Source organism: Strix uralensis, chromosome 1, assembly GCF_047716275.1.
Source record: "Strix uralensis isolate ZFMK-TIS-50842 chromosome 1, bStrUra1, whole genome shotgun sequence".
Taxonomy (NCBI): domain Eukaryota; kingdom Metazoa; phylum Chordata; class Aves; order Strigiformes; family Strigidae; genus Strix; species Strix uralensis.
This window is the reverse complement of record NC_133972.1, coordinates 43,784,743-43,906,638: the sequence shown is the minus strand read 5'-3', so window position 1 is coordinate 43,906,638 and position 121,896 is coordinate 43,784,743. Positions and strand designations below refer to the sequence as shown.

General features: G+C 39.4%; 1 protein-coding gene across 3 annotated transcripts; it reads right to left on the bottom strand.

The window, feature by feature from the left end:
• Window positions 1–2,928: 2,928 nt before the first annotated feature.
• On the bottom strand, window positions 2,929–105,414 carry SLC25A13 (solute carrier family 25 member 13). Of its 3 annotated transcripts, none has more exons than XM_074863997.1 (19): window positions 105,345–105,380; window positions 103,036–103,121; window positions 81,900–81,953; window positions 77,716–77,858; window positions 70,991–71,106; window positions 55,156–55,295; window positions 48,014–48,160; window positions 46,317–46,455; window positions 45,392–45,485; window positions 45,131–45,215; window positions 42,860–42,944; window positions 42,245–42,403; window positions 35,381–35,433; window positions 33,306–33,386; window positions 20,935–21,075; window positions 9,072–9,210; window positions 5,214–5,372; window positions 5,044–5,134; window positions 2,929–4,146 (listed from the first exon to the last, which is right to left on the bottom strand). In XM_074863997.1, exons 4-19 carry the CDS (start codon window positions 77,823–77,825, stop codon window positions 3,957–3,959), a joined length of 1,929 nt encoding a protein of 642 aa, XP_074720098.1. In that variant the 5' UTR covers window positions 77,826–77,858; window positions 81,900–81,953; window positions 103,036–103,121; window positions 105,345–105,380; the 3' UTR covers window positions 2,929–3,956. The 3 variants fall into 3 exon arrangements, with proteins under 3 accessions (XP_074720098.1, XP_074720075.1, XP_074720087.1); XM_074863974.1 differs by having other exon boundaries at window positions 103,036–103,050; window positions 105,345–105,371; XM_074863986.1 differs by lacking the exon at window positions 103,036–103,121 and having other exon boundaries at window positions 105,345–105,414.
• Window positions 105,415–121,896: the final 16,482 nt, after the last annotated feature.

The window sequence follows — 121,896 nt, the reverse complement described above, 5'->3', positions numbered from 1 at the left end:
ACTGACCTGTGACAGACAAAGGAGACTCTGCTATCACCAGGGCAGCATCAGTCCTAAAGAAAGACTCAGCACCTAATGGTGCTACAGGAGTAGCAGCCTGTCCTCAGGAAGCTTACAGGACTGTTCTCCTTCAATGTCATAAGCAGAGCTTATAAGTGAGCACGAAGAGAGGCCAGACGGCCCTTTGCAATAGAACTAGAGCAGTTGGAATGAATCTTGGAAGCAATGGTGCTGCTTCCTGGTGTGACCAGGAACAGCGCAAGGAGCAGTTAAAATCATGCATACACTTCTTAAAATGCCACCTCTGTCTGAAGAGCAACAGACACCTTGATGACACCCTCGCGTTGAGCACTGGGAGAGGCTGCCTGTGCTCACAGCCTGAGCTCTCCACCACCCACTGCGCAGAAAGCAGAACCACTGTACGGCACGTGGCATTAAAGAAACCACTTCATCCCAGGCTGCTTCTGTGTTATTTGCTGTGTTTGAAGCTCTCTGGAGACACTTAAAATACAAATGTCTTGAGATTTCTATATTCTCAACCATTACATAACTTACAAATGATCACCATCTCTGGAAATAGTCTTCTAGCTTATGCAAAAATGGCAGATATTTCAACGGAAAAGAGTCTGGATTTCAGAGCAGTGTTTAAACAGCCACGTGTGCATTGGGAGCGCTGAGCTCAGCAGTAAGCAGCATGACATGCATGCACATCATGGAGTGTATGGCAGGGACATTCCTGAGCAGGCTGTCCCCTCCTAAGGAAGATTCAGAGCAGTTTGTCGGGTTTCGTATTTTTAGCAGGTTTAGAAAAACCTGCCCAAGTTATTTTTGAAGGCTGTGGTATGTTTGCTCACAAAAGCGTCCCAGCAAACCGTCAATATTAAGTCAGCTTAAACCCAACCCACTCCCCGGGGACCAGGCAGAAAAGCATCCCTCAGTTTCTGCTGGACTGAGAAACACAAACGGGGTAACTGCTTCAGGGACACCCTCACCCCACTCCCATGCTGATAGGTATCATCACCAATATTTAATAATTTCTTTGTTTTGGAAGTGCTGTCATGGGGAGTTAGCTGGACTGCAGGAAGCAAGTGAGGTTACATTTTATCCCATTCCTCCCACACTTTGCATAACTCACCCAGAAACCCAAAGAGGATAAACATCTAAACATTGTCCTCGGGGCCTTTTGTTTGTTTGTAAGGCAATCTGACAATTTCTTGGCCTGTAAACTTTTCAGAGCAGAAATGCTTCCTTTTGTGTCTGGAGGAAGCCGACTGTGGGCACAGCTCTTCCCCAGGATCTCTGGGCAGAGCTGTAGCATGCTTTGAAACGTTCTGAACTGGGTTGTGTGTTAATGAAACTGGCTCTTCAACCCTTCTGCCCCTGCCTCCATCATCTACTGGCCTGGAAAAGAAGGGCAGAGGACAGAACAACCCCCCAAAAGACAGTTAACAGGGAAGGGAAGGGCCTGGTGGTGGGGGCGTCAGTCCAGCCTTGCTCACCTGCCTGCCAGGGAGAAGATGAAGGCTGTGGCCTTCTGAGAGGGACCTGCCACAGAAAAGGACAAGACATAAAGATACTGCTGGGCCTGGGGCAGAGAGGACAGCAGTAGGCAAGGGAATGGGTCCAAGTTATGATTTACTTTGTAAAACACAAGCAATGGTCTCTATCCCACAAGCCAAGAAGTTGTGCAAGTCTCACAATAACCCAGCTCTAATTCCTCTTCCATTCCCGGCTGTGAGGCCCCGGCGGCGTTGGGGTTCGGCGTCAGGGCATCCGAGGGACCTGCTCTGGCCGGTGCAGCCCAGGTGTCCCTCTCCAGGCTACACAAGGAGGGAGCCGCTGCTGGCTGAAGCCACGCACGTGGCCAGGCGCTTCCTCTCCCGGATCGGGGGCAACGTGCAGCTCAGTACTGGGACATCTTCCCTGAGCTGCTGACTTTCCAAAGCAACCCTTGACAAGGTACATCAGGCAAAAGTGAGGGATGAAGTGTAAAACCAGCTCCTAAATAGCCTAAAATCTCAAGTGTCAAGCACAGGCAGCTCCCAGTGAGAAAGTTTAACTTTTATGACAAGCTTAACCAAAAATCCTGAGAGTTAATTTTGGAGTTATACAAGGAGCAGCCATTTTTCCCCATTTCTGAAACGAAGGAGCTGTCATCTGGGGACACTCTGATATACAGGGCTGAGAGGTAGCAGCTGGCAGCTGTGAGAGCCCAGCGCAGAGTCTCTGCACACTGGTTTAGCCAGACTCCAAGATGCAGCTGCAGGCAGATGTCATCTTGTCCCCTCACTTTCACGTGCATGAGTACTGCAGATGCTACTCCTGCCACGACTTCATTTCACTGGTAACTTCAAAATGCAAATCAGTCCAAGAGAATTATTTTCATGATGACACAAACACAAATACAGTAATAGAGCGATTTCCATTTTGGTATTTCCACAAGTTATAGTACAGCAATGTGATAGTGCATACCTAACTCATTATTCCGCAAAGATACTGCATCTATGCATTCCCTCAGTTTACAGTCAACGTTGAAGGCACCAACCCCCACCCCAAGAAGACAAACAAGACCAATTCTTCTGGTCTTAAGAGAAGTACCACAGACGACACCCAACAGTACCGTCAACTGATTGGGTAGTCACACTGCTCATAACACATTGACCTCCCCCCAAAAGTAAAGGTGAAAATATCAAAGCTTACTCCAGTCCTGGTTTTAGGCTGAGGAAAAATTTCTTTTTTTCAGTGACATCTACACCAACAGATGTCTTTTCTGCACAGGGGAATTCAGGTAACTTGTTCTCAAACCGCAGGTGTTTTTACAGCCTACATGTCCAAATATTAACTTTATCTTAACCTAACTTTATAACTGAAGTTGAACAAGACATTTGATGTACTACACTATTTCCGTAACAGAATACCATGTGTGCGTCTCTTTGAAAGGTTTATTTCTATCTTCATAAATACATAATTTTCTAAACACTGTGCAAGGCACCAAAAAAATTAAGTAAAATCTTTTCTTTTAGAGTATTTTAATCTCTTTTGACTCAATGAAGTAAATAAGAATCTGAAACCACCTATTTGCCAATTACAAGCCAGCAGTTAAGGCAGGTACCATTGATACAGTGCATGAATTTTCTATTGCAGTTATTTAAACAAGCAGTGTTTTACTATAGAAGTGCATATACAAACTGAATTCCAAACACCAGCAACCCAAGATAGGCACCTAGTTATGAAACTTCCTTGTATGTGTAGTAGAATGCCAAAAGTTCTGCCATAAAGTGCAAAGACTATGGACAATAACACTTTCTTTTGAGCATTTTGATACCAGTAACATAATACAACTGCTGAACATTTATAAATGTGGTTCCCATTACAAAAACATGTTCCACATAAAAGCTTCATAATACAATCCAGAAACAGAACTTGTGCGTGTACATATTTTAAAAGTTGAAGCTGTACTGGCATACTTAGGTACCGGGTATATAGTTGCTGACCTCTACAGACACACACTAAGTTTATAACCAATTTACATGTACAGTCAAAATCATTCCGCTTTGAGCACCGTGATATCCACTGAGTTTTTCCATTTGAGTGACAATGTGCGACATCCGCCCTGGTAATCTGCAACCAAGCATTGCCTGTAAGATGAGCTGGTTCACAGCTCTCACCCAGCCCTCCCCATAAATGGAACCTAAAATTAGTGTCTTCCCAACACAAGCACATGTCAGATGTGGACAAATACATTCATGGTCCCAAACTTAAAACAACTGGTAAGAATTTCACAGTGATCTGGTTAAGGAAGCACGAAGACAAATGATTATGTTTAGGAAGAAAATTGCCTTAAAACTCAAATGAAGCTAAACCGTTATATGATGAGAAGCTAAAGGAACAAAGTATTAACCAATTAGAAAAGTGGCTCTTTCCCAACTAATAACAAAAAACCTACAGCAATAAACTTAGGGTCCTACTGCTGCAGCAGCCTTTGAGGTAGGTGGCGATGGCTTAAACCGAGGTAGGTAAAGTCCAAACTTGTTTTCAATCCCTGCAAAAGTGGCAACTGCCAATTTATAACCACCAACATGGTCAGGGTTAGGAGCAGGGAGCGTGATCCTGGATTTAGGTACTGGCTCTGATCCAGCTGGTTTTCTGCAAAATAATAAAAATAATAAATTAATTTCCATAGAGTAAAACCAGTATTTACAAAAAGCTTCTCCATAAAGTAGGCTGAATGAGACATCTGAGTGTACCTCCCAGTAAGTAACTAAATTAAATGCTACAATGTCATGAGAAATACCCTGTTTTAAAACCTTCCAGAACAGTTAGGAGCCTTCATGTTTTGATTGAGTATGGTCAAATCCAGATAAAATTTGTGGAGCATTAATCAAAACTGCAGCGTAGGGGAGAAGGGGTTCGTACGTCTCTGCTACAGTGCACAACCAATCCAGGAACCTAGCAGAGTTGAAGTAATTTTTGCGGTGGCTTTCAAACTACTGTCCCCAAAGTTTTGCAAATGGTCTGCAGCTGCTCCTAGGATCACATTGAACAGCAATATGCACATCCATCTGTACTGTCAACAAAGACGGGAGGCAGAGCTGAAGCTCCAACAAATAGGTTTTGGACTTGGTGACACCCATAGACTTTTTCTGGATGTCAAATGTCTTGCCTAATCAGGGCCACAGCTCCTCCACGAAACTAATGAGGATTAATGCAGAGCGTATCCTGACCTGGCACGTGTCACATTTCCCCTGCAGTTATATCCCCAGCCCGTTATTTAGCCTCTCACTGTCTCTGTTTACACTAATACAGGTCTCCAGCTTGAAATGGTGATACAAAAAGTGGTAACGTCTTCCTGTGAAATGGCCACTGGCATAGCATTCTAACCTCCACCAGTGTAGTGTGGCTTAAATGGTATTTACAAAGCCTTTGCAACGTGTCCTCCATAATAGCAAGACCCTGACTCTGACATGTTGAGGGGCACCAAGACCTACAGAGAACGAAGGGCAGCTTCAGGGTCCCAGGCAGATTCAGACACCACATACTTACACTCCCCCGAAGTCCACGTAAAACCATCTCTGCAGTAGCTCGTAAGTCACCAGAGTTACACCAAACTGAGGAGAAGATCGAAATACACGAGCTTGAAAGAAAAGAAAATAGTTCCTAAGTGACAAAACCACAATCAGAAACCACTTCATAACCAAAGCTCCTTTACACACCTCCTGCTCCTTTCCACAGAGCCTTGGGACCTTCCTCTCGAAGGATCTTTGCAAAACAGTCTACAACGCCGCTGTAGGTGGTCTGTCCTGCCCGGGCTGCCACCTGTAGCCGTGTTTTGATGACATCCGCAGGGGTTACCAGAGAGGCTGCAGGCATACCTACGCAACACAAAAATCATTGGGTGGGGACCACTGATTTGTCACATATGCTACACACCTCACTTACCCAGGGGTAACCGTGCCTTTCATCCTTGTAGCAGGAGAATCCGGCCACGGTTGATTTAAGTAGAAGCTGGAAAGGAAAACTAGCAACAAGAGGCAGCCGTTGTGGACGTGGCTTCACCCAGAGAGAGCTTCTCTTAGAGGAACAACCGTATCACATGCTTCCTGCCGAGCTGGGAGGCACGGGCTGGATTTTTCAGCACTAACCAGAAACTTGCATAGTTCATAAGCACAAAGTTTTTGGAGGTGAGATCGATCTTTCCTTTTCCTTTTCACACCTCTCTGTGGTTCCTGGCATTCTGGTTGCACACTGTGCTAGAATAGCCTGTACATGCACACCCCCCCCACGCAGCAATGGTACTGAGAACCAGATAATGCCCTGCACGCTCAGTAAGGCATGAGAGCTAAGGTTTAAAAAAAGGGTCATTCTTCTCATTAGGCATGGCAGACTGCTCAGCTGCAAGCCACAGCTGACATCCTCGGCAGAACATTTGGAGGAAGATTTAAATTTACCCTGGCAGATAATCAACTGAAAGAAAAAAATACCAAATTACCAATGGGTGGTATTTCTAAAATAATTTCTATCCAAACTGGGGCTGCCCATGTTTAGAATTTAAAAAAAAAAAAAAAAAAAAAGGGCAAAAAAAGCACTGAGACTGGACCCAAAAGACGCTGTCTCTTATGGTTTTATTACTTTTCCATTCTGCATCTGTTCCAAACCAACTTGGTCACATGTAGATGCATAAATCTCCTTTGCTTTTTTTTTTTTTAGGCTTAATAATTCTGTAACAACTTTTGTCCAAACCAGCATGGTCTGGCTTCAAGCACCAGAGCACCCTTCATGCAGATTGCTCTGAGAGATGTAAGCATGTGCGTGTCACCAAAATAAGAACTCCTCTTCCCCTCCCAGACCCCCCAAAATAACGCACACAGTGAACCTGAACAGTGGTCAGTCTGGCAGGCAAGTGCTAAAACCCGGAAAAGATTTCTGAACTCCAGAAATGTTGAAATTCCTCTTTGCTTAGCCTTACCCACACCAGGATATTGGTTGAGTCTTCAATTTAAAGCCGGACTTTTGTCCTTCAAAAGCTAACCAGTGTTTTCAAGGAAAACCAAAAGATATACTTAGAAACAATTCTGCTTACTGCCCATTGACTTCCACCTCCTTATTCCTCATCCCTTATTACTGAGGATATTTTGCAGTTAAAGATGTTTTTAATCCTGTTTTTAGGAGCTATGGGTATAGGACAAAAATTTACAGGTCGCTGCTGTGAGGAGTTTACAATCAAAATGAGACAAATGGCACAGCAGGAACTGACAATAAAAAAGAGGAGTGAGGGGAGGAGAAGAAGTTCGTGGAGGCTATAAGCAGATGGAGCAAATTAAGAGGGGTCCTGTAGCTGATAATGGAATCATCTCCTCAGAAAATGCTGTGGCACAACAGGTTGAGACATCTGGTGAACAGTGAAAGCCAGAAGCAGATCAAGATAGATGACATGCATGTTGCATGTGTCCCTGACAACACAAAAAGGAAGAAAATATACCCAGCACAAGCAATACCCACTGGCAAAGGACGCAGGTGAGCACGTGAGCATGGCCAGCTTGAACGTCCCAGCACCACGGGCTGTGGGAAGGTGGAGTTTCCCACACGCAAACGGAGCTCATAAACGTATCTGAACTCCGATGGCCAGGCGAGATCCCCGACCAGAGCAGAGACATCAGCCCAGAGACCGAGCCAGCGTTTCAGAGGTGGTGGGGTTTATGTTTTGTCTTCCCCTTGACTTTGTCGTGGCAAATGAGAGCAGACACAAATGCCCCCACCATGCTTTACTTGTACCAAATAAAAGAAATTCCTTGGTTTTGTAAACAGTACGGTGAGTGTTGTATCTTTAACACTGTAATTTGCTCATGAGAATTAACCTAGGATGGGATTCACAGGAAGCACTGGATAAAATTCACATTATAGCTAGTTTGGTAAGCGTATCAGCAACAATAAAGACTGCTTCTGTGCCTGAACTTCAAAGGGACGGTTATCTCAGTCTGCAATCACCTGACAATGGCTAGAAAGAGAAAAATAGGAAAATCTAAGAAATGACTTGGCTTTAAAATGCCAGCTTATGTTTCAAGTCTGTAAATATGATCTAAAGTTCAAAAATTGTTTTGTTCCATTAAAATGGGTGAGAAATAAGCTGGCTGTAAGCTCCTGTTGGGTGCTCGGAGGCTGGCTCTAGTTCGGGGTGGGGGAGGGTAGGGGACGAGGGGGTTTTAAGCACCAGTCGTTTGAACACAGCTGGTTTTCCTAGTGCCAGGACGACTCCTCTGGACTACGAGCTACTGAATACAGAGCTATATGCTTCAATAAGACAACATAAATGACCTTAGCCACATCCTAAGACCAGATACTGGTTATAAAACGTTCCTGCTCCTCAAGATACATAGTCCCATGTATAATCCTGACCAAGAACAGTTTCCCCAGGGAGAATCAAGCTTAAATTCAAGCAAGAAAGCACAGCTAAACCACTATCTGTACTGGATTCATGCCACTCCATCATTTTTCTCACCCGGCAAGTCGCAGCAGCCTGTCAGGGGCCATGCTGGAGGAAGAACTCAGCTCCAGCTCGGAAAGACCAAGCAGCTCCTGCTGAACACAATGGAAATACCTGCTGATATGAGCCCTCCTGCTTGCTACTCACTCCCCCAAAGGTTCTGTTGCACAATTTTCAAGCCCATTTGTTTCCTGAAGGGAAAACCACAGACATAGCAAGAGCAGGACTCTCAAGCTGCCCTCTACAGGAGGCAGCTACCAAATGGTTGTCGCCTTTGGGTGTAGAAGCTGGATGCCGTGCCAGGGACCAGCTACACAGCAGACGCAAAGGCCAGCTGAGGCTACAAAGCGTGTCTCTGTCTTTTCACTTACGCTCGGTCACACTCAAGTTAAATGCATGATTTGGCTCTCCTATCTGCTATGTAGCAGACTAAAACAAGCGAGTGCTCAAGATCAGACTCAGCACCTCTGTCATATTTGGGTACACTAAGAATCAGCAACCTGTGGAACAGCAGAAATGTTTTCAAGCTTCTCCACTTTGTTTTGATATTTTTAAAAATTAATAAGGGTAAAATCCTCATGAAATCAAGTAACTGCATAGGGTACTGTGGGTAGCAAGTAAATATCATCATTTTGTCATGTTATGTCATTGTGTTTGGAGAGCTGTACTACTAGAATGGCTTTTGGACTCCATATACCAAAATTCAAAATTCCTTTGATCATAAAGAATTTCAGAAATGCCATGATTTTATTTATAAACCATTTCAATAAAACTTTACCAGTCAGACACAGCCAAAACCAGCACAGTAACTTCACAAGGAATGATGATATATGATAACAAAACATCAGCACTTAAATATTTCCCTTTCTTTTACCTCCTGAACATGATGATTATACCAGGAACTTACAGTATCTTTACTTTTAACAGCAACTAACTCTACAGCATAGTAGTTTTCTGTTATTTGGGCATGAGGTTGCAAAATGCAGTACAGCTGCATATAGTTCTTTTGAGCTTTTCAAAGTTCTCACTGCCATGACTATTGCACTGCAGGTGCAATACAGTCCAACGAAAAAGAAATTTGGGCACTTACCAGCTATTGATCCAGCCAAGAGCAGATTTCCAGGGCTAACCCTCCCATCTTCATTTGCAAATGAAGCTTTCAAATGAGCATAACAGGGGAAGTAAATGGCAGAGAAGGGGATGTCACGCAAAAAACATGCCTTAGCACCCTGTGTTAAAAAAGAGAACAAGTTTTGAGAATGAACAAATTTAATATGATGAACTATGAACATAAGAGAACAGAGCAACATTGTATTTTTGTTTTGTTGCAAAGGGCTTACAGAAAAGGTCCTTTTTCCTCTCAAAATTTTGAGATCCATGTATTTCACCCTGCTGAGGAGTGTCTGTGTATCGTTTCTTGGTTCAGTAATTTCTGTCATTGCATTTATCTTGTCTACTTGTTCTCCCTCACTCCCTAGTACTGTAGTTATTTGCTGGTAATGGAGAAAATGTCATGTGTTGGAGTAAACTCTGATAACACCTTTGCAGAATTTTAAATAGTTGATATTGTCACCATCCACCTGTAGTGGGAGTTTAGGATGTGTCTGAAGTAGATTGAGCCACAGGACAGATCCACCCCCTCTCATTCCCACTTACAACAAATACTTCAGGGAAAACAGTGCCCAGTCCATGCATCTATGCAAGGCACTGTAATTGATAATGCAACATATATCAAGGGAAAGAGGGAAAGAAACATAGTAGGGCCATAACACTAACACTTTCACAGAACAGTAACAGGATTACTTACTTATGATTTTTAAAGTACAGGTTATCTGGGATACAGTTTGTTTCAAATAAGTTTCAGGTCTTACTGTTAAATTTGCCTTGCTATCAATTTGTGTAAGTGGTACAAACAGCCAATGAAGTTACCAGTAATACAGCTGGTTTCAAATCTGAGAGGGTGGCAAACAGGCAAGGAAAGTTTTGGGGTGGCAACATGCAATCAACTGTTTTCCAAGTAGAGGGGAAAGCAAAAAACGCCACTAGGGAAGGTCAACCACAATAAAATACCAAATAATATCCATGCTCCAACAGCAAAAGGGACTTGCAATCTGCCTTTCCTCAATATGGAGATCCAGAGGACACAAGAGTCTGAACACACCAAGACTGAGACCAGCAGGAAGGCACAAACAGGCGATGGCTTTGGAAAATGGGTAACATCTTTCAAGCTTGAGAAAGAAATGGTTCACGGATGAGCCTAAGCCTCTTCTCTTTGAAGCAAGGGTGGAGACGTGGTGAAACTGCTTGAGGTTCATCCATGAGCCCTCCTGGGGTGCCCTTGTTACTGTATTTCTCTTGTGTACAGGTCTACTGGGGCATGGCTCAGTGCCAGACATTTCACAGGGGACATGCTAATATTCACAGAATTTAATTAAATCTAAGGATATTCCTGGACATATCTGTAAGCTCAGCTTGTACTATAATAGCAGTTAAAATATAGCGCTTTTCCAAGCTGGATGCTGGTTGTCAAGCAAAGACACAAGAGCTGCAAGGTGTCAGAAAAACTGAAAAGTCGCCTTTCAGCGAAGCAAGGCAGGGGCAGGCGAGCAGGATGTGTGACCGGAAAACCAGGTCCTGCGAGCCAGTTCACAGGAGATGCTAATAAGAGCAGTTTGCAGTCAGAGAATGCCTCTGAGAAAACAAAGATTTACCTAAAAAGCAGCCATTAGATCTTCTAGTCAGACTTTCTGCGTGTCACAGACTCAGTTACCGAATGCGAGGAGCGCAACACGCTCTGCTGCAACCCCAGCTGCAACCCCAGCTGCTTTCCACCACACTCTCTCAGCTTATTTCTTGACACTTTCAGACTGAGAACTGACCGCTTCCCCCAACAGTCCATTCGGAGGTTAATGACTCCTGCTGTTAGGACCCTTTGCCTTGTTGCTTAGCTGGGTTTGTCTGATTTATGCTGCCAGTCGCTGGTTCTCAATGCCATAAAGGAACTTGGAGCACTGCCGGAGTCCACTGTTCGACTGCCCTGAATGGGGTTATCAGCCATGGAACAAAGCGATGCTAGGCTGGATTCTCCTCTCAAAATTACCTGCAAAGCCCATACACTTTACCTTGAAAGCACAGAGAAGGTGAATCTTTCGCATTCACCAGAGACACAAGAATTCTGGCCTCTCGTGCGCAACAGGAGCCCGTTTTACAGTTTACGTTTAATCTTCACATAAAAAGAAATGACTCGGGTTTTACCAAGTTCTGTATAAAAACCCAACTTTTTAATGATCAAATATCTGCACTGTATTTACCCCACAGAAAAATTATGAAAGTCACTAACAAAACATTCACAGACCAACATGGTTTCTTCAAAGATTTATTTTTAGAGCATGCTTTTCCTCAGAGCAAATCTCTTCACTGCCTTTGCCCTCAGGGCACATTACTTTTATTTTCTTTGCAATGTTGTCATTAAACACTGCACGCATTTTTTCCTCCACGTTTTTTTCATACTGAAATATCTCAACATAGTTAAAATAACTTACGGAAATCAATAAACTCCAAATGCAAGCAACTCTTAACTCAACCCAAGCTGCTAATATTCCCCCCCCCCTTCATTAAAAGGCTCCTTTTCACAGGGCAGAAACGGCATATTGTTAATATCACTAATAATATACGTAGGTACGCAGAGAGGGAGGGATGTCCATCAACTTAGCTCAGTGTAAACAAAACCTGGATCAAAACTTGGATCCACTTTAATAATAACCCAGCTTGGCTCCGGTCCAGCATCGCAACAGTCTAAAGTTTCCCCCCATCGTTCCGTTTAAAGTCTGGGAAAGCATGTTTAAAAGCAGGCCTCATTTAACTTCAAGTTAATCATCCGCAACCAGCCTAGGCCAATTAGGAAGGCTTAGGGAGATTGGCCACAGTATCTTGAAAAGCAAAAGAAACATTTATTTTACTTCTTGCACCTTTTTGATGTGGACAACGTGCTGAAAGCCAAAAGGAGTTTTAATCAATCCCCAGAAAGCTGTAAGGATCATCCGCCCAAGTTTATTCTGGCAGCCAAGGTGCAGACCTGCCAGGCATGAAATTGTTAGGAGATCCTGCACACCATGACATGCGCCTCCCTCACACAACAGCCAGTTGGCTCCCATCTTCAATCTCTTTAATAACCTTAAAGCTCTTAATCTCGGATAGTATCTCACTGAATAAACCAGCGGAGGAAAAAAAAACCCGATTGTCAAAGATTCGGATAAATAAGCCCAAATCAGTGCTGGGGCAGGTTCTTTAGCATGCTAATTCCTGCTTATAGCAGCTCTACCTGCAAATAAGGCTCTAAACAAACTATTTCTACTACAAGGAGAGGGTAATTATACTGACAAAGGCACCTCTGTGTCGGGTTGGGCAGAAGGAGCCGGCAGGTCTGGGAGACGCAGGCTTAACCTAGTCTCCTGCAGTGAATGCACATTGTCTAGTGCAGGGGGAAAAATGCCAGACTGGGGGGACCTAGCAGCATTCAAGACAACAGTGGTGCACCTTGTCTGAGAGGGTTATTTAATGCTTCTGGCACCTGTACTTACAGCCACCCCCTCTTTTTCTCCTTTACAGGTTTAGAATTTATTTGGCATGTATAATTGTTATTTTGATCCTATAGCTACAAACAATAGGCAGCATGTCATTTCTTGATCATTTTGCATTCTTCTTGGGCTTTACTACAGACTTAACCCTTTGGAATCGGAGCCCTAACAGCACCGAACAGGTTTTGTAACAGTCAGTCAAATATTACTGGCATTTGCTTTCAAGGGCTGTAATTTTTTCTACTGTAAAATGACATCGCCTTAAAAGCTGCTATAGGTTTTTATTCACATGTATTTATACCAACCAAAATATGAAACTGATTTAGTACATCAAGTTAGAGGAATAAAACGCTGATTTAAATGCTGTGCCAGCAATTCAGTTTGCAGACAAAAATTGTAGCACTTCTTAGTTGGAAGGGCTATTTTTTTGTTATTTTCAAATAAATCTCTGAAGAGCAGGTTCTCACATATGAGAACACAGTCACAAATAGGCACGGTGGAGGCAAATTAATGTAACTCAAAACTTTTACTACTCTGTTTTGTATGTTTATCGTCCTGCTGTAAACCCACAACTTCAAGAGGTGAAATAACTCAGCTGTTATCAAAGCGACCAGCTGGGAGCTTGGTACACATCCTGTCACCTGAGATTACACTTTCTAGGTCAACACACCAGGAGCCTGCTTATGAAGTTGTCAAAAAAAAAAAAAAAAATTAAGATACTTTTGGAACCTTTTCTGACTAGTTTTGGAAATGCAAACTGTGTTGGCGCTATCAGCCAAAGCACAAATCTGAGCTAAATACCTTCTAGTAACTGTAATCATAAACATTACCACAACCAACGTATCCTTTCCTCGGAGAATCATTTACTACCATATTATTTACTGTCTTCTTGGGATCACAGAATAACTTTGTTGTGCAAAATTACGGAGTGGCACTGTCTGTTAAGCTGTAAAGCACTATTCAGAATGATTATTTATAAAAAGAGTAATTAAACATTTTATGGCAGATATTATATGGATATGAGTTACTGTGATGTACAAAATAAGTAGGTGCACTTACAATGTGTATTTACATGAGCACTTTAAAGATGTGTTTCAAAACCAATAGAATATACATTCAACTGACTTTAACGAGACTTTATCCATATTACTGTGTAAGACAGGCTGAAGACAGAAAATATATTAGCTAATCTTGTACGATTACTTCAATATTCAACCGTGACCAGAAATTAAATAAAATCTATTAAAAATACTGAAAACCAGAAATGTATCCTTGCCCATTTCTGCCAACACAAATGACATTTTGCGTTAGGCTAAATGATATTTTCCCTGACTGGGATATGTTGTCTCTATATTTTTAAGAATAGCTGTCATCTACAGAACATCTGTAGCTAAAGAAGAATTTACTAGTCCTAAGCTTCCATGCCCTGGTGCTTTCACAGCAACAATTACTGGCACAAAGAAGACAAACAGAGGAAACAAATTCCTTCTGCAAAAGTGCTCTTATGTGCCTCCCCAAAGGAGCAGCTGGGTTTTGAGAAGTATAATGTTTTAAAATACTTATTTACACAAGAAGTTCAGAATTTTAGACAAAGGCAGAAAAAAATATTTGCTTTCTAGCTTTAAAGAACTACGGGGGTTCAACCCAGCAGTTAGCCTAACGAGCTGTATGTGTGTCAAATCTTTTTATTGCTGGAATTAACATGCATTTTTATTTCTAAGCTGCATATCATTACAGAATTGCTAGTATCTGAACACCCAGTGAAGGTGCAGTGAGTCTGGGAGGAAGCTTTGACTTTAAACTATTGTACTTACTATGATAAACTGAAAAAGGTTTTTCCAGACTTACTGGTCTTTAGCTCTTCAGCGGGGAAAGAAGAGAAGGAGAGGAGACCTAAATGATCTGACCTGGACCTCCCTCTATGCACTGTGATACCAATTTTCCCCCAAATAAAAACTTTCAGAGTTACAAATGTACACCAAGATAATACTGATCTTCAAGGAGAGTCTCCTCAAAGCAGTAGGATGGTCCATTCCACTGTGCAGAAGGATGAGCAACCATGTCAGAAGGCAAGCATGGATCAACAGGGAACTTGTGATTGAGCTCAAATGCAGAAAGCAAAAAGGAAGCAGAGGTGGCTATGGGCTACCCAGGAGAAATACAGAACCACTGCTTGGACATGCAGCAATTGAGTCAGAAAAGCCAAGGGTCAGCTGGAGTTGAATCTAGTAAGGGATGGGGGGGGGGGGGGGGGGGGTGTGTGCAAAAAGGGCTTTTGTAAGCACATCAGCAGCAAAAGGACAACTAAATAAATTGTGAGGCTGTTGCTCAATGGGGGCAGGAAGCCTAGTGACAAAGTACATAGAAAAGGCAGAGAAATTACCTTTGCCTTGTTTTTTACTAGTAAAATCTGCCCTCAGACCTTTACTAGTAAAATCTGCCCTCAGACCTCTCAGCTCCACGAGCTTACCAGAAAAGTCTGCAGGAGCACAGCACTACATACAGACAGAGCACTTAAGCCATCTGCACATACGCAATCCATGAGACCAGAAGAGATACCTCCAATGGTGCCAAGATAGCTGGCTGATGTGAGGCTGTTATTACCTTCAAAAGGTCAAGTCAGTCAAGGGGGTTCTGATGACTAGAAAAAGACAAACATCACACCCATCTTGAAGAGCAAGAAGGAAGCTCTGGGAAACTACAAGATGTTTGGGCACACCTCTGTCCCTGGGAGATTTATGACGCAAATGTTCCTGGAAGCCATTTCCAAACATATGAAGGGTAAGAGAGAGATTAGGAACAACCAATGTGGATTTACCAAATCATGGCTGACCAACCTGTTTGACAGACTTGTGGATGAGGGTAAGCAATGGATGTTGTACACCCCGACTATGAGCAAGGCTTTTGAGATGGTCTGCCATAGTATCTCCATAGCTAAATCGGTGGAACATGAGCTGCACTCTCAGCAGAATAGTGGATGATACTGAATTGGGGGAGTAGCTAGTGTGCTATAGGGCAAAGCTGCTATTCAGGTAGACCTTCACAGGATGGAGAAACAGGCTGGCAAGAACATTATGAAGTTCAAATCAGCAAATGCAAAGTCCTGCATCTGGATTGGAATAGCCCTATGCAGCAGTATGGGCTAACGCTGTGTGGCCAGAAACCAGCTTTGGAGAAAAAGTCTGGAGGGTAGTAATGACCAAGTTGAGTATGGGTCAGCAATGCCTCTTCGCAGTGAAGACAGACAGCCGCACTCTGGGCTGTAAGTGGCAAGGGATGTGATTATTCCCCTCCATTCAGTACTGGTGAGACCAGATCTGGAGTCCTGTGTCCAGTACAAGAAAGTCTCTCTAGTACAAGAAAGACGTTACCATGCTGGAGTAAGTCCAGTGCAGGGCCATCAAATCAGCCGGGTAGCCCATGGTATATGAGGAGAGGCCGAGGGAACTCGGTGTGCTCAACTCCAAGAAAATCAGGCTAGGGGGAGACCTTATTGCTCTCTTCAACTACTGTTCTTGGAGGTGCACAGTGGAAGGATTGGAGGCAATGCACAGAAGCTGGAACATGGCCAGTTCCCATCAGGCATTAGAAAAAGGGTGAGGTTTTTTTGGTTTTGTTAGTTTGTTTTAAACCATGAAGATGGTCAAATACGGGGTTGAGTTGCCCAGATGACCTCCAGACTGGCTTTCAACACAAATTATTCCGATTCTAACATCAAGTCTGCAAGTAGAGTGGAGGACAGAATAGAGAGCTCATCAGAATAGTACTGTGAATTGTTTTGTGTCACTAGCACAGTAGAGCACCATGTTAACATGTCAATGAATGACCCAAAAGAATACTGATCTCACTAATATAGAGAGGCATCAAACCTACACAACACAGCTTCTTGGTGATCCTCAAAAAGCTATTCATTTGGACTAGAATGCTGGAATAATTATCATCATAATCAATACAAGATTCACTCAGCTGGATGCAAGAAGGATTTACATAGCATTTCCTTTGTTAATTTGTTGACATGAGATGTAAGATTTATTTGTCTGTGCCTTGGTTTTCTCTGTTAATGCAAAACAGGAACACTGAAATTACCTGTATCAGGGGTGCATGGGCATTTTATTTTAAAATCCACAGGAAGTGCTTCATAGGCAGAAATTAATACAAAATATAAGAACTGAAACAACAAGCAGCAGATCTTGTTAAGACATGGAGGAATTTGCCTCACGAAACTAAGAGCGACATATGTAATTCACATCTTCTGGCTGCAGTTATAATTAATGAAAGTACATTCTTCCTTGCTCACTATCTATATAGGACTCTTAGAGGTTTTCACTCAAATTTCAGCACAGAAGATTCATAGGAACTAAGCAGATGCCAGATTGATCTATGGTGGCAAGGACAGCTTTCAAGATGATTTGTTTCTGCTGGGAAAAGAGAATTTTCACTGCAGTCCTTGCAACATGGTAGAGAACATGGAGCAAGAGAAACAGAAAAGCCATTGTGCAGCAGACTGGATGACCAGTCCTGATTTAAGGTTTGTAACTTATCAACACAGAAGTAAACTCACATCGAAGAGCAATGGAAACACTTCAGCTCTACTATGAGCTTGCAGACTGACTGGTAATGTTCTCATTCATCACAAAAAAACCAACTGCTTAAAAATATCTGTGCTCCTATTTTGAAAAATTATCATTATGGTAATATTAGTTTCAAGTCAACATCACATCTTCTGGGCTCCACCTTCCTGTTAAATATGTGATATCCCTCTGTTTATTCTATCTCTATAACAAGCCTATTTTTTCCACTGTTGGCAGTACAGACAAATCACTGATCTTTGCTCTCTGTGGATTTCAACAGCCAACACTTAGGTTGAGGGAATCCCTTTTCTTCTCATCTCAAAGCAAGACCTTTAAGGAAATTCTGTAAGCAACAGAGGATCCTGTCCCTCTGCACAGCTTCTTGTACTAGCCCACGCTACTTGGCCTCATCTAGACAGTGGCTATCTTCACCCTTTTCAGGGACACAGCACTACAGGCACTTGATATCCATTAATCCAAGCATCAGAAGTGAATTATTTGGGTGGTCAGTGGTGGAAACTGCTACAGAAAACTGCAGTCAACCCTTTTTATAGCAGTTTTACAAGAATTTCTATCAAGTCAAGTGGAAAAGAAGGAATATTATGGTCTTGAGCCAAAATAGATGGAGTAGTTAATTTTAATTGGATTTGCTTTCTTTTAGCCACAAAAGGAAATAAATAAATAAAAAAAAACCCAGAAAATAAATTCAGGCCATACCAAACAAACAAAAAAAAGAAACAAAAAAGGTTGTTATCAACTATGAAATATTACATTTAAATTTTGGATTGTTAAACAATTTTTTAAAAGAAAACTAGGAAAAAAATACACATCCATTTATTTAAAATGAAAATTCCTGAAATGAAAAGTCTAGAATTTTGCTTTCAACACTTGCAAAAGAAAGTTAATCTGTTGGTCCTAAATAATGGCTAAGCTAGACCAGTGTTTAAACAGCTGGAATACTTACAAGAAGGCCCATTAAGTCTATAAAGAAACTCACAAATATTCACAAATAAAACTGTTTTCTAAAGGAAGTATCTATTCTTATTCTTCTGCAGCAGTATGCATGGAGTCTTACTTAGATCTACTACAATAACTACATCCAGGGCTTGAGATACAAGCCTTGTGTCTTGAGACACAAAAGACAAAGCTAAAACAAAGAAGATGAAAATGAACAGCTCTTCAACAGCATGAAAAATACTGAGATAGACACAAAATCCTCATTCCTGTTTTATCGTTTTAAAGCTAATTTGACTTGTTAAGAGTACAGGCAATCCAAATATACCAAGATATTTCAGTTCTTATTAGTAGAACATTTATTATTATTTGATGTTCACTTGGTCATTATACTCACAAAATTAATATACTAGAAGCACAACCAGGGAATGTAGCACCTACATAATCTAGTCTCCCCTGAAATTCATTGTAGACCACTGACATCTCTGGGTAGCATTTACTGGGGCTGGTGACTTTGATACAATGAGTTATTAATCCCTACCTGGCCTCACCAGCGCTGCCAGTTTCAGCATAAGCATTCAGGAGAGGACTGCTTTTGTCTCTAGCACTGCTGTTCCACAAGCACCTCAAGGCAGATTAAAACTCCTCTGATACAGACTGATGGACTCCCCGTGCCATGAAGCCATTCGTCCCTTCGCCTGGGTACAACCATTCTGAGCAGCTACAGAGTGAGCTGGTCTGAGTTCAGAGTAAACAAGGCTGTAAGGATGAGGAGGCTTTAGTTTTAATGAATTTCCTGTTCCAGATCTTTATATGGCAGCACCAACACTCTTGCTGGCATACTGGAGAGGGGGCAGATAGGATTGCCTTTTTTCTTTGCTACAGTGCCAAAGCATTTGGTGGACAACAGCACCAACCTGCCCAGTGACAGAGCTAGCCGTGACGAAGGGTGCACCTGGACACAAGCGTTCCGATATGGCTTGTGCTCTGCTGGGTGGATGAATGTGATTGTCAGGTTAAGTTCTCTAGTTTTGTCAAATCAGTCAAGTTTTTGTAGGCGATGAATCCAAATTGGACATAAAAAAGGACATGAACACAAGGAGTGGGGTGGAGAGAGACAGAAACAGAGACAACAGAAGAGTTAAAGCAAAGCAAAACCCTTCCGTGGCTTTTTTTTGTGGAGGTAAATGGACTTAATGAACCAGCAAAACTGCATAGCTAAATAACTGCCTGTTTCAATGCAACATAGTGCTATAACCAGCTCCTGTTCAGGTGTATTCCTTACAAGTATTAACCAAGTATCTACTCTAGAAAACAGAATTAATAATACGACCCAATACATTAATTACATTTAAAAATGGAAAAATGTAGCAAATTCTACTCAGCCACCAAGAACAGGTATTCAGGAAAAGAAAATCTAAGAAATGCTAACTTTAGTAAACTAGTTCGTCTCTTTTTCTTATTTTTACTACTCCAAGTAAAAGTCAGTAGCTGCCCTCCATTTCTGCACAGCCTCAGGGATGCAGACTGTTTACCATATACATGTTTTCAGCTGTAAATGTTGACCTGATCAACACCATAATGCCATTTACTAGGAGTTTACACAATAGCATCAGCTTCAGTAAAACACCTAAAAAATTAGCAAGTCAATTTAAAGGGAAAAACAACTCCCCATTAAATCCTATTCAGACCTGCAACTTCTCTCCAGGCCAAAACATACATACATCTACTCAGGGGCAAGCTTCCTCTTTGTAATGTTAACAGAACAATTTAAAAGGACTGGATGCCTAAAAATGGAGATGGAATTTAAATATTCCATCTTATGGGGCTCATTTGGTGGTTTCTGAAGCATCTTCAATTTACAGTTGTACTGCTGTAAATAAGAAACAGAGAAATACTGCCTGCTGCACTGGAAATACTGGGACAAATGGGCAGTGTGAAAAGCTTCCTCCAGAGAAGTAGGCTGCAGAATCTGAAGAAACACCATGTGGTGCTCTGCAGTATATGGCACTCATTACTGGTTTTTTCTCAATACTGTGTACAATGGCTATCTCAAAGTATTCCAAAACCTTTCATACTCCCCCGTATCTAGACTCCTTCACCAAAAAGTAGAAGGCGAAATGTTAATCCTTTAAATTATTTGCAGCATACATCCTATTAGATTCAACAGAAGTTGTTTCTAATCTTGCTGCAGTCTAACATTAAACCTAACTTTATTTCTACATATTTACATATCTATGTGAGGACAGTAATGCAGAAAGTAGAATTGCAGAGTTTGTAGTATACACTAACAAAAACAGCTTTTCCTGATATTATTTGTGGCCATGTTCTTCTAAAGTAGCAAGGGGAAGCTTGCTTTAAGAGTTTATTTTTATGCTGGGCTCCCACTGCCTGTATTTCTTCACTACTATTGTGCTGCAAATAATTTCCATCTCCAAATTAACAATGACATCTGGGAAAGTTGCTGAATAAAACACAGAAGAGCAAAAGCACAGCTCCAAAACTGTAAGCTCTACATTGTGAAGCAGATGAAAATAAGTTTATTTTTACACCCAGAAGAACATCAGGAATAACAGACTAATCCTCCATGAACAATACTTGTACCTGCCGAAGTGAGAAAAGAAATCTTAGTAAGATTCACAATAACCACATGCTCAAAAACATGAGACAATTTCTTCCCTTAGTTAGAAATGAAAAATGGAGATATGCTATCACATAATAAGGAAGAATCTTTTTTAAAGTACAATTACGTACACCTGTGAAGGTTTCTGAGAACAATGAAATTATGTTTTGATTTGAAATATTCATAATTGGCTTTTAATGCATGTATATATTAAAAAAAACACCATACCTTGTAGAGACCAAAGAAGCCCAAGTCCCGTAATACGGTGAGGGCACTAACTCGTGGACCAGTAGTAATTTCTCCAGCCACCTGTAATCGAATCTTGACAATTTCCAGTGGATTGGTAAAGATCACTTGAGAACCTCCAGCCTGAAATTAAAAGTGGAAGGCAGTACATTAACCCATTACATTATTTGCAGTGTACATCCTGTTATATTCAAAAGAAGGCATTTTCAATCCTGTAGAAGTCCGTTAAGCAATTAGCAGAAAAGAGTTTTAGTATTCGTTAATAAACTGCAGCTCACAAGGTAAGAAACCTACACCAACACCCCCACACACAACTCTACACCCCCCCATCTGAGATGAGTGGTCAGGGAAAATGGAGAAGCAGCAGGTCAGCCCCTGCAGAACACTGCAGGACATCAGACAGACACTAGCTCAATTCTTGCTGCAAGAATACATTCACCAACACCAGTTTATGCAATACTGACAAGCCAAGAACACTGTAAAGCAACTAATGAAGTGAAAGGAAGAATCAGTAACTAAGTAAAGAAACTGAGATGTGCATGCCAGTACTTAGAAAGTGAAAACATACTACTGAAGAGTAAAAGTCTGACAGAAGTTTATTCAATTTTGGCATGAGTTCATAAAACAAAAAATACACGGATTCCAAAGACCAGAACTGCAGATATATTGTGCTTTTCTTAAAACCCCACTGAACTACCAGTTTCAGGTCCATTAAATGCTGTTTGATTCAAGAGTCTGAGCTCCACATCATTATTTGTGCACCAGGTAACAAAGAAAAGGTCTACAGACTGAAGGACTCTATTAGTCAAAAAACGCTAAATGTTTTTAACATATCCATTTGTTGGGAAGACATCACTCAACTGATTTTGAAAGTTAGATTTAAAACACAATGGTGGCAAGCATTTCAGACTCCCCACTAGTTCTTGTAAAGTTCATCTCATTCACAATATGTAATGTAGGGCATAACCTTTCTGCTACTCTGACAGATCCCAAGCTAAAAATCTGAAACAAGAAAAAAAATATAACATGAAGGTTATCTAAGAGTATTCAAAAATACTCATTCAAACTCCATCTGGCCCAAATACAACAGAGTGTAATTCTAACTTCTGTCAATTTCTTAATCATGTGGTCTGACAGCTATGCCCTTCTATAGGTTCTGAAATCACACAAACTATGCAAAGGCTGACCCTCATCCTCCCCACAACAAAACAACTATTTTTTTCTAGAAGGTAATGACTAAAATGAAATAAGCTGCGTTTAAAAGCACTTGCATCTAGCCATGTCTAGTATGTAAACACTACATGCACATCTTTTTTAAATTATCCAAATGTTAAAAGAATTAATCATAGCTCAGATTAACTATCATTGAAAATCAAAAATATGCACAGTAATATGGTTTAAATAATGCACTGAAGAAATGGCAAATCGCACGAACAACTATTCTTGTCTACCACTTAGACTGAGCATACACAGTGTGGTTACAAATTAAAGTCTTTACATAACCCCCAAAATATCCCAAATGTTTCCTATTTTGACCAGAAAAAGCATGCTCTTATGTAACTCAACTGGTTTTGACTTTCAAATTGGCATAATTTAACTGCTTTTACCAAACCAGAATCCTGGTACATATAAAACTGCTATTCTTGTTGCCATCAGAAATTAGACTGATAAATTATTTGGCAAATATGCTGACTTCAGTTTTGCACTTAAACTGAAACTTGTTAAGTAAGTAAGCATTCAAAGGAAAAAAAATGTTTCTTTCACTTGTCTACTCATCTTGCAAAGTCTCAAAATAAAATAAAAAACAATCCTGGAAAGGTCCTTATGGTGAATTACAGATTCCTATATAGTAAACATTTGGGTCAATGTATTACAAATATTAAGCATTCCCACATGCCATCACATATATTTTCTTAAAAGGATAAAATCCCAATTGCAGGTGATAATGTTCATTTGCAAGTTTGCTACACCACAGCCCTCCTCTAAAACACACTACTTAAAAACTCATACCAATTGATCTGTGTTAGCACAAATAAACTACTTTCCCTCAGTATGATATTCTTGCAGTTCATTGTGCCATGACTCCACGGGAAGTGTTTCTTTATTTTTCACTACAGGAAAACCATTTTAAGATTTAAAAGATGACAAGAAAATTAAGTTTATTTTATTATTATTATTAATGCACCAAAACACCGAGCAATTTAAAAATCTATAAAAATGTTTATAAGTGAATGCCATATTTAAAGAAACAGAAACATATATCTGATTTCAAAGGAGAATAAAGGCAAATAATTTCTGAATTCAAACAGGAAGTACTTCAGGTGCTAGCACGTATAATGTTTATGTTTGCATGTCCAACCTGACTGTGTTGACACTTGCAGCATTAGATGGCTTGTGGCTCTGGGTAAATCACACAAGACGACTTCTTTTGCTTCAGCTCGCTATTTTAAAAATGGGGATGCTATTATTTACCCAATTCATACAATCAAGCTTGCTGTATTCAAATTTTTAAAACGCTGAGACCTGCATGCACCAGGCATTACTAAAAAGACTGCAGGCTTTGCTGCCCACAAAGCAGTTCTGTAGAAAGATACTGGAAGTTTCCAGTGAAGTCTTTCCACAAAACTGTCAAGGTACTAACCCAGAGCTCCCTGAATAACCTTTGTCATCCTCTGAATTTGAGCAAAGGTACACTCCAAAAATCAAATGGTGAATAACTGAAAGCGATGAGCCAGACAATACCTGACGGAGGGTCTCAGTAGGAGAGTTTCTACCACCTGCCTGTTTTGTGATGGAGAGGAAGGCTAGTTTATTAGCCCGTGCAGAGGCAGTTCTAGCGGTCATAAGTACAGTCACCTGGTGGGAAGCTTTTATCACTCTGTTATTTAACCATCTATGCTGGTAACTGCAGCTCCTTACTCTCAAACTGGGGGGGAAGCAAACCCGAGATGGCTACTATACTCTCTAATGAAATTATTTCTTGTCTAGTACTGGTAACTCCTATAGTGTTATTCATCATCATAGTAAGCAAGTGTCTCATAAATATTAATGGTATTTCCTGGCAGTACTCCTGTGAGGAAAGTACAATGACTCTAGTTTTACAAGAAGGGGACTTGAGGTAAAGAGGTTAATTGTATGCCCAGCATGTGCATCCCACTAGCACAGACAGACACAACTTTTAAGAGTCTCCACGTATCCTGATCTCCAAATCAGTAGCTGGAATCACAATAGCATGGTTTCTGTCTTCTGAGTTTTTGCATAGTGAATGCAATGAAAGATATCTCATCAATCTATTTTTTTCCAGTCTCTTCAAGGTGCTGGTATAAACTGTTATGGAAAAAACAGACAAAATATCCTCAGCACATCATATCACCCTGCTCATTCATTCTGTTTGGCCAAAAGCTGAAGAACATTGCCTTCTTGTTTGTTAACCTTTGCAGTTGGAATTGTATCTCATTTTAAAATTTTGAAGTATGTTCCCAAGGTCAAAATCTGAACACTTTTTTTTTTTTTCCCCCCAGAATAAACACAGTTTAAGCTCAGGTTGCTCAAGCTTGATGTTTTCTCCACTAAATGTCACAAAAATCAACTTCATCAACTGTTTAATATATATAGTTCCCAGTAACACCAATATTTCTGTACTGAAGTTACAAGCTTGAATACCCTCAACTCTGAATTCCTTATCACCTCTTCCAATCATTTTTTAAGGAAACAAATGATCTGACTGTAAAAGCAAATCTATTACTTTTCAGTTATTATCATGTGATTAAAATAAAACTTGCAATTTTGAGTTACTTAGAGAAGTAGATACCTAGAGGTACTGCACAGATAACTATCTGTAAGAGCCCACAAAGGGCCCATACTGTTCTGAAAGAATTTAACATTTGACCTAATCACAAGCACTGATGGCAAGAAAATAAAAGGGAAATACCTCTGTCATCCAAGAACTCCTCATACACACGGAGCTAGAAATCTGCATGCCTATAAAATGTTCGATGTGCTTTAACACATGGACAGCTAGCTATGCATCCACACACATGAACTTTTAAAAATAAGCTGTTTTTTTCTTTCATTTTTGCAGTTCTTCAAGTCTGCACTTGGTATGCTATCACCCAACACCTCTCGATGGCAGTATAGTCTTGTACAGTAACACAGAACTGTCTATGGCATGCCTCCTTCTACTTTCCTACTTTACTGAACGAAAGGGAGAAGTGCAAATAGTTGAGGTATTTTTTTTTGTCTGTGGGGAAATAAAACCCACTCTATAGTGAAAAAAATCAGTTTAATAACAACCACTTAACAACACTCCAGTTTAAGAAGTCAGAATGTTTTCTACTTCTTCACGTGTTCAAATCACCTTGTAATAAACTTTACTGGAAAATAAACAGATTTTCACCCCCCTCATTACATTAAGACAAGAAATTCCTGTTCTTTTTAATATAACTGCATTTTGTGCCCTTATGAGATTAGGTAAGAAATGAGCACATCAGACCCAATTCTCCTATGGCTTTTGAAAACTTCAGTGTAGGTTCTGAAGAGAATACAGCTTGCAATTCTGGAAGAAAATTCTGTGTTTTTCATACCAGCAGAAAGTACCTGAGTCTTTTCCTTTCATTGCTAGTGACCATCAACTGTTCTTGTGCCTCTAATTAACCTTATTACCTACTTCAAATCATAGCCTTTTTTCTGTTCTCAGCTAACATTTAGGGTCAGCCTAGATCTTTCTTCTGCATCCCATGTAACTTGTCACATATTACCTTTTAAGGTTTCATGGATGAAGAAAGTATTACTACTACTCTTAAGACTGTTAATATTTCCCAACAGCATCACCCAGGGATAGCGATTATGGCAAGTAATGGCAACCATTAAAATACATAAGCAACATATTATATAATTATCCAAAATCAACCTCTGCAAGAAATTGTCTACAAAATCTTGGTTACTCATTCAATTTACAAAAAGATAAGCAGGTGCAAGTTCCAAAAATTTTAGTCAGCTCTTTATCACATTCAGTCATACTGAATATGGTACACTGTCCCAGGCCCTTACTCCTTGCCAACTGCCAGATGCAGCTTGTTTCCCTGTGCATTTGCTAGCATCCATTAATCCTAATTAAAGTCAAGGTTCCTAAAGTGCTGAGCATTGTACAGACACAAAATAAAGATTGCTCCCTGTCATAAAAAAAAAAAATCTAAATTAAAAACGCACTCAAGGGATGCAAGAATGGAAGAATTACCATCCTCATTGTATAATAAAGGGCAACTAAGGCACAGAAGCATTCAGTGATTTACCACAAAATCACGTACTAACTCTATGACAGAATAAGGCTTAGAAGTCAGATTTACGGAGTGCCACTGCAGTGCTTCCAACTACCTCTGAAAGACTTGGTGTTTGCATGGCAAAAGATCCCAAGAGCATCAGATGAATTATGTTGAGCTGCTGCATTTCACTACGGACTTGCCTGTTACCAGAAGAGCTACTGAGTAACAGACATCTGTTCAAAGTGTCTGTTTTTCTTATCCATTTCAAAGATGACAACTGTAATTATGTGGCGCTGTATGTCAAGGGCAAAGCACACTGGGTTCTCAAAAGCGTGGTTCTATGTTACCTTTTCTTCGATAAAGCAAGACTTCAAAAATCCAGACAAGCCACCTCATGCTATTTTCTGTCCTCTTGTCTGTGGTCCTATCTATACAGGATTCTGATAATGCTCTTTAGCAATGGGAGTTAACAGAGTAAATACCTTTTCTTCAGATCATGAGGAGATTTCCTGAGCCCTCAGTCATCTGCTTTTCACTACCCTGACCAGGCTAGCACAGAAACAGCTTTCATGCTGCTCAGGCAGAACTGCGGTTTTCTCCAGCTAATCCTTCTTGTCGTCCGAAGACAGCCTTCTCTTGGTCTGGCTAAGGTTTTACTTTGGGTAGTTCAAACAGCGAATACTGCTAGAATCGCAGAGTCTTGTTAATGTCCTAGCGTACATAAAATGTAAAGCAAGCTCCTTCAAACACTCATGTAAAAGTGCTCATAAATAGAACTGCAATTAGTCTGAACAGAAGTACATTCCTGCTACTGCTTCAGACAGATTTCCAAGACCTGGATACAAGTTGTGACGATTGTCCTATGATAGTACATTGATGACCTGGCTAAACACAAACAAACAGGAATATGGTTTGTTTATAAGCACTGACCAAGTCTGCAGTGTGAAAAAAATTAAAATTGTGGATTTGATATTTTCCACGTTATAGGTAATTCAGTTCTCAGAAGCCTAGCCAAAAAATCAAAGTGGAGTCCACTTGATTGGCATTATAAAAGCAATTAAGTTACAGACCTGTCAAATATGTTAACATTTGGCTCTCTCTGCTCTACTTGTCTGTTTTGACTACTTGTAGAATCATTTAATGATTTACAGACCTTTCAAGTCTTAAGGCATGGTAGCTGTATTAAAACTGTGACCCATTATTTCTTGGTCACATCATAAATTACTGTGACATCATAAATATCTTCCTTTTTCTCGTAGAAAGCTATTTTAATTCCTGATGTGAGTTTGAGGCTTTTTTGTTTTGGTTTGGTTTTTTGAACCTGTACTGGTAAACACTAAAGTATTTTACTGCCAGTAAAAGAAGGAGTAATAGGAGAAAGGGATGTGTAATAAAATATAATTGTCAAAACAAATACATGTTTTAAACTGTAATGTATGTTCATATAAAATTTTGCCATCATTATTTCTAATAGGAAAGAAAAGAATATGTTTCAAATGGAAATAATATTAAATATATTTGTTGGAAAAAAAGGGGCTTTTTAACAGTTCAGAATTGTTCAGTTCTGCAAACAGAAATGTGTTAACCTAAACCTATGCATCCCTCTTTATTTTACAGTTTGAAAGATTTCCTCTCTCTCTCTTTTTTTTTTTAAGGGGAGAAGGGAAATGAAAAGGAAGAGGAGATGGGAAGCAAAAGAGGAAAGCACCTCTAATTTGTTATGGGAAAATATCTTTGGAAAAAGATTAAAATTAAATGAACTAATCCAAAAGGAAAATTCAAAATAGAGTAAAATAATATTCTGCATAACTCCTTACTGCTTTCAGGAAAGGCCAGTTTAAACAGGTATGACTGAGTGAAAATTTCAGCAAACTATTTTTCAAAACATCCAAACCTGCAAGGAAATGTGGGGTGAGGTCAAAGAAAGCAGGAACTCTATACCAGCAACTTCCCCACCCTTTGGTACAACCTTTTGTAAGGGCTATCATGTTACTGTATGCTGCCTTCCCAAACGTCATTATAAGGCTTAAATCTAAGATTAGCTGAAAATTAATCAGAGACAATTAAAACAGAGCAAGTGTTGAAATACAATGGGTTTGCAACTATGAAGTTAAATTTAAGTCCAGATCTAGCTGGGTTTTTTTGTACTGAAAGTTTACAGTTAGTTTAAATTATTTTCAGTATGCTGAAAATAATTACAATTACAGTGGTTCAGAGGAGAAAACTACACTTTAAAAATACCTAATTAATTATAGTATATTCTATTACATTATATTAATTATATTAGATAGCCTTTAAATCTAATTAATTTATTTAACAACATGAATTTTTACATAAAAAGAAAACAGCTTTAAATTTAATTAAAAAAATTTATTACGAGCTTCTGAACTTTTCCTTAACAAGAAATGTGAATGTTGTGCTTTTACACAGGCAAGTAGAACTCCCTTTGAAAGTAATGGAAGTTAGATTCCCTGACTACAGGGAGAACAGACCTCTGAGAATAAATCTGTTAAAGGGTTCAAGAAATGTATGCCATTTGCTTTCAAAGCTAATATTAGTAATCATAAAGAAGACCATCATTACTTAACTACCTCAATAAACTATACGAAAACTTCTCCATGTAATAGCAGTCCTTCTTTTTTTTTTCCCCCAGATATACATGCAGAGATTTTTTTTGCTCAGTTTCATTTTACCCATAGCTCAGCCTTCCTTGCCAAACAGAACAGAATTTTATCAGATTTAGGTTTCTGAATAATGAAAGCAAGAATGACACCTTCAGTCTCCTTTAGCCTACAACTTAGAAATGTCTGAATTTCTGCAAGTAAGAGATCTAGGAAGTGTGGGAATTGCAGTCCATACACCCTCTACCTCCACTGCAATGCCACAGAGAAAATGCAGCTCAGATGTGGACTTATCTTTATTACTCTCTGAAACATAAAATAAATCTAAGTAGCTTAATAAAACTATTTGCACTGGATCGATTATTTGGCACAATTCATCTGGAATTTCACATCATATTCCTTTATAAAAATTGCTTCTAGACAGGATTTTGCACTTTCTAGATGAACTCCATCTTAACTGTATCTAATTTTTATGTTCCATAGCAGAGTTGAGATTGTCCAAGCAGGTCCAATATGTTTTAACTTTATTACGATTACTATAAAGTCTCTAGAAATATGCCTAAAATTGTCCTGACAACTTAAATAAAAGCAGATCTGTACAGGGTCTGTAACTCTACTGTGCTACATGATTTAAACTCGCTAATAGTGAGCACACACTGAGCAGCTGGGAAGGAAAAGACTGTGTGTGCTCAGAAAGAGAAGGGAGAGCAGAAGTTAATAAAGCAAAATGTTTTTGTCTTTTCTTGCTGAAAATTAAGCCTCCAATTTACCTATATAATTGTATTACTATATGCAGACAAGGCAACATACATTATATAACTATTTCTTTTTAGTCATGTTATAATACTTACTCTGTTTTTCTTAATATTTTGTGTTTTATGAGCACTCTTTATTTTGAATCTTTGCATCTCTTTCCCAGTTACTTCCAGACACACAATGTAAATTTGTCAATTAAACATGGAACTGCTTTAGTTAAGGAACTAAGCAAAATGACTCTCACCTAAAAGCTTAGTGTTAAAACGCAACACCTTAAAACCCCCAAAATAATACTTATGCCACTTTTACAGCGTTTTCAATTGGTTAATATAACTCAAAAAATAATAATGACCAGTGCTGTATCAAAAAAATCAGGTTACTTTTAATAGAAGCTTTTAAGCGACTTAAGTTTAAAAGAAGCAAGCAGCTAAAATTGGTATGACTAGCGATTATCTTTTATTTAAAATACAAAAAAAATTGAAAGACCATGGAAAAAAAGCTTACAAAAACTTCAAGATTATTGCCACCATAAAAAAAAGACTTCAAGTTGTACTTAGAGCTTACCCGAGATCATCCTTTTATTAAAGAATCCCTGAAGGTAGTTACAGCATTAGCAGAAATCAAACCTAGCATATTTGTGCACTTTCTCATTCAAGGAGGTTAAGTCGGATTTGTGGTTTAGATGCTCAGCAGATCCTAGCTCTGAACTATCATTACACTGTATCTTGGAACTGAAGTTTTTTAGTAGCCTAATAATGATAAGGGCTATATAGGATTCGCATGAGTGATGAAGAGTCCTAAATGCACAGCAGACCAGAATACATGGTGGGTGTCAGGCATCGTGCTAATCTGGAAGTTACATATATTTTTATGGGTAACAAATACCATAGTCAATAGTGAAATGTCTCACAAACAAAGGAGATGGAAATTTTGAGTTAGTAATTTACATAACAGCCCTCCTTAAGATTCTGAATAAAAATATAATGGTTATACTTTTAATTATATTCTTGGGGGTCTCAAAAAAAATAAATCTCAACCAACCTATCACTTTCATCTTCACATAATAAAAAGCTATGAAACAGGCTGTTAACTGAACTAAGTGCCACGAGGTCAAGAAGTAAAAGATCTATTTTCTTCTTTCCTTCTTTTTTTTTTCCAGCAGGGAAAACAGTTTACAAAACAGAAAAAGACTTGTTCAATGAAACAATCAGCTTTAGTTACAAGTGCAAAAGTCAGCCATGTGTACTAATTCTCCGTAATTATGATGCAAACCGAACTCCTTGGGGACTTAAAAGTCAAGCCTGGCAATGGTTGGGCAAACAGCAGAGTGGAGCTACTCAGGTGATACTGACCCCTTCAAAGCCCTTTGTGTTGCTGAACAACCCAAACCATCCAAGTATCTGCTCCGTCCTCCCTTTCTTAGGTATTAATGCTATACTGTACTCAAAGGGTTGGTATTTAAAACATTAAAATCTAGCATGCATCCCAGCACACAGCCCTTGCCTAAGCAATGAATACACTCCAAGGAAACAGAAGCACTGAAGAAGGAAAATCTAACACCTGTGTTTGTAACACAATCACAGCTGAGAATTAGATGTGGAGAGCGGAAGGTAATAGGGCAGGTGTCTTTTATAAAATTCATCTTAGTTGGCTGCCCCTTTTTAGACTCTTAACACATCATGCACTCCTGTCTTTTTGCCTCCCACATAGGTGATTACTACATTGTGAAATGAGGTAAAAATCCAAGACTGAAAATTTTCAAAAGCATTGAACAGTCTCCTTACTTTTTCTACAGTGAAATCACAGACTTCATGTTGGCTTAAAAGGGGACAAAAAGTTAGGCCAATATAATGCTGAAAGCTATAGGAAAAGGCCTGTCTTTGGCATCTCATATTTTATGCATATATTTACACTATGAGAGAAAAATTCAGCCCAAAAAACTAGGCACTACTTGTAATGAGTCTCTGTTGCTAGTCTGAATTGGGTTTAAAATTACAAAAAAACCCAAAGACCACCTGCAGAAAAGACAAGTTGCAACCTATCTACCTGGCAGTAGACTATGCCCTTAAGTGGAGCACTCCAGTTAAAAGAAAACTCAGGGCATTCTGCCACCGCACGTCTACTGCTACAACTTCATGCAGCATCTCATTGTTAATATGTATTTCAAATACCAAATAGGACAAGCCAATATCTACTGCATGTTTAAAATACGTCTCAAACCACCTATCTCTTAAAGCAGATCCTTAGTTTACAATGAACTACTGGCAAAAAGCTTGCTGCAGCATTCTCATGAATGACAGGTCTCTGTAAAGAGTGCTTTTTGTACTGCATTAAAAAATTCACAGCAGTCTGTAAAAATAAAAACTCCAGATCAAATGACATTTTAAATGAAAATTTTGCTGAATTCTCTATGGCTGCTATGTTCATAAGATGTTTTATTAGCGTAAGGGGCAAATACTTTTTACTCTGCAAGCACTTTATTGCATTTTTCCTTCATTTACAGCATGCTTTTTATTTAGGGCTTTAGAGACCCACATTCTTCTCTCCCTCCCCTTCTTTTTTTCTCCCCTGAATGCTCCTAAAGTTACAGAACAAGGGGATCCTACCTGGCAGTCTACAACAGGTCAGTGATCAAACAGAAGGAGCAGTGAGACAGCAGCCAAATCCTGCCCCATCTCCTGAGAATTACAGAAAGCCAGGGCTTCTCAGCCTGCAACGCAACCGAGCCACTGCACCCTGAGGCTCAGATAATCATAGTACGCTCTCTGCAAGCACATACAACACAAATCTCCGCACCTACTGAGGTTAAGACACAAGCATTTGTTTTTAAGTCACTGCTCACTGTAGTTTTCGACACAGGTAGAAGCTGATTGAAAATGTGACCTCATCTGTCTTATGACAGCAGAAACAAAGATAGATTGAAAATATACCAACATTGCTCTGCCCCAGTGATCAAAGGCGGTTTAAATAAACAGTGTTCTTTATCTGTAAAGTGCACTGGTCTTTGAACAACTATTCATTTTACCTAAAGTATTTACATTTGCTTGAACAAAATCAATACACCAGATAAAGTAAGCTGTAATATGGACAGAACTAGACCAAACTGTGAAGTATTATCATCTACCCAGTAATACACCAGTTGTTCATTAAGGTACTACTTTGTACAAGCAAAACACTCTTAAAAACTTAGTGGGTTTTAAATACAGCCTACATTCAGGAATGCATTATGCACTGAGTTAACATTACACAGCCTACGTCTGCTATGAACTCAAAGAAGCATGAGTAGTTTTTGCCATTTCACAAAGTCAGTATCACTGCAAAAAGTGAAAGTTAGTGGGTGCAATAACACATCAGGAAAGAAGTGACGTGGCAGAGTGGGTGCCACAAAGCAGTAACTCATTATTAACTTCTGGAAAGGTTAGCATGAATCTTCCTTAGGCCATAAGCTACAGCCAACATGAATAAAGACACATTCTTTACTAAGGAAACAAACTCTAAGCTGTGGGAATTATACAGCGCAGTTAAAAGGCACGATGCACAGAAACATTTACCCTTCCATCAAGAGTGGCTGGCCTATCTAGGAAAGAACTGAGATGCTCTAGTAGAGTCTGCTCTTGAACCGGATCTGTGGTTAAACAAAAGCCTTAGTCCACATAGTTAATCTTACACACTGCATTTTCATGAATCTCATATGAAGGAAATCAAGGATACTTACACAGCCACCAGCAAGAATTTCTGCAGCCAGTGGGACAGAGCCATCTTTAGTCATAAACTTATCTCTCACAAAATCATTAACCTTAAAAAACAAACATTTATGAAAGCTGATAAATTAACAGGTCGGAGAAAACAGTCATCAGCTGCAAATTCTGTGCAACTGAAAATGCAAATATATGCATGAAGCTACCAAACTAGCAGATATCAAACAAATCTTAGATTTTATACGAAATATTGTAAAGCTCACTATGTCCTTCTTTCTAACAAAGATTTGCAGCATAATTCAAATATTTGCCATTGAAAAAGATAACAATCACTAACTAAATAATTATCTGAAAATTAATGATAAAATAATTTCAGATTTTAGAAATGCTCACTAAATTTACAAATTTAAATATAATTTCAATTAACATCAGAAGGTTCAATAGTAAGTTTTAACACAATAGTAATTCAATTAATAGCATTCAGTACCTTTCTTTTTTTAAAATGCATATTAGTAGCTGTGGTGAATACTAGCTTATCAGTGAATAACCAATACATTACAATTGGTTTGTAATAAGAAATTCTTCAGTGCCTTAAAATCATGCAAGAAATAACAAATTTACAGAAGTAAAACATTTTGGAAAAAAAATGCATGCAAACAAGTTCCTTTCTTACCAACACCTCACTACATGATCATATTATCTCCTGTTGCACTAGAATTAAACATACAGGAAACATGTGGAGATACAAAAACAAAAGCCCTCCAAGTCCAATAAATAATTATTAATTTTTGCTAAGAAGTGAAACCAAAGGCCTGCACTACTTACAAACAAGCAGATGAGCTGAACAAGTTGAATAAACTTTTTATATTTTGCGAGTCTAAAAATAAGTTTTCAGTAAGATTCTTAAAACGTACATATATATATGTATGTATCTATCTGAAAGTGACTTGTGAACATTACAAGGGCATACAAGTCAGATATAAACAGTTGCTTTGTGCTTTTTGTAATTAAGTTTGTATCAAGCAAAAATCACAGAATCATAGAATTGTTTAGGTTGGAAAAGACCTTTAAGATCATCAAGTCCAACCTAGCTTTAACCTAGCACATCTACTCCTTTTAAATACCTCCAGGGACGGTGACTCAACCCCATCCCTGGGCAGCCTGTTCCAATGATTGACAACACTTTCAGTGAAGAAATTTTTCCTAATACCCAATCTAAACCTTCCCTGGCGCAACCTGAGGCCATTCCCTCTCGTCCTATCACTTGTTACTTGGGAGAAGAGACTGATACCCATCTCGCTACAACCTCCTTTCAGGTAGTTGTAGAGAGTGAAAGGGAGTAAGCCTCCTTTTCTCCAGGCTAAACAACCCCAGTTCCCTCAGCCACTCCTCATAAGACTTGTTCTCCAGACCCTTCACAAGCTTCCTTGACCTTCTCTGGACGTGCTCCAGCACCTCAATGTCTTTCCTGTAGTGAGGGGCCCAAAACTGAACACAGTAGTCAAGGTGCGGCCTCACTAGTGCTGAGTAGAGGGGGAACCACTTGAACCACTTCCCCAGTCCTGCTGGCCATGCTATTTCTGATACAAGCCAGCATTCCATTGGCCTTTCTGGCCACCTGGGCACACTGCTGGCTCATGTTCAGCCAGCTATCGCCCTTTGGTCCTTTTCTGCCAGGCAGCTTTCCAGCCACTCTTCCCCAAGCCCAAGCGTTGCATGGGGTTGTTGTGACCCAGGTGCAGGACCTGGCACTTATCCTTGTTGAATCTCATATAACTGGCCTCAGCCCATCGATCCAGCCTGTCCAGATCCCTCTGTAGAACCTTTCTACCCTCAAGCAGATAAACACTCCTGCCCAGCTTGGTGTCATCTGCAAACTTACCGAGGGTGCACTTGATTCCCTCATCCAGATCACTGATAGAGATATTAAACAGAACAGGCGCCAATACTGAGCCCTGGGGAACACGCTACCACTCTTAACACTCTTAATATGCTGACACATTAAGGATAAAAATCCTTACACACTAATTGTAATTAGATGGAGGACCTTACGATGTGGAGAAATGTGAAAACAATCCATTTGCAAACTTACGGTAAGTTTTATGGCCTTCTCTGGTGCTACTCCTAATAGCTGCGGTAAGAGACCTGTAGCATGGAAATAGAGAATTCAATGCATCAAGTAAATTGGTATTAACTAAACAAGTAAAAAAATATACGTAGAGATCACCACCTAGAAATGGGCAATTTTTACAGCAATTATGTGTTCTTATATTTAATGAGTACTTAAACATTCCGTTTTGAGAACAAACTTTGTGCTACCACTTCAAGTGCTATCACTGCCTATACATATTTCTTTAGCTTTTTTGAATCTGTGACATGAGCTCACTTCACGCTCAAACACTAATACAGATTTGCCAACTGTGTTTTAGTACTCTGTGCTAAACTAACATTTACTTTCTGCACCTTCACATAAAAGTTAAGAGTTTCTAATTAATTCTGTGAGATACACAATGCTTCTACTTCAAAAATCACGTGTGCAGTACCTTTTTCTGGCAAAAACAATGGCATTAGGTGGCAGGACCCAAGGGGATAGGATTCAAAATAATGAAAAACATTCAAACATGTATGACTGCATTCTTGAGCTCTCTGCCCAGCTAACTCACCAGTTCTTAAAAGAAAGGAAGTTATGCTGCTTTCTTCCCTGGTATGGAATTTCCTATTCTATTTTGTTAGAAGTGATGCGCTACAGAACTGAAAGCGGGAATCTCCAACTACCAGCTTCACTTGCTTGAAATGAACGGTCGATATTTTGTAAACTTTTGGACAACATAACCTAAAAATATGCAAAGCTTACCAGCTAAGCCTGGGGCTAGAATGGTGTTGCCAGCTTTCATCAGGAAAATGACATTGGGACACCATTCAGAAATGTGAGAAAATCACTTCAGCTAGAATTCCTCGCAAAGACCCCGTTTGTTTTAGTAGCTCAGGCAGCATCTTTGGGTACTTTCTACAATGCCTGACATTTTCACCTCTCCATGATTTCAGTTTTTGGGGAAAAGACAACAATTAAGGTTCCACCTGTAAGAGCTAACTTGCCGAAAAGAATTCTCCCAAAGAGCTAAACATCAGAATAACAAAGAGAAAAAAGTACATGCATTGGATTAGTGTATTCTTCCACCCTGCTACCATCCATCAGCTTATACTGGTTACTACTGATGCACTTAATAAGGAAATGACAATGGAGAAGAACACCATTTAGCTTGTGGTAGCAGGAGGGCCAGCCACATTTATATATTAATGCCTTTAAAATTTTGCACCTGTATTAGCATTCTTGTTTTTCAAGTGTCAAAAAGAGTAATAAATTGCATATACCGCTGACATACATATACACCTAACATTTACCCAAGACAGCTATGTTGAATAATGATCATATGGCTTAATACTCAAACAAAAGAATACAGTAACACTACATTCACATACAGTTGTTCGGAAAAAAGATTCTGTAGAGTAAGATGAATTTCAAAATTTGGATTTCTTAAACAGTTTTAGTTGCAAAGGTGACTTGAATCCAGACTTCAATGAAAAACCATTAAGACAGACAGAATTGTGTAATTAAATACTACATTTTCTGCAGCACTCTGAAGAAAACACAAGGATTTTTTCAGTTTTAGCCTTATACAGGCAAAATTATCTTTGCAACAGCTATGACATTTACATCTTGCTATAGGGCATGTGCGGCTTCATATAGACATTATGGCTAATGAATTTCTCTCTTCAGAGATTAAAAAAACATCCCATATATTTTACAAGCACACTACCTGACCCTAAACCTAATCCAGTAGAATTAGAGCAGGTCTGTAAACAGGTATGTAATTCCAAAAGAACCTGGACATCATTAATTTTAAAATCACATATATTACTACACCTAAGCCATATATAACATGACTTTGAAGCTGTATTGTATCAAACACAAAAAGGCACTCTAAAATATCAAGATATAAAATCATAAAAATAGTTCAGTTGGAGACCTGTATGAGCCTCCAGTTTTGGAAGCAACACAGGCAGGACAAATCAAATTCATTTTCACTAGACTGATTTGAAGATGACCTTTTTACCATTTTTCATCTCCTAAGACACTTGTAAAAACACAGGAAAAACATGTTTATCTTAGTACAAGTTGTTTTTTTCCCCCCTCTGATCCATTCCTTTTGCACTCAAATCTGAATGGGACTGTTACATCTCAAAAATTTTCCATAAAACTTCAAAGTAGAAGAGAAAGATTAAATAGAATAGGTAGAAGTTACAAAAAAAAAAAAACCACCACCAAAGAAACCCAATTGAACAACCAAAAACCCAGAGCATTTTTCTCTATTTCACACGTGATTTTATAGTATAAAAGTGCTTTGAAAGTTTAATTACAGATAATGCTGTGTATTTTTACTGCAAGATAGCATACAGTACTCTAAAAAAGGTAGCATTAATTTTAATACTAAATTTTATAGCTAGGCCTACTGTCTCCAGCAGCTTAGGGAAGTAGAGCGATTCTTCATCTGCTCTCATATCAATGTAATAAAGCTATCTGTAAGTGGTACCTGTGCATTCTGTATGTTATGACCATCAAAACTAAATTCTATTTTCTTTATCATTTTGGTGGGAGCCCTGAAACACCGTTGAAAGATTTCTGAATGTGATAAAGATGGTAAGTTTTGGAAGAAAGAAAGCACATCAAGGGACACGTATGAAAATGTCATTTTTCTGTTGGGGTTATCCTGACATGTTGGAAATTCTTCAGTGTTACTGTGCATTAGCAGATCAGCAATATGACACATACACAGATGTAGGACAGGCTTAGAAATGTCTGACAGCATCTTAAAAAGGTATGCCTCTTATAACATCAGAGAATAACATTTTACACATAAGCAGCCTGCTAGTATAGTACACAGCAAACATGCTATTCAACCCATTTTTATATATCCAAGGTTTTTTAGTAGCAATTACCATGTACCACTTCATATCTGACACACTGTCGTAGTAGGACTCTATGGGAAGGTGAAGGTATATGCACGAGAGCTCCAAGAGCTGCATTCAGTTTGCAATGTCATATAAGTTACTTTCTGAAATCAGTCTAAATACATTGTGAATATACAAGCAATAGCTCATCCAGCCCAGCCGTAGTGATGGCATTGAGTAAAAAAAAAAAAAATCTTATTTGGCCAAAGTATTTTTTCAGACGTCTAACAATGAAACTTCAGTTTCATGCTGTACTGTAATGGACGTCATTGTCCCTTCATATTAGAAAAACCCACTGACTGAAGGACTTGTTGCTCAGTCTAGGTAAAATATTTGAAACCATTTGGACATCTGATAGAAAGGCGGTAACAGAATACTGCCAAATTTTTCTATTACAGGATTCACGTGAGAAATTGGACAACTGACCAGCAGTTGCCATTCAAGCACAGCTCCCCAGGCTGGAAGTGGGGTATTTCTTGAAGATTTTATGCTTTGACAGAACTTTGGATAGGTGTAGGCTTTTACCTCTGGCACTTTATTGCATACTTCCGGAGGAAAGTTTCTGCCACAGTCTTGTATCATTAGCATGGGAATCCATCAGTAATATTGCAGTTGGATGATGAATGAATGATTAATATCTAAGATTAGATGGCATCTGGAGTCACTGCAGTGCTAGAAGCACCATCAGAAGAAATAAAACAAGTTCCTTAACAGCTAATGATCACAGATGACAGTCTTCAGCAGCATTTCCTGCCTTTTTCATCCTCTAGGAGAAGTGGCATTAACAGCACGGCTACTGAACATTTTCAGGAGCTACATTTTATCTCTGGCACTTAAGTTTCCTGTAGAATCTCTACCAAGTATAAGTGAAATCTCTGCTAGATGCACTGCTTAAGATGTGAAGCATTCTGTGACTCATCAGATGGACTTCTGATTAAAATAATATTAAGAAATGTAGGTGACCTCATCAGTTGGAAGAGATGTTGACAAATCACCGTTTACAAAATTTTCTTTTATTTGCATATATATAAATACCTGTGCATTTCTAAATATGTATTTCAGATATAAATGTAGACATAACAGTAAATTATAGATGAGATGAGTATTCTCTTCAGCCATGCTGAGAAAGAGACAGATGACAAATTTATCTCAGATGTACAGTCTTAAAAAAAAAGAATGAATCTAACAACACAGCATTCAAATAATGCATATCATATTCTACAGGGGTTTATATCATGTTTGTTGGGGTTTTTTTAATATCAAAGTATCTTCTTGATGGAAACACTGATTATCCTTAGAACCCAAAATGACATTAAAGAAAATTTAGTACTCTCTTTATATCCACAAGATGGTGTAATTTATCCTTATCTGAGATGGTGGGTTAGAATATGGTGGGTTTGCCCTTTCCAAGTTTAGAATAAAATAATGATATAAAAAAAAAAAAAATCAGTTCACTTCACTGGATGGAAATATGCGCCTTGTATTAAAAATATCATCTGAAATGGCTGAGTTCAGAGTAGGGTTTACAATTCCTACTTGCTTTCTTGCAGTACATCATGACAGAGAGAACACTGCTCCAAATGTTTCTACTATATGTTTTTTATAAAGTTTTGCATCACTATTCAGCTAAGCAAGAGAACTCTACCAATGACTACTCCCTCCTCCAGTGGGGGAAAAACCCCACATTTACTTAACTCTGAATGCACCACAGTGTAAGAAAGAATACCAGTTACTGATGAGCAGCAAAAAGTAATGTATTCTATAGTTTGTTTTACCTAGTGTAGTACTTAAGACTAGAATGAGATGCTGTAAATTTACTGCATTAAACTGGGTCAATATACTAATCCATAAAATGTTCCTTTTAAATTTTCTTGTCCTCTCAACCTTAACCAGAAACTTTCATTCTGCACTCAGTTGCTCAATTTTCTCCAACATCATCTCCTTAGAAAGCAAGCAACAGTCCAAATTTACAGAACTGCACAGGGGAAGCTCCACATTTTTAAGGAGTTTTCTCTATTTGACTTTTTAAAAAGAGAAGTTAAATCAGGGTGCACTTTAAGTAGAGAATCTGTAGAAATGCAGGTCTCAATTTGCCTCTGAAACGATGCTGTCCTTTGTCATCACATGATTTCTACTATATAATCCAGAAATGAGATTACTGTGCTGGGTTTAGAAGATCAGCTCCACCAAACTGAGATTTCACTATTCAGTACTCCTTGGAAGACTGAGAAGTAGTAAAGGGGATGGGGAACAGAAGGATGAGCTATACTGCTGAAGGTTCATAAAGTTCCCCAAATTTGGCAACAAAAACAATCACTCTAGAAACACAACAAGCAAATGGAGTTAAGTATACACATCTATGAAATTCCTGAGGGGTTTTTTTCCAGGTGAAAAAATCACTGTGCTTCAGAGTTTCAATAAGACAGAAGCAGATAAATAGTGGAGTTCTGCATATTTGTTCTTTTAGGATCCTGGAAGAAGCAGACAAACATTTTCAGGGAATACATTTTGTTCTTTAGCCACTAACTGGGACTTTTTACAAAAATTCTGATTGCTACAAATCCTTACAAAATAGAAACCATGTCAATACTCTTTATTAAATTATCAGGCTTACTCAGAAAATTGCCTCAAACTCAGTCAATAATAACAGAGCCTTCTCATCTGCAATTGTGCTGAAATAATTTTGTGGAGGAGCTACTTAGCTAACCTCCAGTAACTCAGGTCGTATGTTAAAGAGCGTACATGTATAACACCACTTAGTTTTAATGTTGTTTCACACATTGCCTTATAAACTTTCTTTTTTTTCAGGTGCATATAGCTCTGCCAGATCATAACAGTATTTTACTGAAATCCTCCACTCTTCATTCCTGATTCAACTGCTTTTAGCAATTAATTTCTGTCACTACAACATACTTATTTTCAAAAGTTAAAAAAACTTTCTAAGTAAACCAGCTAAAAATGAAATAAGTAGTAACGCAGGTTTCAAATCCTCCACAATGAATATGGCAGAGGGGGATAGAGATCTCAGTAACCGGGATACCAGAAATATAATTTGCTTTATCTCTATGAGAGAGAACTACAGTCTCATGCAGTAGTTCATGATTCTTTATGACTACTTCTGTGTTACCTGAACTTACACCACTGATGCCATAACTGGGACAAGGACAAATTAAAAAAAAAGCCACCATCTAACTGCAGGCACTTAACTAAGACACTCAAAGTGAGGCTGATTTACATTGTGAACAGAGTAAATGAGCTTTTGGAGCTTTCTCCATTGACTACGAAGGGAGCTTAGAACAGCTAACTTCGTAACTTGGGTGTATTGGTTACATATATAAAGCTAAGTGGGTTGAAACCCAGCTAATCTCTCTGGCTGACTCAACAGTGACAAGCTAAGAAGAGGTATACATAAAACTTGATAAAGATGACTATTCCCAATGATTAGTGAAGCACATGCAACTGGTTCAGAGAGACCTTTCTGTCACAAAAGATACCACAAAAAGAGATCTGGTTAATAACAAGGTACCATATTTTCTCTGTTTTCATGTTTTTAAATAGAAAGAAAACAGGTAAGAAAGAACACTGAAACAAAAACTCAAAAATGGATGATCTAACTTCTTACCAAACAGGACAAAACATTCTTGGTACTAAGGACTGCTAAGGAAATGAACACTTGACTAACAGTGTATTTTTGCTGTAGGAAATTGCTGTTGTTGCCTTGTTTCAGATGAGGAAGGAAAGGACAGAAAGGTCCTACAGAAACGTACTCATTAAAATTAAGTTTTAATTATCAAGAAGTTTGCAAACCCTTCACCTATAACAGAGTAGAAGCGAAAGCACAATCCAAGCAAAACTGAAATCTTAACAAAAAAGTCTTAAAAATCCAGAGTCCCACTGAATTCTTATTAGTATCTTATCATTAGTATATACCACCTTTTAAACTTACCTCTATAAAGCCCAAAGAAACCTTCATAACGTAGCACTTTCTTGAAGCAATCAAAGCTGTTTTTATACATAAGTTCTCCCACAAAAGAGCCTGTAGAGCGCTGGTTTTGCATTCGAGTTTTTACCAAATCAATTGGGTAGACTGCAGTGGCTCCAACAGCTGCAAATAAAAATCACACTATAAGAAAAAATGATTTGGCATTTGCAGCGTTTGACCGCAACTCATCTTCCAAATTTACATATCAAGTTGTGTCTTTTTTCTCCACAATATATTCTGGATACATTGAACTACCTCCCACAGTTTTAACCAAAAGCACTTCCTGGCTCTACCTCATTATTAATCTGATTCTTCTGAAACTGGTTTGGTGACAAATCAGATAGCAACACCATCTGCAAACTCCAATGGCTTGTAAATTCCAAAACTCTTGTAGACCAGATGACCCCGACCCCTCCCCCTTCGATCTTATAGTCATCCCATCCCTTAGACACAGCTCCAAGGGAAAGACTGAGAAGCCTTCGACACTTAAATGAAAGGCAGAAGGGGAAGGAGGGCAGAAGAAAGAAGGAAAAACTCAAACAATGAAGATGAATATTCTTTTGCTCAGCCATGACTGACCTCCAGCAACTGAACCAAGGGCAAACCTGTACGCTGATTCTGCAATCTGGATGAGAATAGGTCGAGACACATCACCTGGAGCTTTCTGTCAAGGCAGGATTTAAAACAAAAAGAAAGACAAGAAAAATAATCAGAACATCGTATTTCATGAGGGAATATCTCATGGTCAGACAGATGTAAGTATACAGATACCTACAAAAAATCCCACAGTACGCTGGAGATTTTGTTTTCAATTATTTATTTTCCACTGATTTCTAAGTGCCACATAAGGTAGCCTCTTCAGATTGGAACAGCAAAGAAAAGAAAGAGTGATGCTACAACAAAATTATACAACTCCAAAATCGATGGTCTAAATGTGCATATGAGGGCACACATATTGCATCTTAAGTCATTAATTTTTTACAGCTAAATGCAACACCAGTTTGGAATTTCTTTCTACTGTCACCAAAACCAGGTATACCTATTACTTTTCAGGCTATCAAAACAAGTATGCAAGCATTGTTCATACACATTAGCTAAAGGAAAATAAGGTTTCATAAAGCACCTCCACTATTTCATTTTGCTTACAGTCTATGAGTACTAGATTCAACCCAATGAAAAGCAAATTTCAGAAGTGCTCCAGACTTAAAATTGCTTTCTAATGAAAAAAAAGAATTAGGAAAACACAAGTTCTGCAGAGGCGTTAAGCCTTCCAGACTTACTATCACCTTTAGTAATACTTTTTTTTAGGATAGTACAAGTAAAAGGACAAAATAAAAATAAGGATATATTTCTTTCTGAAAATGTGTCCAGGTTTTAGCTAATATTCCAACATAGCTGGAGTTGGTCAGAAAATAAATGGATGGAATCAATGTAGCTGAAAATCTTTTCAGTCTCAGCATCAAGCAGCTGACATTAAAAAGGAATTGGATGGAAAAATGAAAAGGTAGGACACATATATAGAAGAAATGGCAAGATTTATGCAGGTTCATATGTCCTAGCCTCTTAAAATGGTATATATCATACTAGCAGGCAGTGGTCCCAAAGCAAAAATTGAAGAAGCTGCTAATTTCAGCACTTTGCTTTTGGCTACATTTTACTGCCACCTATTGTAACTTAAGTTACTTGATATTCAGTCCAATGCAAATGCTTTCAACTCCTTTAGGAGTCTTCTAGGAATAGATGGTGAGCTTTCGGAAGCCAACTCATTTGAATCCATCCCAGCATAGTCAACATTTAGTCACTGCTCAAACAAACAAGAAAACCGCCACCCCAGATACTGTCTTGGAGCAGTGGTGGGGGTGTCCACACATAGGGGAGGGAGGAGAAGAAGAAAGAGAAGCAAAAGAGACACATGTGTACACGCACACACACAGGCCTGGCTTATGGCCTGGTAGTCCTAAAAATGTAGCCTGCATCAACTCATTGTGGTCAAACTGGCGTCTCCGCACAGACCCAGAGCAGGAAAAAAAACCCAACAAAAAAACCCTTAGTCTCATAAGACACAAAGTTAAGACTGCCTTAAAATAGAGACAGAGAGAAACAGAAACAGAGGGTTAGTTTTCAGTCTATCTGGATAGAAACTTGTGTCAATGAAAATATAAGATATGCTAAAATAATATGAAAACTAAAAGATAAACAGGTTTGACATTTAAAGAACACTCCTATTTCTTTTTGCCTCAAACACAATAAAAGTTCATTTGCTGTTATACCATTGAAAGTCAATATCCTTTAGTTTTTGGAAGTGTAGAGAATATTAATGCTTTTACTGAAACTGTGATGGTAGACTAAACATCATCTCTCCCATTTTGATATTCAGCAGAGCATAAGATAATGCAGAGAATACTCTGAAGCCAGGAACATGCACGGGTGGTCAGAACAAGGGCTGCCTTTAATAGGCTAGATGCTGAATTTACCATCCATATTCAAAGCAGGAAGTCTTCTTTCCTCATTAAAAAGAACAGAGAGCAACAGAATCACAAAACATAAACACCTTAATTAGGTATACACCTAATATTTACTGAATGGCTGTATGACACTCATATACAATTTATCTTTCCAAAGTAAATTACATTTATTCTGTCAAAATGCAGCCTAAGAGAAAAGGGCACAGAGAAGGGATGGAGAGGACATTCAACTGGTTAAAAATAAATTCTAACAAGAAGGTATTCCTCACAGATATTAAAGAACACAAGAGAAAAGCAACTTAGCTAACAACACAGAAGGAGGCTGGCTGTCTATTTACCTGGCACTGGAAGCAGATAATAGCATCACATTGGCTTCTGTTCTTACCTGCCTCTGAGCCTCAGCCAGGTTGTAGGGCAATGTCCCTTCCTCCAGAGGAGCAATTCTTTCAATATCAGCTAACGTCATGCGCCTGAAGAAATTAATTCAGCTTAGCATTTGCTCACAGATGGGTTTTGAGATCACAAGAAGTTACCTGCACATGGCCACTATACTACAGTCTCCTGTTTCCCAGCACCACCTCCCAGTCCTCTCAAGGAGGAAAGAGGAGGAAAGGAAAGAGAGGAGGAAAGATAATTCTCCACTTACCCCCGTGGCTCATACAGATCTGCTAACTGAAACAAGATGTCAACTTCCATGGGTGTAACCTGACCAAATTTCTGAGCTGCCAGAACAAACTCCTCTGCAACAGAATAAAAATACAGAAAAGAAAACCTAATCAAACCATAACAAATAATCCAGGGCACCCCCGAGTTGTTTTTCATTTTAGTATTAAGTAGAAGATGCTGGTGGGGGAGAGAGAAGGAGAATAAAAGTGACCCACCACAAAAGTGTTCCTGCCACTACATAAATATATATTTTAAATGGTCTACCCTTCATGCAAATAAGTACAACTCTCTGGTCTTAAACCCTAGCACTATCAGCAGGATTTAGGATATTTGACATACGGTATCAATCAGTTGCAGGTCAGAGGGAAAAAAATAAAATAAAAAGCAAACAGAAAAAAACCCCAGGAGTCAAGAGATGTGGAACTTTTCATGCATAGTCCCAGTAGGCCACATTAATGAAACTTTGGCATTGCACGGGGAATTCTCTATAAAAGTGGTTAGATATAGCAGATAACATCTTGTTCCAAGCTTGTAGATCAGCTTACTGTGCCGCCAATACAAGTTTATGGAATTCTTCAACTACCCTTGAAGGTCACTTTAATAGGCTGCCAATTTGGCAGGAGTCCTAGGAAGTTTTTTAAACTTTTAAATATCTTTACATACTTTACTCACCCTGCCCCCACCGCCAGTTTACTAGGACCTTTTTCTGATTGAAACAAAATGAAAAACCTGGAGGGTGGACTCCAACAGGAGTGTACAAAACTGAGTGGCATACCAAGGAATGCTAATGAGGCAGGCTTTCCCCCCCTCCTATTGATTTAAAAGCATACAGATGAGGTCTTTCCCTTCACCCGCCCCAACGAAACGCCCAAGGAAACTTCCAAACTGCAAATATTTCTACCAACCCTTAGTGACTTCCACATCTTTTCTATTTCCAGCCAGAGTACTGTAGATCTTTCTAATGAGCTCCATGTTGTTAAGAAGAGAATTAAATCCATTAAAATAGGAAAAGCTGACCTGATGGGAAGTGGTACCTCCAGCAGCCTAGAGTAGAAACAGTAAAAGAAGAAAAGAGAAAGAAGACTGTTACAAGACTAAGAAAAATCTTGAGATAAAGGTTTTCAAACAATGTTATTTTACAAGAGCAACAGTAGCACAGGCTTGCTTTTTTTAAAAAACTGCAAAATAAAGAAAACTATGAAAGATTCTTATGTTACTGAAACTAATCATGACCAGAATGTAAAACTCTCTCCACCCTACAAACCTAAACAAATACATATGCAGGATTATAACAACAAAACCAGTAGTAATTTACAAAGTTTAAGTTTCAGTACTGCTTCAGTTGGAAATGTTTCATAAGTTGACTTACTTCTAGTAATGAGGAAATCTACTTCTACATGTAAAATACATTACTATACAGAAAATTTCAGCAAAATCAAAACATATTCTGAAAAAGGTCAACTGAAACATTTAAATTCATAGGCATTTCTAGTCATGGAAAACCAGCAGTAAGCTCTCAGGCTTATATCAGGCAGTCAAACAAAATGGGAACAATAAGGTTGGAACAGTTATTCATTCTCAAATGAGAACTGAGCATAAACCTTTACTTTAAAGTGGTGTTGGATCTGCACACAGAAGAATTATTGGATCAATTCCCTATTTAAAGTATAAGATTGGTGATCAAGCAAATTTCTGATAATAATGCATAAACTTGTCAAAATTTAATTGACCTTGAGGGAGAATTAAAAATCAGATCTTATGTTTTATGAGAGAATATATGACCCAGGAAAGCTGATAACAAGACTGGGGAGAGAATCAAGGAAGAAAGTTATCAGATCTCATTGTCAGTCCCAAAGTCTTTTGGCTATGTTTTTTGCTGTATGTTTCCAATATTCTACCCAGAGTCTGCAATTCTCATCACTTCACACATCTCCCTGGAATTCTCCCTTGCAAGTCAAAGCAGAACAGATTTCTTTAAATCTGGATATGGCCAGACTTCGGATTACTTGGAAAGTGCTGCTACAAGTTCCCAAGATTAGAAACTGTGGTCAAAACTGAATGTACCTTTTTTTTTCTACTTCAGTGAAATTGCAGAATTATAATATTTCATTTGATTTATCCACTTCAAGCTGAAAAAAGATGTACACTCAAGAGTAACAACTATCAGTTAACATATAGTGAATGTCCTTGGGTGATGTTCCAGTTCATACACTGTCCCAGGTGCTTGGAAATTGCACTCAGGAGCTTAGAATTGACAATACAAAACAAGTCCTTTGAGGATGACTTCCTGATTGGGATGCAATGGCATTTTGACATAGTTGACACCATCTACTATGATGGAAAGACTGGAAATAGTCAGGCAAACTCTACATTTGTAGGCTGTTACTAAGGTCTATCTACCTGCTCTGTCTTTTGTCTCAGGAGACCAGGAACGTTGAGGATACATATTCTGCAATAAGGGCTAACTTTCGTATGTGTAGATAAAAACTGCTAAACTTTAAAATATGAATCCATAACCTGGACTACATGCCATATATAGTGGTCGAGGTACATAAAAAATGCATCCCAGGTCTTTGCCAGTTGGGATACCAGAACTACTCACAGCTACTAGACATTCTTCTACAAATGGTGTCAGCATGTGTGGCCGGATAGTGACCATAATGTCCCTGAAGTCCATAGCTGTGACTCTTCCAGCCTGAGCGTTGTCTCTCTGCACAAAAGCTTGCTTTGCATGTTCTAACTGTATCTCCTGAAAACATATGGAAAAAAAAAAGAAGTTAGGTTCAAAATCATCACCTTAATAGTTAGGTTTTTGTCCTGGTTTAGCCAGGATAGGGTTAAGTTTCCCCAGCAGTGGGGGGAAGCTCTAGCCGGGTTATTCATACATCATGCTGACGTCACATCCTGGCGCGAGCGCGGGAAGAATCGGTGATCGCGTGGGTTGGCACAGCCGGTTCTCTCTTTGCTGTATCGGTATATACTTTGCTCTGTTCATTGTTATGACTGTTATTCTTATTGTTATTGTTTGTTGTGTTGCTGTTGCTCTGTTGTATTAAACCTCTCCTTATCTCAGTCTCGGGGCTTTGTATTTCACTCCCTTTGCGGGGGAGGGGCAGCGGCTGCATGGTCTCGGACCCCGGCAGGGGCTAAACCACTACAGTTTTATATAATGCAATCCTACAGTATATCTCATACTTAATAATTCACGACTACATGTAATCTAATTTTAATTGGATACTGGATGTGTAACTTTCAGCCTTTTCTATCGGTGGCATATATGGTCTCTATCATTGAGCTCAGTATCTAGGACAACCATCACGATTTCTCTGCTGTCTGGACATTAGGTCATGCAATTCATTTAACTGAGAAATGGAGGACACATATCAACACAACAGTGCAGGTAATCTCCCACTCATGAACATTAAAGTGTTCCCTGATGTGCATTATCCAGTTTATTGCATGTGTCACAGCAGGTCAAAATACTTTCTGTAAAAGCGTTTGCTACTCCTTGAACGAGGACAATGCAATCATCAGAGATTTTCACATAGACACCCACTAATCTTGAAAGCATTCCCTCAAAAAGCATCCTCATTTAAAACAAAGTTATTTGTCTACAAAAGACACCAGCAGTTTAATTTAGGACTCCTTGCATCGCAACTGATTAAAGATCAGTTCTCAATATTTCAGCAGTAGTAACAGGCAGAGATCAATCACAAGCATTATCTGATGCAACCACCTGATAATCTCATTTTGTGATTCAAATGTATCTCAGAGAAAAGGGGAGGGAAAAAAAAAGGCATTTAATCTCTCAAAACTGTATCTTTTCTTACTGTGACCTTCACCCTTCCTTCATGAATTACTGTTAGACTACTTTCTTATTTTTTTATTTTTCATTTAAAAGGAACAATCCTGCACAGATAGTAACTTGATAATACATATGAGCTTTTTGCTCAGTTCTACAGGTTTGCTAAAACCAGAAATACCTTTCGGTGATGTAGTAAGACTTCCCAGTCTATACTTCTTTGTTGAATGGAGGAAAAGAAATCATTGCCATGTACTCTCTTTAAATTTCAGGCTTATAAAAACTTATTCACTGGAAATACAGTGCTTAGTCTGAATACATATTTATAATCAGTTGTTCAGAAAATGGAATCAGAGCAAAAGTATGCCAGCAATACTAAGCAAGTTTTGCAGCGGACCATGACACTACCCTATTAATTACATTGTATTTGCAAATATATGCCTTAAAAGTCATATTAAGCCAAGACTCAGACTAGTCAAGAATCGTCAGCACAATGTATTCACAGTGAATACGATATCCTGTAAGTTGGTATTTATCTCACAGCAGCATTCAAGGGAATAGAGAGTGAAGAGTGAAAGGCAAATTCAGCCAGTATAGGATCAGACCTGCTGGAGGCCTCCAGCCACCATCCCTCCTTCTGCTCATTCGGCTTGCACCATGGCCACCGATGCATGCTGCCACTCAAACCATGTTTGTCTTTTCATTTCAGCCTCCGGACCTCTCCAATTTTAGTCCTAGTTTCTAATTAAAACACTGTACCCTGGCCTGAAAGGTATGATTAAAACCTCCTAATAAATTAGGCAGAAGGAGGAAAGGGGTGGGGGGGTAAGGACTGATCATTGTTTCAACACTGTGTTTCACTCACAGAATTATTCAGAAATTTCTGCTTTTGATGAGAAACGCTTGTGGGGGTTATAATTTGAAGTGTTACAATTTCAGTTCTGTCACGTTTCCTTTACATTACAGCCCCCTATGTGGAGGTGTTATAATTCAGCAATAATATTCACTCTGGCTGGATGCAGCCATGTAAGCTCTTGCTTCACTCCAATTGTGACTATAATTTCAACAGAAATTTGGAAGCAAGCAATTTTGGGAGATTTACAGTGGGAGGAGCACAAGAACACAAAAATACTTGAGGCAGGCAGCTACTCAGGAGGCAGACAGCTCTGAAGAGGAGTTAAGTATGAGCTCTGAAGAGGAGTTAAGTATAACAACTCTTGTATCCCTACTCACCACCTGGCAGGTGGACAGGTATGAACAAATTAACAAAACTGTTTGTCATTAAGTGGCAACATCAGCAAAGAAAAAATAAATTTAATTTAGCAGAATGATTACATGGGAAACTGTGAATGTTGCTTTCTTCTCCTTCTCATTCAATTTGTTTTAACCACTGAAACTGCTGGCAGTGTAGCGCTGGCAGAATCCAGTACTAAAATGCAGTAAAAAACATGGGCACCACTTGCAGCAGTCCAGTCTATTACCATCTGCATACACCCATCAGCAAGTTTGGAGGTGTGTATACCATTGGTGCCACCTTGGCTGACAGTGGTGTCTCAGCCACAGAAGCAAAGCCAGGCTCATGTTCCAGAGAGATACCTTAAGTGCATGTTTCTTGTCATCACCCAGCTAATTGCAAAAAGGCTGTTAGTACTACAGCTGAGTACAAGCCAAAACACCCTATCCTCTCCTTGATTCCCTTCAATCTTCTTGGTACCTGTGGAACCCACTAGAGAAAAGAATTATCCCACTTGGTTAAACACATGGTCAAGGACTCAGTGTTGCCATTTGCCCATGTTCTTGTCAGCTAGGAAAGAGCCACTTAGCCGCAGATAGACAGCAAGACAAAATGCTTGAATAGGATGATGTCAGTCTCCTGGAGCTCCCTATTTGCACCTCCTCCTTAGTTCAGAAATGGAATGGTTTAAGCATAGTTCAAATAGATGGAGAAGATTCATCCCACCTTCTCAGAAAGGTAGGGTCTTTTTAGGCTACAGTTATTTTGAGCTGTGCTACGCATTTTCCAGTTGCACTGAGCAGAAAAAAAGCATAGGGGCCTTCAGCCACGTGACATTCCCAAACCATGACCATGGCAGCGACATGGCATACAAGAACATGCAGATCAGATCATTACATGGTAACACACTTAGCCTCAAAACTAAATTTCACCTATAGTCTGTCACAAGAAAAACAGACAGATGTCACTTCTTTAAAGACTCTACATTGCATAACAATATAATAAACTCCATGAAGTGTTTAACTCAAAAGAAAGGCTACCTATTCCCTTAGTCTCCAAGCCTGAAAGCTGAGACATCTCACAGCATGATTATGTTTCAAAATGAGGCTCAGTAGCTACTACGAATTTTTCACAGAAATCTTTGAGATGTTCGTAACATTGCCTATGCTGTGTACATGCAGCTAATATAAAAAATAACACCTTAAAAATAAGCTGAAAAACAATAAAGCAAAATTATAGTGTTTAGAGATGCTGACTTGCAATAATTTTTACTGTTTCACCTATTTCAGTCCAATATTGTTTACCTAGACAGATTAAGGTTTAAAGAAATACAATCCTCATTGCTTTGCAATATAAATTACACATCCTAAAGAACCATTTCCAACTAGACTTTCTGTAAACTTAGATACATTTACAAAACAAGCTTCTCCCTTGATGCTGGAAGTCCAGAATTCCCCCAGGTAGCATAAGACTTAGTGAAAAATTAATTTGCACATCATGGCAGGCATGCTGGCACCAGAATTTTGATGAAATTATTTCCTATCTAGAGATTTTACCTCAGCTTTCACTTACAGCTCATTAAAAGCTTCTTTACTTTCCACTTAGATAGAAATTTATGTTTGGGTTCCATCCCAATGGATCTACAAGTCACCAGACACAGCACAATCCTTTCCACTGGAGTAGATCCCAGGGTTCAATTATAAAGAGTACTACTTCATCAACTAATATGCTGGGCACAAATAAATTCCCAGACAATGTGGAAATGGATTTACCAGGCCCACATATAAGCATATGTTAAAATTCATCCTGCGGAATAGATTTACACGCTGAGAAAGGGGCCAGTGTTGCTCTTTGTGAAGCAGACTTGCCACTTAAGCAATGATGGAACATGACCATATCCAAACAGATACATAGTGTAGATATATGACCTAATTTTAAGCTAGCAAAATGAGAAGCAGGATAAAACAACATACCTTGAGCTCCGGGTTTATGTAAATAGATTGTTAACTGTATTAGAGTCAAGCAGTTTGGAGGCTATACTTTTGGGCATCTCTGTTACTGCAGACAAAAAAGTGCTGGCAGGATATAAATATTCAGAATCCCATATAAACTCTTCTTATTTAAAGCCAGAAGAGATCCATCTTGTGCATGGATAAAATATACTAATGTTATTTTTCCATGTACCTTCAGCTTTGCCAGAAGTGATGATTAGCCCAAATGCTGCGACATAATGAATATGTAACAACTTTATGTGGCATAATAGGACCCAACATGAATGAATTTGAATCTAGCTGGATTATTTCATTAAAAGTTGCAAATTGCATTGTACTTACGAAGCAGTACCTGAAGCGCCTTACAGAACCATCTGGTCCATGTTAAGTGCAATGTAAAGAGCATTCACACATCAGGAATGCAGAAAGGTAATTTGGTATCCACTGTGGTCTCCTGCTGTCTAAGGTCCAAGGTCTAGACATCAGACTAAGGAGACTGACTCATGCACAGGCAGAATGTCAGAAGGAAAGGCTGAGTACCAAAGGTTACAGAGCTTAAAGGAAGACTTCTATGTCTGTGAACACTAACTCTCCAATTTGTGCTGAAAGTCATTTCTGTGCCCAAACTTCAGTATCTATAATACAATGCTGCAAGGCAAGAATCAGCAGGAAAACTTAGGTGTTTCAAAGATCTACAGTTCTAGAAACTGGATAAACAGATGTACCCAATTACTGTGACTCACTGAGCATCCTAACAGACTGTACTGATAGCAGACAGCTTCAGCAGAGTCTTAGGACAATTAATTTATTTGAAAGTTCTTGCTGCCTGCACCAATGCCGACAACATCTTTATTAGAACTTTTTCCAAATGCATCTCACCTCTCTAGAGGACACCCAGAATAGTCATCCTTATTCTCCAGGTTTCTGCTCTTCCTCCCTCTTTCTGTCCTATATGGATCCACACCAGAAAGGCTGTCTGGCTCATGAGGACTACTGACGTGTTCCAGCACAACCTCTTACTCTGCACTGCAACTAGCTAAGATTCACTTTTGCAGTAGAGCCAGTTAAAAAAAAAAAAAAAAAGCAGGGGCAAGACACACCAAAACCAAATAAAATTCTCCCCAGAATATAATTACATCCAAGAAAAGTCCTTTCAGACAAGAAAAGAGAAACACCCCTCCACGGGATGAGAAAGCCTAGTAGTTAGGACCCATCTCCAAAGTTAGAAAACTGCCTTTTGCCTCTTGCTTTTCTTAATTCAAAGAAAAAACACAAAAGAACCCAAAGACACAAAGAACAAACTCAAATATTCCAAATACCCAGCCATGAGGTTACAGGCTGTTCTAGGTCGGTGGCTCTAACCTCTGTTACTGCTCCCCCTCCCCACCCCTTTTTGGCAAAAAACTGTCCCTTTTTTCATTCTGGGTTTTTCTTCAGGTTTTCCTCAGATCTCTAAACAGACAGACACATAAGGCAAACAGGATCGGTACTCTACTAAGATTGTGATTTTAATCCACCAAAATCAGGATATATATCCAGGGCTTATTCTGTAGTTGGAAGGAAGTACTAGAACACCAGAAAATGTGGCCAGAGGCATTTTTTCCTAATCAAGTAACACATTTGCTTTTTTATCCAAAAGAGGTTCTAGTTCACTATTCTGTCACAGAACTGGTTTATGTCCTAGCTGCTTAGGAGTTACAAAAGTCAATACAAAACCTAAGGGAATACAACTTAATCATGTGATACCCGACGTCCTCTTCATACAAAGTTAATTAGGCTCTGTTCTACAAAGTCAATTTAAAACATTTGTCTCAATAGCATTATCTTAATTATTCCTCATCAAAATGATACCACCCCCTACTGTGAACTAACATACTTGTGTAAACAAGAAAAAAAGAAACCTTGCAGTCTTGAATCAGGTTCCCATTTTAAAACTCTCTAGTGTAAATACTAATATAGGCATTAAGTATTCAGAAGGAATACAAATAAGAAACTCACGTGTTCCATCACTTCTCCTACTGAAGACTTTTTTTAACTGTACTGCTGAAATGCAGATAATCTGTTTATTTTTTTATCAGCACAATTATTTTACTTTCTGTAACAAAGTACCCCAAAGTACAAATAGCCAAGAATTCCTTCCAAAACAGAGTATTTTATTCTCTATATACCACAAGCAAAGCTAAGTAGCATTTCCTTATCTGAGATACTCTTCATTCTAAAAATGTCAAAAGTAAAGAAGTGTGTGGAAAGGGCTTGCAGCAAAACATCTTTATTGGATATCATCACCGAATTAAATACACGTTTGGTAAACAGACAGAAGTACTTCTTAATACCAGTCTGGCAACTGGGTCCAAAATGTTCGATACTGTTACTTAACATTCTTTGACTCATGGATTTAAATACACAGGAGACGTTCAGACTTAAGAGTTCTAGGTTTTTAATTTCATGCCTCTGTCTACCCAACAGTGTAGAAAAGATCACTTTCTGCACACAGGTGCCAAAAACAATAGGAAAAAAACCTAGTTAGCCTGAATCAGCAATTCTACCATAAGGGTATTCTATTTATCAACACACTGCTAAAGCCCAGCACTCTGTAAAAGCTACACTTGGTCTATCTTTCAACTTTCCTACCAGTGTGGAATCTGGCAAGTGTGCAAATACTTTGATTCTTGCATCCTCCTTATTACTCTTGATAAACTGTATTGTATTAGACCCACCAGTAAAAACTGGGTGAACTCCGCATATGTTAGGTGCCTTTTTCTATCCTTTCCAAAATGCAGCTGTACGAACTCTGAATTCCAGTTAAAAGGAATGTGCTGATGAATCGTGGTCTGGCCAAAAACTTGCTTAGCATCCTCTGGGAAGAAAAGAAAAATGTTAATTTAATAATAACAACAGAGACAAGCATATAAACAAATATGACATTTTCTAACAGGAAAGCAATACTGTTCCTATAAATTAGTAACATATTGTAAAACAAACATAATTTTTTTGTTTACCAAAATCATCATAAACTTTTGAACACCCTCATAAATAGTTTCTGAATAATCTTTCTATTTGTGACGTTTTATGCTTACAGCATTTGATTAGAAGAGACTCGACTACATATTTCAAGTTTTGAAGTCAAGCAAGAAAGGATTAAAATTAAAAGACAATTTATAAAAAGATGACTAAAGCTAACCAATTTTCAGCATAATCTTTTCAAGCTGCTAACAATGAAAGTTTTGTGTCACTGTAATTCAGGCTTTTGTATTATTCCCAGAGTTCTCTACATTCAAACAAATCAACTACAAAAATACCAGTATTTGAAGATCCTTTTTTCTGCAGTTACCTTACAGGAGCAGTGACATGCAGGACAGGGGATAGGGGGGACATGGCAGGCACGAACGCAAACTTATCACCACTTCCAGCACTAAGCAGACTTTAACCCTAGACCTCTGCTACAAGGAGGGGGGCAGCACGACAAATTTGGTCACACCTAAATGCAAGTTTCACGGTTTAGTTCCATTCAGTAGTCATAACTGGGCAATGATTTATTACAGGCTTGGCAGACTTTTTGGTAATACATTGCATTTTTGGTGAAGAAACAACTATTTGAAACACACCAAGTTGTACAATCAGTAAAAAGGACCATATAGTGCTGAAACTGGACTGTACCTATTTTAACTGATGGAAACAGCAACAAGATCTGAGCTTCCTCAGATGGTGCTTGTCTCACATGATGGTGCCTGCTTCGATGTCAGTCTGTCTCAGCCAAAAATATTGGGCAAAGATATCTTCTGAAGACAAGCTCAAGGCCAGAGGTTCCCAACTGCTACACACCTTCCTAATTGCCATACGACTCCTCCAGCAACACCAGCCAAGAGCCAGTTCTTGTCTCCTGCTAGTTCCTGTGGGTGCAGAGAGCTGGTTCCCAGGAGACACTCCCTACCCACAGGCTGGGCCAGGAGCTGGTCTCCTGTTCCCTTCACGCTTTGTGGAAGAAAGACCAGAAGCCCAAACCCTGAACTCCTGTCTGTCTCGGCGAGCAGCAGAGCTGGAAGCCAGTTCCCAAGCGTGGCTGGTGCCTGGGGTTGAGGAAATCAGCACAGCTTTGTTCCTGCCTGTGTGCAGAACAAGCTGGGAGCCACCGCACTGGAGCCAGCCTCTGCCTACCAGGCAGGCCTGGGAGCTGCCTTCCAGCTCATCCCAGCACCACAAGCAAAGGTGGGAGCCGACTCCTTGGGACTGTGAGGTCCTGTCTCCTGCACAAGGTGAGTTCTGGCTTCTGATTCAGCCCATCCCAGTCAGGCACAGCAGCTCTGCTGACCTCGGGAAACTCAGCCAGGGCGAAACTTCCACTTGTAGGCAAGGAAGCAGGAAAAAGTGAGAGCAGGGTGGTACGGCTGAGAGCCAGGAAGATGACAGGAAGTGCCCAAGTGAATGAAGGATAAAGACACAGGAAAAAATGGTCTCAAGGAGGTGAAAGGGGCAGGAGTCCTCTGCACAGACACAAAAGCACTGCAGTTGATGTTACCCACAAAGACAGCTTGTTCTAAAGTGAGGGGGCTTTACAGAGAGAGCAGAGATGATACTGCAGACCTCTTCCCATCCCTCAAACAGTAGGTAGTTTCATCTTTAAAAACATACCACCCGCTGATCCCAGGGAATCAGTGGTGAAAGAGCAAGTTGGATTTAACTTACAAACAGAAAGATTGACCCCAGTTAACCTCAAATTCTTAAAATTCAGAACTTCAAGTCCTAATATCATATGAGAATTTTCGCCAAGCAACGTCAGTGCCCCCAGGACAGCATTGTTCATTCATGTCTTCAAGCTCTATCACAGCTGGCCTGGATCTTGACCGTCAGCATTCTCCAGGAGCAAAATTCTGCTCTCAAGGCAACAGGAAGGAAAGCCAATTGGTTCAGGGTGAGGTCCTGTCCTTCTACTGCAAGTCTCTTATTTAGGATGTTTCCTACTGACACAGCTCAAGGAACATTGCTACATGTCACTGGAGATCACCTTTATAAAGGGCCTGCTTTCTGCCAGACCTCCTTCAAAGAAAGCAACCAGCATGAAGAAGACAGCCTGTCTTGCCCACAGACAAAAGGAAATGAAGGCTGTCTCTTCCTGATAGCGAGCACTCTGCATTTCCAGAGGAATGAAGATATTCTCAGAACAGCTCCAGTATCTGTCTCTTGCCCAGAAATCAGATGCTCATCTGTTTCCTCTGTTCCTCTCATCCCACCTCCTAAATTTCCCCAGAGCGAGACACTGACATTTTTTGGATGAGATTAGGAACAACTCACCATTTACCAAAAGCTATGTTTGGTTGGACTCCAGATTTGTCTTTGTCAGAGTAAAAAATGAGCTTTCTTACTTGATGCAAGGTAAGATAGGAAAATCTTAGCTAGTATAAAAGCAGTCTCAAATTCCTTTTGATGGGGCCAGGCTCCCCACAATCTTTACTTCAGCTTGTTAACATATGAAAGTTACACAGTGTCCTCTGATTATGCCACTGTAATTTTATGTTAATTCATTATCATACACTAGCCATCTTGAAGAAACAATGCATCTTGCTCCCCCAACTCTGTGCCTTGTAAACCCTCCTTAGTTGGGGCCCAAAAGAAGAATTCCAGCTCAAGAAAATCAAACATCAAGAAGTGGAAAGAATGGTAATGTCAGACTAAATATAATGTTTAATTATTGGCATTATAAATGGCAAAAGAACCCACGGCAATGCAACTTAAAACCTCATCAAGCCACCTAGGAATATAGTACAGTCTATATCCAGGGCATCTGCATTCCCTTGTCTATTTTAGAGATTAAAGGCTACATGCATACCTCAGAAGTTAATGTAACTACAAATATCCCTCTGAAGAGTTCAAGCAGGAGATATACACTTAATTTTTGCTATGACTTGGAAAACACAGGCTACCGCATTAGTGTAGGTACTTAGTACAATAGCCTGACAACTCCCCACACTACTCGATCTTTTCAAAATCATACCGCGTACTGATGTCAATATCACTTGGCAACTAATACCAGATACTTTTCTGACAGAGTGCATGTTGGATTATACAGTGCAGGCAGCTGACTGGAAGACTGCTTACTGTGCTTCTACTGATTCTTTGATGGCATGAGACATGGTATCCTGTTTGCCACTGCCTTTTTATAAACACCCTGTACTTCCTTTTCACAACTATTTATGGTTCATAAACTCCTATATATGCTCAGCGGACAGTGGTTTTCCTCCTTCCTCGCTAGGTCTCATCACCCATTCATCTACAACAATGTCACTGACTCAAGTCTCATCTATAGTCAGATTCCCCGATTCAGACATTAAAGACCATTCATACTCCATGAAGAAATCTTACGTGTTTTAGCCTGTGATTTAACCAACAAAAGGTATCCAGTTACATACTAGAACTCACTCCAAGTTACTGTTCAGTTCTAACAGTATCATCTCTTAATCATCTAAGTCCAGTATTTAAATAAAAAAAAGGACAAATTTAAAATGTTGTTTTGCCTTAAACCTGCAGCTGAAGTTCCACAGCTACCCACAAGTCACTGAATTAAACACAGTAAAACACAGAGAAGCAGCAATGTCCTTCAGTAGCCAGGAGTTATTTTGTCTGTTTAGACTGTTTTTTAAAGGAACCCATTTCACAGTTACAGAATAATTTGTGATGGAAAGGACATCTGCATGTCACCTGGTCCAACCTCCTGCCAAAGAAGGTCCAACCAGGTCAGGTTGCTCAGGGCCATGGCCAGCTGAGGTCTGAGTATCTCCAGCGGTAGAGATTCCACAACTTCTCTGGGCAACTGTGGTTTGATCCTAAACTGCTATTTAATCAAAATATCTGATAAACAGAAGCTTTTAAATGCATATTAAAACAGTTTAACGGTTTTAGTTTTTAAAAGGCAAAATGTTAATGCTCCAGCATCTAGAGCCAGAAGAGCACAAGATCTAAAGCCAGAAAAAGATACAACCCTTTCCGTGTTTGCATTGTTTGAACCAGAGCTGTTGGAAAGCAAAACAAACAATAGATTGAAGAAGATTTTAAATATTCACTTTTAGAGATCCATGCTGTCATTTGTCAATCTTTAAAAAAATTAAACTTTGAAACTCAAAATTAATTGCAAAGCTCTAAAACAAATAACTGTTTGTCCCTGCACTGTCTCTAATTAAAAAAAAACAGATACCTTGTCATTGGTTTTTGATCCCTGTACAAAAAGAGCTGTTTTATTTTCCCTCCAGGTGAACTGCCTGCTGGTTTACAGTGGGCGTTTTTGGTCCTTTGAGTCGTGAGGACTTTCTTCTCTCCAGTGTACTGATGTCTATGCTTAAATGCTTACTGTACAAACAAGTATACTGCATTCACATTTCCATGCTGTGATTAAGAATTATAATAGAAATGAAGCATGCTTTGGAATAACTACAGGCACTCTTGACACAACACAGACCACCAATTTTACCCAAGTGAAAATTATCTATTTGGAAATTTGAAATTTTAAAAGGAAAAAACTGAAAGTCATTCTCCCACTGCGTTTTACATTTAAGAAAAGTCACCTGACAGAACAAGCTACTAAAATCTTTACAGGGTACAGTCCATAAATATCTGTTGTATTAAATCTGAAATTCTTTCAAACTACGTGTTTGTGTAAGTACATAAATTTTTCACGCAACGTCATCAAGTCCCATAAAGTTAATACTCTCTCAATGTAAAGCTACAAAAAATTTCATGATATACAAAAACCTCTCTGCCCTTACAAAATAGCTGCAACATTTTTGCATAAAAGCTGTCATCATTGGCTTTATTTTGTATGTTAAATGTTCTGTACATTATATATATGTTATACCTTTACACAATTAAGCGATTTGTACATGGTATTAAAAACCTGTACCAAAACCCTGGGCCTTCAGAAAAAAATGAGATTACCCCAATGATATTGGTAATAGCAACTTCTGTAAAGAACACAGGCTACCTTCTACAAAAAGGAAAACAAAAGACAAATTTGAAAATACATGAATTATCATAAGTCAACAAGAGTTCCGTACGCACCAATAACCTTTTCAAACCCTTCAGGCAGTAACTGCTTCTATATTCATCACACTTAAGGCCCTGAAGGGGAACACATGAACATTATAGCTACAACTTGTATTAAACAAAGCAAAATTAATGCAAAGAGTGTGGAATAGATATTTTAGTATAAAGAGATAAGGTTTTTAAACCTGAATATGCAAATCCCCATCATTCTGCTCAGACAAAAGGTGATACCTTTATAAAATCATGTTTTGTTAATGGTTAAGCACTTCTGTTCATGCATTTGAAAACAGTTTCCTTTAAATGGCTCTAATAAAAAGTGCATTTTTTTTTTCAAAGTCATTTAAAATAAATCCTACACAGAAGAAAAGGCAAAGAACAAGCCCAGTTGGTCAAATTAAACTACCAATGAGAGTAGCTGCCTCACCATCATGACTAGGAAATCCTAGCACCTTGCCAACTGCCAAGCAAGAGTTAACCTAAAGCTCAGTGGAGACGAGAACAGAATGATTTCCACAGGCTTTGGTCCTAACTGACCATGTGAAACAATGCCACATTTTCCATAAGCTTCATGATCTTAAGCGCACCACCAGGTTCTGCAACCTCTTCCCCGTGACCCACCCATGAGCATGAGGCATCAGGGTCCAGGCAAATAGCTGCAGGGGAAACAGCTGGGAGAAGCCCCATCTCAGGTTCCTGATTCTCCTTGCCCGAGTCATGCTGTAGGGATACCCGCACCTCAGAGTCCCCAGTCCTCTGACTTGACTTCCCAGCCTTACCTCAGACCTGCCTCTTCCCTGTGGACTTGTCTGGCTGACCCTGGTCACTGTCACCAGACCTGCTCTTCTGTCCTTGCTCAGGTAGTGTGGGACTGCACCCCTGTCAGTGAGATCTGTGCCCATGCCCCGGCCTCTTGGCACCCTGGCTCGGCAGCAGGCTCACCTGCCTGGTGAAGCAGCCCGCCCTGGCTGCTCCCGGCCACAGAAATAATACAATAAACTTGTGCAAAAGCACACATGTAGAGACACTGCATATATACATGTCAAAAACACTCAAGTAATAATATTTTGTATTATCTTGTTTTACTGGAATTGTTGGGGTTTATCCAAGGTTTGGGCTGGCTTTTGTTTGTTTGTTCTGTTTGTTTTCTTTTGTTGTTTTTTATTTACTGTTGTGAAGTTCAAATACACAACTAGTTATAGTTTATTTCCATCCTTCTACGGTCTGGCACTAAGGGTTCTATAATGATGACTATTTCGGACAACATATCTGGACATCACATCTGCTCAGCTAAGATGTGGAATGATGGGTAGTCCAAGTATTTGGCTGGGTTGTTCATTTATCCCCATTCACCCAGAAGAGGTACAGCACTCGGGAGGTACAGAAGAGGTACAGCACTTGGGAGGTACAAGCGCTACAATCACCTTCTTAATCTCCCCACTGCTTTGTCAAGAAAATGAGTTGAAATAGTTTTATAGTGGCTATGCTGTAAATTAAATAACACACTGGAATAGCTTGATTACTAAGGATTGCAAAGGAAAGATACTCATCCCTTCAACTTCCCTCAACAAAGCAGTAAGAGCAGGAAGGGCTGTTATAGCCATCTTTTTCCACAGGTTAGAAGCTGTGAAATAATACACTAATGCTGTATTTTCACTGCCTCTTAATTCCTTGCAAAACACAGGCCACAACCTATTCTGCAATTCTGAATAAAAATTAAATTAGGTTCTTTCCTTCTTCAAATATTACAAGGAAAGTATCTGGTAGAACACTCAAACTGAAGCTGGCAGAGCAGAAACGGAGCACATAATTTGAAGATAATGGGATTGTATTACATGACTCAAGAAGGGGGGGGGGGGGTGTGATTTGAAAAAAGATAGCAGCTCAGGTCAGTGCAATTTATCTGCACTCTATCATGTGGTACCTCTACTGTTTTAAAACAGATTCATTCAGAATAGTGCAAAACCCTCCATTAGTGCACCCGATCCATTTAAACTCAGTTTCACCTGCATGTGAAAAATGTAGCTGCGCATATACACCTTCATATAAACACATAAAAAAACAGAATTCACTTATTTTGATAATTTTGTGTGTATGCATGCATGTGTAAGTGGTAGCTTAATTGTTTATAGGACTAGTTACTCCAAATTCAGAGAAAATCCCCAAAGACAAAATTAAAACTCAAATAATAAAAATGGCAATTTTAACCAATTTAACTATGTTGAGCTAGTCCAGCTGTGGACCAGTGCTGAATTGTAATGGCCAAGCAGGGGTTTCCGCTGCTTAACATAAGCCAGAATTGCTTGTGTGTAACCAAAGCTGTCACATCAAATTCAATGCGTCTGTTTCCATGTGGGTAAGTGAAATCATCATCTGGACTCATTTCTGTTATCCCTATCACGGAGATGTTAAAAACACAGGACTTTCAGAATGCAGACTGAATCAACTGGCAAGGGCTGATTTCGCTGTAGTCATCCAGGAATACAAATTTACTTCAGAATTCATATGATTGTTTCCTACAGCAGTTTAATATACCAACCAAAGTGATAAAAGCAAACTCCTGGCTCCAAGAAATTATCCTCAACTTGACACTTTACTCTCCAGTACAGACTTGAGAGCTCTATTTCTTTAACAGCTATTTTGCTTAGATAGATGGTATAAAAAAAAAAAATCACTTTCTTGCAAAGCATTAACATACATTTTCCCCCACTTAAATACTTCGACTTCAAATGCACCACAAAATGTACTCCCACAACAGTACTGTATTAGTATAAAACTATTTTAGTTCAATTAAAATGTCTAACTATCTACCCCCAAACCTACCTAAACTGTAATTTTCACTTTGAGCACTTCCAACACGTTCTCAGTTTTGTTTTCTTTTATCAGCTTATCAAATCAGGTCCTGCATTCCAAATGTTGGAAAAAAAATAGTCATTAACTGCTAGGTAACAGCAGATTTTCCAATTTAGAAAACTAAATTACACACACTGCAATAGTATGTGTATTTTGCTATCTGAAGTTTCATATTAAAATTTGTAATAACAAAACACTTTCCTAGCTCTTAAGGTCTGCTAAAGATTTTACTTTCTAATCTGTAATTCCAGGACAATTTGAAAAGGGGATGGGGAAAAAAATTAAAATAAAAATCAAGCTTAAAGTGGTATACTGGTGCTGCCACCACAGTTTAAATCTGGTGTGGAAGTTTCTGGATCCTCCCCAAATGCTGCCTAGTAATCCTGTTGGGCTTTTTTTTGCAACAAGATATACAGTTGTATGAAAGACAGCTAACCTTACTCTGCTTACTGTTAACCAAAGAGTGACCTCATATAGTTGAAATTTACTCTCAAATTGGCTTTTTCTCACCTTTTCCACACCTATTTTTTTCTTTTTAAGTAGCATGAAGTAGCAGCAGAAAGCACAATATTTTAGCCATCTGAGCATGTAGTATTCTTGAATTATCCCACCAACTGGAAGTGCTCTCTGTTACCTCTATCTTTTAAAATTGGAGCCATTATAGTGAATCGTGCAAATCTACAGTTAGCCTTTCATAAAAAGTGGATTTTTGACCCACTGAACTGGAACAGCTTCTGAGCAGTTCTTCTGATCTCTGACAAGATACCACACAGCACATGCATGCCAAGCTGATATTGGTGTGCATCTACATTCAGTTTTTCGAAAACACTGCTCATAAGTCACTTTAAAAGTTCCAAAAATCAGGGCAGTTCTTTTTGTAGTACAAACTGATCATTTAAAGTGCAATAAAGCTCCACATATATAAAAAAATGGATGTCTTCACAATGGTTTTTCACCTCCATGTAACACACTAACATCTGGAGCACATCAACGGAAAGGAAAAGGTTATCGTTTTTGTTGTGCTGCCCTCATAAAATAAATTGGTTGACTCGGCACATCTCCAGGCAGAAAAGAGACTGTACTGCAACAGCTCCAACAGAGTGCTAGCACCCTTAGAGGCAGTCACAGCAGGGCAGAGAAGTGGAAGGCTGGAGTCTCTCACTAAAAGTGGCTGTTTCTGTTCAGATATGAACCACATCCATTTTGTGGTTGGAAGAAGAAACAAAGGCTGTGTGGCACCTGTTGTATGCAGAGGTAAGATTAAGACCAGTATTGCTAACCAAATGTCTTTCAGATGTTGGAAGTAGACTTTAAAGATGACAATAACAAAAAAATCCCCCAAAAATCCCCAGCAAGCCATAAAGTCCAATACAAATCCTAACAAAAAGTTCAGCATGCATTCCCTTTTAGGAGAGAGGCACTAGCTACTGAACAAAATTCATTTGGTTATAACTTCATTGCCCTATCCAAACTTTTCAACAAGAACAGAGCAGCCTTACAGGTTAATTATACATTAATGAAAACATTATCACAGACAACATGCTTGTGCCTTCATGATTTTTCCCAATCACAAGGTCCATGATAAGCTTCAAGTTTCACCTCTCTGCTGAAAACGTTCTTACTTTTTTATCCTCTTATCTTCCCCCTGCTCTGGTTGGTTGCGCTCTTCTCACTTCTAAAAACAATGAATTCACTTCCTCATGACATACCCATACACTGTCCAATTCAGCTTGGCCCCATTTTTTCACTGAGAGACCTAAGCACTTCTGTTACCTCTGGTAAACACTGGAAATACCCCACAAAAAAAGCAGGCTCTTTCCAAGAGTACCATCACTCTCAGCAGTTAAGACTCTGGTTCCAAGCTTGCCTGCTGCTTCTGTCCTCCTTGGATGTAAGGGGAAATAACATGAATTTATACGCGGAATATTACATAATTGGCTTACAGAAAAGGTTTTCAGTATTTTTCCAAGATGCAATCCCTTAAAAATATTTCTATTTGAGTCGTCGATATCCATAATTTCAGTTTACTGGCAACAGCCTTACATTTCTTTATTACCTTTCCTGGCCTCCTTAGAAGTGAGCAACAAACTGCCAGAACCCAAAGACCACAGGTTTGGAAAGCACTAGGCCACACAAGGGCATAAAAACTAAATTTACTCCTTTTGCCCTGAAGAAGAATAATAAAAAAAAAAACAGATCACTTCCACCAAGGTAAACATCATAACCTGGCTAACTAAAATAAAATACCACTTCTATTTTCTCCATATAAGATAGTTGGGGGGTGATGCACATGACATGCATGAAGAGGCTGACGGTATGAAGTTTTCTCAGCCTGGAGAATGGAGGGCTAAAGGAAGACCTCGTTGCTGTCTACAACTATCCAACAGGAGGGTGAAGGGAAGATGGAGAAGGACAAGAAGCAATGGATGAAAGGTGGAACATGGGCAATCCCAACTAGACATCAGGAAATTATTTTTCACTATAACAGTGGTCAAACACTGGAAGATGCTTGCTCATAGAGGCCGCAGTCTTCATCCTCAGAAATATTTTAAACCTTATTTGGATGTTGCCCCACAGCAACCTGGTCTTGATGGCCCTGCAAGCGTTTGAACCAGATGGCTGCCACAGTCCCTTCCAATCTAAACTGTTTGATGATTCTATGATCATTCATTGGGTTTTGGTAATGAACAAGAGATATGCTCAGCCTTCAGCCTGATGTTTGTCAGTAGGCAACTTTGATTTTAAAAAAAAAAAAAAAAAAAGACCAAACAAAACCAACACAAAGAACAAACCAAAACACCAAATTTCAGTTCTGGATGATTTAGAAAACTCAATCGTATTTTCTAGACCAAGTGAAACACAATTGTATATGAGGATGGAGCTTCTCCTAATACTTAAAATGACAGATTCACTTTGTGACTAAACAGGCTTTGTTTTAACTTAAGATGCCTTCATGAAAGTCTTCCTGATTACATAACATTTTATTTAAAAGAAAAAACAAAACAAAAAAAACTTGCCAAGTTGACATATGTCTAGAAATGAAGTTCTCCGAAAATACTATCAAGAAGATTTCAAAAATTGTTTTGAAGAAAATAAATATACTAATGAGTCTACCTTACATCCTCTTTTAATTAAAACTGTGCAAAATATAGTACAAACAACAAAAAATACCAGAGACTAAACAAATTTTGCATTTGTAATGTTGCCATTGGGATCATCATATCTAGGCAACTGTCATTTATAAACCAACAAATGTTTCACTGTGTAGGTGTAAGCTAACACATCGCTAGCTACAAATGGTTTCTAACCAATTTGAACCAGCAATGGAAATTTCACTGAGAAATACTGAATATCACAATTTATCAAGTGATCAAAGCTTACAGCCTCAGCAATTTATTTTGGAAGTTCAGATTTAGCTTTTCCTTGCTTTACATGGTACTGACTGTTACCAGGCTGGGCATCACTATGCTAGGTGTTGAGCAAGAAAAAGAATTACAGATCCCATAAGAAGAGCCAAGTCATACGAAGCAATTACAAGGCAAAGCATAAAATAAATAATCCTCTGCGACAAAAGCAAGAGCTAGCTCACACAGTCTGAACCTAATCCTTTGGTCAGGAAAGCAATTGTGAGACTCCTGTAATAATTCTTTGCATACTGAAAAAGTATCAGAGCGTTATCATAGAGAAAAACTCTGAAGCTCATCACAATAGCTGTGTAGCTGTATATTGTTACAAGCTGTGTGCATTTAGAAAGTTTACAAACAAGTATTCAGGCAACTCAAGTATCAGATAAGCAAACAGGAGCTTAGTAGGATGTATCCTTAATTGATGTGTTTATCTAAGAACTGTACTGATATAATTAATAACAGAAGCAGAGACCCACAATAGCTGCTGTCTACATGTAAATAAAGTTTTGTTTTGAGACAAAATCAGAATACATTGCTCGATTCTGCAGCTGTTACACTAAACAAACAGTAATTTTGGGTGTGGGTTCTCCATTCCCTTTGCGTTTTTGCTGGGTTTGGGGAGTTTTGTTTTGCTTTTTCATTTTTTTTTTAAATTAAAGGACTGACTTGTTTTACAGCATACTCATATTTCTCAAAGCAGCACAGCACAGCATCCATTTTGAAACAGCTTTAGGTTGAATTAGAGGACCTTTAAAAGAAACCCCAATACCAGAAAAACACACACTATACCACATCTACGTTTCATTAAGTACAAGAGCAAGGATTTCTGTCTGGTGGGAAATTCTACTTTAAAACAAATCAGAATGAAAATTTTCAAAGCCAGGTTCAACGCCAGTTGGCAGCACAGACTCAGGCAATCACATCTCTTTTTGTGCCTCTCCTTTCTCTGTGAGCAAAACCAACATGGACACCACTTATTTTGCCCTTCACTAGGGCTGTGAGAACCAGTATAAGAAAAGGAAAGTTCCAGTCCCTGAATATCACTGCTGCATTATTCACAGCTCAGAACTGTTAGCTCCCATCATTTCATTTATCCATCCAAAATTAGAGATGGAGGTTAAGACAACTTAGTTTTTAAACACTGACATTTTCACCCAACCACCTTGCCTTTTTTTAAACGCCATCTAGTAAAGAATTTCAAAGGGCTCTGCTTCTTTAATGAGGCATTAAAATACAGTCATACGACAAAAAAGCAACTCTACTAAGTCTCTTAAACCCCTGGACTTACATTATCAGCTTTTATGTGCCTGTCAACACTCAACAGTAAGAAGCAATGGTTTGCTCTTTGCCTCGAATTTAAAAGCCAGCTAAACTTCCTCCCACTTTCCTGCTGAGAGCTTTAACTCCTTGCAAACTGTCAAAGCTTTGACACTTCAGCAGCAGATAAATCTACGACATGATGCAACGGCCAGGTGTAGTCTCAATCAGCCACTGGCCACTAATTTACTAGTGGCCATTTCATTCAGCTTGAAAAGCAATAAACTAGAAATACTTCCCACCCGCCGCTCCATGTACCCACACTGCTAGTGCATCAGCCCTTTTAAATAGATGCTAGCTCTGTCAAAGAACCAGGTACAGTTAACTTGCAACTTGAAAGAAATGAAACATTTAGAATTGTAGAGATGTCAACATATGGTTCAAATGCAAAGGCATTTCCAACCCAGAAGCTATAGTAAGAGTACAGAATTTTGCAAGAAAAGTAAGTGCAAAGTATTAAATACTGGAACTTCTTTACCCAGAACATTTCTCTAAATATCCACAGCCTGGATGTGGTATTCAGTGTAAAAGCTCACTGACACAAAGCCCATTATTAATTTGTTTTACAAAGGTGCCAAGCTAAGTGCACCTGTGGATGAATAAGATTTGGATGATTTCCTTAGTAGAAAATGTGAAGTTCACAGCTGGGAAGCCCTATATTCCATTCGGTATAAGCTAAAATATTTATACCATTATCTCAGTATACAGAAAAACAATGACTGCACAGATAAGCCATGCTGTTTCTTTACAACAATAAAATGAGATACACACTTATAATGGGATCCCTGAGATACTACACTTAACAGCAGTATAGTGAAAAATGATCCTTTCCCTTTTCTTCTGTTCCTTTCACACTGTAATTCCACAGTATACAAAACCCCTATTTAAGTCTCCTAACCTTGATAAGGACTTGATCCCACTCTCATTCAAGTCAATGGAAAAAGATCTCATAATTAACCTCAAAGACACATGACTGAGGCACTGAGTGACAAAGTTACAGGACAGTATTGTAATAATTTATTTGTGAAAATATTAGGGTTTTTTTCCATAATAGGGGAGGAAAAAAGCTTTTTTTCTTACGACACAAAATAGAAACTAGCTTTGTGTAAAGGTCAACCGTTTCTGCTGAGAATACACAACACTGAGACAGCCCTCACATCCTTGCCACTCCAGGCGTTTGCTGGGGTGGTAGCCACAAGGTACTATACAGAAGTTACAAATGCATTTATGCTTTCAAAGGGGGAGAGGAAGGAATTAGAAAAAACTATCTGAGGTTCTGCCAATGTTGGCTTGTCTCCTCTTTCAAATACCTTAAATACAGCCCAGCACAGGAGTTTCTCTCATCACTAGAAGGACTTCAACGGACTTCAAATGCCAAACAAATCTCTTGACTCACTGTGTCAAACCCCAAGGGAAGCATTTGCCAGCAGGAAAAATATGAACAAGAATGCCAAGAGTTAAAAAGTTAAGTCGGACTGATTCAGCATTCAGATCAAACAACTACAGTTTTTCCTAGATTATGAACGAGCGCTCCAAGCAACCGGGGGCTCTGACGCAGACAAGAACCTGCACATCACAGGCATTCCAGGAACCCTGGTTTGTCTGCACTGGAACAAAACCTCTGCAAAATATGCGCACCCTCCCGATTTAAAAGCATGCCATCTCTCGTTGCCTCTCTGTCCACACACATGCACAAGACTGTTAGGCACAAAATACTTCCTTCATCAAGGTTATGATCAGCGTAACTTTTTCCTGAAATTCTTTCAAATCTTTTAGCATCTGTAGTAATTTTTAAAAGCTGTTCTAACAAGTAATATTGCACACAAAAAGCACATCTTTCACAACCTCAACAGACAACCAAAATAATAAAAAACCAAAATAGACACAAGAAGAGACAGCAAGTCTTCTCACCAGCTGCAACTTCAAATACAGATTTTTGGAGATGGTAGAAGGAATACAATGATGCTTCAAGCAATGGTAACAGGATCTTTTCAGTTCAAACGGAAAGGGAAGGGCTTTTTTAACTGAGCATAAAACACGTGGGGAATACTAGCAAAAGACAAAGGACATGTGAACCATACATTTTGGAAAGACAGAAGTCAACGTCATCCAACTTTCCTTTTACTTAAAACTGTTTAACAACCAGTTAATAAAACTTGAGACATATGGATAACCATGTCCAAATGTAGCAGATTAGAAATAGAAATTTTATCCCGCATAAGTACTTAGGACAAAAAAATCCCCCATACTTTTTGAAGTCCAAACTCAATGTCTGAAGTTATTCAAAACTGCTAATTTCTGAATCCTTCTTCCAGACATAACGGCCCTTATCATTAGGCAGGTGGCAGATCGTCCTGCAGATATTAAAAGCTGTTTCTCTGGTATTTAGAAATAAATAGTCCCCATAATCAAGTTTTAAACTGGCCTGAGCATTTCTCATGTTGTCAGTGCAAACACCACACCTCCAATGCACCGGGGGGGGGGGCGGGACACAACAGGTAATAATGGATTTATTACTCTAAAATCTCACAGAAGAAAGTTTTAAGACTTAAAAGGAAGCCAGCTTGAAATATAGCCAATTTCAACAAAAATTAATTCAGAGTAATTTCAGACTCAACATTCATCCAAGTCTTCTGACAAATTTCTTGCAGTTTTACATCATTTCCTATAGTCACCTTCCACTGCTGTTCTGAAGACCTGCACAAGCATTTTGGGGAAGAGAAAAAGAGATGTGACCAGTTCTCCAGAGAAAACCATGAAGATGACCATGACCTTGACTTCATATCGTACACATGTAAGTGATTAAAAAAAATTCAGCCAGAAAGTTGCTTGGCACTAGTGTAGTTCCACTACCAATCACTGTTTCCTACAGTAACAGAAGGTGAAATAGAGTTTGGCATAAGTAGGTATTTTTAAACTCAGAGTGTACATTTAAGAACAATCTTACCAAAAGTAACTTCTCCTTTGCCAGTCTTGTCAAACAGCTGAAAGGCTACTATGAACAATGCATCTGGAGCACACAGGACTGATTCAAATGCCACAAACTCTTGAAAGGATATCAACCTAAGGGACGAAGGAAAAAGCAAGAGCTATGAAACCACTTGCTTGCACAAAACTGAAATACAATATAACATAGATTATACAAAAGAAATAAGATCACAACCAAAGTGTGTACAAAATGTTATCAATAGGGATTAAAATTTATCCTAAAAGGTCCTATCACCAATGCTGTGAGGAGGCCTTTATATTGCTAGATGGAAATGACTTTGTTAACAAGGAACTATTCCTCTCAGCAAGTCACAACAGAACATAAAATAAGCAAAGCACTCAGTGTGGCTACTCACCTCAGCTTTAATGTCTAACTGAACTGCCCCCTGGGGGAGCCTACCTCCCTCCGCTGGCAAGACAGAGAGCCAATAAAGATATGAGTAACTTCCCTCAAGAATCGGTACTTAAGGCTTTTGGAAAGCAAATCCATTCAAGACCTACATGCTGCCAGTCACTTCAGAAGGAACCGATCAGAATGTGTAATCTGTTTGCTAGCAACTTATTAGTCATCCATCACAGCCCTCCAGTCCTGCGTGTTGAGTCACAAATTTCAAGCAGTAGTCTGCACATTCTTCCTCAGCCCAAGAGCAGTTTATTCAAATTCATCATTACAGCTAGGTTCCCAATACTCAAGTGCAGTAGCAGAGCACAGATAAAAGCAAAGGTGCCCTTCCCTAAGTTAGCTAATAAGCAGAAATACATAATTAGACAACTTGGCATTGTTTCCAGCAGTAGATTTGATACAGCAAAGACCTTGAGTAGTTCTAATTTCTCTGGATCACACCCAAAAGTTCAAATGGAGATCAAACTTCTATTCTTAAAGAGGCAAAGGCCAACCACTCTTCTGTTTTGCTACTTCTTTAATGTCTAGGTTGCACAGTTTAAAATCATCTTCAAATGTGTGGCTGCAGGGCCTGCTGGCAATCTGGGAGGTTTAAGATTGCCTTCTCTCAAGACTGCTTTATGTCAGTGTAGCAAGCACATAGCTTTAATGGGTTCACATGGCAATAGCTGAAAACAAAGATTTATTTTTGAGAAGCAAAAAATTCAGCATAACAAATGTCAAGAAACACACATAAAACCAAATTATTTTTTTTTTTAATTAGAAACTAACTGTACCCTTAGGACTTAGACTCAAAATGACACTGCAGCCAGTTCAATTAAAACTTCCACTCAGTATGCAATAACAGTGAAGAACAAAGTGTTTCAATAGGTTGGAAAAGACATTCATTCAATCAAGTTAAGATGACCCATGACTATACAGCAATTTCCAGTCACCCTGTCTTAAGGGAATTAATTTCAAGCCACACAGAAGTGTGCTTGCTGCACATCAGAAGCCAAACACCCACAGGGTAACAGAAGCGGATTTCCGTGAAGAACACGAGAAGATGAACAAAAGAGGACATTAAAAAAAACCACGGTACAGAGAAGGCCAAAAAGCTGTTCTACTTTACCTCCCTCAATATATATGCACTAAATAAAAGTAAAAGAAAGCATATGTAGAGTCAGAAATAGTCTAACAAATAATTAGCTCTGGGAACTTGCCACCATAGGTTATACAGTGTGAGAAACAAATAAGAAGAAACCTCCTCAGGTATTCTTAATATTAAACTCACAATTGATGATGCCAGTAAACATATAAGCATGCCTTAAGCTTTACTGGCAAAGAAGCCAATGACTTGCTACATATGCACATGTTAGCACATGGGTAAGCCATCAAGTCATTTATTCAAAGTTCCTTAGGAGTGCTCAGTACTCGCCACTTTTAAGACACAGAATACACAGATACTCAGCCTTTATAGGAAAGAAAACTTCCATCTCTCCTAAGGCAAAAGAAATTTTTAAAAATGCAACATTTCCTTCAATTTTAAACTAATACATCACAACCTACTTAGTTTTGCATTTATGCATATTTATTGTTATTATGTGACTTACAGGTTATAAAAGCTCATTGTTACCCATTATTATTGATTACATACCTGACAACTTCCACAACAGCAAACAGATACAAAGCACTGAGTTCTTCTGCCCCAAAGATTATAAAGCCCACACACAGAAAGAACAAAACAGTGAGCAGGCAACAAGACTCCAGAATAGGTTTAGAATTAAAAATGTAAACTATCTGCCAACATCATTTTGATAAAGCTGCTTTTTGTGTGAAACAACAGCAGCATATGTCCTTACCAACAGATCCCAACACAGTATGACAGCACAAAAAAAGAAATACAGCACCTATCCCAGCAGAATCTTAGCACCACGCTAAGAACATATTTTGTGTTATTAGGACTGGATTTGATGAAACTCCACCTATTAACCTTGCTACAAGATTTTATACTGGTAGAAGCATTCTTTGTCAGTACTTGCAAGTAATAAACCCCCTAATAAGTCAGAGATAGGTGCTTAAAATAACCCCATATCCATTTTTAAAAACAATTATTCATAGTACTAGGAAGATTAAAAATGTACAAATTGTGCTGTTCTAGCCAGACTGTTAAAGAAGAGACATTAATATCTGCTGTGCCAGCTGAATTCAAATTAACCCAATTTTTACATGTTAATTAAACCAGCTATTTTCTTCTTATTGTATTTTTGCTCCCTAAGTAGACTAGCCTGGTAGTGATTCCCAACAGATCTATTCTAACAACAATGACGTATTCATTTACTTCTATTATGACCATACAATACAGTAACTGAGCAGTAATTTTTCACAGTCAATTACACGTGTGATTCTTAATGCTTAAAGATGCTGAAATAATGTGTACTACATAGCCATATGCTCCCTTCTCTATACCGCACACGGGTAGTTGCCTGGGTAACACATTTTCTCTCTGGTTTAGCATCACCCTTTTGGGTTCAGCATAACCCTTCACTGAATATCATTAGGTGTCATTAAACAGCACATATTAACATGGACTTCAATATACTACTTAGGAGTTATTTTATCTACCTAAACAAGTGCTCATTTATGTTACAAAAGCAGAGAAAAGCCTAGTGATTTTAACGGCGCAAAGAGAGGAAGCTGAAATGTTTACAAAATCTTATTTCAGTCTTGAAGATACCCTACTCAACTGGTCAAAGTCTTCCCTCGTCTTCACATCCTCATTATCAGTGCCAATATTGCATAATTTTTTCGGAAAGGATGAAATCTTGATATTTTAAAAAAATACACACACAAGAGCTACCGTCCAAACACAACAACTGGGTATGGTGCAGCAAAATTTACTACTCTCTCCTTTATTCCATGCTTCTACTTCACACCCATGGTATCTGTGCACCACACAGACATGATGCATTCCCACCAGAGAAAGTCCGCATGTACCCATGCAAAAAAAAAAAAAAAAAGGCATTACCCACTGTAATAATACATAGAAATGCAATGATGAAGAGGTTTCTTCAGAAATCAATGCATGTGTTTTTACTGTATCAGCAATTTAAACATGATAACATAATGGGACACAAATTGAAGCTACATCTATTATTTTACGCTGCACCTAGGTAAACTAAGTATAGTGTAAATTGGTGCATTAGAAGATAAATTTATATCCAATAATAATGGAAAATGCTTGCATTTCCAAGTGTTATTTTTGAATAGTTTGTCCTTTCTAAAAATAAAGCATACAGTATTTCTCAGTAAAGTGTTAGTTACTACAGTCCAAACAGAGATGTGCAGTAAATACTTATTTTGTCAGGCAGATGCTTAAAGTACAACAAATGACTGAAAAACAGTATGTTACAGTAGGCAAGATGAAAAATGCCTGGCCTGTTGCTGATAGGCCTTGAGAAAGCCACTGTATTTTGGGGGAGTTTCTAATCCAGCTGAAGTATTTTTTTTAATCTAAAATTAGAAATGAGAAGCTTAAGGCCAGGAACGAGTGAAGGCTCTTAAGCCTGCTCATACAAACTACAGCCACACAATACAACTCTTTTAAAAAATCTGTGCTATTATTGATCGACTACTTTGAAAGGCTTTTCTGGCCATCGGCAAGAAAAGCATTTACTTTCCTTAAGGAAAACCTTAAAAAGATGCTTCCATAAGAGGACAGAAGGAAAGCCTACCTCCAAATAACCCTGTGCCCTGATTTAAGATGGAGGCAAAACTTGCTTCCATGGCAACAGATATTCATTGAACGACAGTCTGCCTTGAGAGGTCTCATACCTTTGTCACACCAACAGCAGCTCCTGTAGATACTCTCAAATCCTTAACCTCTGGCAATGCAGGAATTGTGCTAGAGCTACATGAGAGATCTTGTCCACAGCAACCACAATGAGATTGTACATAAGAGCTACTGTTCTTTACACTTCACACTCAGGACTTCTTCAGCTGTGGGGTAAGCAACTCTTGCCCATTTATTTGCTCTGCTCATGAGTCAGAAGCTCTTGTGCTGTCTGCCTTTCATCTGTCACCTACCCATTTTTGTATTTCTCCCTGATTACACTTGGTACCTATACCTAACTTCTCACCAAAATCAGAAGGAATTAAAAAGCATTTTAAAAAGTGCTAGGAACAACCCCGGTGATTCTGGGCTCAGACCCTTTTAGTAAAGGGTGGTCATGCTCACCAGTCATGAAGAACAGATGCTTTTTCAAAGTAAAACAGGGATCCAAGACAGTGGATAAATGCTTCTAGAAATAGCCTAGCAGTATTTTCAGAACCACACTACTTTAAGCCACTGACAGTATAACAAAATTAACTTGTCATTGCTCTTGCAAGCTACCTTCTATTTTATACTAGAAATAAAGCTAAATTATGGAACAGGCTCTCAAGACCTTAAACACGTGTTAAGTCTCTAAACACTGAGCAGCCTATTAAAAATGAACACTAACAAAAGCAGTTTTGTACTTCACTTTAAAACTAGGAGCTCTGGACTGCCAAGTTGGAAAGAATTCAATAGGAGAAGACCAGCAGGTTCTATTGCCATCCCTAGGAGATTTCATTCCAGGAACCAAAAAGCAATTGACCCTTGCTTCAGATGACCACTCTGCGAATTACTTTATACACCACTAGAAGAAGGTACAAATGCCTGGCCACATGGCAAAAAATGCTACAATGCCAGGTTAGAGGGAGAAGGATGCCAATCACTTCCTGAACTTTCTCCATTCTTCCACATATTCATATAGCAGCTAAACAAGAAGACAGCCTGAATACCAGAAGAGACTCTCCAAAGACACGTTAAGAACATGCAGTCCCCTGTCACTGCAGAGTCTGGACTGCAAAGCCAGTCCTTGCCCACATCAGAAAGCAGCAATTAGAAGCCTCAGTTCTACACCACAAAACTCCTACAAGATCACGGCAGGTTATGAAATCCCACCTTGTCAACAAGTTCACATCAGCTACAGTTTTACATTTTGCTCTTCCTGACACCAGCTTATTCTTGTGAGGGAGATCCAAATCACAAGATGTGGATTATACTCTCAATCTTCTTATTACAAAATGGATTTGAAGCTGTGCAATTTGGAAAATGCCATTTTTGCAGGCATCAAGCCAAGGGAAGAAATCGGAGAAATGTTTAACATTTTCAGTCAAATGCTATCTGAAGCCACCACTTTCTTGCTGCCATCATGCCAACGTTACCAATATAACCTTTTACAGAATTCTTTTACAAGGGGTAACAATCATCACATTAACTCATCTGCAAGGTTTAATGTGCCCAGCTGCCAGATACACGAGGCTGGCTGAGCAGAAAAGAGAGCACAGAACCTATTACAAAAGTTCTCAGTTATGCATGCATCTGTCCCATAGGAAGCCTTCATTCTCTAGTCATGCTTTATTTATCTCACATTTTATTCTCTGCAACCACTGATATGAGTCATGCTTGAAGTTTTCTGGTTTCTAAAAATGCCACAACTACAGACTTTAAGTCCACAGCTAATTATTCTAAAGTTTCTCTAAAGATACTTTAAAGGCAGGGTTCAAAAAATGCATTCATATGGGTGAAGAGACAGCTTGCCTGGGCAAGTACCAAAAGCAAAAGCTAGGATTTCATTAAAGAATGGGGGAGGAAGATGGAGGGGTAGCTAATCTTGCCTATTGGCAAAGTCAGCCTTTCAAATGCAAACCATGTGCAACCAACTTTGCTGCTGTCTTCCCAAGATTGCAAAGTGGCTCCCTAAATACCTTAGTTGCTTCTCCTCCCTCTTAGGCAAAAAAACAGTGGCAAAAACCTTTAACAGTGCTACAGGAAAACAAAGCAGGGGCACTTTTTCTATGATCTCTTCCTACACCATCTAAACTTATTTTGGATTGCTATTTAAATGTGTTTGTGACAGATAGATAAAGTAAACAGAGACAGAAAGCCTCGGGGAAGGAAAGAAAAGCAAGAGTTAGGGGGGCCAGCCAACAAACATGAAAGGTTCAAGGAATTAAAAATACGTAGTAGACAGAAAATGGTTTGCTCAGTCAAGTGGTACATACAGCCCAAAACATTGTTTCTCCTCTTTCCACTTAAAAGATACTGTATTGCTTTATGTATCTGCAGGCCAAAAAAAGTAACAAGAGAAAACAAAACATAACAAAACCCCACCACTCTTCAGGGATCAGACTGTTTTGGAAGAATGGCTTTGTGTTTTTTAAATGAACAACAGAAAAAGAAAAAAAAAAAAAAAACCACAGAAAAACACACTTACCCATCTTTTGTCTGATCCACCACACCTGCAAGGAGCTGTACCGTGCTTGTATTAGGCAAACCATCTCCAATTATCTTCAGGTACCGTGTGACAAAGTCATTAGGAGACATGAAGAATTCGCCATTCTTCTCCACACTTGCATACTGTTAAATGAATGCAATATTTAGTGCAACAAATACATCTTTCTCCAGGCATTTATTACCACCACTCATTGTTTCCAATCAGGAGCAGGCTTACGTTACAGCAGGTAACAGTTCTGCACTGAAGAACCTATAGCCTACACCCAAACAGAAAAGGGTAAGAGGAGAGTACTCAAGCAGTCAAAGGCTTGGCTTCTCAGCCAGAAGAGCAGTAGCTATATGATTTTTTGTTTATCATGTCAACAATTTCTCCATGGTAGTCTAGAAATGCTCCAGTACCGGATGCTTTTTTGAAGTAAAACAAGAAGCACACATGCATTTGCAAACTTGCATGTGGCATGTGAGGCCCACTGAAACTCTGACAGCAACGGGATACTCCAGCATATCTTATTTATCTGAAATGACTCTTCTGTGTAGCCATTCTACTTCGGGATGAGGAGGGAGGTTTACACCTGCGAAATAACATTGCAGTGCCAGTGGAGTAAATGATCCCACTAGAGTGTCCACCTGGGGGTGCTGTTTTGGAGGAACTCCACAGCATCACCATCAGCCACAGCTGGTCAGTAAGTAAAGCAGAACCTACAGATACTCCTCCTTGGTTGAACTGCTGAAAGGAGGCCAGGGAATAGCATTTGCAGAAAAACATAACAGAAAACAAGAACTTTGACAGTTCAGCACACTGCAGAAACAAGAAAAGAAGTCTGACACCTTACCAAACACCACTGGCACACATTACTTCCGCTTCATACCATAGTTACCGGCATACTACTCCAGAAAACAGCTATCGAAGGGACCCAAGCGTATTTGCTCTCAAGAGAAGCCTCCAGTAACATGTTACATATCAAGGAAGAACACTGAAATATTTTGAAAATAGTACATAAATAAATAAAATTTTCTTTGTTACCAACCTTACCCTGATTCCTCAGTCATTCCTCAAAGTTTAAAGCCCTCATTTTCTGTAGAAGGATAAATTTGAAATCAACCCTAAAAATGTTTTTTAAGGAAAGCAAAAGGATAAGTACAATAATTAAGAGCAAAAGAAATCCCAGGCAACATTTGCAGAACCACGTGTTTGCTTTAAGAAAAACCAGTTTGTCTTGGGATAACAAATGTGCACTGAGAACAGGAAAGCAACTGTTAATTTCTTTTTTTTAAGGCAAGGTAGGATGATAAACCATTGTTGCAGCTCCCCACAGAGCATTATCCACACTAAAGTAATAAATAAATTAGATGTCTATTGCTATTTCGTAGCGTACTTCAAAGACACGTTTTGTTTTACATTGCTATGGCTCTGCTAAGGGAAGGAAACTGCCAGTTTTCATTTCATAGAGCCACACTGGTGCCTGCAGAGTACCGTTATACCTGCTGTAGGCATATAACTCTCAGAGGGATGCCAAAGTGTAACAGTAAGTAGATTATTTTCTTCTAGTGCTATATAAATACAGTCTTCAGGTACAGCAATATCTTCAAGAAAAAAGGCTTCAGAGAAGCAAGCCCAAACAAAACATAACTTGCTTTGGCATCTATATATTGGTTAGCATTTAAGGATTCCTGTTTCAATAGACACTGTTTGTAACACAAGCTTTCTAGTTGATACACTGCAAGGAATTCTGAATTGTATACTTTTATAAGAACTAGCAGATCAATTGATTTCAATGTAATCATTTGCAGGGAGACAGAATCTTTCAGAATCCCAGCCTCAGAAACTTTTAACACAGCTGCTATTGAGAAACAAATCAAATAAGTCAGACAGCCTATGCTTCTATATTTCATTTTTTTCATCCAGGCTAACCCCCTGCTAGGGCACTCAATAACAGAAAACAGCACAAGGTTTCAGTGTCCCCCTGTTTCTTGTCATTGTGATTTACTCAAGTGTATTTGAAATCCAATCACGTACTCTATACTACATATAGAAAATGACCTTGGAAAATGTCAGCTTGATCACTTTGACTAAAATCTAATCTCTTAGGGGTTATGGTAGAAGACTTAGAAAAAGTAGAGTTACTCTTGGAAATTATCATAACAAAAAGAGAAAAACATCAATTCTATTGGCTTTGGAGGAGAGACATTAAAAAAATGGTTCTTTACAATTGTATTTTTCCCCACTTTGGCAATTATACCCACAGAGAATTTGATATTATACAATAGTACTTAATGGCTTTTTGGTAACTTATTTACATACATTTTACATAGTCAAGTATTAACCAGTTCAATCCCATTTTAAATAAGATTTGCAAACATTTTATTGGGGGGTTGATGTATTAAATATGCTAAAAGTTGACTGTAATCAACTGTATTTAAACTGATAGCTTCATATTTATTTCTACATTCCTACCTGGCAATCTATTTTTTAATTCTTAACTGAAGTTGAAGGAATGTCCGTCAAGTTATTTTGTAAGTGAAGATCCCACAATCTGCAGAAGCAACTGTACTGGCCTCACCACTTATAATTGTCTGAAGCAGCTTAATTAACAATCTGGCCATCGCTTAACTGCAGAGCACAAAACAACATACCACATTCACTCATCCTTTTTCCTTCTCAGTAGTAAGTGGCATGACAATTTCTGTATTACACTGAACAAAATGTTTAGCTTATATTTCATTACTCCACTTCACTGAGACCCCTTCTTTTCAGTGGAAGGGGAAGCAGAAAAGGAAGAAAAAGGAGCTGGAGGCGATGTTTAGTGTGCTCAACCATGACCCATTCAATCCACCAAAACTGAAAGCTGAGGGAGCTACGATCTTCAGAAGCACAAGAGAGGTGAATACCCACAGGCAGATAGGAAACAATTTTCACACTGTTCTCAGCAAACCAACCAACCAACCCTCCCACCACAACTGAATACCACTTCATATAGTAGAAGGGACCAGGCTTCTCTCTACCGTGTTTATTCCCTTCCTCAATGCTACCATCTTTTCAGGTCAGTGGTCTACTCCCTGTCTGCCTTTTCTGCTGCCTTACTTCTGCTCTTTAAGCATTTACCTCTGAAAATCACATTATCCCATTCTTTTTTAAGTCTTTTTGCTCTCCTGACAGATACAAGTTCCAGGACTTCATAAGTTAAATCCTGGCTTTCTCAACTGAAAATCTGATTTCAGAGCTATAAATACTGACAGTAAATGATAAAACTATAAATACTGGCAATATACATAGTGACACCTACACATATAGTTAATAATAGCTCACAAGGGACAATGGAAAACATGCCAAGAAGTGCACAGAGAGTGGGGCACGATGCTGGAGAGAGGGAAGGTGGAGGGAGGAACTTGGAAAAAGTATGAGCTCTCTTAGGCACTCAACACCGTCATAAAAATAATTCAGATACAACAGCTCCCTGTAGCACTGTGGCACCTACCCCATATATATTCTACAGACCCACCAATTTCTGTACTCTTTTTTCATACCAGACTACCAAACTATACAGACACTGTACTAATAAATCTTAGGAAGGTTAGGAATAGGTATTTAAATTTAGGAAATGGGTCAAAGAAAGTCAATTTCTAGCAAAACACTAAAGCACACTTCTCTCAACTATACAAGCAAGTACATGAGTCATTTCTTTACTGGTATACTTCTGTAGCAGGCCAACACAGAAGGACTTTTAGTTAAATAATAAATATGGCCACCACTTCACAAGGTGATCTTCCCAACACTTCTGCAAATAAGAGAAGCAGAGATAACCCTGAAGGAAGGAAGGATAGGAGAACGAAGTTTACCAAATGGTCTAACAGCAAGGTGTCTACACGAACATTTTACCACGTGTAGGAACAATACTGAAACTCCCACCACATTCTCCGAACAATGTGGGTTTTTTTCTAAGATAGTAATACTACTTCTGAGTCAATACAATAATCACTCAGGAATGTATCTGACTTCTTGGTGAGCATTGTTCAATTCCCATAATGGTATTTAAGTGTAACATGGTAATAATACAGTGAATGATTAATGGTTGGAAAAACTATCAAGAGTTGTATGCTGCAATAAAGGAGCAAAAGATATGAAAAATTTAAGCAGAAAGAGTAAAATATTTACTTTATACATACCTTCAAAAATATTGTTTTCAACTCAGCTGGATCAGCTCTCTTGGTTAGAGCCACCTACAAGTAAATATAATTACATTAATATGCATAATTTATACAAAAGGTGTCAAAGTGTCATTTAAAAGGAAGAATTCAAACAATGGAACAAGTGATGAAAATAAATGTTCACCTTAGATAAATTAGGTACTGCTTTAGCTAGCCATGCTTATTTTGCTCATTTCATATTTACACTAAGTTATTCAACATTTTGTTGTAACTTCTTCCCTTACGCAACCCTGCAATTCTTAAACAAGCACACATTAACAGTCATAAAGACATTCAAGTATCAATCTTTTCAACATACCTCTCTGCTGGGATTCGGCATTATACCATCTTTACCGTATAGATTTTTATACTTCCAGCACCTTTCATCTAAGGATTTCAGAGTACCACATGCAGCCCCCAACTGATAGATGGCAAGAATAAAATACTCAGACTTACAAACTTGTCCAAAAAAGCAACTCCCTAAATGACTGAATTCCAACATAATTATTTGGTTTATTGGTACTTCAACTCCCTAATTCCAACATTTTAAACTATTTAAACCCACAGTGTAGACCTTTTTGATGAGGTAAATTCAGAAAGTACAGTATCTAGATTTTTCTGCAGATCAGACAACTAGCCAGTTCCAACTAAAATCTAAGTTAAATTTACCACCACAAACCCAAAGTAATTAGAATTTTTTTCTTTCCCAAAACACTAAATTAAAAAATATTCTATACCCACTATGGAGAAAGCCCATCAGTACTTTCCTTGTTGACATACCGTGCCATCCATTTGCTGCTTTTGGCAGTAAGTGGATTCATCCCCTCAGTCTGTGCCTGCTATAGAGTTTCCCTTTGCTTCTTTAGGATACTTTGATAAAATCTTGCTTGCCAACATAATAACCATCATTTGATAAGTCAATTCAGCACACCAATCTATTTCTAATAAAAATAAATTACTTTGTAAGCAAACCTGGATTTTCATGAAACTTGTGAAAACACTTCTGTAATGGGGAATAAAGAGCCAAAGGGTAAGATGTAAAATCTTACCCTCACCTAAGAATTAAACATCAGAAACATTATCAATAAAACATTACTATCTACTTTTTTGACTCTCCAGGGCAATGGTAGACTGTAAGGGCGAATGTGACTGCAAGTGCATTTCTAGTAGCACACTAGACTACTGCAGAAAATGGTAGGAGTCTCTGTAAGTCTGTACAACAGCATTATATCATCACATGTACATTTAATGAAGAATCTTTAGTAAGATTTTCCTCACCCTAAATGGGTCATTTAAAAACTTAAAAAAAGAAAAAAAAAATACAAGAAACACCCCTTCCCCCCAAAAAAAACCCCAGAGTATTTTAAGAAAAGTGTATGAATAATGTTTCTCATAAAATTTTAGGGGTTTTTTTAAAAGGGAAAAACCACACCTGAAGTTATGCTAGGACTCAACTGACAGAGTCCACAGCTGGAGTCCCAATTCTGTGTTTGCACAGAAATCCGTTTGGAGGCAGTTGCAAAAAATCAAAGTGTAATTGTGCAGCTGGGAATCTAAAAATGTGTATTTTCTAAAGTACAAGCTGTCCTAAATGTAATCACTGTGTAGTAAGCAGAGATTTAATTTAACCCCATTTGTAAAAATCTGGTACTCTAGAGCAATTGGGAACTTTGTGGAAAAAAACCCCAACATTTCTATACTGCTGCAATCCAGAATCTTGCCACTATACAGACAAACAAAAGACACTTCACACACCTATAGCCATTAAAAATAATCTGCCTTAAAGTTTCAATTTTATACTGTCCCAGAAATCTAAGCCTAAAGAAACCAGGGACGAAAAGAACAAAGGAAAAGGGTACATGCTGATAGCTGAACTTACACTCTTTTTCCTTTGGTTTCACTGACACGAACAATCTTGAGAAACTTGGGAGACATAATGTGCTCACAGCCCAGCTGCCATTTTTCAGCCCCTTTTTGATTATGGGGGGATTTGGGTGATTTTTTTTACAGCAAGTTTCTTTCAAACCATATAGTAAAAGACAGGCTGAAGCTGCTCAAGTCAATGAATGCATAGAGACACTGCAGACCAGAGGCCAAGCAGTGGCTGTGGACCATGGCTTCCCTCCATTTCCCACAGTCTACTTCCACATTCTTCCAATTCCCAGGAAACAGGAGAGGAAAGGGATGGTTAGCACGGCATTAATTGGTTTGTCCATGTATCATCCACCAATCTCCATCTCGAAAGATCTGTTTGATCCCAATTAAGGAAAAGAGCCTCTATTATGTTATGTTACAGCTTCAGGAGGACCGATGCTAATGCAGCCATACCAGTGCTAAGAGAAGAAGTATTTAATTCAGGTTTCATTCATCTCCTGCTGTGGGCAAAGCTGAAGCTGCACACATAGACACAAGAACTGATCCTGATGACAGGCGTTACTAGCGATTCCCCTTCTCAAAAAGGTCAAAATATCACTTTCAATACCATTCTGAAAATTGTTCCCAGTTATGTTATCAGTTGAAGCTGGGCTAAGTAACCTGATGCCAACAAGACTGCAAAGCCAACGGGGTAGCATGCCTGATGAAAAATGACCCACAGACACAAGCTGCTTTTCCTTCAGTCAACTCAGGCGATATTTACTGACTTTCATACAACTGGGCTTAGGTGATGTGTTTTGTTACTGGAAAGACTTCTCCATTTTACTTTATCTTCTCTCCATAAAGGCAAAAACCAGCCTGAGATAAAACCAGCTATGAGCTGGTAGGCATGATAGCTCTCTAGTTGCATGAGGAGGCATTTGATAAAGCAGATCTGAGGGAAATAATGTCTGTTACTGCTCTTTACAAAGAAATGCTTTGTAACAGACACTAACACTTAAAAAAACCCAGTAACTTTTACTAAGTAAGGTTCAGTGAAGAAATCTCTCCAACAAACAACATTTATTTTCAAAAAAACAGGAGACAACAGAGAGTACAGAAACTAAAGTGCAGGATTATAACAAAGTCAAGACATGCTACAGAAAAGACTGGGATAACGTACAGAAAATGTCAGCAGGGATTTTCATTCCTAAAGTGGGTACTTGAAAGTTTTAGCCCACAGACTATGTGTATATGTACATTACAATGTATATGAAGAACCAGCCAGCACAGGCCATGTAAGAATTGAATTTTAAACTGCCAAATCCCTCCCATTAGCAATAACGTTCACCAAAGGGAGAGAGAGGCTGAACAGGGAAAGGGAAAGCCCTGTAAGTGAGGGACAGTAACACATGGGTTGATTTGCATGCTGGAGCTGTTCAAGTCCTTAGACTCCCTCACACCTTGATCTAAATTTCAGCCCATTTTCTCCAGCGGAGCTCTTTTCTCCATGTTGACTTTTGCCCAATTTACACTGACATGCATTTTTAGTCTCACTTTCACTCTCAACAACTAATGCAAACAGACTCTTCCCAGAAAAATATAACTGTGTAACAATGCAAGAAAACAGAATCCACTGGGAATCAAAGAAAATTATATTACATTTCCAATCCACTCTATTAATATATTTGTCATACACAAGGCAGAAGGAACAGGTTGTCAGATGGTATACGGTATCAAAAGATACAAAAAGACTAATAAAGTAGTCAGTATGCTCCACCCAATAAAGAATAACAACACCACGGATGGGCAAGAGAGAAAAAGGACAGTAGGAAAATCAATTAATGCCAACACAGCATTAACCTAATGGCAAATATAAAATGTCCGACCTTCTCACCTTTATGGCAAAGATCACTCTACTAGCCACCGTTTGGATAGAGTAGAAAGGTGATGGGGATTCAGGAATACTTGAGAATTGCTACAATATTCCAGAAGGTTTACTGAGACAACAGCAAGTCCTAACCAAAGATTGAGAGATAAACATTTCTCACATTGTTTCTTCCCCACAGTTTAAGCTGAACAGAGCTCAAGTGCGAAGGAGAGAGTTGATGGAGGTAAAGATGTCCCCCTCTACCTCATTATCTTTAAAAACTCCTGAAATTGAGCAGGTAAAAAGCTGGAGAGCAGCCCCTCTCCAAGCAGAGAACCGGAGCTGTGGTGGAGCTGCCTTGCTTCTGGGCACTGGTGAGTTCAGTCTGCTTAATTCTAGAGACCACCTACAGGCACATACAGAGAGAAGATGTTTGATGAAAGGCCTAACAAGGGATCACAAACTCCAGTAGCTTCATGTTGAAATTAAGATTATTTTTTAAAAGTTCTTCCATTCTTGAATACAACTAAAGAATGCATGTATTTGGCACCACTAAAAGACCTCAAATCAAGATTGAAACCTCCTGTCTTCTAAAGGTATTCTTTAGTTTCATCACAAGTTATTCAGTTCACCTGTAAGTCTCAAACACATGTGGCCGGGTTTATGTAAGAGGTCAGATTAGATCATTGTTAATATTTTCTTTCTGTCTAAATATATACATATACACTCAAAATGTGCGACTCCAAAGGAGATCAAACCAGGGTTCGACCTTACATTCTTGTTTAAATGAGTGACTGAAATATTGGAAACCAGTTAACGTGCAGTTACTGGCCAAGTTTGAATTCAGACCAGAAATCTATTAATACTGGGTAAGCATTACGCTAAAACAACACTCCAGTTTGTATTTTAATACAACTAACTTGCTTACTTAGATGAAAATCACCCTTCTTCCATATTTACACTAATACTATCACAAACATACACAATCATTCTTCTAACCTAGCAACTCCCCTTGGTCATTTTCCATCATCACACGCAGCATCGTAAGTTACAACAGTGTTGTGCATCAACATCTGCCCAGGCACTGCCTCCTGTTTCAGCTGCCCCCAAAACCGTTTTTCATTAGCCCAACATGCTTCAGCATATTCTCACCTCAGTAAAAGCACTGCCGTTGCTTCTGCATGATGGATTACAAGTAAAAGAACTTGACTGTGATCTGCAATGGGAAGTGAACTGTGCAGAACTCAGCATCATGGGGAAGTTTACAAGCAAGATGTGGACCAGCTCACCAAGCAGGGAACCAGACAACTGCAAGCAGAGCTGGCACAGAATGCAGTTCAAAAAGACCTTTTCACCAAAGTTTCCTAACAGTAAGCTGAGTATTTCTCCTAGGAAAATACAATCAGATGGCATTTGGCATACCTACCCAAAGGCTTAGGGTAAGAAGCACTGTAAGAGAAGCTGATAATCACTAAGCAGGTACATTCAGTCTGATCAGTCTGAGCACAGTCAGCCTTGAGACAAACACATTTATTTTCTAAAAACAGTTCTCATCCTTATAGCCAAACATTACATTTTGCAAAAGTGTAACCTTACACTAAGTAGCAGTTACTGCATTCCTTAATCTAATAACCCTAGCTAACATAAGAAAAAGAAAAGTTATTAACACTGATCAACAAAGTCTCAGATCCTACAGGCTGATCCAGTATGCAGAACTACAGAATAAACACTACTGAAACTAGACAGTTGTGCTGAGTCTACCCCACACAATGGTGAAGCAGAACAAAATTTGCTAGCTAACAGAGTCGGCAAATCTCAAGCAAAACTATTTGCATCCATCTTCACTCTGTCACAATTACAAAATCTCAGGGCAATTCCCAGTCCAGCTTCTGCACCATGGTAAGTGGAAGCCTCACTTCCCCCAACTGCATCAAAGCTAACAGACCTACTTTATTGGGCAATTACCTGCTAGCTTTGATCCTGCTTTCAAAGTCCCAAAGCAAATGCAGCTGGCTTGTTCATAAGATGGTTCTCACACAAGGAGATTCCCAATAAATGACAGCATTTTTGCATGCAAACTGATTGGGGACCAACACACAGTTATCAATTACATACACACAGGAAAACACTTGCCCAGTCTGTCCAATGCTTCCAAGTAGGTACAGAAACCAAGGTGGGAGTAGTATGTACCTTAAGGGAAAGTGCTGCAAGGATTTCCAAGAAAGCTAATTAATGCTATGTAAAAATACATCTACACTTGTACAATTTGCCTACTTAAAGACCTGGAAAACGGACCATAAAACTTGCCCAATACTGTGGTAAAAATAGTTAGACATTGTCATCACTCAGCAAAATTGTTTAACAAAAGGAAAAAGCATCATACTGTGACCAGTACTATTCACTCCAACCTTTAAGCACATATCAGAACATGCAGTTAGGAACAAACCGGACTATTAGTTCGTAGTCAGCCTCTGGACTAGGACAAGGATGCAATTGCTGTCATTCCTGCAGCAAAACATGATGTAGTACACTACAGTGAGAAACTGAACCTAAAAACCAATTCTTTGGGAAAAACAGGAATTTCTCTTTCACCTTTCATGTTGCTATCAGAAGAAGCTCAGCTCTCCAATCACTTTCTCTACCTCTCTATCATAAAGTGCTAAAGTACTCTGACTGCATCGCTCCATCTTCTTCCTCAAAGTAACATTCCCTATTGTTTCACAGATCCTCTACAACACATTTTTACGCAGATGATCCTCAGGACTGTGATCCAAAGATACACAAGCAAGTTACTTTGCTATGGCCATTATGTAATATTAACATATCTCAATGTATCTCAGCAAACCAGAGCTCACTTGGAAGAAATGCAATAATTATATGTGAGATATATTAGGCATTCTTCAATAAAAAAGTTTATTTCCAAATGAGTTACTAACAAAATGGTCAAATGACATTTCCATCAACTCAAACTCCATCAACTTTTTCAAAAATACCCCCTCCTGCTTACCACAGATGGATGGGATAATAGATGCTAACACTGTTACCTGGCTCTCCTTTTTGCTTCCTTACACCTTTCAGAAATGGAGGTACATCTAAACATTATGAATGTCAACCTGCTAAAACATATTTGGTGGCTACCTCAGCCCAGTTGACTTTCCCTTTTGATTCTCCCAAGGCTTGTTCTGTTACAACAGTGCTACTGTACACCCAGTACTGTACACATCCCAGTGCTAGCAATTCATCTTCTAGAGCTAAACTTCAGGCTTACATCTGGCAGGAAAATAGTCATCTCACCCAAGGAAGCAAAGGATAGGAAAATTCTCCAGTGTAACAGCAAGATCAAAAGTAGTTCCTGGAGGAAGCAGAAGATTAGATACTTGTTGTCACTCAAAAATTGTCAGGGAGAAGTAGCAGACTATTAGTGCAGCATGAATTTTACCTGGCATCCAATGTTATTAGCATAAAATATGTATTTGGACCAGGATTAAGCAATGGATAAGCCACAATTAAGACAGAATGCCATTTAACACCACGGCTCTCACAAGGTGACACCTTCAGGAAGGTTGTCTCACAGCTATGCAGAGCACCAGTGAGCTCTGGGAGAACCATCCCTGAATGCAACATACAAGCTACTAATGAGTCTCTCCAAGGTCCCCATGCTCATGGTGCTTAAGATTTCCAACAGCTCACAGCTCAACAGAGACAATCACTCCTGGTTTCACCCGGCTCCTAGTTCCAGCCCCCAATGCCCAAATGTTCACTCTGCCCCTTGGCATGGCACAAAGCAGTTTTTATAGCCTAAATGATCAGGTGCTCCTACCAAGATGAGTCACAATTAAATGATTCAAAACAATAGATATGATGCTGCACCACCAGGGAACTTCCTGAGAGTCCTGTGCTGTGCCTGATGCCATGAAGTGCATACAGCAATCTAACAAGAAGTGAGCCAGGCTTTATCTGACACCTTCATAAATTACAGAACCAGGACAGCAAATAATGGCAGGAATAGACACCCTGAGCAGTGTTACAAGAGGTTTCTCCGTGATTTTGCCTCCCACATGTCAACGCAATGAAAGTTATACTGTGACACAAAGGTCCCAGTGAGTGAGCAGGATCATTTGCAGCAATAAACAAAAACCTGCTGCCCTTTGAAGAAAGCAAATCTGGAGCAGTGCCATATAGGGGTAATAGGGGTATCATAACAGAATAATCTGCTCTTAGATAACTATTAATTCTGTGATAAGGAAAAAAAAATTATACAAACGTGCAATCAGTGCCTATAAACTTGTGGAAAGCTCTGTCTCAAGTTGCAAGTTGTTGCTAGAGTAACTGTTATTTGTGACTTCATGCTTGTGAATGAGCAAGTAAAAGAAATGTGCTGGAGAAAAGTTCCTATACATTACACGTCTTGACTAATAATTGCGTGACAGGAATTATGTAGGAAGAACTGACAGGTAAATGTATTTTGTTTCGGTGTTGTGTTTTCTTCTTTGAACATAGAAGTTCACTTTTCAAGATCCTCTTTATAATCAAATCCATCTATTCAACTCTATTCAAAATGCTACACCTCAGCAGTTCAGAGAACTGGGAAGGGTGTGGGAGTGGGCATGAATCCCTATGTCTGCATGGATCCAATTCCACAACCTTAAAAAGAACAAGAGACAACTGTACAATGGAAACAGCATCACACACACAAAGCAAACTTAAAGGCTGTAAATGATGAGACTCAAAGAAAATCTTAAGTCCTGTGGTCAGAATCCTTCCTCACAGCTAACAAAAATAACAGCAGCATTCCAACACATATTTGGGCAAACAGTAACACTGTGCTACTTGAAGCAATAAGCAAAAAACATCGGTTCTTTTTTTCTTTTCTTTTTTGTCTGTACAGCACTCAGCACAGCAGAGTACTGGGTCATGGGGACCATGCCCATGCTCTGTGAAAGCTGAAAGAGTCACAGTAACTATATACCTTTTGCAAATAAACATGCTAGTCAACCTCTGACGATGGAAAACCTGGACTTTCAAATAACAAAATATCTCTCTTCCCCTTAAAGATTTTTGCCTGTCGTCTCACAATACATATGCCAAAGTATGAGTTTGCAAACAAGCTCTCTTTTGCTTGCAAGCAACGGTATCACTGTTTGTCCAACTCCCATCATATGGGCTTCAGTTTGAAATTATTAGATCATCTCCCTGAAGACAGGGCAATTACAAAGTAAAGGCCGTTTAACATTTTCTTTTACAATTCTAACCTTCAGTATTAACAATAAACAAATACTTGGTGCTTAAATATTAGCAGATTACACAGTTGCCACAGGCCACTGTGGGTGTGTGACCTTCATTCTTGCTAAGGACCTGAACAGAAAGTTGAAGGTATCAGAGAGGGTACTTGGAAGTAATTTTCAGTTTCGTGTGGGAATACCAAATAATCCAATGAAGACCTAAATCACAGTAGGGCAGTGACTGTAATACTAATGATTTATCTGCCAGTGACTTGCCGCAACTCAATCAAAATTGTTACAGAGTTCACAATAACTCTCCATAATTTTCAAAAGTTGTAAGATACCTGACAACAATAATTAAGAACTTCTCATCTCCTTAAGAAACTGCAGAAATATTTCCAGCATTTTAATACATTTTAATTAGAAACTATTCTGATTTTAGCTTGAATGATTTTGGCTTCTCATCTCTGAGTCTATTTTATTACATATATTTGCATAAAGCAGTAACTGTTTCATTAAAACATTAAATTTATTTCTGCTGCACTGCCCTCAGAATATTTTTGTGAGATCACTTGGTTGCTGTGGAAATGATGATGATGTCAAACCGAGCATTCTGATTTAAAGGCAGGAATTTAAAAAAAAAAAAATCATAAGATTACTTTCAGGCAGACGTCTTTAGCAGAGGGGGAAACAGAACTAAATAATATCTTCTGCCAAGAAAGGGATTTCCATTTTTGGGGAGGGCACTTAAACTAATCTAAAAATACCAGATTAACCAAACATAAAGCAGAGTTTAAGATACTACAGAAATGCTAGCACTATTCTTTCAATGTCTCATTAACCAGGAGTTCTTTTGTGTCATTCCTTGGACACTTGGGTTGCTGTCAGCACCCCGACATCACCAAATGAACTCAGAGCAGTATGTCTGCCACCCCACAGTACGTACTGGTATCAGCTGACAGTGGAGTTCACTTTTTGTCATCAACTGTCAAAAACGTAGTAAAATTCCAAAAACTTATTTCTGACCAGTTGATCCAGCCCTTTGAAATACAAAAAATTAATGCTTTGCCTCATGAAAACACTGGGTGATCTACCAGTGGTTCCTCCTCACAGCTTTCACAACCTGTGCCAGCCCAGGAAGTCTTCAAACAGTGAACAGAAAAGCCAGGAGACCTCACACTAGTTTTCATTATATACCCCTTTGTTTAATCAAACTGTGGGTCACACAAAACATAAAGCAAGCTGGTTTTGGCTGGGATAGTTAATTTTCTTCCTGGTAGCTGGTACAGTGCTGTGTTTTGGATTTAGTGTGAGAATAATGTTGTTAACACACTGATGTTTTAGTTGTTGCTAAGTAGGGTTTATCCTACCTTAAGGATTTTTCAGTTTCCCATGCTCTGCCAGCGAGCAGGTGCACAAGAAGCTGGGAGGGCGAATGGCCAGGACAGCTGGCCCGAACTAGCCCAAGGGATATTCCGTACCATAGAACGTCATGATCAGTATAGGAACTGGGGGGAGTTGGCCGGGAGGGGCAGATCACTGCTCAGGCATCGGTCAGCGGGTGGTGAGCAACTGCATTGTGCATCGCTTGTCTTTCCTTGGGTTTTATTTCTCTTTCTCTTTTTTATTATACTCCTTTTCATTACAATTATTATGTTTGTTATTATTACTATATTTTATTATTGTTGTTGTTATCATATTTTATTTACTTATTAAACCATTCTTATCTCAACCCATGAGGTTTTACTTTTTTTTTCAACCCTCCTCCCCATCCCACTGGAAGCAGGGAGGAGTGAACAAGCGGCTGCATAGTGTTTAGTTGCTGGCTGGGGTTAAACCATGACACTAAGCCACAAAAGAACTGTAGACACATATTCTGTATAAAACTTTCTAAAAACACGGAAGGAAAATAGGGTGTTTGACAGAGTCTTTTTGTGCATACTTTGCTAAGCTCCTTCCATCATTGTCAAAACTTCAGTGCCCTCTTTCCCTCCTTCTCTCCCCACCCAACCACAAGAAAAAGGGAAATAGCTGGTTTACTATCCTTAACTTGTAAATGACACACAGAATAAGGAACTATTTAAGTGTTATTTTAACTATATACTATTTGGGTTGATGTTTACACACTTCAGAATTAAGTATTCTAGTTTGAGCTATTCTCATAACTGAGATACTGACTCTATAGGTTAAATGTAATGGGACACCAAAAGCAATTCTCAAGAGGTTTACAGTCACTATCATTTTCTTTACTGTGAGAAGAAAAGAGAAGCCCAGCAGAAAAGACCGAACCCACTGCTTCATACCAGTCCGACTTGAAAGAAAAGACGCAGACCAAGTAACTGATTTGGGCATGTGAACAGCATAAAAGCAATTGTAGAAAGTTTGTTGTTGCCATGTTTTTCTTCCTTTTGAACAGCATCAACATGGGACTAATTCATGATCTTTACAAAGTAGTTTCCAGTTAGACTGACACACAATGGCAAGCAGCATTAGACAGGTGAAGTGACAGGAAGGAGGAAGGCTGACTTGATGTCAGTGACAAAAACTATTTTAATGGAAATGTGAAATTATTCAAAAATTTCTTCCCCTAAACACGTGAAGATTTCTCTAGTCAGATTCAGACTGCACAATGGGCTGAGAGCAGGAATCAGCCAGACATGGTATTTTTACATACCACATTTTTTCTAATGGCTTTTCATATTTGGTGCCTCACTTAAAGGTTTCTTCTGCCAAAGATCTGTTAAATCGGTGATGTTCCATCAAACAGTAGTTGTCAAACATGATAAAGGCCTACAATAATAAAATACGTGACCAAGAGGTTTTACTAGCCAAGGATCCAGGGAAGAGTGGAAATAGGTCATATTTCCAAGGCACAGAAAGATTACAATAATAACAAACAGCCTGCTTGTTCAGTAATACTAATTTTCAGACCTCTTCTCTTCTATCCTAAAATCAGACCTATGTATCAGGTCATGCGATGGATGGATGTGACAGGAAAGTCATGTAACAAAGGACAGATGATAATGCGTGACTGCTACTGCAGAACAAACCTTTCAATTAAGTCCCTTAAGTCAGGAGCCTCCCGCTCTGCTACTGATACAGGACAACATCCTAGTCTCTCTCCTACACAGTAACATCACACACCAGACCAGAGACTCGACTAAGAAGTTGTAGCGGGCACCTGGCATAAAAGAACTGCAGAAAAAATGCAAAGAACCACAAACATGCAAAAGTAGAAAGAAGCATTAAGGCAGGAGATCTCATTTCTCAGTGTAAGAAACCATGTGTACACACATTTGAACACAGACCTCCAAACCAGCGTTGTGTGCATAGACATAGGATCTCTGTGTCATGATCCTGCTGATGGCTTTTTATATTTTGGAGATTTTACCTGCATTTTGATTAACACCTATCAGTCTTTGATGGAAGATGTAGTCAGATGCCGCTCAAGCTACTCCAACACTGAATAATTTGCTCTAATTTATTCCTTCAAAACTATTCTAATTTACAGCTTTACTTAGATGAAGGGGGCACATTTGCTAACTTCCCAGAATTAAATATCCATTGACTGAGGCGAAACCTCAAAACCCCAAATAAAGGATGGTTCTATTGTTGAGAGAGTTCAGAGAAGTTGGGATAAGAAAAAGCAACTTAAATATGAAGACAATTAGAATTTCTTCCTCCTACTGTCTGGGTGATTGGCATTTGGCTCAGGATCATCCTTGTGAAAGCACTGTCCCCTTAAGTGACTAAGTGCACTTTCAGGCAAACTCTATCAGGAAGAAGGTAGAAAAATATGTGCCCTTCTGTGACGCCATATTCTGAAATCTACAGACATTGTTCCCAGTACACAACATCAGAAAGAAAAACAAAGAACAGAGAGTGCTATTTGTTGTTCTCTCCTCATCTGTCTGTAGAGCCAGAACTTAAAAAAGACTCCAACCCATGAAGGAACCTTTTACTTCCTGGTAAGTTTAAACTTATCCTCTCAGATAGAAATGAAGCTTGGCTCCAGAAAAGAACATTTTTAAATCCTCAGTGAATAAAGATCAAGTAGTATTGACCTAGAGAAACTGAAATATGTGAAAAGATAACTACAAAATTGTGCAAGAAGCTGGAAAAATCTGTGGTCAATGGCATTTTACACAACAATCTGAATTCCAGTAAATCAATTTCAATTACAAAGGAAGTACCAACAAGATTACAGTGTCACAAATGGAGAGAGAGAAAGAATAAACTCTATTGGGGAAATAACAAATTGAATTCAAATGCATCAAATCATCTTTTTCCTAAAGTTTTCAGTTTAAGAAAAACTTGTTCAACTATATCAGTAATATTCAGACTTTGATCCCCTATGTTTCCCTCCCCGTGCAGTTCCACAACTGCTCAGAAATGTTATCTTTTAAATTCGCTCAACAGCTGTTTAGCTCAACTACCAAGGTTTTAATACTCCAGAACACTAATTACATAAAGGCATCTGAAGGAGGAGGGGAAAAAAGGCCTGCTTCTACCTATTTATAAAGTTGGTTAATAACTATGGTCATCTAGCTACACAACACCTTCTTCCATATTCTAGCTCTGGAATTAATGTTGCTCTTCACAATTCTTCAATTGCCCTAATCATCAAGGACATAAAAATCACAGTTGTAAAAAGCACATGTACTACCCTTCCGATAGGTTCCCATAATTGCAAAAATAGCCTTTAAAAGCCTTGAAATTTTTATACTTATGAGAATTTTTTTAAAAACTAGACTTTATGAGTTTGATTTATGGTGGGACCTGAAGATTGAAAAAAAATTAGAGACTACATGCTAATACCCTTCAAGTAAAACTATTTTCTTTGTATTTCTGTTTTGAACAGAAGACATAATCAAGTTCCAACTACATAATTTGTGGCTAATCTTAATATAACCTAACGATAGCTCTACAGATTACTACAGCTCTAGGACTACCATTGCTGGTTTACCAAAACTTAGACCTTAGCAGGTGAATTTACTTCTGTATTCTGGAAGGTTTTAGAAAATAAGATACACTGGTCAAAAAGCACTTAATGTGCTTTAAAAAGGTCAGTTTCTAAAAGACTCTTCTTCAATTTACAACATATCATTAACCATTTGCCTCCCTGATCAGTCTGTTTTGCTGTCAGACATTCCTGTGCCAAATACCTGAGACAGGTGCTAGAGCAGCACAGTCTTCATCTGCTTTCTGTGAAGCACTGCACTTCACAAAAAAGATGATCCTACATGTCTGAATAAAGACACGTCTGTGCATTTCTCTCCACGTTACACCAAATTTAATTAATCTAGCAGTATGCGATAAGATGCAGTGTCAACATCTTTTTTCATTATTTGCATCTATTTTTTATCAAAGAGAAGTAGTAATAATTCAAAGGGCACTAATATGGCTGGGAAGTCTTCACCTGTCATGATGACAGTTTGTGGAGCAACAACTAACAGTTTCAAGAGCAGTTATCTGTCCTATTCATTGCAAGCACAGCCACCTACAATATTAACAGTAAGAATGCCAAAAATGTGGAAAGACTAAGGAGACAAGAGAGGCTCATATAAAAATCTGCAACATCTACTGAAAACAAGAGGCTATTTGGACACTAGTGGACTGAGAGCTTGGGCGAGAATCAAAATTCTCAGCTTCCACAGCAAACACTGTGGTGTAACTACGCCCTACCTAAAACCAAATGAAGCTCTAACTGACGGCAAGCCCCAGATCCTCCAAAAAGCCTACATCTAAATTCAGTAAACTCAAGCAACAGTGCCTGACAAGGAACGCAAACTGTCAGTCATAAGAAAAGACATGAGATGTGGAGAGTAAAGAAAATGTGTTGCTTAAGAATGGAAACATATTTTAGAATAACTAAAGCAATCACAAGTTGCAGTAGTACTATTTATTACAATAAACTCGGATTGGATAAGTTTTCCAAATACAATGTCTGTGTTTAAAAAAAACCACAATGACAACTCTCATAAAAGGCCCCAGGTGCCTGTTCCCAGAGGGATAGAAACCTCCCTGCAGCTCTGGTCTAAAGGCTTTGAGATTGGGTCTCCTGCTGAAGGGATGAACAAAGCACCAACATTATTTATGCTAATATGGACTGGCTGGTAGGGAGCAGTACTGAAGTGATGAGGAGGTCACAGTCATAAAGGCAACGGTAACCTAAAACACAAATGCATGAAATTTCTTTGTAGCTAGTTTTTTCATTTTGACCTTTATACGTTTTAATATGGATAATTCATAAGATGCCATAGTGCTTAACAATTCACACATGTATCAGTAATTCAAAAACTACCAATATAAGGAAAAAACAATCACATGCAAGGTTCCAGCATCTTCACCACTAAGGTCACTCCCCTTTACTCTCCCACATTTCTTTTTTTGCTTTTTGTGCAGTGACCTAGTGGTTCAGGAAACAAACAGGTACCTCTCCACACCAACCCAACCAACAGAACAACTACACTGAGTTCAGCCCTGGCATCAGAGCAGAGAGACAATCAGCCCAGTATCAGGAAGGCAAAACAGGCAAAGAACCAGTCCCAGAGGCCTGGTCCAGCCTAGGCTAGGGCTCCAAAAAAAGAACAGGTAACTTCCTAAAACTATGGAAGTAGCGATGACACTAAGAAGACTTTAAAATTATTTTTAAAAGGTTTGGCTGACTGGACACAAGTCTGCCAATCTCAATGTGCTCTCTACAAATAAAATGTGTTTGTGTACTTGCAAACTCCACTTTCCTCGGCCTCTGAGGGTCAGATCCATTAGCACACTCCACTACCTCATGATGCAAAAAACAATCCATCTATGAGCAGAAAGGCACATGCGATTTAAGATTTTTAGGATTCCAAAAGTTCCACCAAGGTGCACATCCAGAACCGACGCAGCCCTGGCTGAGCACATACAGACATTTCAGACACAATGACCAGGTGCCCCCGCTCCAGCCCAGCAACCATGCATGCAGCACATCTAACGTGCGTTGGCAGAATTGCAGTAAGCATCAAGCACTGCAATCCTCTGAAACTGTGGCAGGTGGAGGTATCATTCATGCAAAATGTATAAACACCATGGGCAACAGAGAATCCAAATCTCCACCCTCTCAGCTGGGTGCCCTAACTGCTAGGAACTGGATGGGGTTCTGGCCCACTCCTCTGTCCCCCCAGTCCTTGAGTTGCTAGCTATGCAGCATCCCTGCTTGAAACAAAGATGCAAGCCTTGCTGTTTGAAGATCCTTCTGGGACATCCCTATCTTTTCATTTCCCACTGGCTGACTTAGATGGTCCCAATTCAGCACGTTGGCTGTTGTGGTACCTGTTCCTGGACACCTCAGACAGGTTTCCTAATTCTACTTCCAAAGACAAGTGGACAAAAGTTAGGCATGGAGATGTTGACCTAGAGAACACTGAAGTCTTCTTAGCCTAAATTTCAGGCTCTGGTTTTCACATGGCCAAGAGTAAGCCAGGCAGTAAGGCAAGTATCTTCAAAGAGATCCAAAGAGTGACCTTACTGGTCAGCATGGGAACAGTTCTTGCAGGCTGCCTAGCCATGCAGGACACCAGAAGCACATGTATCCAGCAACTGAGGTTAGGGACCTCACGAGTATCCAACAACAGGTAGTTGATCAGGCTTGTGACAAGCTCTATTTCTTCTGTTTCTTATCTAAATGTACACAGTTTGGTGTACACGCATTCACTTCTCCACTCTCTCTCAAATGTTTTTTTTCCCTCTTCAGAGAAAAAGAAAAATGCCAACAACCCACTCCTCCTGAGCAATTTCATCCTTTAACACACTGGATTTGTGCAGGCCAAGTAACATTTTCGGTAAAGAATATAATTGCAATTGCACGTTTCTAAGGTATTGTAAATAGCATGAAATTATTTTAAAATGTTATGAAAAATGCATTTGCAGTGTTCCTTTAAGTGTTTTAACAAAGCTTCAGTTGAAATTGCTTTATTCCAAAGCAATTGAAGATAGAGTATTTTTATAAGGACCTCTTTATCTCCCAGCAAATGACTGAGATACAGATACTTTCCAGAAAGAGAATGCACCAGAAAATATGCAACCTTACATTTTACTAGCCATAGTCATCTAGCACCATAAAACATCAGCTGCTGTGTTTCTGAAGACTGTGTTGTAGCTGAAGCAAAACAGCATGATTAGCAAAGTCGCAGCAGAGCCCAGAAGCCTTATGCAAGTTTAGGTTTGGTGCCATACAAACATACAGGCTTTATTCAGTACAGTGAAGCCATTCTATATTCAAAGCAGCAGCAATTCCACAGACTGTAAGCAAAAATGAAGCTAAAATCAAGCAGCACATTCATGCCATCTTCCAGGAAATACAGTATCACATACCTCCTTTTCATACTCCTTGGACAACATAAATAAAATAGATATTGGCCTAAACAAGCTGGTCAGAAGACACATTGTTATTATTCAGGGCTGTAAGATTGTCTACATTACAGGATCAGGAGGGGCACCTTTAATGTATCGTTTGAAGTACACTTGGAATGGCTTCTCTAACCTCCTAGGACACAAAGCTGCATAGAAAGAAGAATTCACTTCCCAATGTGATAAGATCCAAATAACTTTAAACACTTTTCAGCGGACATCACAACAGACGAGATGCACGTAAGGATGTACACGTAACTGCTGGGTCCAGTAACACTCTCCTAGAGCTATACATGAAGCAAGGTCACCCTGAAATTCCTCGTACAGGGACACCATAATGGAAAAGAGCAAGTTTTGAAAACTTGTTAAAACCACTGGCAGTTGCAACATGCGAACTCATCATTAACTCTCTAACATATTAAAGACAAATCAACCTCTTTCACCACCTCCTCTAGCCCCCACCTTGCTCTGATAAAGAAAGTGGGGGAGAAAGAGTAGTTCAAAGAAACAGATAAACTCAATTGATACAAAAATCCCAGTGTAATAAAAGTTCATTTTCAGGGTTACTTGGTGTTCACTGCAGAATAGAGCTGTATAGACTTTTTCCACAAGAAAGTCGCTCCACGAGTGCACTCCCTGGGATTATTCTTGCCAGTGGGCCCTGTAACTCACTGTGCACCTTGTGGGATTAGGACTCAAGCAGCGCTCCTATGGGTAAATGTCATAAGCAAAGACTTGTGCAGTAAAAGAAACCAAAGAAACTAAACACATAAAACAATGGCAAGGAGGACAGGGAAGGGGAGTAAATGATTTGCTTTCTCCTCTGTTTCAGTTGCAGTCATCATGCATGTTACTTCATACTTAGAAAAGGTCTGAAGTTATCAGCACTCATACAAATTCAGTGTCCCTTTATCAGGCAAATTCTGGTCTCCTAAGAAGTCAAGATGCAGTAAGAAGTCATAAGCAGCATAAATACACGTTTTTTCTGAGGGGGAAAGTGGAAAAGAGAGTCTCATGATACGTAAGGTGTTTTAAGAATTTACACACGTATGCACAGTTCCAAAATGTAACTACACATCAGCAACTTCTGTACAGACTAGCAATAGGACTTTCCACATGGATCTTGCATAGGACTATCACATCCAGAAAAATTAAATGGTGCCATTAAGTGTCATGACACTATTAAGTCTACAGTACACAAACTCAGTGATGCTTCAGGGAAACAGAGATTGCTCTCTCCTTACTCACCAACCACTTTCCCCCCATGGTTTTGATCTCACCGAGTGGCTGAAGCCTGTCCACAAGGGACTCCACTCCTTTCACAGACACAGTAGCCCATCATGATGCTAGGATCCCTCACCTTAACTATGTTCCTTTCTGAGGGCCCAATGAATCCACATGCATTGCAATGCAATTCTTCTCTTCCATTTTGCTGGAGGAAGGGAAGAATGCATCATCAAGGGCAAGAGGAGTGAATTCAGTCCGTTCCCAGACACACCGCACCTTACTGCTAGCACAGGGGAGAGGAGCACAAGAGAAAGAGCTGAATGAAGAGGCACGATGGAGCAGTACGATGCACAAAGGGACAGGCTGGGCATGCGAGACTGCAAAATAATCAAGGTGGCATGGTTGCACCAGCATCTAACAGTTTCAGCATTGTTTGGAACCACGTTCATTTAGAACCGCATTGACATGGTGTTTGTATTTCAACCACTGCTTATCCAAACCTCATTAATTCACATCACCCAGTGCAGGCACTGGATCATTTCTGCACACAAAAAGACCCACAGAGCCAGGGCCAGCGGCATCAATCCTTCACAGAACTCAAATTAATTCAGTCAGTGTGATGCATCTTGCAGGACTGGGGTGTTCAGTGGGAAATGTCTGGCTATATTAACACCAAGACATACAAGGAGCCTGTGATGAGGACTAACTATATTTGACATGACAAGGTTTAGGACTTTAAAGGTAAATATGGCAGCAGCCAGAAAGAAGATGTAACTCCACTGATACAGCTTCCATAGTAAACAGTTTCAGAAAAACACAAGCCAAAAGAGAATTTGAAAACTGTTAATATAAGAAAACTGTGTGACAAATGTTCTTTACCTTGCACTACAAACATCCCAAATACTGTCATGTAAGTAAAGTCAGCAACAAATCTCTTCATGTTACCTTATTGATATATTTCTGACAGTCAGGCACCTGTTCTTCAAAAGACTTACACATGCACTTAAATTTAAGCATGCAAGTAGTCCCATCAGGTACTGATGTAAAGTTCATGCTTTCACTTGAACAGTCATTTTACATTTAGCTTTTTTCAGCATGTGACATTTGTGTTCACTTTGTTCATAAGACAATAATTTTAAAATAACTTATACATTCTGGGTTACAGAGGCAACCAGTATGTGACCAATGGACAAAACACACATGCACAAAAAACCAATTACATTAGAAACAGAGAGATATTCCACAGTATTTAAAAATCAACTCTTATATCAGCACTATGCAGTTCAATACAAGTATTGACATTTATTCACATGCTATCCATAGCAGAGATGGAAGTTTAATGGTGTACAAGTGCTTCCATGCTAAACCCACTGTTTTTACACAGTTTCTAAGCTTTATCTACTGAAATTATTAAAGTTTGGTTATTTTCGTTAATGCAATTTTTAACTGTTTTGAACGTCACTTAGTGGTTATGAAATAAAAAGTTTAAAAATATATATAGTAGCTCATTTTATAGCATATTATAGTAGCTCACAGTATCAGTTTCTGACCTTAAGTTGAACGGACAAAGTAGCACAGTGGCAAAGGCAAAATCAGCTATGGAAGGAGGTCTCATTGAGAAGTACCTTAGAACTTCCCACTGAAAATAAGTTTATATTTTATCAAGCAGTAGGACTTCAAAAAGATAGCACGTCACACTTCGCACATGCATGAGACAAGAGCTACGCCCAGAACTGTGTAGCAGTATATGGACCAAGGGTAGCTTACATTCACTCAACAGGCATAGTTAATTCTGCTGTAAAATACACACCAGGTGAATGGCGAGGGGCATTAGCTAGACTATGTAACTTCTCTTTAGAAATATCTGGCTAAAGGGCAGAAAAAACATTGTGCTTGCATTGTTAAACACTCAAAATGAAGAAATAAAGCATGACACACTATATAAAATGTCATTATTGCTCTGTATATGTATTACCATAGAGACTTTCCACATAGCCTGTTTTCTGTGCAATTCAGAAAAAGAAGCCAGTATCTATAATGGTAATTTAGTTACCAGTGGGGTAAAAATCTACTGGAACATCTCACCTGCAGTTTTTGCTGGCAATTTGTGCAAATATAATTTACAGTGCAGGTTTCACAAAACACTTTCAGAAAGCATTTTCAAAGATTAAGAAAAGACACTGATGTGCAATATACATTGTTTAAAACACTGTATAAATTGTAAGACACTGAATAACATACAACGAAGAAATTAAATGGCACCGTAATGGACATTAAAGATTCCACGTATAAAAGCTTTGCCCATTTCTTGATACCTGAGTGTTTAACTATGCAGCCTTAACCCATTTGGGTTTTCCTCTTGACAGACTGAATTCCGAAAGTCTGCTTAAAATGTCAACATTTGAAATCTTGCTAGCGAAGAAAAATTACATTCAATTCCAAAGACTCATATGCCTAAAAGGGTATAATTAAAAAATTACAGGAAGCGGTCATGCAGGACACTGGCAAGGAAAAGGTACTGGAGGGATTTTAGAAAAATCATTCGACTCACCAGTCCATTGTTTGGCTGAGGTGAAAAAGGCAAACATTACTGAGATGCATCAGTGAGGAAGTTAGAACACAAATCAAGGCCCGTGCCTGCAAGCACATGTGAATAACTTTAGGCCCAGAAGCTCTTTATGTGGCACAGTTATTCATATGTGTGGCTTGCAGAACCTGAGTTCAGACGTTACTGTTAAGAGTACAAAACGCTACTTAGATTTTGCCACTGACTTCAATAAAAATAGAAATTCACCCGTGTTTAACAGCAACTATTTCACCTCAAAAGATAAAACCTCTTGAAGTCTCACAAGGTAACTTAATAATTAATCCATTCTAGCTGCTCCCAGTTCTACTTGGGGCTTTTTTAAGCATAAGTCTCTCAAAACACATTAAAGCCTGCAACCAGAAGCCTTCCTCAGAAGCTACCTGAGGGCTGTAAACACTGCAGTACAAAGTGCTGTATCTCTGTCTTGCAATGCACCAAGGATGCTTATGACACTAGCGACAAATCATTATTCTTTTTATCAGGTATCTCTCTGCCAAGCCTGATGTAATCGAAAACATACAATACTCAGTTCATTTTCTCTTCAAGTGTTGAGTCTTTCCAACATATGCTTATATAGATTTTGGTGACCTGAACTGTGTAATAAACCAAGCTAAAAAAAAGACACCATGCAAATGTGTAGCATGGAGCACACATGTCTACCTGATTAGACAAACACGAACTACATATGCAACATTTTTTAAGTATATGTAAGTAGTATGGATTCAAATAGATTGCAGATTAAGAACTGCTGCTTTGAGAGGAAAAGGTAAGTAAATGGTTCATAAATTCAGTGAATGGAAGACTCTTAAGTCATCTAACACCAGTAGTTTGGTAAGATGTAATTGATTCGCTGTGTGTATGGACAGGTGGGCAATCAAAAAAAAGAAAAAAATGCTAGACAGGACATCTAAGATTTATAAATAATAAACATAAGATTTGGTGATGACTGTTTCATACAGCCTAGCAAAGAGGAATCACATATTGCCCAGTCCATTAAAACAGCATGCATTTCAGATAACCCTGGTTCTTACTAGCAAGCTGTTGACAGGAGCAGCTCTGTCACGGACTCTCTGAAATAAAGGAGCATGCAACTCCCACCAGACTGAGCACATGTGCTGCTTTGGATTGCTTGGGGAAGTTTTCTCCATAGAAGTTTCATCATTGACTTCATCAAAAGCAGGATGTGGCCCAATTATTTTTTTTAAAGTCTCAGTATTCAAAAAAGAAACCTAATAAAAGTGTTTGAAACACCAACACTAATTTTATCTGCCATTAGAAGTGGAATACCTACTTTTTATATGCCCTTGATCCAGCTAATGGCTAATGTATTTGTTTTCTGGAAGTGTGTTATTAACCAACTGATAAAAGTATTTCAATTCATTTATCCTTCTAAAACAGGAGAAAAGCCTAACAGGTATCTCTCTCTGACAAGAGAGCACTAAGAAGTGAAACCGGTTGGAAATTATATCAAATGTGAAAACAGAAGGTAAAAATAGGTATGTGGAGAAAATGGGAGAAAATGCTAAATGGGACCACCACGCTAAGGCCTGCAAGCAGGGCAGGGCCACCATCAGTGCCCGCTCTGGGCACGGCGAGCCCCGCCAGCCGCCGTCCCAAGGGCCCCCTGCATCCTCTCGTCCAAAAATAACTGTACCCAGAACACGCAGGCTGCATATTTTAATGCATCCCCACACTGTGCGTATGGCGGGGTTCTTCTGGGGCACACCTGGGCCCGAGAGCGCCCGGCGGAGCCGCGGCCGGGCCGGGGCAGTGCGCGGGCCGCGCCGGGGAGGGCCGCACCGAGCCGCGGCGGCGCCGGCCCGGCGGGACCCGCCGCCTCTCACCCCGCCGGCAGCGGCAGGCGGCCGCGCAGTGTCAGGCAGATGGTGCATTACAAGCAGAGAGCAGGCCCGCTCCCCGGGGCGGACAGGTGGGGATCCCCGCCGCGCCGCCTCGGTACCCGCCGGCACCCAACCCCGCCGGCCGGGGGGAAGGCCGCCCCCGCCGCGGGCGCTCGCCGGCCCCCCAGCCCGCCCCCCTCCTCCCCCGGGGCCGGCGGCGAGGGGCCGCGAAGCCGCGAGACGGAGGAGGAGGCGCCACTCGCCGAGTTTCGCCAAGGACAGGCCCGAGGTCAAACCCGGCAGCCGCCCGCCTCCCGCCGCGGCCCCTTCCCCGCCGCCGACGGCCGCGCTGGCGCGCGCCGCCACCCGCCGCCCGCACCGCCGCCGCCGCCCGCGCCGCCTCCCCGCCCGCCGCCGCTGGCGGGGACTTACCTTGGCAGCCATGCTGTGCCCGGCGCGGCCACCCCCTTCCCGTCCCTTCCCTTCCCTTCCTCCCCTCCCCTCCCCTCCCTTCCGACCGCGGCAGGCAGCTTCCCCGCCTGCGCACCAGCCCGCCAGCGCCGGCCGTCACCGCTCTCCCAGGCACGGACGGGGCGCTCGGCGCCGCCAGCCCATTGGCTGCACCCCGGCCCGGCCCGGCTGCAGCCCGCGGGGTCGCCCGGCCCGGTCCAGCCCAGCCCGGCGGGGGGCTGCGGCGTCCGCGGTGGGCGAGGCGGCAGGAGATGCGGCCTCAGGCACCGGCGGGCCGCGGGCGCTTCGGGGCGGGCACCGCCTCGCCCCTGGGAGGGGGACCCGGTTTACCTCAGGTTTTCTCCTCCGTTTACGGCTGGCGGCCTAACTGCCTCCGAGTCGCCTCGGAGGGACTCGGAGCTCTGAGGGGCCCTGCAGCCCCTCCAGCCGCTGGAGAGAGTCCTGAGTGACCATGTCGCCAATTAGTGACTCGTGCTGTTAACCCGAGGAAATGATGCCTCCGGCGAGTTCGGAGCACACCGGGGCAAGTAGCGGGAGGATGCCAAACACCTTCACAGCAGCCATGTGTTGCGCCTCTCAGCAAACCCTGCTCTCCTGCCCAGAGCTGTCTTCTTCCCCGCGAGTCAGGCAGCTGTTTGAGGGAGGTTTCACCGAGTTGCTGTACCCCGAGGCTCCATTCTGGGATGTCCCGAGCACCAGCCGTGCTTTCAAACAAATTTTGTTAATGCCGTTTTAGCTCTTAAGTCAGCATGAACGTGACACGTAAGCAGCCCCACTAGAGCCCACAGCTGTACCCAGGATGACCACAAGCATGGCACGGTCAGCCTCACAGACAGTTTGCAGACAGTCTACAGACAGCCTGTCTGGGCGCCTTTGGCAGCATACCATTTGGCAGGCAGGCCCGCGGCTTCGACCAGGGCTATCGCCAGCCCTGCCGATGCCCAAGCTGCCTGGCCTCGGGGCTTCTGGCTCCTGGGGGGGCTATTAGGCTGGCCTGAGGTTGGTAGTGCAGACAGAGGACTTGTCACCTGTATGTAACTGAAAGTTGCTTATAAGAGTAGCTCGGGGGTGAGGTTTTGTGTTTATAATGGGGTATCAAGTTAGTGATAGCTTTGAGGTGGATCTTCCAGCACTTTCCTTAAAGTGAGTTTTGTAAAGACACGAAAAAGGCAAAGGTTCTCAAAGACAGATCTATTAAAACATAAACCAGAACAACTCTTTAATTGTTTTTAATTGTCTTAGAGGGAGACGGAAGAGAAATTACAAGGATGCATAAACGCATCTGCGCCTGCCCACTATAAATCTGTGCAGGATGGCTCTTTTTATGTTTGTTTTCAGTCCAATGAATTAATGACTTTTTTTTTCAGCAGATTGTACAGTCTCTTTTTTGTCCCTCAGAAGTTTTCTCCATCATCCGTGAGGCCTGGCAGTGTATCTACCTCCTTCACTTCTCAGCATTCGTCTAGTCTCTGCTTCTTGTAAAACCCTCCCATTTGCTAAATTCTCTGCCTTTTCTACCTGCCCTGCATCCGTGTGCCTGTTGCATGTGCTCAGCTGTTCTGTGAGACAGCACAGCCTTTCTCCTCTTGCTGCATCTCCCTGACCTAGAAAACAGCAGTTAGAGCAAAGCAGACTTGGAACCTTCCTTCAGCCACACCTTTTCAAATAAACACAGAAAACAGATTATGTAGTGCCTATCTGCAAACAACCAGATAAGTAAATACTGACACCTTGTCATAAATGAATAGATAATAGCAGTCCATTTATAAACAACAGAAAAACAGTATCTGAGATTATTTTAATAATACCACTAAGAAGAGAAAAATTACAGAGAGAAAATAGCATAACTGTCTTAGAATACAAATTCAACATTCTGTGAATATACAGAATCCAGGATGTTTAGATGTGAGGCTGAAAGTCTGTCCTATTGAGCTTTATTTTTGTGAAAACAGTCTTCAATGGGATTTTTTTTCCCATATTGAGACTGCTAAGAAAATTACTACAGTTCTCATGTTATACTGCCACATAGTCTTGAGCCAATTGCCAGGAAAAAACACAAGCAAAAAAACTGCCAATGTTTCAAGTAGACTGATGGTGAAATTCAGAGAAGCAAATATGAAAGGATGACCCTAGAAAGCCTCATTCAACTGCTCCCTAAATGTGACAGCACCTGAGCTCTTCTAGCACTTAGAATCATAGAATTATACAATAGTTTGTGTTGGAAAAGACCTTTAAAGGTCATCTCGTCCACTCCCCCTGCAATGAGCAGGGACATCTTCAACTAGATCAGGTTGCTCAGAGCCCTGTCTAACCTGACCTTGAATGTTTTCAGGTGTGAGGCATCTCCCATCACTCTGGGTAACCTGTTCTGGTGTTTCACCAACCTCATCGTAAAAAAATTCTTCCCTATATCTAGTCAGAATCTACTATCAGGTTGAATAGGGCTCTGAGCTTATTGCAGGGGGTTTGGACTAGATGATCTTTAAAGGCCCCTTTCTATATTTAGTCTGAATCTACTTCATTTCCCAGCCACCAAGAGCTCCAGGTGCCTCAAGTCCTGAGCATGCCTTCAGCAGTGCCATGGTCCCAACAAGGTTGGAAGATCATTGCCTAGCTTACATGAAAATCTGGGTGCAATCAGCATAAAGGGTTTGGCCTGGCAGGTCTCTGATTGTGTGCAACCGCACATACAGGCCCAAGCTCCTTATCTTCATAGAAAATGCAGTGAAAGCTAATGTTCACTTTTAAAATGCCATGCGATATGACTGTAGCAGATTACAGCACTCTCTTTGGCTATATAAGCAACTAGCTTTCAAAGTCCGCTGTTGACTGAGGTTAGATTCAGGCCCATGTGTCATACTCCTTTCAGTATGTTTTAACCACAAAGCCATAGACTGCTCTGGGGAATGGAGGAGGAACATTTTTCATTCTTTCTAGTGAATCCGTCATTGTGCAGAGGAGAATCCAAGATCAGCTAGGCTGGAGAGAAGCGTGACTCTTTTTGTATGGTAAAATGCAATGGGATGAGGGTAAAATTGTGAGTCAATTTTCATTACAAAACATACAAGCATTTCTTGGAGAAGTTAGGAGATTTTGTCTCCTTAACCAGTGGCTTTTTCTGTATCTTACATGTAACACTCACAAAACAGAGCACACAGTCATTCCAGGGCTCCCCTCTGCAATGAGAATCGACCTAGGGTTAGCTCCTTCTTGTGCCCTCTTCTGATACAGGGCATCTTGAGTTTGTTTGTACATATGGGGACAGGTTTTGCAGAAAGAGCTGTAGCTTGTTTCCAAAATAAGCCACAAACTACTATCTGGGCACTGTCCTTGAGGTGAAAAATTAGGTTTTGATTGTTTTCATGTAGAAGAGAGAATGAGAGCTGATTCACTACTGGGTGTTTTTACTATTAAGGTATTGTGTAGCAGGGCAACCATATCTCAGTAGGCACATATGATCTTTGCTGAGGAGACTGACAGCCTGGGGCTTATGATTTTTTAGACTTGATAAAGGGCTGATAAAGGATCAACATTTTCCTGTTGACTAGTGTAAGGCAGAGCTCAGTGTGCTAGCTATTTTGGATCTGATTCTGACATTCATTACTCTCTCTATGATTTCTCTTACAATGCTCTGGATTTTGCACTGGCAGATGTCTAAAATGTAGGCATTGCAGTATGTATCTTAAAGGCAAGAAAATATCTTCTTGGATCTGGAAAGATCTGAGTGCATCGGGAGAGATATGGAAAGGACTGGATCTGGAAAAATCAGATCTGGAAAGATCTGGATGCACTGAGTACCTTGGTGAAAGGCTGAGGTAAAGCAAAGACTGACCCAACGCCCTCCAGATCCATTATACTATCCAAATTATTGAGCTGTTTTCCTCAGTATACCCTCTGTCTGCCCCACAACATAGTAACTGTTTTCCTGACAGCTTCTTTTGTGTTACATTATACATACAGCAGTATGGGTAGCATGCTGTATGTTAACTTACCACAAAACTTGTACCAAGTATGTCTTCCTATAAAGTATAGCTTATAGTAGAAATAAACAAGTGGCCTCATTCCTAGTGGGAAAGAGCTAAATGTTCAAAAGAAATGAGCACAAGGTTTTCCTGAGCAGACCTTGTTTAAATAGTTCTTAAAATTCTTTATGGACTCCTCTCCGTCAGTGAAGCCTCAAGGAAGGGCATGAAGCAGTATTCCCTTCCTTAGGTCAAGGCTTTGGTTGGGTTTTTTTGTTGTTTCTGTGGTTTTGTGTTTTGGGTTTTTTTAATAAAGGATGTCTGGCTGATGTGAGTTAGCACATCAGTTTTACTGAATCTTAGCCAAGAATCTGTGCTCACACAGTAGGCCTAACCCTGAGAATTTCACTAATAAAATAAAGTATGACTCAGTCTGAATGAATCATTCACAATTCTTCTTTCTCTATTTGAAGAATATGCACAGCAGATCATGATTTCCTCAAATATATTTGCTGTTTTTCTGGTTAATTTACAACATTGCCAATGTTTCCTTTTTTGCTGTTGTTTTTTAACACATCACACATATTTGTAATTTAAACCCTGTTGTTTATCTGTGATTGCTGAGGAGATCAGCCAAACATGATCTTGTTTCCTGTTCCTTAGAACATAAGGTTTTCGGATACTTTCACACACATGTCTAAAATTCATTGTCTATCAGTGTTTCTGCCAATGAAAAACCAAACTGGTCATTTAAGTAGTTCAAGGAAAGGTGAGCATAAAAGCAGCACACAGAAGTATGAATTCATTTAAAAATCCATACAAATAGTAGTATATTTTAATGGCTTTCCCATCTGAAAATACGACACTATCCCCCATTGTGTGTATTACGTCTACCAGGAGAGTGGAATTCACAAAGTTGGAAGGAGACAGCTATGATTCTGTCTTATGGCTGATGATGGCATTTACACAGACATTATGGTTAAAATGGAACAGTTGAAAATGCTTTACTGGGGCTATGTTTTAGAAATGCATCTGAAATAACTCAGGAAACATTGATGCTGCTGACGAATAGAGGGTTAATTCTTCTGTTGGTGTAAATCACCATAGCTAGTAGATTTGTGCTGATTTACGTTGGTAATGCCCAGAAAATAGAGAGGATATATGACAAACAAAGGATGCTATATTTATTTCATAAGTGAAAAATACTTCATAACTCAGGCACACCATTGGCATGAATAAGTTATGAAAAATCTTCACAGCCAAAAGAACATAATCATCCTTCATGTATAACAGATTTGTTTATTCTGTAAAGATTCATTTCAGTTGATTAATTATCAGTATCTGCTGATGGTGGAGGTAACAAGCCATCTCTGATGAGAGAATCAGTTTAGGACATGCTCAGAATATTTTATCACCTAGCACAAGTTGTGTATGCTTAGAATATTTATCATACTGTGTACTAATAGTATCACATTTTTAAAGCTCAGTACTCAATGTAAATTATATTACAGATATAGGAGTTATCTATATTTTTCTTGGGTTTTTTTTAATAACAGGAATATTAAAAAAATAAATTAAAACACAGTAACAGTTGTGTTTGCATGTCAAGTGCTGAACTGTGCTGCTGCATTAAGTCATTGTTATTCTGAACCAGTAAAAAATTTGCATAAGTGCAAATGCCAGCTCCTAACAATACCATCAGAATTGTTTCTGCTTACACCAATCCAGTCTGTACCAGCCACATTGCATGCTCATTGGCCATTATTCACAGAGGGAAGTTAACAAGAAGGAGGTTTATCAAGGGGAAAATTACCTTATTATTCTTGCAATTTTATTTATTAAGTAAACAAAATTGGAACACCAAGTTAAAATGTCAAAAGAAGGATTAGATCTTCTCAATTCTGAAGCATTTATGAAGAGGAAAGAATTATAATAAATCTGTCAATCACTGCAAAATAAAGAGCAAAAGTAGATCAAATTTTCAACACAGCATATTAATTTGCTATTTATAAAGTTAACCTAGTCACCAAAATACCTAGAATGTAAAGCATTATCCATAACAAGATTGACTGAAATCTGTTAATAAAACCATTTGCCAAAATGTTAGTCATATTTGAATAGCCGCACTACTTTAACCAGACTTTACTCACAGAAGAGACTAGGCATCATTTCATAGAACATATGTATGTCTGTAAAGTGTATGTATGAATGTCTGCACACGCTGAACATACAGTGCGTGCAAGAAGACAGCTGGATTTTAATTAGCCAAGACTTTGCAGAAAGTGATAGAACTTCTTCAAAGTTTTGTACAGAGCACTGACTTTCTCTTCACTTCAGCAAACCTACGTGTTTGAAAAGATAAACATTTGGTCATCTTGAAACTCAGTGTTTTCTTTCATTTTCCAGCCAAAACCCATCATTTTTTATTTTCCATGGAAATATGACATTTATTAATGATTAGTACACATTTCCAGAGGACCCACTATGAGCTAGTCTTTTTCCACACCTCAAGAAAGATGGTCTAGCTCAAAGTCCACTAAAGCCAGCTGGAGCTTTTCCATTAGTTTCAGCACTTTGCGTAGACTCTAGGGATATCACCCACCCAGGTATTTACAGCTCTTCGTTATCAGTATGTGCCAGCTTCCGGCATTTGTTTTGTTAAAAAGAGCTGGATAAAGACAAAAGTTCAAAAGGTTTTTAATGACTTACAAGACTGGGAAGCATTTATAGCAAGTGTGTTTACCTAGGGAAGATGATAACTTCTAATTATTTGGAGCACTTGTTTTTAATTCGATTACCAGGAACAGCAGATCACATTGCTTTTGTATGCATCTGGTCAAAAGTCAACTGTTAGCCCATTTCAACCAGGCCTGAGAGAAAAGTAGCGGTCTCAGAGGTATTACATTCTTCCAGATTTTGTAAAAAACAGCAGCCTGATAAAGAATAAAGACTTCTTATTGCTCCCACTGAAGAAGAGACTACACTGTAAGTTCATCTCTTAATAGACTCCAAAGAATCCGTATCCAAAGAGAGAGGAAAGCCTAACCATAGGGGAAGACATCAGCCCAGCTACTGATCTCTTTAAACTCTGGAAGAATCCACAGGAAATCAGATTTCTGTGTTGCTCTGCCCACATAGCTGCTTGTTTGGTGGATTGTTTCTCTCCTCTTTTCTGATTTTATTTGTTCTGTTTTCACTTTGGCTGGAACCAGCCTTGGAGAGGTGGGAAGAAACCACCTGGATCTACAGTCTCATGCTTCAGAAGCAGGCATGATATTTCAGGATGAGTTGTACGATCTGCGGTGACTCAGTAAAAATGTGTCATGCAGCTTTTGTGCTCAGTGTCTCAGAGCTTTCCCAGCCAGATGTCCACATTCTACATATCAAAAGGAGATTGTAGGGGCTTTCGGCTAAGTTCCTGAAAGTTGAACTGCAGCAGATGTTTTGATTGTTTAGCTCACTAATTATGTGGGTAACAAAATTTAAACAATAAATACAGAAAATCCATTGCTATGCTTACTTAAATCAATAGGAAAATTCCCATCTGAGAATATGATTTATCCTCTATTAGATTTTGTGGGTGGATAGTGATGTATGAGGCAGAAAAGAATCCAGTTCTTTTCTCTTTCTCCACTGTTTCTACTACAGAAACAGGGCTAATCAGATGTGAGTCAGCAAAGTGTCCTTTTCCAGGGAGAGAGAGAAAAACTCACAAAAGGGAAAAAAAATTTCATCTCTGCCATGGTGAAGAGAACAACTTTGTCATGTACTGCTTTGCTTGTTTATATTAATACAAGTGACTTAAAGTGCACATCACTGAAATGTTCATCGCCTGGTGAGGGAATCCATTAACTTAGCCTTCTGTAGGAGCATCAGAGTAGTAGTCATAAAATGCACTCGAGTCCTGTGTACTTTCCTCTTCTTCTGGTATTTGCCTGTCACTACAGGATATGTACAATCACCATGAGGCTTATTACTAGATTCAGCCTGATAACGCAAATAGGTAGGGTATATTGATTGAGAGAATATGTGCAACTTTTGCTACTGAGATCTGAAAGCAATACCTTCTTGAATCCTGAGCCACAGCTCAGATGCTAAGATTATAACCAGCATTGAAGAGCTACAGATTAGTTGTTCTTCCATAAGGGACCAGCATTTTCTTTGGGCGTGGATCAACTCACTTTCATTTTATCTCTTTGAGACTGGGCTTGATGAGGTCCACAGAGAAGCTGAACCTGAAGAACATTTGGAACTTCAAAACAGTATCTCTGTCTACTTAATGGTGTGGCTTGTTGGGGGAATTGTATCTTTATGAGACCCCTGAAGGAGCCTGCTAGTATTGCTATATTGTTCAGAAACTCATGTAGAATAGCACTTAGCAGCTGAAACTCTTATAGTGAATGAAACACATCTGTTAGACTTCTTGGCTCTGGGCAACTGCAAAATGCAATGTCTATCTCCCACCCCGTCAGGCTTGTGTTTGTTTCCAAAGAGTTCTTAGGTATCTTGTGGAGATTCTGGTCTTGGTTTATTTGCCCTTAAAAACTAAGCACACTAACAGCCTTCTCTTTATTCCCTTGTTATACTTGATATCGAGTAGGAGACCCGTATCCTGCAAAGGCTGGGCATAAGCAGAAACAACCTTCAGCTCCATCCTGAAAGGCCTGAGTTTGCAGACCTGCAGTGCCTGTTTCAGAGCCTGTTGTTCAGTGCTTTTTGGACAAGAACTGAGGAGATGAGTTCTGATCAGTTTTTGTGGGATTGTCTATCTCACTTTGCATTGGCACGTTTTAAGTGAAGCTTAACTAATCAGATCTTTTGAGTCTTATTAGTCCGAGCCAGACTGTTATCTGAAGGAAAGAAAAATATTCCATGAGTGATTATGTAGAAGCAAGCTGAGCCTGGGCATTTAAGATACACTCTGTATTTCAGGGAGGAACTTTAGATGCTTAGGTCAAGTATCACAATAGCTGAGCTTTCAGTTTCCCTTCAGGCAGTTCTTCTATATTCTTGCTGCTAAAATGAAAGATACTCACTTTGGTCCACTGAGTTTGAAATGTTTATGTAAATCATTAACATGAACCATTTATTCTGACCACAGCTACATGGTCTAAAGTTGATATTTGGAATCTGTTAATCATTACTCGTCAGCTACTTGCTGCATATCAGAAGGTGATTCCAAGCACTCCTGACAGCTTTTCAGAGGTCAGTACCTCTGGCTCTCTTTGCATAACTAACCTGCATCCAGCTTCTGTTAGAGGGTCTAAAATGCCTGGTTGGGTCTTTTTTGTAACTTGTTTAGTGCTACCTGAAGAGATATCCTAATGTGATCTCAAAGCTGTGTTTTTTCTTGAATTGAGTCTGTCAGCACTGGAGCTCCACAGAAGCCTCCTTGTACAGCTCTGTAGGCACCCAAGATAATGTCTTCAGTCAGGTCCTTACCTGGCCCATTCCTGTCAGAGCTGAGCAGCTTAGTTCATAGCTCAGCCAAGGTTTTAAGGGCCAGAAACTGGCATTCCTTTGCCTCAGAGGGCTTGATCCAGCAAGGACTTCAGACACTGAACAGATTCTCACACAGCGTGGCTTGCAGTGGACAGCCAGTGAAAGCTTCAGAAGAACCTGAAGAAGGAAATGGTGGTGCCCCCAGCTGCTTAGTGGCAGCTGATTTTAATTATTCCTATCATATTTTCCTCTGGTGCAGAAGATAATTCAGGATCATTGGACACATTAAAATATTCTAGCTCTTGAAGGGACTGTAGTCCAGTGCTTGTATTTTCAGATGGGTATTTTTTGGCCCAGTCATACAGAGGTCGGTGTTGGCCTTTCATCTACTACCCTCCTGATAACTTATTGTCCCTGTCTCCCTCCTTTTCATATATTGATCTCTCCCCCACAGCTGTTCTATGTCCTCATGAAACTCCTTATCTGACCAATCGCCTTTTCTCTCCTTGGTCCTCATTTCATTCTGTCTGCCACTGAGCAGCCTTCCCCACTCTAATTTCTAATCCTGCTATTTGCAACCTCATCCCTCTTCAGTTGGGCTAGTTTCCTTCTTAGCCCAGTGCTTGAAGCCCTTTGCCAACTCCTTTTACAGTTTTTCAGTGGCTCCTCTTCCTCAGCCTCCATTTTCTTACCTCAAACTCTGCTGCTGTCTCCCAACATATCAGCTCTGACTTGTTTCTCTTGCACCCTAATCGAGCCATTTCCCCCTCTTTTGTGCACTGGAAGCAGAAAAGAAATTCCCTAATTTTAGTTTGGCTCTTAAGTGCTGCATTAGCCAACAATAGCAAAGAGTAGTCATCCCATGGAAATGCGGAGAGCCTACATCCTTGAGCTGCTGGCTCAACTTAGAACAAATATTTGGAGAATTTAGGTACCAACCCTGAGCAAACCATTACTGAGGATCTGCAGATTTCAAATTTTCCAAACTTTTCGTCTTGTCCAAATTAAATCATTTTACTGCCATGAGGTAATAAAAAGCACATCCCTAATACAAGCATTAGCTGTCTATTAGTTTTCAAGCATCTGTTCCAAAGTATGGTGGGTACCACAGCTAACTTTCTGAAAACTTTTCTAGCATTGAGAAAACATTAGTTTCATCTTGTTCTTCAGAATGACTGCATTCGTTTTGCTAAAACTTTCAAAAAAATGTTACTGTGAGCCAGCCGGCTACCATGGAATAATCTGGCCTGGAGTGATGGGTTAATATGTAAGCAATTGAAAATAAGATCTTATAATGGAAAACGCTGAAAAAATTTTATATTTTATCTCCAATTGTATGATGAACAAATTATTTGTATAATCCCATTTTTTTCTTTATTTCATTCTTTTCTTTTTTGAGACATAGAATGTAAGTAGGTACAATTAGAAACACTACAACAGCAGAAAAATAAGTGTGATTGCTTGTGGCATCGAAATGCTAGATGAGAGATTCCACTTGCTTTGAAGAAAAAGACAGGTTGAAAAAACAATATTTATTGTCAGAATTAAAGTGCTTTTTATGTTCAGTTTTCTAGAGAAGTAAATGACTGCACAGAATGGTCTGTTATAGACAGTCTTGACATCCCTTGAAACAATCATTGATCAGACACTGTAAAGCCTCAGACAGAGGTACGTTGGTCCTTAGAGAAAGACAGAAAATTAGAACAGTTTAAGAATATTTACTTTGGCAAGACAGAACCAAATTTTTTGAAGCAAAATGTTTTCTGACACAGTTGTATAAGTAATCATGTAACACTAGAAAGCATTCCAACTAGAAATGGGATTTATGCAAATTATTAATTTCTTTGTTGCCTTTTGCTTCAGCTGGTATCCAATTTTATTGGTCTAATATTCTTTAATTTAGAACTAACTGTAGATGTAGTATGCAAATGGATTACAGATTTATACTTGCAAATACAAAAGAAATATCAGTTCTACACTACTGGGGAAAATAAAAACATTTACTTGAATACGGCTTTTGATGTAAAAGTTATGATCCCAGACTTAAAAACAAAATCTTAAAGATTACAGATATTATTCCAACACCCATGGTTTAGCAGTGTTCTGTAGAAACACACTGTTTCTTAATGGTTTCCTTATTCCTCGTGATGATGAATTAATTCCTCATGATGAACAGTGCCCTAAAGGATAATTAGTTTCACGGGGGAGAGATGTGCACTCCTGAATTTAGAAGTTAGTGTTAATAAGGATGACAGATCCCACCTTTAGTTCCACACAGTCCTTTTGCTGAATAAGTAAAAAAATAAATAGTTTGCATTGATAATATGCACCACTCATTTTTAGTGGGAACTGAAGTTTCGACATGCTGCAGTGTATTCTTACAGAGTTCTCTGGAGTGGAAGTCACATATATGTGACTGTTTTCATCTGATGCCTGAGGGAAATTCGGAGTTCACACTGCAGTAGTCCTGGAAGTGGAAGGAAAAGTTTTTGAATAGATGCACAGAAAATAACTGGTTAAAGGCTACTGCTGTTGAAGAACAAAGTTATCCAAGAATAAACCAAAGGCTGAAAGATTTAATTGGTTAATTATAGATTAATTATTTATAAATTGTATAATGTTCACTAGTCTTCAAGAAACAAACCAGAAGAGTGCTCTAATTTTAACCTGAAGGTGTCATTAACTGTAAATCGTAGTTCTTACTAGTGCAAAGCAAATACAAAAGGTATTCTTCTGTTACAGAGATGTATTGGTAGTTTGAGAAATTCAGTTCATCTTCAGTATATCCCATTTTGTAAAGGACCAGTTTTCAAGCTGAAGGACATTCCTGAAAACTTGTGTTTTTCTTCTGAATTTTTTTCTGCAATTCTTTCTGCACCATTGCGACATTTTTAAGCTGCAGATCTCCAGCGTTGTTTTCCAAGGGAGGCTATTTCCATAGCCTGAGCAAGTGAACTGTGCAAAACAGGCCACAGAGCAGGAAAAGGAGAATGAGCACCCAAAGAAGAACAACCACAACTATGAACAACAATTGCAATGAATGAACCGGGGGAGTCTGAGGTTTTATGACTCTCTCAAACTAGCCTTTAGAAAGCAAAAGTAGATTCAGGTCACAAACATGTTTACTTGTTGGGACAGTTTTGTGATGTATATTTTCCTTAAGGTCCCAAGCAGGCAATTTCTGCCAAGGGGTGCATGACAGCTTACAATTCAGCTTACAATTAAGGATACCCACAGTAAGATTTTGTTAAGTAAACTAATCACATTCTCCAGGAGCAGATCTAGTGGCCTTGATTCATGTGAGTTAAAATCCTTCTGAAGTCAACAGGATTATTTGGTGGAGTGGAGAAGACTCTATGAGCTGTTGATCCAAACCCTATATACAGTCTACAGCTTTAGGTAAAGCTGATATTTGCCCACACTGTATGTTCTGGCATTTATAGTAGTTGACCACTGTCTATGAGAATGCAATCACAGGGGTGTCCTATTCTTCTTCAGACCTGTCGTACCATAGTCATAGCTGATTCAGGAAGCAATTTACAGAAGTGTGTCTCCTCAGCTGAATAACCATGAACTCCAGCATCTCTCTGGTGATTTGCTGTGAGCTTTGCATAGATAAATACACCTTCATATATAGGATCATATCGACTTGTCTAAAAACTATCTGTCGTAAATCCTAGAAAGTGGAGATAGCAAAGAGTATTTAAGCCATTTTCATCCCGAGGATAGGACCATCCTATTCAGTTTCTTAATGGTTAGTGTAGTCCAGCTGGAATGGATTCAGGTGGTACAGATGTCAACAATATTTTCCTTGGAAACTGGAAGGAAAATCTGCTATTAGAATATTCATAATGTTACACATAAATTTGCTTTTGTTTGTCTGCATTTCTTTTGCCTGTTTCCAGCTATGGCTAGCTGGAACTCGGCATCTGTAGGGACTCCTTTTTGAGGTAGAACAACAAGGGGGCGGAGGACATGTGCATGAAGGGAATGGTGAGGAAATCCCTTCAGAAATTTATGACTGCTTCTGGTCTATGGGAAAAGGAGTGATGGCGAGCAGAAGAAACATATTTTAAATCCTGGTCTGTCTACTTCCTCTCTTTTCATATAGGCTGGTGTATAACACTTTGTGAGATTAAAAGAAAAACAGAAAATTGTGAAAAGGTACCTGCTCCTTTTAGCCCATTCCATCTCGCTTAAAGTCCTTAGACTGCTTTCAGCATCCTACTATAAACATCAAAGTCCACCAGGGAGAAAACAGAAAGCAGGAGCAAACAACATGGTAGGTGATTAAGAATGAAAGCAGCTAACAGTCCTTATAATGTAACTGGAATTATAGCAGTAAACAATTATAGCATTTCTGATACAGTTGCATTTGTGGATATCTGCCTGTGGATATCATATTTGGTTTCCATCATGTTAATCTCAAAATGCTGATGAAGTGAAAGCAAGCAAAAGTCAAGGTGTTAGAGGACGGAAAAGAGGAGAGTCTGAGGGGACACTGATAACAACTGAAGGTCTTTTCTTCATGAAGGATATGGTAGTTATATTGTAAAAAAAGGATTGTTCCAGAAAAAAAATGAGCTTGGTAGTCTCTGCTCTCTCAAAAATGCAAGAGCAGACTGACTTTCAAAGAAATTGAAAGGCAATAAATCTAAAACTACAAAAAGATATGCCCTTTTCCACTGCACATAATTACATTTTAGAACACACCACTACAAAATACTGCTGCATTAAGGTACTCAGTGAAAGTCCAAAAGGATTATTTTTTTGTTATGAATACTAAGGATCCCATCCTGTTACATTTACTAGAATAAAACTGTGTTCAGCCCACAATTTGTGTTTGAATTTTAGAAAATGCTTCTGGAGCCAAGAGAAGATAACTTCTCTACAGTGATTTTTTCTTTCTGGTTTGTTTTTTCTTTTTTTTTTACTTAAAACTGTGTTCTGTGGGTAATTTTTATTATGATTTGAAAGAATGACTACTTTTGAGTAATAAGAATGCTGTATTGCCTGGGATGGAAAGACTCTGTTGCTGTGCATACATCCTGAAATAAGTTCTCTTTTTATATTGCTTCATCATTTTTTCCTCTCTTTTGGATGCTTTGTTCATCAGATAGTTACCTCTTTAGAGTTACCTCTTTAGATTTGGGTTTGATTACAAACATTTACATTACTTCAAAAGAGCTTTTAACTTTATGATCTCTTTAGTTCCACTTTTTACTAAAGCCCATGGATTTCTAGCATTTAAATACTCCAGTCTAGGTCTTCAGCTGTTTTTTGTTATTGGTGTTATTGTTCATTCATTTTATATTATTAGCAGTGACTCCAGCAGAGGTTGGGCCTTCACTGTGTTACGTGTGATATAATCTATCAGCAGGATTTTAAAAATTTATTTATTTATTTATACAGAAGGCAAAATTATAAATTTAATTTATACATTATAAATTTTGTCTTCTCTAAAAAATATTAGAGATCTGCTTGTTATTTTCTTTATCTTTGAAAATCACTCTGAAGTAACTTCTGTGGAGTGTTTGGCCCTTTGGTCACAGTTTTTGAGCCATGCTGATGAGACGGGGGTGTTTTTCCACTAGCATAAGCATTGGAAAATATGACTGTATTGCTTCTGATGCCTGAGTTGTCTTATTCAGAGCGAGCAGGGTAGTACTCTGCCTGGTAGTACATTACTCTGTTTAAGAATAACCTTTACACTGGTATAAAAGGGATTTCATTCTATGCAATTACCAATAGGTAAGTATTAGCCATGTTCTGTAATGAGGAACTGTTGTGATATGCCCATTTTAGGCACACATTGGCCCTTCTACCGTCACAACACATGAGATGCCTGTAGCCATGTGGCTGTGCAGCCCCAGCTTGACTCAGTGCCTCCCTGGCCTCAAGCAGCCTCAGCTTCTGCTTTTCTCTATTTACAAGGTGCACTCAGTTTTCAAAGGTGCTCAGCTCTATGAAATGTCAGACTGGTTTCACAGCACAGTCCAGATAGCCTTTCACACATAAGGTCTTGAAGGCAAAATGGTCTCCAGTGCGGCCAGAGGAACCCACATGTAGTCCACTGAGGTCCTGTGGAGGTCATTCAGGATTGAATCTCTATATAGGAGTGACAGAACTTTTTATAAACTTCAGAAGAAAGAATGAAGCTTTCCACAAAAGCCCAAAAGCCACTTTCACTGTACACTAACAAAAGGTATATTATATAGCTGACATTTTAACGGGCTTACTATTTTGGACACGAGGATAAAAATGATGCAGTTCTTCCATTTTCCCTTTTTCTAGACTTGCAATAGTTACAGTGTGGTAACCAGTAGACCAGAGCCTTTTCTGTGTAAAGTGGTGAACATTCAAAGACCTACCACATGAAGTCCCAGTCTTGCAATCAGACACACGAGGGGAACTTCCCATGTGTCCAGAGACCCACTGCAGCCAACAGAAACATCAAAGATCACTTTTGAAGGTATAAGCTCAGAAACTGAGACAGATTTACTTTGATATTTTCCTACTGTCAAAATGCAGACATATTTTATATTTCTTTTTTCATTAATCTCTTTAATTGTTAGTATTGTTAATTATCTAAAATGTACAAAAGCTTCTAAAATATGACATAAGAGAAATGATATAAAAATGTATTTAAATTCCTAATATAGAGGATTATAATTATGTGACTCTATGATTTTTTTTTTCCTTCCCTGATGTTTTCCAGAATGTGTTATAAAAATAAAAACTTACCACTGTCTCCTGGCATGTGGTAACATGGTACTGGCTTTCTTTATTTTTCTTTTCTGGCCAATTCAAAGTCACTATTTTGAAAAATCAAAGTATTTTTATTTATCTTCCTCTGGATCACTTTGTCCGGGATAAGAGTCCAATATCAACAAAGAAGAGACGTAGTAACTTAGCATGTCCCTTTGTTCCCTCTGTGAAAAATGGCAGCACTATACATCTTTGCTCCCACTGGCTGCATTACTGTGAGACATCAGCATACCAGCGTTTTTGGAATAACTTTCTCAAACGCGGTTTGTATTTATACAGACTAATTTATGTGTAACAGAGGACTCTTATGGTAAAGGAAGTAGAGCTCCTGAATAAACCAG

What these genes read in the sequence shown, in the direction of transcription:
- SLC25A13 (XM_074863974.1), bottom strand. An exon ending in AAATTCTTGCTGGTGGCTGT is followed by an intron (nt 21,076 to 33,305) that starts GTAAGTATCCTT and finishes TTTTAATTTCAG; the next exon opens with GCTGGAGGTTCTCAAGTGAT. An exon ending in TCTGTGGAAAGGAGCAGGAG is followed by an intron (nt 5,135 to 5,213) that starts GTGTGTAAAGGA and finishes TTTTCTTTCAAG; the next exon opens with CTCGTGTATTTCGATCTTCT.